Below are 144,179 nucleotides of genomic sequence, written 5' to 3' on the forward strand. Positions count from 1 at the left end.
GCCCCCCTTTTCCTCGCCCTCACAGAAGTGCTGGGAGATGCACACATCCCTGTTGGACTCTGGTGCAGTCCTTTGTTGCTATGGCAACTCAGTGGGCTCTCTGGTGGGTGGAAGAAGGGCCGTGCTGCATGGAAATCAGCAGTGGAGGCAGCAACCCTGCCCTTTGGCTGTGCCAATCAAGGCACTTGTGAGTGGTGGGGAGACATTCCCTCTCCCGTCTCAGGAGGCCATGGGAGGCCCTGGGACTTCGGGACCTCACTCCTGGCTCCAACCTACGCCTGTCTCACTGTGAGGCTCCAGGCTCCAGTATGGAGAGATAGCTCCCACGGGACCCTCCTTTGGCGTGTGTCTTCCAATTACACACTCCTCTGGAGATTTCCTCTTCATTTTCTTTGTAAATGTAGTCGTTTGTCTGTTCACCCATTAGATACCGTGTGGTTACTGTGCATCCCACGGGGTGCAGGGCAGTGAACAAGACAACGTGCCTGCCTCTGCGGAGCCCCCTGTTTTGTGGGGAGCAGACAGTAAACACATCCACAAGAAGAGACCTGGAAGGTGATATGCAGGGTGGTTTGAGCCAGAGAAATTGGAGGGGTGGGCTGATTAGAGTGGGTGGTCAGGGGAAGCCTCTCTGCCCTGCCGTTGGCAAGCTTAGCGGGACCCACCGCGGCAGCTGTGGCCGTGAGGTGTGCTCCAGGAAGGAGATGGTGCAAAGGCCCAGAGCGGGTGGCATGGTGGTTAGAGGAGGAGAAGGGGGGTGAGTTGTAAAGGCCCCAGAAGATAGAGCTGGAGAAGCAGTAGGAGGGGATTGGCCAGAGTCTTGCCTGCTTTGCCGTGGAGCTTGGATTTCACTCTGAAGGCCACAGGAAGCACTGATGGGTTTTAATCAGGACAGGGAAATGGTCTGGTTTATGTTTTCGAATGCCTCTGCTAGCCTGGTGGACGATGGACTGCCGCAGCGGTGGGAGTGGGGGTGGGGGAGCCCACGGTGTCCTGGCTCAGAGTACTGGGGCTGTAGAATCTGCATGTAACCCCAGCCGGGTTTGGTGGGAGCCTAAGGGTGGGGGTAAGGGAAGAGTGAATTCAAGGGTGACTCCCAGATGTCTGCCTTGAACCCCTGGGTGGAGGAGGGATGATGGCAGAGAGTGAAGGGGAGGGACTGCATTGAATCTCGGTTCTGTGGCCTGGATAAAGCACACTTAAGTTGCCCAAGACCTCTTTTCATGCTGGCCATGAACCTCCAAGAACTCATGCATTGCATAAGCAACAGTTGTAAGGAGTAAAGCTGAAAGGGAGCTTTTCTAGAACCCACTAATGGAGAAGAAAACACTTCTTTTCAAAACCTCCTGATGGTAAAAATAAAATCTTAAAAAAAAAAAAAAAAAAAAAGCAGAGGGGGGTGGCTCCTGGCTGGCTCAGTCGGTAGAGTGTGCAACTTTTGATCTCAGGGTTATAAGTTTGAGCCCCACGTTGGCTGTAGAGATTACTTAAGAATAAAATATTAAAAAGAAAAAACAACCACACAACTACCTGTTTGGTGGTAGAACTCACTTAGGCCAGTAACTGCTCTTTCGAGAGGGAAACACCTTGATGGGTCATTTCCCAGTGTGAGAGGTGATAGCCTCATGGATATGATATGAGCTAATGTACCAGATGCTGTGCTGAGGGCTTTAAATACATTCTAATATAGCTTCTGTTACATAATAAGCAACTGGAGCTGAGAGAGGCTATGTAACTTATCGAAGGTCACACAGGAAGCAAGTAGCAGAGTTACTGTTAACCATGCTGTAAAATTTCCATGCCAGGTAAGAATAAAGCAATAGGAATTGAGCAGCTATTCCTTGGCCAATGAAATTTAAAAGATGCCAGAGGGCCCTTGTGAGAGAGGAGATAACCTGGCAAGTTGTAGGGGCCTGAGAAGTTCAGCCAGTGGCTCCTCCCCAAGGTACAGTGGTCAAGGAGTTTTCCAGAAGAACGATGCCTGGTATTTGTTGTAATGTGTTTCCTGTTCACTATTGTGCTGTGATCCCTCTCCTTTACCAGCAAACCTTAGTGAAATTGTTGGTGTTGGGATGATAAAGAAGGAAGAGTTGCAATAATGAGCATGGGGGGAGAGGCAAGAATAGAGAAGCCCCTAGTGGATTCAAGAACAGGACAGGGACAGAAAGTGACCAGGAAAACACAAGTGACCTTGGAATCTTCAGAAATCCTGGGAAGGGAGCTGCCTTCCCATATGCTGTGAAAGAAGCCAGTTGATGTGGATATTGAAAAATTAGTAACAACCTGAATGCTCATCAAAGGGAAGATCCTTACATCAACTACGATACATCCATACAATAGAATCGTAATGTGGTGGTTACAAAGGACAAAGTACCCACTCCATACTCTGAAGTAGAAATAGGGCCAAGACAAAATGTTAAATGAGAAAAGCAACTTGTACGGTGTAAAGAATATGATTCCCACGTAGGAAAACACACCAAAACAATCTTCCCCACAGAGCAAAAGTCTTAAAACACCCAAGCTACGGTAGACCCTTCTGTGTAGACAGTGAACATGTGTTTGGGGAGTCAAAGGGGCTGGCTTTTTTACTTCAACTGAATTGTTCAAACGTTTTTTTCCACAGAAATATATTTGTGCATTTCCTGTGTATTAAAAATTATTTAAAAGCTCTAAAAATAAGCCAGTGTCGGGGTGCCTGGGTGGCTCAGTCGGTTAAGCGGCCAACTTCTGCTCAGGTCATGATCTCACGGTCCATGGGTTCGAGCCCCGCATCAGGCTCTGTGCTGACAGCTCAGAGCCTGGAGCCTGCTTCCGATTCTGTGTCTCCCTCTCTCTGACCCTCCCCTGTTCATGCTCTGTCTCTCCCTGTCTCAAAAATAAATAAAATGTTAAAAAAAATTAAAAAAAAAAAAAAGAAAAAAAATAAGCCAGTGTCCCTGAGTGATGTGCAGAGGAGGGCTGGTGCTGATTGTCTGACCCCAAGTACTGCCCTGCTGGTCCCGGACAGCAACTGCCTTTCTCTAGATGATGAGCTCCAGGGTCAGTGAATATGAGTAAATATGGGCCCAACTCCCCAGCCCCAAGTCAGACAGTTTTGTTCTAGTGGGAACAAAATCCCTCAGGCCCAAGAAGAATCCCAAGGACACAGCCCAGTCACTGTTCATGACAGTCACATGTAATGAAGCTGGGTCTCAGGATAAATGGTTGAGTGAAAAAGCCAGGTAGGGGGAAAAAGCAAGGCAAAGGACACTGGGAATATAATTCCACTATTTGAATGAAAATAAAAACTGTGAATATGCAGGCTAATGTATGCATGGACTATTATGCTTCTGAAGAGGGCAACAGGGCAGCTGAAAGACAGGGATGAGAAGGAGGCTTTATTACAGGCATGTTTGTACCTTTGGAATTTTGAAATATTATGTATTGCCTAATTTATAGTAAGTGCTTTTTTTCTGAAAGTCTGTATCTTTTGACCCCCTTCACCCATTTTGCCCAGCTTCCCACCTCCCACCTCTAGCAACCATCATTCTGTTTTGTCTATGAACTTACTGTTTTGTTTTGTCTAGATTCCATACGTAAGTAAGAGCATATGGTATTTGTCTTTCTTTGACTAGTTTATTTCCCTTAGCCTAATGCCCTCAAGCTCCATCCATGCTGTTGCAAATGGCAAGATCTCATTCTTTCTTATGGCTGAATACTATTCCATTGTGTGTACATATACAAACACATACGCACCCATTCTCTTTCTCTATCCATTCATCCATCCATAGATATAGGTTGTTTCCATGTCTTGGCTATTGCAAATAATACTACAATGAAGAGGAGTCAGTGTTTTCATTTTCTTTTGATAAATACCCAGAACTGGAATTGCTGGATCATATAGTGGTTATTTTTCATTTTTTGAGGAACTCCCATACTGTTTTCTGTGGTGGCTGCACCAATTTTCATTTCTACCAACAGTGCCAAAGGTTCACTTTTTCTCACCTCCTTGCCAACACACTTTCTTTTTCTCATCTTTTTGATAGTAGCCATTCTGACAGGTGTGAGGTGATATCCCATTGTGGTTTTGATTTGTATTTCCCTGCTGATGAGTGATGTTGAGCACCTCTCTTCATGGACCTGTTGGCCATCTGCATGTATTGTTTGGAAAATGTCTCTTCAGATCCTCTGCCCATTTCTTAATTCAACTGCTTTTTTGTAGCCCTCTTGACTTAGGATCTAGGGGCCAGCCAGTGCTAGGAAAATACTGACACACAGGCTACTGTGTTAGGTATTGACTCCGTTTCTCCTAATGCACCTCAGAATGCCCATTCAGTGATCCAGAAATCATCTTGATGCTGTGATAGAGCACCTCTGCAGATATATGCCCTTTCCTTTCCTTTCGGGGCTTTTAAGATAATAAGACGCTAATTTATTTTTATTTTACACTGTAGTTGGTTCATACCACAGAATTGACGTTTCCAAAACATAGCTGAGAAAGCATCCTGTTTTTACTTGTCCAGGAGACATATTATATACCCAGCTGCTCCAGTTCCTTTGTGGAATGAGTCAGGACCTAAATAAATATACTTTGCTGTGTATCCTAGGGAGCCTATAGTACTTTCGCGTCCCAGTTTAAATATCGTAAACCACCCTCCTTTTTGAGAGTGCATGTGCACACTGCAACACATGCACACACACGCTTTGTCATAATTAAATGGTCTTTCCATGAGGAACTAAGGAAAATGGGAAGCTGCTGGAGGGTTTTAGACAGAGGCATGACCGGATCTGCATTATTCAAAGATGGCTTCCTGCGGTGTGGGAAGTTGAAGGGAACATGGTGAGGCCAGAGCCCAAGAGGGGAGAAGAGGTGGGGAGGGAGGCTGCCACAGTAGTCCAGGCTACAAGTGATGAGGTGGTGGGGTGGGCTTGGGGAGATGAGAAAAGCGCTGTATAATTTGTAAAGTGGCTTACATGGGGGACCCACTGTGACCACCCTACGTCAGCCCTTTGTGGCCTGAGGAGAGGGGTGCCGGGGTGGCTAAGTCAGTGAAGCGTCTGACTTTGGCTCAAGTCATGATCTCAAGGTCCATGAGTTTGAGCCCCTCCTGGCGCTTCTGTGCTGACAGTACTGAGCCTGCTTGGCATTCTCTGTATGCCTCGCTCTCTGCCCCTCCCCTACTTGTGCATGCACGCATGCGCACTCTCTCTCTCAAAATAAATAAGTAAACTTAAAAAAAAGAAAAGAAATAGCTGAGGAGAGAGGAGGAGGGGTCATGCTCAGGTTGTTACCTCTCCTGCAAGTCTGAGGAAGTGAGAAGGAAACTTGAGCCCCCGGGGGCCCTGAGCTGCTCAGGGACACAGACCTCTAAAGTGTCACTGACAACAGGGCTGGTGGAAAAGATATGTAGGGGAGGGCAGAGCGAGGCAGAATTTCAGACAGAGAGGCAGGACCATCTTCTTTTTCTCATGTTTATTTCAACTCAACCCAGCTCTTTTCCTCAGAGGTCTCTGGTATTCAGCCCATGGCAAGCTCTGGTAGAGCTGCCGAGTCACAGACGGTGACACCACGGTCCTGTAAGAGGGAGGAGGCCTGGCTTCTGGTTCTTGACGTCATTAGTAACCTTCTTTTGTCAGCCTCGGGTTTATCAGTTAACTTCGTTGGGCCTCAGTTTTTGCATCTGTAAAATAGGATGATCTTCCTTCTGGTGGAATTGAATATGAGCTAAACAAATTAAATGCTGTTCGTCTTGTAACCCAGAAAGCAACAGTCTCATAAAGTGGTGGTTTTTCAGGCTGTGCTCCTGGTGCCACTGTGAATGAGGAGGGGGAGGTTGGGACTCTAGACATCCGACTTTCCTGTTCAATGAGGACTGCTCTCCTCTTCAAACTATTGGAATTTGAGTAAGATTTCATTTGAACAAAGGGTTCTGCTGCTAAAACAGTTTAAAAACCACTATGACACAGCATTCCTCCCTAAGCAAATCAGATGTCTGACCTTAACCCAGGGACGGCAAATAAATCACCCACCACATCTGAAGCCTGTGCCTGCAGCAGACATCAGTAATCAATCACAGGTCCTTTCCTGCTGACCCTTAATGAAGCCTCAGAATTACTTGCCACACAATACTTCTAGCTGCCAGTTCCACAGTGAACATGTGAGATGAAACCCATTTTCAGGGCGCCTGGGTGGCTCAGTCAGTTCCATGTCTGACTCTTGGTTTCCGCTCAGGTCACGATGTCAACAGTTCATGAATTCGAGCCCAGCATCGGGCTCTGTGCTAGCATTGTGGAGCCTGCTTGGGCTTTTCTGTCTCCTTCTCTCTCTACCCCTCCCCTGCTTGCTCTCTATCTCTCTCTCAAAATAAATAAATAAACTGAAGAGAAAGAAAGAAAGAAAGAAACCCATTTTCCACCCTTAACTTTTCATTGTAGGTTGACCCTGAGCATTCAGTTGAGTTGAAGACAACAACTGCTCTAAACTTGATTTGGATAAAAAAGTTTGAAAGCAAGGTTGAAGTGTTTGCTTTTGTGTCAGTCCCTTTGGGCTGCTGTAGCAAGATATACTAGGTGGCTTAAGTAACAGATATTTATTCCTCAGGGTTCTGGAAGTTGCAAGTCCAAGATCAAGGTGCAGGCATGGTAGGGTTCCGGTGAGAGCCCTCTTCCTGGTTTATAGATGACACCTTCTTGCTGTATCCTCACCAGGAAGAGAGAGAGAGAGAGATCGTCTCTCTCTTGTGACTCTTTTTGTAAGGGCACTAATCCTATCAGGAGGGCTCCACTTATATGACCTGATTTCTCAAAGACCCCACTTCCAGGACCACTGGGGAGTAGAGCTTCAACATATGAATTCTGGGGAGACCCAACCATTCAATCCACAGCAGCTTTCAGAGATTTGTTTCACCATCACATATTTAAGAAAATGTTACTTTTTAAATGCTATTTATTTTTGAGAGACAGAACAGGAGAGGGGGAGGGACAGAGAGAGAGGGAGACACAGTATCTGAAACAGGCTCCAGGCTCTGAGCTGTCAGCACAGAGCCCCACGCGGGGCTCGAACCCACGAACTGTGGGATCATGACCTGAGCTGAAGTTGGACATTTAACCAACTGAGCTCCCCCCTCCCCAGCCCCACAGATGTTATTTTATTTTATTTTTTTTTAATTTTTTTTTTCAACGTTTATTCATTTTTGGGAGAGAGACAGAGCATGAACGGGGGAGGGGCAGAGAGAGAGGGAGACACAGAATGGGAAACAGGCTCCAGGCTCTGAGCCATCAGCCCAGAGCCTGACGCGGGGCTCGAACTCACGGACCGCGAGATCGTGACCTGGCTGAAGTCGGACGCTTAACCGACTGCGCCACCCAGGCGCCCCTCACAGATGTTATTTTAAAAAGAAAAATTATTTATTTATTTTGGAAGAGAGAGAGAGAGGGAATGCACACATGAACACGTGCCTGCAAGCAGGGGAGGGGCAGAGAGAGAGAGGGAGAGAGAGAATCCCAACGTGAAGAGCCCTACTCTGGATTCGGTCCCATGAACCATGAGATCATGACAGGAGGTGAAATCAAGAGTCAGACACAACCGACTGAGCCACCCAGGCGCCTCAAGAAAATAAGATGTTACTTTTGATCATTTACAGACAATCCTTTATCCTAGTGTGTCCCACCCTCCTCTCATTTTGCCTGTGCTTATCATACTCATCCTTTAAATCCTAATTCAGATGCCTCCTAGTTACCTTCTCCATGAAGATGAATTTTCTTCTCTGAAATTTCCCAGTGTTCTACTCGCTTTGCTCATGGCATTTAATGCCCTGTAGTGTTGGGTTGTGTTTTCTTTGTTTTTGTTGTTGTTGTTGTTGTTGTAAATGTCTTGTGTTTCCATTTAGACAGTGAGCTCCCTTGAAATCATGATTGCCATCTCAATAGATATTTGTATTGTTTCGGGATAGCCCAGTGGTTAGTATTTGCCAAGAGAATGAATCAACATAAGGAAATCTGAGTACTAGCCCAAAAGGCTATTTCATTTTGTTAAAACTACCAGTTGAAGCACAGTTAAGTTCTATTGGGAATTGAAAACATTTGCTAAAATGTACGTTCTAGGAAGACAGGTGATCTTTGGTTTGTTCATGTTTCATTCATGTCTAGAACAATGTCTGGCATACAGTTGGCCCTCAATTTATTCTCGTTGAATGAATAAAAGCATGAACAAATTAGGGTTTGAGAAAATACAGTAGCCTGACAGTGACTTCTCATGTGTTTATCTCACAGGGGGTAAGGCATTAACTGATTGACAAGGTCTAGCCAGTTTGGAAACCAGCTGGACAAATGCCTGGTTATTTCTACGGAAACGTGCACATTTCACATACTTTTCCAAACAGGTAAGTATTGACAAGAGAGTGTTATGTAATTGAGATGTGACCTTCACCTCCAACTGGGAACTTATTTATTCTTGCCTTGTGGAAATCTGGGTAGATATAGTCCTTTAAAGGATGAAAATACTCTGCATATTTTAAATTTTATAGTTGTTATCAAAATAGCTCCTGAAAATTCTGTGATTTTTCCTGTGTTTGGCAAATGTAGATTTCTGTCTTCCAGGGCCATTCTGCCAAGAGACCTGCTATCAAATTTTCAATTTCTCTTTGCTTTGAGAAATTGTTTGATAATTTTCTTTACTTTGATAGTTTGCTTTATACTGCTGATTGTGCAAGAACTCGTTGATGGAGAAATCCACATTTGGAGTGATATGGTGTCACTCCCAATCTCCAGGCAAAATATTGACATCAGAAAGGTGGCTTTTTATTTATTATTATTTTTTTAATGTTTATTTTATTTTTGAGGGAGGGAATGTGCACGCATGGGGAAGGGAGGGGGGCGGACAGAGGATCCAAAGCAGGCTCCTTGCTGATAGCAGACAGGCTGATGGGGGGCTCAAATTCATAAACCATGAGATCTTGACCTGGGCCGGAGTTACATGCCTAACTGACTGAGCCGTGCAGGTGCCCCAGAAAGGTAGCTTTTTAAAGCCCGATCTTTGTAATCCACTGTTTGGCACGTAGTAGGTGCTTGGCTAAACATTGAATCTGTGCATTTAGTCCTTCAATAAATATTTATCCCATGCCTGCCCTCCACTTGAGGTTACCAAAACTAATTCAGGTTTTAAGAACATTACTAGTGTTGTCTTTCAGAGTCAATTTGTCTAATTAACATGGGCATGCTATTATTTTCTTGACTGGCCTGGGACTGCCAAAGGGTTCAATTAAAGCAGTAAAACTGAAGAGAACTTGATCTTCCTTTAACATTTTTTTATCATCAACAGGGGCTCAGTTCTATATTCAAAAGGCTTGGGTAGGGATTTTATTGGGCCCTTTGCCTACTCTAACTAGTATATAACCATTAACTGGTTAATCCAAATAGGCCCTCAGGGAGGCCTGGCAGAGCCATTATCTTTACATTACTGAAAGCCAGGTGGCTTGTTCAAGGCTGCTGTGCGAGGTCAGAGCTTGTGGCAGAGTCGAGTCCAACCCTTCTTTGCCAGGATTGGTCACTTGCTTCCTCCTCAGGCATTTGCACATCTGTCTTTATTTTTCCCATGAAAGAGGAGCTCCATTGTGCCACCTTTTAGCCTTGCCCACCGGTGACCTCATTCCACTATCCTCTCTTTTGGTGAAAAGTCTGGCCCCTGGAAGTGAGACTTGGATGGCCTTCTATTTCAGAAATCACCCTTAATTGTTCTGCAGGCCTTAGTAACTAAAGCTTTGGTGTCAAGCAACTTGAGTTCAAATCTTGGTTTCATTGCTTAGTAACCCTGTGACTTCAGGCAAGTCACTTAATATTTCTGAAACCTCAGTTTCCTCCTCTAGAAGTTGGGGCCGTTGATGATAGTACTAACCCATGGCATTGTTGCAAAATCAAATGGCATAATGTCTGTAAGGGCTTAGCACCCCTGCCTGGCACGTAAGAAATGCTTCATGTATAGTAGCTATCAATTTACGAGGCAGCCATCACAAACTGCCTCTGGGCAGAAAAGTTAGAGACGTCTAAACTCGTCACATCTTGTCTTTTCATCCAAACCCTTCTGAAAAATCAATAGCCAGAATAGAAACTAGCCTCTCCAAGTGAGGTGGAGCAGATCTAACCTGTATATACATCTGTGTTGGCTAGAACTTGGGGGAATAATACATGTAATGAAAAAGAAATATGTCCTTGCACTGCTTACTTACCTGGATGCAGCGAACTGAAAACAGATACACTTTGGAGAGGTGCATTTATTACCTTTGGGAGGCTGAGCTGAAGTGCAACCAAGCAACCAGGATTTTGACATTTATCTGTTTTCCCGATGCTTTATGGACTCTGTATAAAACCAGTCTAATGACCTTCCTACCAAGGCTGAACAATTTGCTGATGGAGCTGTAGGTTTCTGTGGGCCTTTTGTGTGTGTGTGGCTTTAATTTCATTTCTGGAATAAAGGAAGTGCAAAGACATTAACTCTGGATCCATCAAAGAAAGAACTCTGTAATTGCATTTTGGCAGCAAATGTGCTTGAGCTATGTGCACTTTGAAAGCCAGCGATGATTAATCCTGCATATTTAGCTGAGTCCAAGAGCAGACACACTGTAATGATAACGGCATCAACCAAGAGAATGTTGTTTGATCGTTACAGACTTGGGTCTGCTGTGATGTACGTGAGTAGCTGCATCAACCTGATCTCAGCCAAGAAATCTAGATCTGCGTGTCCACCATGATAGCCTCTAGCCACATGTGGCTATTGAGCGTTTGAAATATCGCTGGGCCGAGTTGAGATGTGCTGTAAATGTAAAACACACGCTGGAGTTCAAAGATTGAGTATGTGAAAGAGAATGTAAAATATTTATATATTGCATATGTTAAAGTAATCATATTTTGGATATGTTGAGTTAAATAAAATATATTAAAATCAATCTCATCTGTTTCTTTGTATTTGTGTAATGCATCTACTAGAAAATGTCAGATGATGTATGCGGCTCACATTTGTGTGTGGTGGTATATTTCTGTTGGACAGTCCTGCTCTGCAGTCAGAGACTAACAGGTGAGGCAGACACCTCTTGGGTTTGCTCCCAGGCTCACAGTGATTCCTTTTTTTCAGGCAGCTGCCTTCGTCTGCATCTCAGGGTTGAGTGGTCTCTTTGTTGCCATCGTGCTGGTTTTTTTGACCTGAGGATGTACACCTGACTCAAGTCTGTCAATCAGACTGCTTCCCTGGGAAGCTGGACTGGGAACTGGTGGTTGGAGGCATGGCAGGTAACGTGGGTGGCCATGGTTTTCTGCTCCATGGGTCAGAAAGGTACATGGAGTTGATCTGCAAAGAGAAAAACAAGAATAAAGCACCTGTGTAGGTTTACAAAGCGATAAAATAGGGGGAGTCCTGCTTGTCTGAGACTTTGGTTGCAACATATATATTTGACCCAGCTGGGTTCTCATCCTTGGGTCCAGTGAGCTATCCTGGATCCTTATCATAAAGGCCAACTTTTTCACTCCATCTGCTTCAAATCGGTCTCTGAGTACCAAAAGAGACTGAATAATTTGTATGTTAAGTCTACTTTTCTCTATCACCTCAGGTCCAGCCTGAAATAGATTTTCTCTGAAGTTCATGTAGCTTGAGCTCCAGAGCCACTCACTTTGCTTGCAAAGCTCCCTTCCAAAGCCCCATTTCATATTTGTACTTTAATGTTCTTTTCCTTAAAGAGGGTCTCCCAAGCTGTGTAAGTTTCAGGCAGTGTAAAATGTGGATTTACTCTCTGTATGGAATACCCTATGTATTCCTCTCTCTGCTTGCAAATGCAAACCTTTGGTGATTTCAGGAAGACTATTCCCTCATCATAACAAACTCACCTATCTTAGAGCCTTGGACAGGCCTCCCTTTGGCTGCAGTGTCCTTCTCCAGACCTTTGCATAGTTGCATAGTTGGCCCCTTCTTATGGATCAGGTCCGACCTTCATTATCACCTCCTCCAAGAGCCTTTCCCTGTGTACCCCCCAGAAGGGGCTCTGTGTCTCTATCACTGTGACATCTTTTATTTTCATGACAATTCCTTATGTATTCATTTATTTGTTTATTGTTCATTTCATTATTTATTTATCAAATACTTATAAAGCCCTTCTTGTCTGCTGAGCATGATTCTAAGAACTTTCCAAAGTACCGAATAAATAAAGTTCCCAACTCTCTATTACAGTCTGTGACGTATTTTTCAATTCCTAATTCCCTCTTACGAGGAAGGAAAACTGGAACTCATCAGCAAATATGTATTTAACTTATGCCTTTGCTCTAGGCACTAGGCTAAGTGCTCAAGAAACATCTTATTTGAATCCTCACAGTAAGCATATAATTAGTATATTCACTTGGGATTGCATTTGGCTGCATGTAACAGAATCCTGACAACAGTGGGTTAACACAGTAAAGATTTATTTTTCTCATGAAACAGGGGGTTGGGGGATGTGGTCTAGGAGTTGTATAGCCTCTCCCTGAAGTCATCAAAGACCTGACTTCTTTTGCTCTCTTGTTCTGTCATTCTTAGTGGGTGGCTCTTACAGTTGTAAAAATGGCTACTGACCCTTTAAGTGTCATTGTCTTGCTTTAGGCGGGAACAGGGGGAAGAGTTAAGGGCAAAGAATATATGAAAGTTGAACACATCCTTTCTGATCAGGAATACCGTGCACATTGCTGCCTTGCATAAAATTAAAGATCGATTGGTAAAGAGAGAGGGAAGAATAGATATTGTGTAAGGAGTTAGCTCTGTTGGCTATGACCACGTTCCATTGTTATATCCAGGGCCCTCAAGAATGACAAAGTCTGCAAGTACTTCAGGAATTCCTTGTTTTCAGGGCAGCTGGAAACACTGAAAGCTCTGAAGGTTGTGTAGGATTTGGGTGATTGGATGAGAGAAAAGCATTTTATTTCACAGATGGAAGAATCGCAACTATAAGTGGTGAAGGGTTTTGACAAGGGGAAAAAAAGATACAAAACTGCAATTTAAACCAGAACTGTCTGATTCCAAAGACCATGTTCTTAAAGATTGAGCTTTGTGGGTCTTAAAGATAGTTAAATGATGATTTTCTGGGATTGAAGGACCCATATTTTCATGATAAATTTTCACAGTAATAACATCTACCATTGATTGAGCACTTACTGTGTGATTTTCTTTATTTGCATTATCTCATTTTGAAAATGGCTTTATGTGTTTTGTAAAAGTATTTCCTGATCATTGTAAACAATTTTTTTAAATCCCCCAAACAAGCAAACCAAGCAGTATGGAAAAAAAAAAAAAAAAAAACTAAGAAAAAAAACCTCCAGAAATCCCACCCCAAGAGAAAAACAGGGTTAACATTTTGGGGAACATCTTTCCAGACATCTCTCTTTTCAGATTAACGTATTAGATGTGTGTTTAAGTATACAAGTGGGGGCATGCCATATGTTTCCTGTGGACGTATATTGTCCAGTTAATCATTCCAATAACCCCATGGGGTAGGCATCATTAACTCCATTTTATAGGCTTAGAATGGTTAGGTGACACGCCTAGGACACCAAGTTGGCAAGTGGCCAGAAGAGGCTAGTTTCGATTTTACCCGAAATGATCACCCCAATTCCCTGGTAGAATTAAAGTTGGACAATGCGAAGGTCTCTTTCTCTGGAGAATTAAAAAAAAAAAAAAATACACACCCATACACACACACATATAAATAAAAGATGGTTCTACTATCAAGGCAGCTTGGTGATAGGAAAACAGGGCTAGCTCTGTGGACTCAGCAGCTCTAGAGAATACACCCGTTCTGAATAAAATAAGGCATTTCAGTGTGGCAAGGCTTCTGAGACATTGTAAATCCGAACTCTGGGTAAAGCATTGCTGCATCGATGTCACCCAGGGCAATACCACCTGGCCCGGTCACATGACTGAGTCTTCTAGAACTGACGGTGTTTACATCATTACAAGTGATCTTCATTCTGATGCATTGCAAATGACTTTTTATACCACACGTCCACCCCCAGCTTTGCTGATGCTTTGCTCTGTGGTTGTATTTGCCAGATGTTGTGGACCAAGCTGAATCATCTTTGGAGCTGTAGGATTTTGAGTAAACGAATGAAATAGGGGTCTCTACTCTCTTACTGGTGAATAGCGTGTTAACTGCCCAGGGGCCCAATGAAGTCTTTAAAAAGTGCTTTGCCATTGATAGGGCACCGATTAAGTAAATTGTGGGACATCCCTATGTTGAAAAACCGTGTGCTGATAAAATGAGGTGGATCAGGAAAGAATGCCAAGGCGTATTATTTGGTAAGAAAGAAAAAAAGCAAGGTACAGAACATAATGTAGAGCATTTTTTAGTAAATTTAGAAGAATGTATATACACATAGATAGAGGGTCCTTCTGGAAGGACCCATAAAAAACTCTTAATAAATAATAGCTGTTACCATTCGAAAGGGTGGGAACAGATGTTCTCACTTGTTACTTTATAGTTTTTAATCATTAAAGTCTCAAATTTTATGTATGACTACTAGTCCAGTGTTACAATTATTACCAGCAGAAGTGACCTAGGCAGTGAAAACATGGGTCACTAAATGTTTTCTTCTTTGTACTTCCCATGCCTGAACAACGTTAAAACTTATTTTTAAAAAGATGCCTTTGGACAGATGTCCTTCCTCCTTAAAAGAACGAGGGGTCCTCTCAGACTTTTGGTGGTGGGAAAATTCATGAAATAGCCCTATGTGTACGGGGAACATGATCTGAACAAGAGTGTAAGTGAATCCGGAGGCTTCCAGAGGACAGATTTATTTTTTCTTTTTCCATTATTGTAATAAATCAAGCAGGACTGCCAAACAGTGCCAATTAAGTTCAATTGGTGGTGGCCACCTGGTGTGGGGTTGAGAAGGGCCTCGGAGGCCATTTCCGGGCTTAGCTCGGAGGCCGTTTCCGAGCCATGGCTGCCCCGGTGTGAGGGTGGGGAGTCTGGAGAACAAGCTTCCCGTGGGTGGGTATCACCAAGGGACAGGTGCTCCCCAAGTTAGTTCCAGCCTCCCTGCAACCCCCAGCATGCCAGCACAAGACAACGTGCTACCCACAGTGTTCCAGCATCCCAGAGGGGGAAACAGGTTTAATGGAGACATGAAACACAAAACCTGATGGTGCGTGAAATTAGCAACGAACAGTGGGAAACATAAGCCGCAGCTCTGTTTGTTCTGGAACAGAGGGACAATCACCGTCATTTCATCGGAATAGAAGATAAAACCAGAGGAAAGACCAACTCATCAGAAGCACCACCACCACCTCCTTTCAGATGGTGGCTCTGCCCCGCTTCATCCTCAGTGAGCTTCTGCGGCTAAGGAGCGAGAGAGAACTAGAGCACTGTGTGGGCTGAGACCGACGGCAGTTTCAGCTGTAGGGTCTTGAGGTCTTTGCGAAGCACCAGGGCAGCCCCCTCTGAAGAGGTAGGTGATGTCTGAACTGATTACCAAGTAATACAGAGGAGCCAGTCATAGGCACATCCACAAGCAGCTGCTTCTACTCGGGCCTGAGTGTCTGGGAGCCCCGTGGCAAGTTTCAGGCACTTACAGGTCAAACCTACCACCTCAGGTGTGGCCTGTCTGCCAAGGTTTTTTGTTTTTTGTTTTAATGTTTTATTTATTTTTGAGAGGGACAGAGTACGAGCAGGGGAGAGGGAGAGGGAGACACAGAATCTGAGACAGGCTCCAGGCTCTGAGCAGTCAGCACAGAGCCCAACTCGGGGCTCGAACCTACAGACCATGAGATCATGACCTGAGCCGAAGTCGGAGGCTCCACCCACTCAGCCACCCAGGCTCCCTCTGTATGCCAAGGTTTAAGCAACGAGGAGCAAAGAGGCCTTTTCCTGAAAGGGGCTTTTTGGACGTCCCTGCAGTTTGCTTTCCATGTGTCTGGTGGAGTATCTGGCTGTCAGGTCCACGAAGGTGCTTCCTGGGCCGAGTGGGTGTGGGCCACCAGAATTGACCAACCGGACTTGGTGCTTAAAATTCCAGCTTTGAAAGGTCTGCTCATTCTGTTTCTCCCAGAGCTGCAATTGAATGGAGCGTTAGAGACTTTTTCCAAGGCAAGGTCTGTTCACTTCCACAGCCACCTTTGGGATTTGGCCAAGTCGGTGTGATTTAGTATTTAAACTCTTTACTGTTTGTTTTTGTTGTTCAGTAAGACTCCAAGGTATGGAGAAATTTCTCTTCTTTCAAAACTGGCAGATAAAGGACTGACCAAACAGGATCCGTTTGGTTTTCTAGTTGATGCCAACCCCTCCCTTCCTCAAAATGCTAAAAACAGTCTTCCAACTATGTCTGCTTTAGATAAATCCTGATCTGTCCCTTGTCCCTTAGAATTGGGTGAGGCTGGGATCTCCAGGGAGAGCATAAACAACAGAGTGGGAGCAGGTGGGCGGGGCAAAGGCTAGAAATCTGCTTCAGGACACAACTTCCCTCATTCTTGTAATTAACAAATACAGTATATTTACATTGGGCCTACCACAAACAGATTCGGTCCTTGGGGCACCTGGGTAACTCAGTGGGTTAAGCATCCGACTTCGGCTCCGGTCATGATCTCGTGGTTCCTGATTTCGAGCCTCGAGTTGGGCTCTGTGCTGACAGCTCAGAGCCTGGAATTGCTTCAGATTCTGTGTCTCCCTCTCTCTCTTCCCCTTCCCCGCTCATTCTCATTTTCTCTCTCTCTCTCTCTCTCTCTCTCTCTCTCTCTCTCTCTCAAAAATAAATAAAAAAAGAAAATAAATTTAAAAGTGATCTTAAAAAAAAAAAAGAAAAGAAATTTAAAAGTGATATTAGTGATCTGTACATTCCACCTTTATCACTGGATTCTTTGCAGCACCCGCCAGTCATGTTCTTTACCAGATTGCAGTTTTCTTAATTAATTTCTTTATTTATTTTATTTAATGGTGGTTCAAACAGCATAGACTGACAGGATTAAGGCCTCCACAAATCAAGTTACACTTGGCTTTAAAGAAACAAGAGTATAAGGAAATAAACGTTTTAATCATCCTGAAAAGATAGCTCACAGGACTAGTCTTGCAAAGAAGTGTATGATTTTATGCAAAAGACAATGCTCTTTTTTAAAAAAAGTGAGTAATTTGAGGCACCTGGGCAGTTCACTCGATTGCGCATCTGACTTCGGCTCAGGTGGCTGAGCCTCCGACTTGGGTTCAGGTCATGATCTCATGGTTCATGGGTTCGAGTCCCACATAAGGCTCTGTGCTGACAGCTCAGAGCCTGGAGCCTGCTTTGGATTCTGTGTCTCCCTCTCTCTTTGCCCCCTTCCCTGCTCACACTCTGTCTCTGTCTCTGTCTCTCAAAAATAATAAGCATCAGGGGCGCCTGGGTGGCTCAGTCGGTTGAGCGTCCAACTTCGGTTCAGGTCATGATCTCACGGTCCGTAGGTTCGAGCCCCGCGTCGGGCTCTGTGCTGACCGCTCAGAGCCTGGAGCCTGTTTCAGATTCTGTGTCTCCCTCTCTCTCTACCCCTCCCCCACTTGCACTCTGTCTCTCTCTGTCTCAAAAATAAATAAACATTTAAAAAAAATAATAAGCATCAAAAAAAAGTATGTAATTCACACAAGAACTTGTGCACAAATGTTCACAGTGACATTATCCGTAAAAGCCAAAACGTGGAAATGACCAACATGTCCATCAACTGGTGAACGGATAAACAAAGTGTGGTATATCCATACCATGGATTATTCAAAAATAGAAAGAATGAAGTCTGGATACACGTGCAGTAATACAGATGAACTTTGAAAACATTCTGCTGAGGGAAAGAAGCCAACACAAAAGGTCATACATTGTATGATTCTATTTCTATGAAATGACTGAATGAGGCAAATACATAGAGGCAGAAAGTTGATTAGTGGTTGCCAGGGGCTGGCAGGAGGAGCAGTTGGGAGGAAATGGGGAATGAGTGCTAATGGATGCAGGGTATCTTTTTGTTCTAAGATTGATTGTGGCACACTGCAAATATACAGAAAACCACTGAATTGTACATTTTATTTTGTTATTTTTTAAAAAAATTAAAAAAATTTAAAAGCCCAACGTGGGGCTTGAACTCGCGACCTTGAGATTAAACGTCCTGTGTTCCACCAACTGAGCCAGTCAGCCACCCCTGAATTGTACATTTTATTTTATTTTATTTTTAATATTTATTTTGGGGGGAGGAGAGCACAAGTGGGGGAGGGGCAGAGAGAGATGGGGAGAGAGGATCCCAAGCAGGCTTTTCGCTGACAAGCTGACAACAGTGAGCCCAATGTGGGGCTCGAACTCACAAACTGGGAGGTCATGACCTGAGCTGAAGTTGGACACTCAACAAACTGAGCCACCCAGGTGCCCCTGAATTGTACATTTTAAATGGATGAATTGTATGTTAGTAAAGCTGAAATTATATGTTAGTAAAGCTGCTATATTTTTTAAAAAGGAGTATATATTTAAGATTTTGAAAAATTAAGCCATTTCAGGACAGTTAGGTCAGCTTGCTGGCTGCAGTCTGAAGAATTCTATTTGCTTAGATACCTAATTTGTATGTAAGCATTTTCTGAATTCAGTTTTCTAAAAAGTAGGACTCACAATATACATATGAACAGATGAATGAAAAAGGAATCAGGGTTCCAGAAATAAGCACATGTATGTAAGGAGATTCTGTATATGATGGACACTTTTTAAATGCTTATGCAACAAATGGTATGAGATCTAGCTAACCTTAAGAAAAAAATGGATTCCTACTGTATTCCTTACCCCAAAATAAACTGAACTTGATCAAATATGTCTATGTAAGAAAGAAAAGTACTAGGAGAAAATACAGGTGAGTGTTTTCATGATCTTAGGGGTGAAGGAGGAGTTTCCTAAATTAAAGCCAGAAGTCATTTAAAAAAAAAAAAAAGGAGACACAGATTTGATTACGTTTTTTGAAAGTGCAAAAAACTTCAGCACAGCAAAAATTCTTCCTCTCCCCTCTTCCCTATTTACCCACTCTACCCAAATTTGATGAATTCTTCAGAATGAAGCTAAAATTGCCTTCCCGTGTGGCATGCTTCCCGACCACTCATGCACCTATGACTGCGCCTTCCTTTCCTGAACTTCTCTTGAATTTGGTCAAAAACACACGGATGGAAAGAGGAGGTGGATTTGCATCCTACCTACAACTCCAGACAAACAGCAATGACCCCTCAGAGCCCTGTGTTAAGAATTCTTACCTGCACCTGACCTCAGTGGAAGCATTGTGGGCAATTGTGGCTCTCTGTCATGCACACAGGAAAGGTGATGTGAGTCACATGCATCTCCCTTGCCTTTGGGCATCCCAGTATAAGCACCCAAAGCCTGGGTACCACTTCTTACACTTCTTGTTCTTCTTACTGATATGTGTTTGTGTTGTTACTACTGTTACTGATTTTCTGTCCCCTCAGAGTCTTCCATGGAGTTATGCACAAGGGTACCCAATAAGTGATATAATAATAATGCAAAAAACCCTATTCAAAGGATATGATAACATTCTGAAACTCATGCTTTCCAGGAGCATAATGGTTCCCAGGAACAGAAAGTATCCCAGGGCGCCTGTGTGGCTCAGTCGTTAAGCATCTGACTTTAGCTCAGGTCATGATCTCACAGTTTGTGAGTCTGAGTCCCACATTGGGTGAGCTCCAGCCCCGCTTTGGGTGAGCCCTGCTTCTCTCTCTCTCTCTCTCTCTCTCTCTCTTTGCCCCTCCTGGGGATTCTCTCTCTGCCCCTCACTCACTCATGGCCTCTCTATTCCTGAAAGAAAGAAAGAAAGAAAGAAAGAAAGAAAGAATCCCAAACCTGACCTCTCGTTTCCGGTGTGGGGCAAGGAGGGTCGCAGGGAGTGGACGCAATAGAAATAGGCCCCTCTTTACTTTTCTTATTTAAACAAAACCTATTTACCTCCAAGCTATACTCACTGTACATGGGCTTTATATGTGGGCAGAAAATGGAGGAATTTTTTTTAAGCAGAGAAAGCTGCCCATGGAGTAAGAATTAAATATGTGCTCACTGAATGAGTGATTGCATGAATAAAATAAGAGAACTGGAAACACCTCTACTGTGACAAGATGCTTCATGGAGCTCAAGCATCACAGGAGCCTGGCGAGAAGCTAGTAAACATGTCTTTGTATTAAGACAAGCTCCGGGTCAACGCAGGGGCAGAGACTCAACTGGGCAATCCTCCCACAGTCAGACGACGCTGTCTGCCTGCCCCCTCAATTCTGCTGGCTGATGGAAACTCTTTCTGACTCTTTCATGCACCCCGTGCCCCATTGCAGCCTTCATGAGCCCAGGCTTGCCACTGCTTTCGTAGCCATCCTGATCTCATCTTGGCACACAAGGAGTTATCCACAGAAAGCCGAGGCCAGGAAAACTCCCTGGGTCTCTGTGGCTGGAAAATCTGTGTCACCAGAGGTATCACTAGAGAATTCATCCCTTCCGCTCCCTGGATTTTGAAGATTCAGGGAACACATGCAAAGCCCCGTGATAGTTCCTGGTATTTGCAATTTACAAAGTACTTTTACGTACATTGTCCCATTTAGTTGGTCTTCAGAAGGTAAAAGACTAGACCACACCTGTTTGCTTGAAATCAGGCTGCCTCAGATCAATTGTTGCCAAAGATTGCATGAAAGGTCTTTTTTTTTTTTTTTTTTTTCCTGCTGGCAACAGGCACTCCTCTCCCCTCCCCAAGAAGGAAGTCTAATATCCAGATGGGAGGAAAGCTCATCTTTAGGCCACCAGGTTGGGCAGGAAGGGCTACGCCCCAGGCAGTGGTGTCTGTTTTGGAAGGGAGACAGAGTGACATTTTTAGGCTGCAAGTCTCTTCTGGGGGAGCTGGGGACAGATCTATTTTTGGATACGTTCTGTGCCACCCACGAAACACTCGAAAGGTAACCAAGAACCTGGTGGGTTTCTTGTGGGGAAAGGTGTGAAGGGTGGGGAGCTTCAGCGTGTTGTGAGTCATGAAGTTTGACTTCATCATCAATCAGATGCAGCAAGAGCACGATGCCCCCCTCCCCCTTCTTCTGAGTCACAGTTTGGTTGCATGACGACAGCACATCGGGGATGGCACAAATCCTCAAATCACAAAAGATTGGGCCACAAGCTCTCAGAGTACAGGAGGCCAGGGTGATGTGTGTTAACCCAAGGTGGTAGATTGTATGGTTTGAGGATGGAAGGAAGCTTATGTTAAGGATCAGCTCTGCCACTTCCTGGCTGTGTGATCACAGGCATGTGACTTAACCTCTCTGAGCTCAGCTTCCACATCTGTAAAATGAAGGATCAAATCAAATGATTTCAAAAGCCCTTTCCCCTCTCATCTTCTGTGGTACACACATAGGCAAGGTAACTACCTCCAGCAACTTGTTCCCTCCTCAAGAGAATAGAGATAAAATACGTTGCAATTTATGTTTGTTTGCTTTTTTTATGAAACATAGAAAATGTAAATTGTTTGGCACAGTCTCCAGCATAAAGGACGTGTTCAGTGTGTATGAGTTATTAAAGTAGTGTTCTTGGGGGCAGTGACATTGGAGGTAACCTTTTTAGGGAAGTGAACAAAAAAAAGTGTGTCTTTAAATTTTTATGGTAAGAAACATCAATGGCAATTTAGGCCAATATTCTGGATAACCTGTAGACTAGTATATTGGCCATGTTTGCTTAGAGTGACACTGGCTCAACAGGTAAAGGAACGACAAGGCAAGAGGATGTTTGGTGTTTCAAGAACGAAAAACACAACTTCCATTCAGCTGCCAAGTTGGTGGACAATTGTACTATTTGAAATTGAAATTGGTGGTTTTGTGACCTGTCTGGTCATGATCAGCTCTGGAAAGTCTGAGTTCCAGGGGGCTGTCCCACCTTGCACTATTACTCTCCCATGGTACAGCTGACTCTAGGGGAGTAATCTGGCATAGAGCAAAGGCTCTATCTCCGGGCTTTGTTACTGAAGATGTCGTGAATGAAGGAGAGCCCCACACAGACATAATGTTAGAGGAGTTCCTGAATCATTTGGCCAGGATTTCAACACCGCTTTAAATCTAAGGTATGATTTCCTGGTCCTCATGCAATCTTATTTAGAACAAGAGAGTCTCCCTTGTTCTTTGCCTGAGGCCTGCTCTAAGTCACCCAGACAGAGTTCCCTGAAGACCCGTGGCAACCAGTATGCATGCCCACAAGCTGTGGCTGAGCTTAAGCCAACATTGGCTTCTTGCAGTGGGGGTCCCTGCGGGCAGCTTGTCTTTGGTGTCATAATTAGCACAAGCTGTTTCTCCCCTGACATACCACGGGCAGTGCAGATCTCCTAGCTTCAGTATTTCCCTTGTGTAATCCTGTTTCTTATGATACTCCCTAAACACAGCGAGAAAACTACCCACTTGGGAAATGTGAGAAACCCTTTTCTTACCTTAGGAATCAGCCTGAGGGTTGGAGAATTAAGGGCTTTCCCTAGTCACCTTGTTCTTGTGTTCAAGGCACTTAGTTCAAGCATTTGGTTGGTACATTGTGTCCAAAGATGAGAATCACACACTTGGTTTCCCTGTGGACACTTCACTGTTCTTCATTCCTCATTTCTTGGCCACTCACAACACCCCTAAATGTATGGTGAGCCACTTGTCAGGGGTGGGATCACTTAAAGATTTTATGGGAATGCATAAAATGTATATTGCCCAAATGCAGGGTGGGGGGTGTTGTTTGCATAGACTATAGTGGCCTGGCTACATCTGGAGTGGGTCAGTGCACAATTTACACAATCAAATGTGGCAGTCAATACATGGAGGACCAGTTGTAGCATCTCCCCTGGCAGGAGGGATTCCCCAAAACTTAAAGCATGTGCGTATTCTGTTTAGGACAGAGGGGTCAGGTCAGCATCTTTATAACTAAATGTTAGTGAGGGCTCTTGGAACGAATTTCTTTCTTGGTCTCGGTATCTCGTTTTATTTAGCTCAGGTTCCTTCTCTATCAGATGTATAACCAATCAGGTCTCCACTTATTGGGTGGCAAATTTATGGTGAGCTTGTAACGTGTATAACTTCATTTTTGTGTTAAACTCATTCCTGATGTTATTTCAATCCTACAAGGGCCTATTATATGCCAGGCTCTGTTCCTATGGAGATAACAGTGAACAAGAAGGCAAGGTCTATTTCATGTTGCTATTCTTGTTTTGCTTTTCCTTTCTTATCTACTTCTAATATATGATTTTTTTTACTTGTATTGCAATCACTTAAATCCTCTTTGGATCAAGACAGTGTATAAAATAAGTAAACACTATAAACATATGTGTACCTAACACTAAAGCACTAAACTATATGAAGCAAAACTGACATCAGTGAAAGGAGAAATAGACAATTCTACAAGAGTTGGGAGACTTCAACAATCCACTTTTAATAATGGCTAGAACAACTAGGCAGAAGATCAACAAGGAAACAGAAGACTTGAACTTCACCATAAGCCAACTAGGCCTAATAGACACACCTATAGACACATCTACCCAACAATAGCAGAGTAGATGTTCTTTTCACATGAACATGGACCATTCTCCAGGACAGACCAAGGGCTAGGGCATACCACAAACCTCAATGAACTGAAAAGGATTGAAATAATACAAAGTATGTTCTCCAATCACAATGGAATTAAGTTAGCAATCAATGACAAAAACAAACGTGGGGAATGCACAGATAAGTCAAAATTAGACCACATACCAAGTAACCAGTGGGTCTAAGAAATCACAAGTGAAATTAGAAAATACTTGGAAATGAGGGGTACCTGGGGGGCTCAGTCAGTTAAGTGTTCAACTCTTGGTTTTGGCTCAGGTCATGATCTCATGGTTTGTGAGTTCGAGCCCCGCATCAGGCTCTGTACTGACAGTGCAGAGCCTGCTTGAGATTCTCTCTCTCCTTTTTTCTCTGCCTCTTCCATGCTCTCTTTCTCTCTCTCTCTCAAAATAAATAAATAAACTTTAAAAAATTTAGAAAATACATGGAAATGAATAAAAGACATAACATGCCAAATCTTATGATATGTTAAATAACCACCCTTAGCATTTCTTAATTTCATTTTGGAGAATAAATGAGAAACCACAGTATTCTTTTTATAGTTTCAGGTCTTAGGCAGAAAGCCACAACAATTGCCCATATTGGTGCTCAATTAATATTTGTTGAATGAATAAATAAATCAATTGCATTCCAGGGGCAAGAAGGTAAGCTAAGGAATCAGAAATCTCATGGCGGATCCCTAACTGACCTACATTGTTCCTCTGGCTTATTTTTTTGCAGAAGCCATTTATATTTTAAGATCTTTTATAAATTCCCATCCTCTTCTCTCTCCTTTGCCTCTCCATTAGGCCTTCTGCCTTACTCTGTGGTTTAAATTTCCCACTCAAGCTCTTAGTGGATAAACTTTTTTTGTCCTGCTAGGAAGCTAGGGTTTGGCAGACTACTGCCTGGGGGCCAAAATCCAGCCTACTACCTGTTTTTGTATGATCTGAGAGTTAAAAATAATTTTTTACATTTTTTACGTAGTTGAAAAAAATCAAAAGAAACATAATATTTCATGACACGTGAAAATAAGAAATTCAAATTTCAGTGTGCATAAATAAAATGTTATTAGAACACAGCCATGCCAGTTTGCTTGGTGTTGTCTAGGGCTGTGTTCACAACACAGTGGCAAAGTAGAATAGTTATGACAGAAAGCTTGTGGCCCACAAAGCCCCAAATATTTACAGTACTATGTATCTCTTTACGTAAAAGTTTGCTGACCCCTCTTCTAAGTTTTTGTACAAGCATACTCATGACCTGGTGTGCCTTTCCCATCATGGGAAAGCCTTTTCCTCATTCAAAACCCTCTCTCTTCCATCCTTACCGGATTATCACAACTGATCCCATAATTCTTTTCACCATCTTTAGTTAATATAGCCCAAGACAGCTGTAATTAACTTGCAAATGTTATATTTTAAAAACAGGTCTTGAACGTGTGTTTACTGTCTTCTCTGTTTCATTGTGAAGACTCCAAGGATGAGGCTGGTCCCTCTATGTCTTATATTCTCCTCTACATATGGAGAAGTGTTCAAGTTTTGTTATCGGACAGACCTAAGTTTGCATTGTGGTTCCACCATTGCTAGCTGAGCAAGTGATGTACGTCTCCTGAATCTCTCTACCTGCATTGGGCTGTTATGAGGATTAAGGAGATGATGTAGGGAAGGGTCCAAGACCCAGGAAGTGTTCCACAAACCATGGTAATTATCAGTAGATAATGTCTTTATTTATAATATGAAGGTACTACCTTTGCCTTTAATGAAACTCAGTAATGTAATGAGAATTGAAAGAAGTAGTAAGTAAGTGGAAATGGAAATGCATGGTTCGGTTGGAGCCCTGTAAAGATTAGCTGGAGACATTCAAGGCCTGAAATGAGATATTAGACCAATGAGGCTTTGTTTAAAATTTAACAAACCCTTCTTGGTTACTTACTGAGCTCAGTACTGCCTAGGACAGGCCTCAGGTGGATGTGAGAGACAGAAGACCACATCTATTCTGGAAGAGATTCTTATCTAAATTGGGGAGGGGGAGGGAAACAGACGCTTTTACTCGTCCATAATATTTCTCTTCTCTCAGGATGGATGACTCAGAGTCAGCAATTCACATAAAAAGTATTGCACATGGAAAGTATTACTGCTATTCTGTGGGGAAATAAGTCTCTAAGTGCAGCAATCTGAAATTAATAACTTTCTCTGTGGAAACTCTCTTTGACAACATCTCGAGATGAAGCCAAAGAGTGCAATTTTTATAGCCTTGGATTATCTTCTCTGTCTGCTTGGCTTGCAGCACGCATGGATCTGTGAGTCAGAAACTCAGAGTTTTCCCCTTCACTGTACAGTTTGCTTGCCAACTGGAGACCTTATACGGTGGTGACTCAGTTTCTCAATTTCCCAATTTACCCCTCCATTGAATCAACACAAATCATCTCCGTTTACTTCTTAAAAGCTCTTCGGGGAACTCGGAGGAAAAAAAAAAAAAAAAAAAAAAAAAAAAAAAAAAGACCAAGTCTTTACTGTTAACACAAAACACTTCGGTTCAGGATATCAGAAAAGGAGTGGGAAAGGGAGATTGGAGGCTGCAGATGAACTTTTTTTTCTTTCAAAAGAAATTATTCCAGTGAGAAAGCCCAGTATTTATATTATGTTCATATGCAGGGAGTGTACAGCTATTGAGGCAGAAAGTAATTTAGGAAAGAGGTAGACTGGAAGGGTAGCAACATCTTTTTCCACAAACGTCACAGCGCTGTAGACCTGCGTAAAGATGGCAGCTGTTGCTCCAAAAGCCATATGCGGCAGCACAGACATCTTTTTTATTCCCTCTTACACGTAAATTGAGATAATCTGGGCAAAGAAATCTGGATTTCTACTTTCTCTTGGTGAGATTTCAATTCATTTGAAATTAGGCATTTTTTTCCTTATATAAGACCACAAGATAGGGCATTATGTGTGGAATGATTCATGGTACCTTATTACATTTAAAGGTTGTTTTTCTGGATTAAAAACAAGGGACAGAATAAGGAGCGTACCACTTTGAGACTCTCAGATTGGCAGGTTGCTGGATTTGTTCGCTCCCCCCAGGGTGTAAATATGTGAGCCTGACACTTGGGTATTGGGACAGACGTGTAGGAGTTTGGAAACTGGTAGAGAACTCAAAGTGAGGAAGATAAAAATCTAGAATTTTTATTGATTACAATCGGCTTGTATATGCAGAACCCTCAGGGTAGGTTCAAACGCAGCTCTGTTTAAAAATATGTAGTTAACTAAACTTGAAAATCAGAAGCTAAAACAATGATCATCTTAATGCCAACCCTAGACTACTGACTTGGGAAGGCAATCAAGAAGAAATGGGAATTGCAACAAGCTTCAAAGATGCGGTTTTTTCTGTGTTGGACTCATGGGTAGAAGCAATTCCAGATGGCTGGGTGTGACAGAAACAGCAGACCTCAAATGCCTGGTATATAGCTATACTGTGGTAGGTGCTATAGGAGATAGAAAAATATTTAAAAGATACATACTTTCATCTTCACAGAGTTCATAATTTAGTTGCATGATAATGGTTAAGAACGCTGGTTTTACATTCCGGCTTTACCTCTCACTGGCTCTGTGTTCTTGGTTAAGATTTTTAAGCTCTTCAAGCATAATTTCCTCACCTGGAAAACACTGATAATTGTATCTCCTATATGGCAGTTCTGCCTGCTTCCTTTCAGTTCTTCCACTAGGCAAGCTCTCGTTCCCCTCACTGCCTTTGCAAATATACCTGTTACCTGGAAAGCTCTCTGCATGGCTGAATCTTTAGAGTTTGGCCATTCGTGTCACCTCCTCAGAGCGCTCTGGTTCAGAAAAATAGCATGTCTCCGTCCACAGATGAGGCTGTCAAAATACTAAAGGACTGAATAAAGATGAGTATGCTATTATCATCTACCCTAACTAGGCTTTGTTTGAAATCTAAAGCGTTCTGGAGGATGTTGGGTCAGAAAACTTTTCTGTAACGGGCTAGATGGCACGTAATTTAGGGTTTGCAAGGCAGTACTCAACAAATGGGAGTGGCTGTGTTCCAATAAAACTTAATTGATGGACAATGAAATTTGAATTTCTTATACTTTCTACCGACACTGGACCGGATTTGGCCTCTGCCCCGCGGTTGACAGACCCCTCATCTACGAAAATGGCAGACAAGAAGGGACTTGGAAAAGAACGGAGATTGCACAGCAGGCATCAGGGATCAGACCGCTGCTGTGCCAGACTCTCAACCTCCCCGAGCGCCAATGACTTCTTAAACGGGGCTGTGGCCCCCATATCGGGGTGTGAGATGAGGGTTAGATGAGTACACACAGGCGAATCTCAGAGCTCACACGAAGTGCTCCTTGGTGCATAATTCCTTTTCAGCGGCTACGCCTCGGACGCTTCAGCCCCCGGGGCGCGGGAGGAGGGGCGGCCCCCAGCCCGAGCGGCTGCTCGGCGGGACCAGGGCGGCGGCGCGGGGCGAGGCCGGGCCGGGCCGAGGGGCGCGGCGCGAGTCGGGGGCGGGGCGGCGGCGCCGCCGCGTCGTCGTCGTCCCCGCCTCCTCCCCAGGGGCCGCGTCGGAGCCTCCGCGGCGGCGCTCACAACCCGAGGAGAGCGGCTTGCCTGGAAGCGGCGGCGGCCATCGAGACCCACCCGAGGCGCGACCCTCTCGGCCTCCGCGCTCCCAGGCCGCTGTGCCCGCGTCCCTTGAGCCCGGTTGCTCACCTTTCTTCTCTGCGGCCAGCTGCGCCATGGCGTTGGCGTTGGCGGCGCTGGCGGCGGTGGAGCCGGCCTGCGGCAGCCGGTACCAGCAGGTGAGCGGCGCGGAATCCCTCCCCGGACCCCGGACCCAGGGCCCTGCCCGCCGGCCGCTTCAGGCCTCTCCGGCCCAGCCTGTGGCCGACGCGACGCCGCGGCTTGACAGGCCGCGCCGGGCCTGGGCGGGCCGGGCGCGCCCCGGGCTCGGATTCGAGGCTCTGGCCCATCCCTCGGCGACCTGGGGCGGCACTCGGGCTGTGGAAAACCTCTGCCCCGCAGCGTTTCCCGCAGTTTCCGCAGCGGGCGGGTCCCCGAGGACCCCGAGGGTCGGAGCCCGAGACCCTCGGGAGGCATCGGCCCGGGGGCATTCAGTGTTCCTTTTTCCACCTTTGGTTTGATGTCATTGGAAAGAAAAGAAAAGGAAAAAAAAAAAAAAACAAAAAACACGCCTGAGATGGAAAAGGAAACTAGGTGGAGAGAAAAGATTAAAATCGCTGCTACTGCGGCCGATAGCTCCCCGCAGCGAGATGCGATTGCTCAGGGTTTCAGAGCCTAGTCTGTTTGTGGAAACCCATCCCCCTCGTCTCTGTTTTAAGACAAAAGTCAAAAATGAGACGAGAGGCAAGTCCACAGTTTTCAGTAGATTTGGAAAAAGGCGATGTTTTTTTTAGCTGGGGCCAGCCCCAAAATGTCGAGCTTCGTTGAATGCTGCAGGGCGTGTGCCTGGGTGTGTGTTTTAAAAGCTTGGAAATGACGTTTAAAGAGATTTAATAGCATGGCTGGGGAGGAAATGTATAGGGGATGATTGGAGTATTATCTGGGTCATAATTTATAAATTGAGGCCCTGGGGAAAAGAGCTGCTTGTTTTACTCGCCTGTGTATGTAGCTGGGTTCCCCTCGGAAATTCACAGTCTGCAGGGTTTTAGTGGTATTTGACCTAATACTTCGTAGTTGTGGAAATTAAGCCGGGTAGTAACTGGTGTTGATTGGAACCTCAGATAACTGCTTGCATCTTGTCCTTTCAGATGTTTTTGGTATAATTTGCATACAGATGTCAGTCGTGCTTTTATGAAATCAAATGTCCTATCATTGATGATCTACAGTTTTGTATTTTAGAAATAAGGAGAACCGGTATGATTAAAACATCTAGATTAACCCAGTGCGGCCGGTTACCAGTTTGTTTTGCTGTCATCAGCCCTGTGTTGTAATTTCCTCCCTCCTCCAGCCGGACTCCTGAAATGACTGGTTAAGAATTTAGCTTCTTGGTTTCATAAACACGCCCAAACTGGCAGTGCAGTCTAGTCCTTACATCTCTCACTGTCTGGGGTCTGGTACATGCTTTTTTGTATGACCTTGGGCATGGCTCTGGGTTCCTCCCTGTTTAATCAAATACAAGTGACGGTTGTCACTTAACTGTCACCACAGTGTTCAAAAAGCTCATGTACCCCACAGTGTGTTCTAATTCTTTTCATCCTGCCTTGGGTAAGGCAAACAAGCAAAAAGCTGTGGCTTTTCTTTGTACTGCTATCTTCTTGAGCTATTAGGTAATGCTGACATATTGCTGGAATACAAAAATTTTGCTGCTGGAGTATTAAAACTATGTATACATTTCTTGGTGTAGTACTTAATAGCTTTAAATAGGCAGAATTGAAGTATGCCAGGGACAGGCTGTCCTTATTTTATTTTTTAAAAATCATTATTTTGGAGAAATAACTTCCAAAAACAGCATGGAAAAAGAAATAATCTGCCTAGAAAAATTGCAAAATATGAAAGTCAACCTCGTCTAAAAAACCCCACAATGAAACCTATCCCCCATGGGTAACCAGAGTTAGTATTTTGATGTGTATCTTTGTGGACTTATAGGTATGTAAATATACACAAATATAAATCAGTATGCATTTGTACAGATAAGGAAAGCTAATATTGATTGAGCATTTACTTTGTGGCACTCACAGGACTAAGTGCTTTACATCCATTATTTCACTAATCCTCATAAAACCCCCATGAGGCAGTGTTTGGTATGATTGTATAGATGACAAAGTCAAGACTCCAAGAGGCTACTTAACTTGCTCAAGGTCACAGCTTCTAAGTAGTGATTACAAGGATAAATACACACTCACCTGCTTAAAACACAGGCTCACGTTCCAAATATAGGCATGTGCATTAGCAGATATATATGTGCCTATGTATTTTCTTATGTACCCATACGTGTATATATAGAGGTACATCTTTGCACACATGTACTGTTCTATGGGCCCCTGATTATACTTATACACATTTTGTGCATAGGTGCACATGTGTATGTTTACATACCGACTGTGCCCCTGTGTATCTTGTTCTGAGACACAAGTGCATTCACAGAGTTGCATATATATGTCTATGTTCGCATTTATGTACAGAGGCACACAATACAGGTAATATAAGGTGGGTTAGTATTTTAATGCCTGCAAAGCATGTAATTATGGCTGTGCTATAGTTCAAGTCAGTTGCCTGTTGGTCACTAAGTATGTTCATAATTTTTTTCATTCACTGAAGTTTCTTTTATATACATCATCTGTTTTCCTTAGTATAAATTTTATTTGTGTTTTAATTTTTTTCTTAGTATAAGTTTTTAGAGGTGGAAATGCTTCGTCAGAGAATATACATATTTAAAAGGGTTTTGCATTATAGAATGTTGGTGAAGGGGCGCCTGGGTGGCGCAGTCGGTTGGGCGTCCGACTTCAGCCAGGTCACGATCTCGCGGTCCGTGAGTTCGAGCCCCGCGTCAGGCTCTGGGCTGATGGCTCGGAGCCTGGAGCCTGTTTCCGATTCTGTGTCTCCCTCTCTCTCTGCCCCTCCCCCGTTCATGCTCTGTCTCTCTCTGTCCCCAAAATAAATAAAAAACGTTGAAAAATAAAATTTTTTTTAGAATGTTGGTGAATTGTCCAGGCAACTTGATAGGAGCATGATACTCTGGTTGTCACAAAAGGCCGTTCTGACTTCTACTTGATCTGGTTAATCAAATTGAGCTGGTCCTCTAGTAAAGTAAAGGCAGTTGAAGACTGTAAAATTCTTTACTAAATAAAAACACAGTTTTGCCTTTATGGTCTTTTTATCAGTAGGACACCATGTGCATAACTTGAACTTAGCATCATGATGCACAGAAAGTCTGAGCTCATAGTTTCCCTGTGACTTTATTTTTTTTCCTCCTTTTTGCATTTTGAAACAGATTGTATATCCAAACATTCAGAAGCACTGTTTCAGAGGGTCTAGGTAAGCCTGAGAAACTTGTTATGTGTTGCTCTCTCTGCAGACTTTTATTCCTGTTCATCCATTCTAAGACCTCTTGGCCTCACTAGAATGGATCTTTGCCTGTATCATGAATTTTGCCAGATACTTTCCTAAATGTTTTGAGATCTTTGAATTTGAATCTAATCTCAGGGCGCAACAATGACACTGCCATATAGGCCTAAAAATAGACTGTAGAATGTTTAGCTTTCGACTTCACTCATTGCCTGCTGAAGAAGTTGACTGCTTATAAGCATCACTAATAAGTTTGTATCGTCTGATGACACTGTAGAGCAGCTTTGGGAATGATACCTTTTTGGATAAATTCTTTCAGGATTGCGGAGGAAGGTTTTGAAAGATCACAGAAAGAATTTCATCTCTTCCAAGCCAAACCATATTTATGCTAAAGTGTTAGATGAAGTCACGATCCTGGAGGAAGGGTGAAAAGTGCCCATGTGGTTTTATTTTTTTATTTTCAAAAGTCACAATTATATCTTGGAATGCCTCTTAGGATGTTATGTCCAGATTTTAAGGTTATTTTGCTGTCTTGGTGGCCTATATGGCCAATGATCAAAGAAAACTTTTCCAAAACTTTTGAGAAGATGGGTAGAGTTGTTTCCACAGTACCTACACCATTTTACATTCCCACCAGCAGTGTGTGAGAGTTCCAATTATTTTTCTGGGGGGTGGCACAGTGTTCCAATTTTTAACATCTTCCTCAATACTTGTTATTTTATTTTTTCGATAAAGCTATCTTAATGGGCATGAAGTTTTATTTTTTGATTTACATTTCCCTAATGATTAGTGATATTGAGGATTTTGTGCTTATTGACCATTTGTATGCCTTTGGAGAAATGTATATTCCATTTTTGAATTGGGTTGTTTGCTTTTTGTTGAGTTGTAGGAGTAGAGTCATTTCTTAATAATATTTACATTTTCAACTTTTTACCATGAAAATTCCAAACATACTAAAATATGGTGTAATAAATCTAATGTACTCATCACTCCGCTTCAGCATTGATCAGCAAATGGGTAATATTGTTTCATTTATACTCCCCACCATTATTTTGAAGCAAATCCTAGAATGGATGTCATTACATCCATAAATTTTTTTTTGTAACTCTAAAAGATGTAAGCAGATAGTATCCCATGAGAAATATATCATGAGGGCACTTTTGCAGTTTATTATGAATATGGAAACAGGATTTGTGAGTGTCAGGAGCTGTAGATTACAACTGTGATTGGTATTTGACTCCCTCTTGGTAAGCAGTGAGTGTTTTTTGTGTAGCAGCAATGATTCTTGCTGATCCATTGTTATTTTCTTGTCTGGTCCTACTGGTGACCACTTCTTAGGGGAGATTTAACCAAGGCAGGTTTAACCAGATTTAACCAGATTTAACCAAGGCAGAACTCCTTGGTTTGGGTAGGGACTAAGGCCCAATTGAGGAAATCCTGGCATCATCTCAACTGATGCCACCGGCTGGTTTGCCTGAACGTAACTTCACATTACTTTATGCTAGACACCCATATATCATGTTACCTGACATAACATTGTATTATGAAATAAATCCTATGAGAGTGACTTTGTATTCTTACTAATTAAAAAAAAAAAAAAAAAAAAGAAGGCCTGAAGAGGTTCAGGTGCCATCTTCTGATTTATTTGTTCTTAGGGCTTTAAAATAATTGCTTTGGTTTCTTAATAATTTATTCTTACATTGTCTTTGAACAAGTACAACTGTTTAGTGGAACCATATACTTGTAGTAGTCGATGGTGCCTGTTTAGATAAAGCAGCTTCTAACACTTTAATTAGAGATTGATGTTGATAACCAGCCTGATGATCTTATCTTTATTCTCAGATCATTTTTGCCACTATAGGCAATTGCTAAATATCACGTATTAAATTTGTTGAGCTTTACATACTCCAGTTGCTACTGTTTCTAGTAGCTATCTAGATAGAAATGCAGTTATGGGTTGTTGCCTTCATCAAGTGTAGTAATAAAGTGAGTGTTATTAGACATCATGTAGCACATCCTGCTATAAAAATTAGGATGACTCATTTATTTTTGAATAACACAATTTATACTAAAAGTTATAAGTACTGGGTCTAAATACTGATCAATTTCAGAATGTTTCAGGTGAAATATTTTCTTACTGATTAAAGCAATTTCTTTCACATGTGTGAATATATATATATATACACATATATATATGTATGTATTGTGTGTGTGTAGATGTATTTTTTTATCCCCCTTAGCAATATTGACAGTTTTTCTTTTAAATTCATATATTATAGTAATATCAGTTACTAGTTAATGAGCTGCTTGAATAGGATTTGGAGGTTTTTCTGGAAATTGGATGGTTTATGAACAGAAATATAAGAGCTTAGGGAATGGCTTCTGTTTAATAACACTTTGATTTTATTTATTATTCCGTGCTTAAGTGTGTCATTTAAATTTTTTTTTTTCAACGTTTATTTATTTTTGGGACAGAGAGACAGAGCATGAACGGGGGAGGGGCAGAGAGAGAGGGAGACACAGAATCGGAAACAGGCTCCAGGCTCCGAGCCATCAGCCCAGAGCCCGACGCGGGGCTCGAACTCACGGACCGCGAGATCGTGACCTGGCTGAAGTCGGACGCTTAACCGACTGCGCCACCCAGGCGCCCCAAGTGTGTCATTTAAAATTAAACATTTGTTGGGGTGTCTGGGTGGCTCAGTCAGTTAAGTGTCTGACTTCAGCTCAGGTCATGATCTCATGGCTGATCTCAAGCCCTGCATCGGATTTTGTGCTAACAGGTCAGAGCCTGGAGCCTGCTTCAGATTCTGTGTGTCCCTGTCTCTCTGCCCCTCCCCTGCTCATGCTGTCTCTTTCTCTCAAAAATAAGCATTAAAGAAAAAAAAAAATTAAACATTTGTTGTTATACAATGGTACACAGATACTCTTCGTATACTAGAGCCAGACAGAACACTTGCAAAGGAAAGCTTGATTTCCCTCCCAATCTCTTCTCAGAGGTGTAACTGCCCCTCAAGTTTGTGCGCATTCTTCAGGCTTTACAAATTTTTTTCCCCAGGGCACCTGGGTGGCTCAGTTGGTTAAGTGTCCAACTTTAGCTTAGGTCGAGATCTTAACAGTTTGTGGGTTTGAGCCCTGCATTGGGCTCTGCACAAACAGCTCAGAGCCTGGAGCCTGCTTGGGATTCTGTGTCTCCCTCTCTCTCCCTGTCCTTCTTGCGCTTGTGTGTGCTCTCTTTCTCAAAAATAAATAAATATTAAAAAAAATTTTTTCCCTTTCCCTTTTTTTTTTTTAAAGTAGGCTCCATGTGCAACGTGGGGCTTGAACTCACAACCCTGAGATGAAGACCTGAGCTGAAATCAAGAGTCAGACACTTAACTGACTGAACCACCCAGATGCCCCTTCCCTTTACTTTTTAAAATAAGCCTTTAAAACATTTTTTTAAATAAACTTTAATTTTTGAAACATTTTTAGATTTTTCAAAAACATTGAGAAGATAACAGTTTTCATGTACCCCAGAACCAGTTTTCCCTATTAACATCATTTATTAGCATAGTACATTTATGACATTAACGAGCCAATATGGAAACATTATTATTAATTAAAATCCATTCTTTATTCAGATTTTCATTTTTTAATCTTTTTATGTTCCACAGTACCATACAGGTTACCACTTTACATTTGGTCGTCATGTTACCTAAGGATCCTCTTGGTTGTGATGGTTTCTCAAATTTGCCTTGTTTTTTTTAAAAAAAAAATTTTTTTTAACGTTTATTTATTTTTGAGACAGAGAGAGACAGAGCGTGAACAGGGGAAGGGTCAGAGAGAGGGAGACACAGAATCTGAAACAGGCTCCAGGCTCTGAGCTGTCAGCACAGAGCCCGATGTGGGGCTCGAACTCACAGACCGTGAGATCATGACCTGAGCTGAAGTCGGACGCTTAACTGACTGAGCCACCCAGGCGCCCCAAATTTGCCTTGTTTTTGATGACCTTGACAGTTTTGAGGAGTTTGAATCAGGTGTTTGTAGACTGTCCCTCAAATGATTTTTTTTTTTGCAGTTTTATTGATAAATAATTGACATACATCACTGTATAAGATTAAGGTGTACAGCACGGTGGTTTTATTTATATGTATTTTGAAGCAGTTACAATAGGTTTACCTAACGTCCATCTGCTTATGTAGTCAATTGCATTTGTCTAAATCTTTTTCCATGATTAAATTGGGGTTGTGGGTTTTGGTGAGGAAGACCACAGATGTAAAGTGCCATTTCCATCATATCATATCAAGAATGCATAAAACCAACATAACATTGTTGATGTTGACCTTGATCACCTGGCTGACGTGGTGTTTGTCAGATTTCTCTACTGTAAAATTACTCCCCCACTCCCTGCCTTTCATGCTGTGCTCTTTGTAAGGAAGTCGCAGTCTATGTACCATATGCACTTAAGGATTGAAGAGTTATGCTCCACCTTGTGGAGGGCAGAGTATTTGCATAAATTATTCAGAATTTTTCTGCGTGCAACATTTATCTCTTTGTATCTATTCATTGATATCAGTGTGGACTCATTTATTTTATTCTTTGAGTTGTAATCTAGTACTATTTTATGCCTCAAATTGTTGCACTTTTGGCCATTGGAACTCTTTCAGTTGGCACTTGTGTCCCTCTGACCAGGCTCCATCTTTTGGTTTTTTTAAGCACTTCCTTGCATTTGGCACCAGGATCATCATGTGCATTTCCTGTGCCACCCTAGAATCAGCCATTTCTCCAGGGAGCCCTGGCTCCTTTAATTGGAGAATGGTGTTAGAAACCAAGATCTGTGCTCATTGCTACTGGGCCCTTTTGGTTGACAGAGGAGAGAAATATATGTGTGTATACCTATCTGTATGCATTTCTATATGTAATCACCTGTATCTATGTTAAGCTAACCAAGTCTAACCCATTACTATGTGGATCACTCTAGCCTCCTGCCCTGGCCCCTCTGTAAATTCCCATTCAGTAGTGAGAAACCTTGCTCCCACTACCCGCCATCCATTTACTTAATTCTTTAATTCTAACATACGTGTGGAGTGGTGTCACAAATGTTAACCTATTCCTCTGTGGGAAACAGTTTTCTCAACTAGAGGACAGGGCATATGTACAGTTTCTTTGCTTTTAGGTTTACAGACTACTCATTTCCAAAGTTGCTTAGGTCGTACCTTTCCCCTCATCTTTAGTGGGGTTGTTTCATACATTTGTAATAGATTGTTAAGAAAAATGATAGGAGTGATTTCTTTTTTTCCCAAATTTTTGTTAATAATCATGTGGTTTTTATGTTAAATTTTTTATAAGTTTTGTTTTTGTTTTTTATTTTTTGTAATGTTTACCCATTTTTTTGAGAGAGAGAGAGAGAGAGAGAGAGAGAGACAGAGCACAGGCAGGGGAGGGGCAGAGAAAGAGGGAGACACAGAATCCAAAGCAGGCTCCAGGCTCTGAGCTGTCAGCACAGAGCGCAACACGGGGCTTGAACTCATGAAGCATGAGATCATGACCTAGGCCAAAGTTGGCCACTTAACAGACTGAGCCACCCAGGCACCCCAGTTTTATTTGTTTTTTTAAAGGTTTTATTTTTAAGGACTCTCTCCACCAATGTGGAGCTCGAACTCATGAGCCCGAGATCAAGAGTCACATGCTCCACCGATTGAGCCAGGCAGTGCCCCAGTCATGTTTTGCTTGTAAAAAAAATTGCTTTACAAACTAATTTGGAAATAGTTTCAACTTACAAGTTGCAAGAATAGTATAAAATAAATCCGTATATTTATTACTCACATTCATCTTAAGCATTAAGGTCTGATTAACAATGAATACAGTGCTGTAAAAACTGAAAGCACTGTAGGTAAAACCCAAGTCCCTTTAACCTCTACGGTCTTTTTTCTATAGAATTCTCTGCTTATTTTGCTATTTTCTTTGTTACTAAATTGTTCTTAATTTATTTTGTCCTTGTTAAATTTAGATGAAATTTTGTGAACTAGGGAATCGGGAATACAGTGTTAGTATTTTGAAGCTTTCATTTTAGGAGCTTTATGTTGTAGCATCCAAACTCTTCACATACCTCTGCGTTAATAAGCACGTTTGTTGTTGTTGTTTTTCAGTAATCTTTACATCCAACATGGGGCTCGAACTCATGATCCCGAAGTCAAGAGCTCTACCGACTCAGCCAGCCAGTCACTCCAATAAGCAGTTTTTGAAGCTGGTCATGTAGACTTTCTATCTGGAGGGTTCACTTTGGGCACTAAGTAGAGACTGGGTTAGGAGAACGTAAAAGAACTTTATTAAAACATCTAATCAGTAATACTCCAGCTTCTATCATGAAGTAAGAGGTTGTGTGATTGTGGGTGAGAATTTTAACCTCTTATTCTGGCCTTATTTTGTATTGTGTAAAATGAAGTAGTTGGACTATTATTATCACTTTGATTCCTTCCAGCTTTATAATTGATTGCTTTTGCATATAGGAGCTAGTGGCTTTGATCCAAAGAGACAGCATTCTACTGATGATTTAGCAAACGTCTTTTGTAATAATTATTAAAAATTTTTTTAATGTTTATTTATTTATTTTTGAGAGAGAGAGAGGGGGATGGAGGATCTGAAGCAGGCTCTGCACTGAGAGCAGAGAGCCCAATGTGGGGCTCGAACCCACGAAACGTGAGATCACGAGCTGAGCCAAAGTTGGACGCTTAACCGACCACGCCACCCAGGCGCCTCATGAATAATTATTTTTAAAAGTGATGTCAGTAAATATAGATGGTGAGTTTATGCTAAAAGATAAAAGAAATTATACATTGTTTAAAAATATAGAAAATGTTATCTTAATAGTATATATATATATATTTTTTTTAATTTTTTTTTTTTTCAACGTTTATTTATTTTTGGGACAGAGAGAGACAGAGCATGAACGGGGGAGGGTCAGAGAGAGAGGGAGACACAGAATCGGAAACAGGCTCCAGGCTCTGAGCCATCAGCCCAGAGCCCGACGCGGGGCTCGAACTCATGGACCGCGAGATCGTGACCTGGCTGAAGTCGGACGCTTAACCGACTGCGCCACCCAGGCGCCCCATCTTAATAGTATATTTTAAAAACAGATGGGTCATTGAGTATAGAATACCATTTTGTAATTTTACAGTACTAGTCAAAGCATTCTGTTTGTAAATCTTTCCCTTCTGGTCAGCTTCAAATATTGTATGTCCCAGAAAATAATTAATAATGCTTTTAGAAATCGTAACTAAAATTTTTTCAAATAAACTTTGTTTTTTAGAGCAATTTTAATTTTTTTTTTTTCAACGTTTATTTATTTTTGGGACAGAGAGAGACAGAGCATGAACGGGGGAGGGGCAGAGAGAGAGGGAGACACAGAATCGGAAACAGGCTCCAGGCTCTGAGCCATCAGCCCAGAGCCCGACGCGGGGCTCGAACTCACGGACTGCGAGATCGTGACCTGGCTGAAGTCGGACGCTTAACCGACTGCGCCACCCAGGCGCCCCTTAGAGCAATTTTAAGTTCACAGTAAAATCATCACTTGCTGTCACACAATTTTATTCCTTTGTGATAGAAGCTGGACTATTACTGATTAGATGGTTTTATTTTAAAGCTTTTATTTTATTTATTAAAACAATTTTTTAATGTTTATTTTTGAGAGAGAGAGAGAGAGAGGGAGGGAGAGAGAGAGAGAGAAGCGCAGAGAGAGAGGGAGACACAGAATCTGAAGCATACTCCAGGCTCTGAATTGTCAGCACAGAGCCCACCATAGTGCCTGAACCCATCAATGGCAAGATCATGACCTGAGCCAAAGTCGGATGCTTAACTGACTGAGCCCCTCAGGGGCCCCTAAAGATTTTATTTTTTTTTTTTTTTTAATTTTTTTTCAACGTTTTTAATTTATTTTTGGGACAGAGAGAGACAGAGCATGAACGGGGGAGGGGCAGAGAGAGAGGGAGACACAGAATCGGAAACAGGCTCCAGGCTCTGAGCCATCAGCCCAGAGCCCGACGCGGGGCTCGAACTCACGGACCGCGAGATCGTGACCTGGCTGATGTCGGACGCTTAACCGACTGCGCCACCCAGGCGCCCCTAAAGATTTTATTTTTAAGTAATCTCTGTACCTGATGTGGGACATGACCTCATAACCCTGAGATCATGGGTCATGTGCTCCAGCCAGGCACCCCTGATGAGATGTTTTAATAAAGTCTTTGTAAAAGTGAGAAGCTACTAATTTTAAAAGTTCTAGAGCTTTTTTTTTTTTTTTTAAAGAAGTTGGCTCTTTGAGTTATAGTATTCTTTTTTTTTTAACTTGTTTTAATATTTATTTATTTTTGAGAAAGATAGAGTGCACAAGGAGGGGAGGGCAAGAGAGAGGGAGACACGGAATCCAAAACAGGCTCCAGCTCTGAGCTGTCAGCCAAGAGTCCAACGCGGAGCTCGAACTCACAAACTGTGAGATCATGACCTGAGCTGAAGTCAGACACTTAACCGTCTGAGCCACCCAGGTGCCCCGAGTTATAGTATTCTTATTCACTGCTTTTAGTAGTAGCATTTTCAGAAATTTTGAAATTGTCATGTTACTCTTGAAATAGGATAAGAAGAATGATTTGGGGGTAATCTGTAGCCTTGAGGATCTTACACGTGATTGATGGTTGATACTAGGTTGTTTTCAGCAGTTTTGTCCTTCTGTGACTGAATTGTCACAGATAGAGTATTTTAAGGTGTGGTTAAAATCAGTTCTACTCAGTCATGTATGTAGCAGCATTAATTGTCTTAAGCGTGTTGGCCGAGTTTTATTTCAGGTGGCTGAGTTAAGTGAGGCGATCACAGTTACTTGATATTGTGAGTTTCACAGCCGTCTTGCCACCTTTCAGCCGTGACCAAAATGATCAGCTGAGTAGAAGGGGAGAAAGTTATGGGAGGTGTGAAAGGTAATCGTTGGCTTATTATGTTAGCATCTACTATTATTTGGAAGGTTAAAATATCTTCATGTGTCAGGTTTAATGTAATCCAAATGCCATTTTAAGTTTGACTTCACATTTCAGTGAAAATATTTAAAGTAAGAATCTGTAATTGTGTTGAAAAGGATCTCAACAATTACCAGGCCATACCTTCTAATCCTGATTTTGTATTTCTCTTAGCAGATTACTTTAATTATTATTTAATTGTCCCTCGTTAATGCTGTAGTTACTTCAAGAAATGAACTTTTTTTCCCTTTAAAAAAATGTACACTGGGTTTCAGATACTATAGTGATATTATAAAAGGTTATTTAATGATGAAGAAAAATTCCACCATGCAGTGAATGAAAAGCTTATTCGATTATTTATATTCACCCACATGGCTAGAAGGATATTTGAAAGATGGGATTATTGTGGTTTTTATTTTCTTCTCTATATTTTTGCCTATTGAGTGACTAAAGAGAATGTATTACGGTATTGGTGTAATACTAATTACTTTAATTCAGAGAATGAGATAGCAGATAAAAGACATCATTTTAAGGTGGAAGAGTAGTACCTAGTACCTGGTTCTAGGTAGGACGCTTCTGAGAAGGTGAAACTTGAGCCTGGCCTTGAAGGATGAGTAAGATGTAGATGGGGGAGACAAGTATTTGGGGGAAGGATGGAGTCTCATGACTTGTTTCCCATGGGGAACATGTTTCAGGTCTAGAGTGCATCACCCTCTGGTCTGGAGGCCTCCTCTTACCTAGTCCCCAGCTTAGTTTAGGTAGTCTGTCCAAAAGGGGGTTTGAGTACTCCCCCCAATAGGTTAGTTTCTCCTGAGCACAGTGAGAATCCCCTTTTGTGACACGTTTTGTAATCATGTTTTATGTTTTAAACTTTTTTTTTTTAGTTTTTATATCAAAGTTATATATAGGCGTATAGGTTAGAGTAAAATAGATCTCATATACTTATTACTAAAAACAGTAGTCTCCTGTTTAGTTGCCTATGTCTTAACTCTTTTAACTGTTTCTTTTGCTGTTTTGCTATTATCCTTGTAGCTACATAACATTTTATAGTGTGCTACTTCTTGATTTTTCAGTTTTCAGTGTTTAAAAAAAATTTGACTTAACTGCTATGGGAGGTAAGGATTTATCTCTGTTTTACCACCCTCCCACAGCTGCATGTACTCCTGCTTCCTTTCTTCTCACTTTTCTGATATAGTTGTGTCCATTATGTGGTTAGATCAATATTCAGCATTTACAGTAATTGAAAAAAATAAACACTGTTCAGGGCTGAAATATGTACTGTACTGTGGTTACTTGTCCTTGCCTGAATAGTACTTTATTTTCCCTGAAGTTAGTAATTATTTTGGGAGTGGGGGGATGGGTGAAATTGGTGATGGGGATTAAGGAGCATACTTGCTGGGATCAACACCCCAGGTCATGCATGGAAGTGCCGAATCACTACATTGTACCCCTGAAACTAATATAACACTGTATGTTAACTATACTAGAAATAAATTTTATAAAGTAATTACTTTTTGTTTGCTCATTTTCTATGTACATATCAGAAATTGCTAATAGCACTAATTAATCCTCAGACTTTGACCTAATATTCTCCATAGGTTTTTTTGTTTGTTTTTGTTTTTCTTTTTTGATATGTTCAAACATAACAGATATTTTATTGCTGTTGTTGAGGGTGGGAGGTATCTTTTCTGGCCATTTGACCCATTCTGGAAGGTTGCTCCCAAGGTCCGCCGTTTCCTTGTTATCCCGGGGGTTTCCTTTCCCAGACTTTTTGATTGAAGCCCCTTTCCTTGATTCACTTCTTTCTTTCTCTCCATTTACTGCCTTATTTTCCTAGAACACAGCCTACAGTGTCTTTCTGAGGAAGAATGCATGGGAAGTTAAGCACCCCCTTCCTTTTTTTTTTTTTTTTTTTTTTTGACACTTTGCACATCTAAGGCTGTTTTATGTTGTTGTCACACTTAGACTTCTGGTCCAGAAACATTTTCCTTTAGAATTTTGAAGGCATTTACTCTAGTGCCTTCTAAGTTCTGTTGCCGTTAGGAAGCCTGAAGCCACTTTTGATGTCTGATTCTTCAGATGTTGCCTACTTTCTCCAGCTCTCTGTCTCTTTCACCCTGGAAGCTTTCAAGAGCTTCTTTTTGTCCCCACTACTCTTAAATTTCACTGTGTTGTACCTTGAGATCTACTTTTGTCCACTGTACCAGGCATTCAGAAGGCCCTTTTGGTCTGGAAGCTCATGTTTATCAGTTCTGGTAAATTTAAACAAGTTTTTTTAGATTCTAACTCATTGCAGTATTTTTAATATCTGTTTTTTAAAATGATGTTTATTTATTTTGAGGGAGAAAGAGAGTCCCAAGTAGGCTCTGCACTGTCGGTGCAGAGCCTAATGCGAGGCCCAAACTTAGAAAGAACCGTGAGATCGTGACCTGAGCCGAGATCAAGAGTCAGTCGCTCAACTGACTGAGCCACCCAGGCACCTCAAAAAGCTCAGGATGTTTGATGGAGCTTCTTGTTGAATCTGACTAGACTGTTTCTTTGAGTGGATGTCTTTAGGTCTCTTCTTCTGGGCTGCTTAGTTTCCCCCAGAGAATAGGCCTGACTGCTAGTAAAAAGGGAACTGAGGGACACCTGGGTGGCTCAGTTGGTTAAGCTTCAGTCTTCAAGCTCTGGTCATGATCACACGGTTCGCGTTGGGCACTGTGCTGACAGCTCAGAGCCTGGAGCCTGCTTTGGATTCTGTCTCCCTCTCTCTCTGCCCCTCCCCTGCTCATGCTCGCTCTCTCTTTCTCTCTCTCTCTCTCTCTCTCTCTCTTTCTCTCTGAAAAATAAACATTAAAAAAAGAAAAAGAAGGGAGCTAAGTGGGGAGAAAGCTAGGAGATCTCAACACTTGGTACATAAATCTCTCAATCACTCTTTCCTGATTTGCTACCCTTTCTCCTAAACTGTGTGTCTCCAGCCCAAAACTCTGTGCTTTTACACTGGTCAGAAAAAAAAAAATCTCTAGTCTTCTAGTGGGGATCCTGGAATTGGATTCTGGGCTGAGTCTGTCACCTTTCTTTCTGCTTTTAAATCTCATTTTCATTCCTACTTCTACCAGTAACTGCTGCCACCAGTTTTTGAGCCTTTTGAGGATATAGTGCAAGACATGTCGCTCTTCTGCTTTCTGGTTTAGGATTCACTTCTCTTGGGTCCGCTGTGGTAGTTGTCACCTTTCCTCTTGCTTCTGGCTTTTGGGATTTTATTGCTGCTTCCTCTCCTGGTACTTGTCTCTATATTTTTTTTGACTTAAAATTAACAAAACTTTACTGACATTACATTAACATTTACATTTCCTAAAGGATTATTTATGGAGTAAATGTGTGTGTTTAATCATTAAGTAGAATATTAAAATTGCAGTTACTTCTTTTGATGGTCTTTTCTTTGATGAACTACATACTTAGGTTAAAAACAGCAGTCACATTCGCTGTTGTGTCCTCTACCCCACACCAATCATGGCCAGACTTGTTAACACATTGAGTGGTGTTACATTATTCTAGCAGTTAAAACACTTGCATGATGGAACTTTCTGGGATTATGAGGTGGAGGGAAAGATAGGAGATGCTTAATGCATCTCTCTATCTTGGCTCTCATTGTTCTTGGAGGAAAAGGGAACCTCATGACCAAGCCTAAGTTTAGGCAGACTCTGTTGAGCACCTTTTGCCATCCCTAATCTGTGCCCTAGCATGCTCTAGTCTAGGCATAATAATAATAATATAGTAAAAAGCAAGCATAGCTTTGGAATTCAGCCTGAGAGAGCTCTCGTTGCTCCTGGGGCCAGCAGGGCCAAGCAGGCTGTAGTCAGAGCTAGTGCCTGAGTTGTAGGCATGTCTGTCACTTTTAGTGTGTGGACATTTGACTTTACTGTCTTCTTAATGTAGAATATTCCATTTCTTGCTATGCCAGTTGTTTTCAGAAGAAAAAAACAGTCTAAGAATTAGTGTGATTAAAATACTAATTTTCCTTCACTTGTACCACAAACATTTATTGAATACCTGTTTGTACCTAGTACAGTATGCTAAATGTTATAGGTGGAATACTAAATGTTACACATTTCTTATTTCTCAGGAGTTGAAGGTTGAAGATGCCAGTTTCTCCTTTGTGTTTCTTGCACTTTTGTTCCTATTTCTTTTTAAAATTGGTAATTATAGAATCACAATTTTCTTTTAATTTTTATTATGAAACACGGTACATACAAAAGGAATACATGTAATGCATAAGGTTATAAAGCCTGCAAATAAATCAAATACCTGTGAGTTGGCAGTCCTTTTTGGAAGGTTTTTTTGTGTGTGTGTCATACCTCCTTGCTTTTAGACTAGCCAGTAAGAGAGATTAACTTTTGTCTTTGTTGCTTTAGAAAGCCTGGTTTCTCATCAGTTTTCTCCGTGTTTTATGTGCTCCTGGTGCTAAGTAGTGATAGGGATGCTACCTGCTGCTGGTTACTCACGGACCTGTCATCACTGTCCCTTCCACAGTTCAGCACTCATCTGCGTGGTGCTCCATGCCTCATCTGTACATTTATTTGGTGATTGTAAAGTAATGTGAATATTTTAGGTACATGTGAACTGGTCGGTTAAGAGGGCATTAAGATAAGCTGCCATTTCTTTAGGTAGATTTATGTTAAAACTACACCTCCATCCTGCTTTAGGTAACATGTGCTGATAAGGTACCTGTGATGCGCCACTCGGTGTTAAATGCTACGGTGAATATAGAGATAAACCATGCAGAGGTCCCCGTCTGTGTCGTGAATAGTTTGCTAGTCTCCTTTTCTCCCCTTCCTGAATTGTTATTGAAGTATAATTTACATGCAGAAAAATGCACAGATCATAAATGCACAGCTTAGTGAATTTTCACAAGTTGAACGTGTACTTTTAACTAGTACCCAGATCAAGAAATGACATTATCGGCACTCGAAAAGCCCCCTTCATGTACCCTTCTAGTTACCTCCTCTGCTTTGACTGGCATGTTAGATTTGCTTGGTTTTGATCTTTATTTAATATAATATAATACAGTAATACAGTAATACAGTAAATATAATATAATACAGTAAATGCTATTGTTTCTGGCTTCCTTTGCTCAACATTATTTTTGTGAGATTCACCCATGCATTGTATGATGTCATAGTTTATTCACATGGCTGTGTAGTATTCCACTGTATGGAGATCCCACAATTTAGTTATCTATTCTGCTGTTGATGGGCATTTAATTTAGATAGTTAAATTAAAACAACAATAATGTTGTTTTAAACGTCCTGGTATGTCTTTTGGTGAACATATGTGTTTCTGTTAGATATACACCTAGAGTGGAATTGCTGGGTTGTAGAGTATATACAGATTCATCTTTAGTAGGTAATTGCCTTGGTCATGGGTGACTTCAGCTCACGTCATGATCTCACGGTTTGTGGCTTGGAGCCCCGCGTCGGGCTGTGTGCTGACAGCTCAGAGCCTGGAGCCTGCTTTGGATTCTGTGTCTCCCTCTCTCTCTGCCCCTCCCCCACTCGCGTGCGCGCTCTCTCTCTCAAAAAATGAATAAACATTAAAAAAAAAATAAGATAATTGCTGAACAGTTTCCTAAAGTGGTTGTACAGATTTACAGTCCCAATTTGAGAGTTTGGTTGTCATATGTCCTCATCAGCATTTGGTGTTTTCTGCTTTTGTATTTTAACTATCGTCTATGGTTTTAATTTGCATTCCGGTATGACTAATACAATGGAGCACTTCTTAATAAGTTCAGTGGCCATTTGAATAACTTCTTTTGGAACTGTCTCTTCAAGTTTTTAAACCATGTTTCAGTTGGGTGATTTCCTTTTTCTTTGTTTTTCCTTTTTCTTGTTTTTTAGAATCTCTCTGTGTATGCTGGTTATGAGTCTTTTGTCTGAAAAATACATCTTCTGCCACTCTGGGTTGTCTTCATTTTCTTAATCGTGTCTTTTGAGTGAATAATAGTTAATATGAGAAGCAAATGTGGGTGAACTTCTTTATGTCTTTGGACACAAAAAAGCTAACGATAAAGGAAGAAATTGGTAGTCTGCTTTTGAAGAACAGCAGTAGGATCGATGTGTACCACTTCTATAGGAAATTGCTGATAAAAATATGCCATCCCCTGTGATGCCCCAAACACTAAGCTAACCATCGGTTAGAGAATATTGACATACACACAAAAAAGGTAGAGCCCAGAAGAAACCAGTTGCTAGACCTAAAAAACTACTTCCTTTGGTATTTTATTTTAATATAATGGTATATAGGAATAGTGCTTCTTTCGGTAGATTTAATGAAAAAGTTTTTTCATCCTTGCTGACAGATCTTGATCTTCATAGTTATACATAAAGCATCCTTAAACACATCTCATCAAATTAACTTTTAAACCTCCAAAGTTATTATTACAACTTAAACTAATAGTCTTCCTAGTAAATGGAAAAAATGGAAATGTTCTTTCAGGAACATTAAGGGGACAATAATCAAAAATTGATGTGATCCTGGCATGTATTAGTGCTTGATAAAATTTTATTGAGTGAGATATTTAAATTTATGACTCTCCATGAGGAAGGTTGTTGTGGGCTATGGCAGAAGAAAAGGTAATAGAACAGAAAGCTTGAATCACAATATATTTACATTTGATTATACTCTAGGTTTTATGTCTACATTAATAGTGTTTGCATTTTATTTTTTATTTTTTTAAAGTTTATTTATTTAAGTAATGTCTACACCCAACATGGGGCTTGAACTCACGGTCCCGAGCCCAGGAGCCTCATGCTCTTGCTGACCGAGATGGTCAGGTGCCGTAATAGTGTTTACAGTTTCAGTACTCCTGTGTGGTTGAGCTGTTTTACAGAAAGTTATACAAATCAAACTAATTAAATATATTGTTAGATTTCGTGAGTTTGAGCCCCCTCTTGGGCTCTGCACTGACAACATGGAGCCTGCTTGGGAGTCTCTGTCTCTCTCTGCCCCTCCTGTTCTCATGATCCGTCTCTCTCTCTCTCCGAAAAATAAACATTTTTTTAAAAAAAGCATACTTGAATAGATGTCAGTTGTATTCCATGTTCTGTTGGGACAACTTTTTTTTTTTAAGGCATTGCTTAATGTACAATTTTAAGTGGTGAATAATTAGGAGTTCATTTTTGCTTCCATGTTGGTATTTTAGAGCTGTAACATATCTTAAATACAACATACGGGTTTAAAAATAAAAGCATGAGCAGCATTCACCACTTTTGCATTGAAATTATGGGCTAGATTTGATATAAATCATTTAAAAGTGAGTCTGGTCTAGCTACTATTTTTACGTTGATTATTCTGTAAACAAAAGATGAATGGTTTCTATCATCCTGTCAAAAGCAAGGGGACTAAGCCAAGTGCTTACTGTCCATTTCAACTTATCTTTGCCAGGAATTTTAATTACTTTTCCAAGTAGGCCCTAGAGCTCTGAAGCCTGAGTTTTCTAAGGAAGTAAGAAATGGAGAAGAGGTAGGACTCAGGATGTTATGGAGGACACATTGTTAGTAAATAGTTTGGTTGCTACTTCTTAAAAGAGGCACAGAGACCTATTTGAAAATGTTGCATGGTTGTCCCTCCTTGTTTCCCCAGTCTTTATAAAATCATGAAGCATGGGGAGGGTGGGGCTTATCATTAACTTGGAAGGCTCTTGGCTACAGATTTTGTTGAAGTTAAGTGCCAGAAAACACCAGGCACCATTTACTAGATGCTGTCTTGGTGATGCTCTCAGTGGTGGAAATACTTGAGCATAAGACATGGATCCCAGAGGTTGGCAGGTTGATCACAATTTTCTAGTCCCACCCAAAAATCTCACAGTGCTACTATCATAGCCATAGTTGGCTAATTTAGTATCTCTGTGGATGAGGAGTGATTTCTTTTTTTTAAGTTTATTATTATTATTATTTTTTTTTTTGAGAGAGAGAGAGGGAGGGAGGGAGGGAGCTTGAGCAGGGGAGGGGCGGGGGGAGAGGGAGAGAGAGAATCCTAAGCAGGCTCTGTGCTGTCAGCATAGAGCCGAAAGTGGGGCAGAACTCAGTTCAAGAACCATGAGTCAGACACTTAACCAGCTGAGCCCCCCAGATGTCCTGAAGAGTGATTTCTCCTAGCACCTTGGCTTCTTAGGAAGGTTGAAGTTGGAGGTGAGTGGCTACTATCTTGCCTTCCTCTTACCTCTCTGGATGGTATTCCTTGTTACTTGCATATCAGGTGAAGAAAGAAGAAAGCACAAGTTGTTATATTCTAGTTCATAATATTTGCTCTCATTTCTAAGGACTAGCATAAATACAGAAAGTATTTTCTCTCCTTCCAATCCAAATTTTATTCATCAGTTGTATTTATATATGTAATAGTGATCATCACAGAAATCTTTATTTTTTTAATGTTTATTTATTTTTAAAATTTCTAAATGTTTTCATTATTTTTGAGAGAGAGAGAGAGAGAGAGAGAGAGAGAGAGAGAGAGAAAGAGAGAGAGAATCTGAAGCAGGCTCCAGGCTCTGAGCTATCAGCACAGAGCCCAATGTGAGACTCGAATTCATGAACCACTAGATCAGGACTTGAGCTGAAGCCAGATGCTTAATGACTGAGCCACCCATGCGCCCTATTTATTTATTTTTGAGAGACAGAGAGAGAGAGAGAGAGAGAGAGAGAGAGAGATCATGAACGGGGAAGGAGTAAAGAGAGAGGGGAGAAAGAATCTCAGCAGTCTCCACACTGTCAGCACAGAGCCTGATGTGGGGCTTGAACTCATGAACTGTGAGATTGTGACCTGAGCTGAAACCAAAATTTGTACGCTTAAATGACTGAGCCACCCAGGTATCCCCATCACAAAAATCTTTAAGTGAAAAGCTTTATGAACTGATGGCCTTTCTAAGGGGATTTACTGTGGTATTAGTTTTCTTTTCCTCTGTTATTGCATTGACTTTTTAAGGCATTATTCTGATTACTCTTCTTTTGCTTTGGTGAATTTTGACTTTTAATTGTGTTTTTATTATGGTATTAAGATTTGCATTTATTTTTTCCTTCTGACATGAGACATAGTATTGGGGATAATCTAATTCTGGTGGTTTATTTTTAAAATTATCTTTGGGGAAACTTTTGAAGTAGAAAAAAATAAATTAATGCTATCCATTCTCAGCTCTTAAAATAGGTTGTTAGCCAAACTGTTTTGGTTTTGTGTTTTTTTTTTTTAATCTACACAATTTTATTTATTTATTTTTCAGTATATGAAATTTATTGTCAAATTGGTTTCCATACAACACCCAGTGCTTTGGGTTTTTTTTTAAGATTTTATTTTTAAGTAACCTCTACATGCAATGCAGGGCTTGAACTCATGACCCCAAGGTCAAGAATTGCATCCTCTACTGACTGAGCCAGCCAGGCGCCCCAAACCTATGTGATTTCTTGATCCTAATATTTTTCTTATCAGGAGGGGAGAACATTAAGAATTTTTTTTTTTTTTTACTGCAATTAGTTTGTAATTTACTGTGTTACTTTTCTTTATTTTTGTCTGTTTGCAAGTACATGTTCCATGTTGAGATCTGAGGATACTGATGGGATCAGGACCATTCTCTCCCATTTATGAGCATAGACATTGATTTAGTAAGAGAATGATGATTTGGAGCAGTTAATTTTCAGCACCCCCCCCCCCATGAAAATGCTTTAATGGTGGTGTCTGTACAGCATATGAGATCACAGCAGGAAAAAGAGCAAGAGACATGGCTACACACAGAGATGTAGCTTTCAGAGAACTGGTTACGAGTGAATACAGAGTTCACACAGCGTCCATGTTTTATTGGGTATCAGCTCTGGGCCATCTCTTCCTCTGCCTCCTCTTCACACTCACCTTCCTCCTTGACTGTGGTGTCCTGGTACTCAGACACCAGGTCACTCATGGTGCTCTCTGCTTGGTAAAGTCCATCTCATCCAAACCTTTACCTGTTTACCAGTGCGGGAAGGGCTTATGCCAGAACAAGGCTGTGAACTGCTCTGAGATACATGTGAACAGCTCCTCAATGGACGTGCTATTGCTGATGAAGGTGGCAGACATTTTTAGCACCCCCCCCCCCAGGGTGGGGTGGCACAGCTGATTTTATATTATTGGAGATCCCACTCCACAAAGTAGTTGCTGTTCTTGTTTTGGACGTTAAGTGTATGTTCGTCCACCTTCCTTTATGGACATGTGGCCCTTCAACACTAGGGTCACAGGTAGTGGCTGTGGAGGAGGTCTCAGGTGGTCATCATGTTCTTGGCATCGAAAGGCTGCCGAGTGAGGTCTGGCACCATCAGGGCCCAGTACCCTGGCTGCCTTGGCTGGTCAGTGAGGCAAAGTCCCATTGCACTGAAGAAGTACAGGTGGGGGAAAGGTACCATGTTGACAGCCAGTGTGTGGAGTCAGCACTGAGCTGGCCAGGAAAGTGCAGGCAGGTGGTGACCCCCCCACCCATGGTGGTTGACAGCAGGTGGTTGAGGTCCCTGTAGGTGGGTGTGGTCAGTTTTAGGGTTCTGAAGCAGATGTCACAGAAGCAGAAGCAAGGCCTCGTTATCAGTGCAGTAAGTTTCATCTGTGTTTTCTACCAGCCGGGTGGACCCAGAGGGTGGCATTGTAGGGTTCTGCCATCTGTCCAACACCTTGAGTGAGGGCACCACGCTGAATGTGTTCGTGATCCTTTCGGGACATTCCCCCCGTGTCTTGCTGATGAGGAGGGTACCCATCCCAGACCCGGTTTCCCGGTACCCCACCCAGGGAGTGGGTCAGCTGGAAGCACTGCAGGCAATCACAGCTCTCAGCTCCTTCCTCACAACATCCAGCACCCAGTCGGCCAGGTCTGCACAGTGCATGTAGGGCCCTGGACCCAGTTGTTCCCAGCACTACTCTGACCTAAGATGGAGTTATCTGGCCTGAAGATTTGCCGGGAGGGCCTGGAGCACACGCAGTCCGTGGTACCGGGCTCCCAGGTCAGTGAGCGTAGTGCGGGGCATGTACTTGCCACCTGTGGCCTCTTTGTAATACATGTAAATTTGCTCCAGCTGCAGGTCGAGGTGGCTGTGGTAAGTGCAGGTAAGGTCCGTGCCAGGCTCGTTGCTGATCACCTTCCAGAACTTGGTGCAGATGTGGTTGCTGCCCTGGCCTGTCTGCAAAGTGCAACATCTCCCTCTTGGTGGGAGTGTTGGTGGCAGTGTGGGCAGAAGGACCGGCGCAAGAGCAGACCAGTGGGTGTGCAGAGTGTTCTTCAGTTTTGTTTCATTTTTTTAAAGAGTTTTTTTTTTTAATGTTTATTTATTTTTGAGAGAGCACAAGCAGGCGAGGTACAGAGAGAGAGGGGGACATAGAATCCAAAGTCGGCTCTGTGCTGACAACAGAGAGCCCCATGTGGGAATCCAACTCACAAACTATGAGATCACAACCGAAGCCAAAGTCGTATGCCCAACCGACTGAGCCACCCAGGTGCCCCTTCAGTTTTGTTATAAACAAAATTTACATTATGTAAGTTTGCCTTTTCAAAATTAGAGAATACTTTATTTTGAGATATAATTCACATACCACAGAATTCACCTTTTTAAAGTATACAGTTCATGGATGTTGACTATATTCACAAGGTTTGGAAACCATTATCACTATCTAATTGCAGAACATTTTTATCACCCAAAAAGAAACCTGGCAGTTTCCATTAGCAGTCAGTTACTCCCCTTTCTTCCCTTCCCTAGCCCCTGGCAACTACTAATCTTTGTCTCTCTTGGATTTGCTGTTTCTGGACATTTTATATAAAGGGAATCATAAAATATGTGGTCTTTTGTGAGTGGTTTCTTTCACTTAGCATATTGTTTTCAAGATTCCTCAGCATTCTGGCATGTATCAATGATGAAATTATGAAGTGGGGTTTGTGAGCAAACGGCTAAGAAAGAATTCTGAGACCTTTCTTTTTTTTGGTGCAAAAAGGTGATTTTATTATAGTAGGGGGACAGGACCTGGGGGCAGAAAGAGCTGCCCTGGAATTGTGAGGAGTGAGTGATTATATATATTTTTAAGTTTGTGGAGGAAGATGGGTAGAGATAAAGTAGGTTTCTAAGGAATTTTGGAAGCAGGACTTTTAAGAACTTGAGGGGCTAGCTGCTGTTAAGATAAAATTACTTTTAGGGGCACCTGGGTGGCTCAGTCGGTAAGCGTCCGACTTCAGCTCAGGTCACGATCTCGCAGTCCGTGAGTTCGAGCCCCGCATCGGGCTCTGGGCTGATGGCTCAGAGCCTGGAGCCTGCTTCCGATTCTGTGTCTCCCTCTCTCTCTGCCCCTCCCCCGTTCATGCTCTGTCTCTCTCTGTCTCAAAAATAAAAATAAACATTAAAAAAAAATTAAAAAAGATAAAATTACTTTTAGTTTTTAATAAAAAACATTAAGGCACTAAGGGAGCCATGAGTTCCTTGAGGAAGGTCACGCTCTGCATGTTTCAGGTGTCTGTCAGTGGGCTGCAAGCTGTAAGGAGATTTAATTTAAGCTACATCTCTGTTGCTTTTGTTTCCCTCATCATCAGTACTTTTTTGGAAGGGGGATATACCCTATTTTGTTTATCCGTTCATCAGTTGATGAGCATTTTGGCTATTGTAAATAATCCTGCCATGAATATTCATGTACAAGTTTTTCTGTGAAACTGTGCTCTTGGTTCTCTTGGGCATATACTTAGGAGTGGAATTGCTGGATCTTTTTATAACTCTGTTTAACTTTTTTTGGAGGAACTGCCAAACTTTTCCACAGTTGCACCGTTTTACATTCCTATTGGCAGTGTATGAGGGTTCCAATTTCTCTATGTACTCAACAACACTTGTTACTTTCCTTTTTTATTTTTTTATGGCCATACTAGTGGGTTAGAAGTAGTATCTCTTGGTATGATTTTGCATTTCTGTGATGACTAATGATGTTCAGCATCTTGTGTACACTGCTCATTTGTGTATCTTATTTGGAGAAATGTGTATTACAAGTCTTTGCCTGGAGCGCCTGGGTGGCTCCGTTCGTTAAGTGTCCTATTCATCTCAGGTCATGATCTCATGGTTCAGGAGTTCAAGTCCTGCATTGGCCTTTGCACTAGTGGTACAGAGCCTGCTTGGGATTCCCTCTGTTTCTCTCTCTCTCTCTCTCTCTCTCTCTCTCTCCCTCTCCCTCTCCCTCTCTCCCCCCCCCGCCCCTCCCTCACTCGCATGCACTTTCTCTCTCTCTCAAAATCAATAAATAAACTTAAAAATAAATTTTAAAGTCTTTGCCTATTTGTTTATTATTTTAAAGTAATCTCTACACCCAACATGAGACTCAAACTCATGACCCCAAGATCAAGAGTTGCATGTTCTACCAAGTGAGCCACCCAGGTGCCCCTGTGCTAGTTTTTAAATTGGATTTTTTTATTGGCAGGTTTCTCCTTATCAGAAGTATTTACCTTACTTTAAATGTCATCCTCTAATTACTAGCAATATAATAGAGAATTGTTCTTGAATATAAAGAGTCTGTTGATGTTAGAATAATAAAGTTTACAGTCAGTATACAATTAAAAATCTAAGACTGTGTATAATAGAAAATTCCTAGTCCTCACAAACTTTGGCTATTTATTTTTTTTTAAGTTTATTTATTTATTTTTGAGACAGAGAAAGAGAGAAAGAATGAGAGAAAGAACCAATAGGGGAGGGGCAGAAAGAGTGGGGGACAGAGCCTCTGAAGCTGGCTCTGTGCTGACAGCAGACAGCCCAACACAGGGCCTGAACCCACGAACCTCGAGATCATGACCTGAGCTGAAGTTGGGCCCTCAACCGACTGAGGAACCCAGGCACCCCACAAACTTTGGCTTTTTCTGAATAACAGAGTAAAATGCATACTCAGTTGTTTACCTAAAGAAATGTGCTTATTTATTTTCTGTTAATTATACTGTCTCATCTGGTAGGATTTAGAGTATGCAGAAGTAGTGGGCTGGTAATGAGAGGTTTAAAAATTGCATTATAAGGTAAAAGATTTAGGATTTAACTCTAAAATTAGAAATAGTAACATTTAAAGCTAGAGTTTAGGCATTGATCCAGGGTTTTCTGAGACTTACTGTTAATAACTAAAAAAGGGATTTAAAACATAAAGGAATTTTCTTGCTGTTTAAATAGGACCCAACCAAGAAAAAAAAAAAATGAGTGGTGCGAATACTTGTAACATTATGGGTTTCTTGGCTAGTTCAGCATTATTTTCCACATGCTTGTTGTGTTTGTGTGAATTATGAGGTATATTTTGGTACATTTTGTCATGTATAAGGCTTTTTGGGTCTTTTGTAGTTTTGGGTTTTTTGTTCTTCCATCCATAGTAAATAGAAACCAAGAATGACTTTTTAAAAAAGTTTTTTTTTTTTTAATGTTTATTTTTGAGAGAGAGAGAGAGAGAGCATGAGTGGGAAATGGGCAGAGAGAGAAGGAGATACAGAATTCAAAGCAGGCTCCAGGCTCTGAGCTGTCAGCACAAAGCCCGATGTGGGTCCTGAACTCACAAGCGTGAGATCATGACTTGATCTGAAGTCGGATGCTTAACCAACTGACCCACCAAGGCACCCCCCCCGAAGAATGATGTTTAAGTGCCTTTAGGTACTGCCATCCAGTACATTTGTGAATGTTGCCCCTTACTTAGGCCTAATCATAGCTCTGACTCTGCTGTTGCTTAAAAACAGCTCATTTCAGGTTGCTTCCGTGGCTCAGTCAGTTAAGCATCAGACTCTTGATTTCAGCTCAGGTCATGATCTCACTGTTCGTGAGATCAAGCCCGGTCTTGGGCTCCACTGCTTTGGATTCTCTCTTGCTCTCTCTCTCTGTCTGTCTCCCCCCTCCCCCCTCCCCCGCAATAAATAAATAACCCCAGCTCATTTTTCAATGGAAGACCATCTTTAGAACGACTCAGGGGAGAGGAGTGATGAGGCCTTTTTGCTGGGGTGTGAACTCATAAGAATTTAAACCTGCAGGGTGTAAGTGTCTTTAAACTATCTTTTCCCTACTCACTAGGAATATAAATTCCACTTCCAGGAAGTCTACCTGTCTCTTAGGCCCCATAGGTCCCTATTATCTAACTCCCATGATACCCTGGACTTCACTGCAACACTCACTTCACTGGAGTCCCTTTTATGCTGGGTTTCCTCACTAGAATGTGAGCTCGAGGAGGTCCTCATTGCATCTGCCTTGTTTCCCACTATATTCCTCATGTCTGGCACACAGTGGAACTCATCAAGTGAATAAATGAGTGCCCCGATCTGTGAATTGTTGGAACAACTTTACCCATTAAGATAAGAGAGGGGCACCTTAGTGGCTCAGTTGGTTAAGCGTCCGACTTCAACTCAGGTCATGATCTCACAGCTCATGAGTTCCAGCTGCGTGTCCAGCTGTGCTAACAGCTTGGAGCCTGGAGCCTCTTTCAGATTCTGTCTCCTCCTCGCTCTGTCCCTCCCCTGCTTGCACTCTGTCTGTCTCTCTCTCAAAAATAAATAAACATTGGAACGCCTGGGTGGATTAGTTGGTTGAGCATCCGACTTTGGCTCAGGTCATGATCTCACAGTTTGTGGGTTTGAGCCCCACGTAGCGCTCTGTGCTGACAGCTCGGAGCCTGGAGCGTGCTTCAGATTCTGTGTCTGCCTGTCTCTCTGCCCCTTCCCCACTCGTGTGTGCTATCTGTCTCTCTCCCTCAAAAGTGAAAATAAACATTAAAAAAAATTTTTTTTAAAAACATTAATAAAAAAACTTGTTAAATTCAAGTTTGCTTCTCTTAGAACTAGAGCTGTGTATGATTTCTGTATGGGAGATTCCTTAAACTGTTGTTTAGGTAAAATACCATATATTTCTTTCTCATAGCAACAGTATAGATAGGACACAGTGGAATGTAGTAAGGAGTCATCACAGCCTTTATGTTAGATGTGCTGTATTTCACTGGCTGAATCTGGAGGACAGAACATTATTAGCATCTATTTGTAGGTACATATTAAAAAAATAGAAAGTGATCAAGGCCAAGAGGTACCACAGCAAATTGTGATATGCAAAGTGGGAACGTAGAAGAGTTTTAGGGTTCTTTTAGGGACCCATGACAGAGTCTGCTTAGAGTATGCAGTGGAACATGGGTAATAAGGAAAGTGGGAGCCAGGGCACAGTGCAGGGGATGGGGGGCGGTGGAAAGAGAAAGGCCACCCGGATTTTCAGATGATTGGATTATTCCTCTCTCAGGGCTGGAGACCTGGGTGGTTTTAGGTAGTTTTGTACTAAACTCAGTACTTTATATGGCATGCATAGGTAATTGTATAATTCTATTTGGGAAAAAAAAAATGCCATTTAAAGCTTATTTACAGATAAGTGAAATTGATCAGAATTGTTAAGAAAAGAATCAGTCCCAACAGGTATTTATTTTCTGTCATAGACACACAATCAGAGGATCCCCCTACCCACCACACGGAATAGCATAGTAGGGAGAGAGCCAAAGGTGCCCCTGCTTTCCAAACCTGCGTGCCTGTCTGTATCCCCTACAACCAGGATTCTGTGACAGGTTGGGCTTAGGTTCCCACTGACCTTGTTCATAAAAGAGACTGGGCATCTTTCCAACACCAGGCCCAAAGTGACTATGACCCTTATTCTCTCAGAGAGTCTCAGGAGAGAGCCTGAAGATCCCTGAGCCTCAGGGATGTTGCAGGGATGGCTGCGCAGGAAAGATTCCCAGGGACAGAAAAGAGGAACGTTGAAAACACATTTTGGAACCAAGTAACCGACTTGATAGCCTTATAGATATGCCCCGCTACAGTTCTGGTGTGCATCCCAGCCCCTCCGCCTTGTTAGCGAGTGCCCGATTTGTTTGCTGGCAGAGCCACATTAATGGCCATAGATATCCCCCAAAGTGTAAAAACATATATACTTAGGGATTCTGTTGTTTACCAAGTTATTCTTCACACAGATGGTGGTCACTAAATACTTCTTGCAGGTGGTTACCTCTCTTTTTTTCCACCTGCTAGTATTTTATTTTAAACACATTTCTTGATGGAGCCTAAACTTAAGACCAGCACATAGAAAATAAGCCAGTGTTGGGAAGCCTAAACAGTGAGGTCCTGGGTTCATCCCAGAGTGTGGAGCCTCCATAGTCATAGTGGGTGTTTTTTGTCATTTTTGTTTTTGGTTGGAAATAGTATTAGTACATGATTCTAAAGTGATGAATTTTTTTAATTAAAAAATATTTTCTAATGTTAATTTTTGAGAGAGAGAGAGAGAGAGACAACCCTAATGGAGGAGGGGCAGAGAGAGACCGAAGAGACACAGAATCTGAGGCAGGCTCCAGGCTCTGAGCTGTCAGCACAGAGCCCAATGCGGGGCTCAAACTCATGGACCGTGAGATCATGACCTGAGTTGAAGTTGGATGCCCAACCAACTGAGCCACCCAGGAGCCCCTAAAGTGGTGAATTTTAATGGAGCAAAAAACTTTACTTGGAAATGTTTGTTTTTTTTATCCTCACCAAAGAGAAAATGGGGTTTCTGAGACCGTTGGAATTTCTTTGCTCTGTTATCTCTTCCCCTGGTGTGGGATGATCAAATTCCACATTTCCAGGTTGCTAGGAGACAGGCAGCCTATCTTGTAGATATTGGCACGTAAGATCTCTTTATTCTTTGGACTTCTGTATTTCTCAGAATTGTCATGCTTCTTTTCTAAACCCTAAATTATGCAGAGACAACATGATTATATGACCCAGCTCAGGAAATATAAAACGGGTCAAAAATACCAAGCTAAGTTTAAATAAAGAACATTACTGGCTGCAGTATATTAAGGCATCATTCTTGCAAAGTCCATATTTGCCTCTCTTTGCTGCTGACTCTTTTGTGACATTTTCAGGGCACAAAAGTGGTTATGCGGGAGTAGGCTGAGAATACCCTATCTAGAGATTCATATAAAGTTAAAAGTATTGCAAGTGGGGGCACCTGTGTGGCTTAGTGGGTTGAGCCTCTGACTTGGGCTCAGATCACGATCTTGCAGTTCATGAGTTTGAGCCCTGTGTCAGGCTTGCTGCTGTCAGCGTGGAGCCTGGTTTGGATCTTCTGTCCCCCTCTCCCTCTGCCCTTTCCCCACTTGTGTGCATGATTTCTCTCTCTCTCTCTCAAAAACATAAATCATTAAAAAAAAAAAAAAAAGTATTGCAAGTGAACCATGGCCCCAGGAACTCAATTTATGTGTTCTTTTTTTTTTTTTTTTAAATTTTTTTTTAACGTTTATTTATTTTTGAGACAGAGAGAGACACAGCATGAACGGGGGAGGGGCAGAGAGAGAGGGAGACACAGAATCGGAAACAGGCTCCAGGCTCTGAGCCGCCAGCCCAGAGCCCGACGCGGGGCTCGAACTCCCGGACCGCGAGATCGTGACCTGGCTGAAGTCGGACGCGTAACCGACTGCGCCACCCAGGCGCCCCTATGTGTTCTTAAAAAATAGTGTCTCGGTGTCATTTTTTTTTCTTTTTTTTTTTAATTTGTGTGAGAGAGAGAGAGCTTGAGCAGGGGAGGAGCAGAAGGAGAGGGAGAGAGAATTCCAAGGGTGCCTGGGTGGCTCAGACTGACTTTGGCTCAGATCATGATCTCAAGATTAATGGGTTCCAGTCCCACATCAGGCTCTGCACTGACATCATGGAGCCTGCTCCAGATTCTCTGTTTCTCTCTCTCTCTCTCTGCTCCTTCCCTGGTCTCTCTCTCTCAAGTAAATAAATAAGCTTAAAAAAAAAGTGAGAGAGAGAGAGAGGGAGAGAGAGAGAATCCCAAGCAGGCTCTGTGCTGTCACCAGGGAGCCTGATGCAGGACTGCATTCCACAAACCTTGAGATCATGACCTGAGCTGAAATCAAGAGTCAGACACTTAACTGCCTGAGCCACCCAGGTGCTCCCGGGAACTCTATTTAACTAATTTACTGATGGGGGGTGGGGAGGTCCTAGGATCATGTGGCTTTACTATAGCTATTTTGCCCTATATGCTTTCCTTAAAAGGAAAATTCATCTTACATTACCATACAGTTTTTTGGGGAGGGCCTTAAGTTTAACGTTAGAGTACTAAGGTTCAAAAAAATGTGCCCAGATGGTAGATGTTGATAATTCGGCACCAGAATTCTTCTCAAATTGAATACATTGCAGTATGTTTAAAAAAGTTTTTATTTATTCATTTTGAGAGAGACAGAGAGAGCAAGTGGGAAGGGACAGAGAGAGAGAGAGAGAGAGAGAGAGAGAATCCCAAGCAGGCTCCGCACTGTCAGCTTGGAGCCTGATGTGGGGCTCGACCCCATGAAACTCAAGATTGTGACCTGAGTTGAAACAAACAGTTGGATGCTTAACCAGCTGAGCCACCCAGGCACTCCTGAATACATTGCAGTATTAATCAGAAGTTTTTTGTTGGCTTCTGATTTTGAACGGCATAGGGATTGGAGACTGAGATGGTTAGTTAAAATTTAAGGAATTCGGGAGCTCTGCTTCATGTTACCACCAGTCAGGCTCTCTGTTTTCCTGTCTGAATTCAACGTAGAGTTTTTTGTAGCAGTTGGTTTAGAAGGGTTTGTGTTTTGTGAGTGGCTCAGTTGGTTCCCTGTATCATGATGGCCCACAGCAGGACTCAGACCCCTGCGTCAGTTACATCGATAAATACGGTTATTACTTTACAGATGGACTCCCATTCTCAGCCAGTTCATCTTTTTTAAATGAGCTGTAGTTTATTGTCACACTATAAGAATTAAATCTAACATCTTTGTTCTATGAAGATGCGTTTGAGTAGATTGTCCGGACTGGCAATGACAGGAAGACACCCTTTTCATTGTGAGTTATTTGGAGTAACTGGGGCTGTAGATTTGACCGAGAAAGTCTCTGAGATAGGGAAGAGGGAGATTTACTGACAGAGGTTATTTGTAGAATTATGTAGAATTTAATGTTTTCGTAAAGGTCTTAATTATTTAAGATTTAATTTCTATGTGCAGACTGAATATAATGGTAAAACTTGGTTTGGTATGATTTAGCTTTGTTTCAACAGATGATTATTGGATTGTTTTTCTAACTTAAAAAATTACACGAGTGGTAAATGTTCATTACCAAAAATTCAGTATACATATAAACAAGAAAAAGGAAAAATTCCCTTATGATTGTATCAGCTGGAGGTAAACATTGTAAACTGTAGATGTCTATCATTCTAACTTTCTTGTCTTTACTTAACTGTCTTTCAAAAGCAAATTATGTTTTGCCTGCTATTTGGTAAATTTTGCTTTTTTTCATGTACAGCATAAATACCCATTTAAGCCATCACATTTTATTTTTATGGGTGCTTAGTAATCCTTTGTGAGATGACCTATAATTTATTTAAGAGTCCCATGATTGGAATTTAGGTTGTTTGTATATTTTGCCACAGTAACATTAATATCTACCCTTTTGCCCCTTTATTTCCTTAGGATAAATTCCTGAGAGTAGAATACTTTGTTTCTTGCTTTAAAATATATATATATTTTTTAAATTTTTTTCAGTGAGAGAGCAAGAAAGAGCACGAGTGGGGGAGGGGCAGAGAGAGAGAGGGAGACAAAGAATCCAAAGCAGGCTCCAGGCTCTGAGCTGACAACACAGAGCTTGATGCGCGGCTCGAACTCACAAGCCGTGAGTGAGATCATGACCTGAACTGAAGTCGGAGGCTCAACTGACTGAGCCACCCAGGCTCCTGAGAGTAGAGTACTTTGTAAAGGATTTGTACGTTTTAAGATTTTTGAAACACATTGCCAGATAGCTTCCCAGAAAGCTATTCCAGAAAGGCCATTCCAGTTTTCACTTTCTTCTCTAATTGGCTTTATACTTGGATTAAAATGTGGAATTTTTATTTAGTTGCAGAATGAGGAAGAGCCTGGAGAGCCAGAACAGGCTGTAGGTGACGCTCCTCCACCTTACAGCAGCATCTCTGCAGAGAGTGCAGGTAGGTAACCCGCAAGGTGACTGTTGAACTCATGAAATGCACTTAGCCAGAGTCTTGTCCAGTGTGTGTTTGTCTTTGCCTTTGCTTCAGCTTTCCTTAAGAAGTCTTTGACGTTGTTTGTAGTTTGTAGCCGGAAGTGGAAAAAACTCATGTTACTTTTCTGAAAAACACTTAAAACTCCATCTCAGTATGTCTTTTTTATGGAACTCCATTTCATTCCAATAGGCCCTTCATAAAAAGGAAGTAGAAATTCATAAACTAGGTGATCACCTGATTTTTTTGTTCTTTTTGTAGTTTCCTCATTAATTGTTTTGCTCTTTGTGATTTTAGTGCCTGCGACCTGGAACATAGTACATTTGATTGATTTGTGCTAGTAAATTCTTAATTAAAAAAAAAAAAACAAAACTAAAAGTCTCTCAGTTCTTTCATAATATTCCTCATAGTTCAAGCCCTCCTTGAATAATCTTTTGTCTTCACATTTTACGCCGGATTATCTATTTAATTTTCACATATATACATAGAAGGGATGGGGGAAAAGAAAGAAAATCTCAACAGTTGAGGACTTTTGGTAGTTTAAAGCTTCCTGATAAGCAGTTCTGCTTTAATTGCTGAAAATGGACCAGTTTTGATGGAACCTCTTCATTTTCTCTAAAAGAGAAATGTGGCATGAAATCGTCCATGGTGCCACCATTGAACCCATCCTACTGCCAGGGTAGATAGGCAAGTTGAAGACAGTGTTTATCCCAAAGAGCCTCATAATCCTTTTCAATACAGTATTTGGGCAGCTATTGTCAGTTGTTGAGGGCTTACTTTGGTTGGTAGTCTCTGGGGCCCTGAGGCTGCCGTTTAATTAAGAACACGGGTCAGAAAGTTTTTTCCCTCTACTCTGGCTTCAAATTTTGAACTCTGTATCCTTGTATTAAGATTCTTTTATTTATAAGCATCTAAAACTAACAATGCTAAGTTCAGGTTTTTGAGGAATTGCAGGGTGTCTCCTTGAATCAAATTAAGATAAAACACCAAGACTTGGGAAAGAATTGCAAAGCCATGCCGTATTTACTCATTTCTACCCAGACTATAAGTACTAGTTATCCATTAAATACATCCACTGAAAATTTAACTCATTAATAAGAAATTTGGTTCCTGTTTTTTTAATGATAAAAGTCTTTTATATTTAGCTACCCAGAATTATTAAGAGGTAATTTTTTTCCTGAATATCTGAGTTTGTACTTTCTGTAATTGTAAAAAGTTAGAACCATTTTTGAGACAAGTCTTTTTCAAACACTTCCCTCCCTTATTCACTTATATCTCATATTCTTTGTTTACATTTTTTCTTATGATTTAGGGATTGCAACCAGAAACATTATCTGGAAGGTATTCTGTTCTATACTATAGTGATGCCTTTATTCATTGACATTTGTAGAACTTTGATTCAAGAATCAGATTCTCCCTTAGCTGTCAGATGTTATTTCCCATAGCTGTCCTTACAGAAGTCCCTTTAATCTTTCTCTTTAGTTGTTGTTAATCTTGCTGTGGGCCTCAACAGCAAAAAAGCAAAGCTTCTTGAGATTGGGTATAAAGTAGAGGTAAACTACTTCTAGAATAGAGCCTGAAGAATACTCTTATGAATAAAGTCTTTGGATTTTATAGCATTTCATCTAACTACACAGAAGCCTTTAAAACAAACAAACAAATAAAATACATAAATAATACATAAAAATAAAATAAAATAAACAACCAAACTTTTAACTTCCTGAGTCTCTACTGAGCTCTTTGAGTTTCAGATGAGTGAAGTTTCAGGGAAATCTTTTTTAGGGATCATAAGTTACTCAAGAACATTAATTTTTTGTGTATGAACTGGGGTTTTCCATTTTGACTTTTTTTTTTAAAAGGAAACCTCTAAAATAGTTTAAATGGCCTTTTCCCCCTTTGTTGTTAAATTAACATTGCTAATTTTTTTTTAGATAAATGCTATGTGTACCTGTTACTCCATTTATGAGGAAAGTGATTAGAAACAAAATGACACATGCACGTTGGTAGGGAAAAAAAAGAGCACAAGTCGCACACTCTACCTATTTTAATTTGTGATATATAAATTGAACAGTCTAACAAATATTGGTTGTTGTTGTTGTTCTGAATGTATTAAATAAACTTGAAAGATTGTCACTAAACTTTTCTTGGTAACTTAAAATGATGTGAGTATGTATATTGCTGGATCCCATTACAAAATATTTTCAAATAGGGAAATAAACATGTTGTTAATTTTCTTCAACTTAAGGTAGTAGGTATCAGTTTTATTCATGTATTCAGAATTACTATGGCAGTAGGCTAATTTAAATTGTACATTTCTGTTTGTAATAGTTTGACTTGATGAGAAATAAAAAGAAATTTGATAGAAGATTATGCAGTGTTTTATAATGTATGTATTACATTAATTATATATGTATGTATTACATTAATGTATATATTATAATGTATGTGTGTACATGTATCTTAAATAGCAATTTTGACATGGAAAAAAACAAGTTCTTTAAATTGGGTTAGGTGGCAGCTTTAGTTTCAATAACACATTTTCCTATATTTTCTTCTAAAAGCTTTAATATTTTATTTTCATATGTAGATTTATACTCCATCTGATATTGTTTTTTCTGTATAGTGTAAGATAGTGGTCAAGATGAATTTGTTTTTCTGTATGGATCGGCAGTTGGTACAGCACCATTTATTAAAAAGACCATTCTTTCTTCCCTGCCCTACAGTGTCACCTTTGTTGTAAATCAGATGACCATATATGTGTGGATCTCTTTCTGGACTCAGTATTCTAATGTTTATTTATTTTTGAGAGAGAGTGACATAGAGTGAGCAGGGGAGGGGCAGAGAGAGGGAGACACAGAATCCGAAGTGGGCTCCAGGTTCCAAGCTGTCAGCATGGAGCCTGACACAGAGCTTGAACCCACGCATGAACCGTGAGATCGTGACCTGAACCAAAGTTGAATGCTTAACCGACTGAGCCACCCAGGCACCCCTGGACTCATTTTTTTGTTCTTTGGTCTGTTTATTTATCCTTATGCCCATCCCCTACTATTTTAATTGTAGAGCTTTATAATCTTGATATCTGGTAATGTAGGTCCTTCACACTTAACTGCTCTTCAAGATTGCTTTGGTTTTTCTTGGCCTTTTGCATATATATACATTTTACAATTAAATAAGCTTGTCAGTTTCCATAAACTGTAACAAAAGAAAACTAATTCTGCTAGAATTCTAGTTAGAATTGCACTGAATCTGGGATCAGTTTGAAGAGCGTTGACATCTGTATAATACTGCTTCCAGTCTGTAAACATGATATATCTCTCCATGTAATTAAGATCGTATTTAATTTCTCTCAGTAGTATTTTATAGGTTTCAACATTGAGTACTTATATATTTATTACTAGATTTACTTCTCATGTTGTTGTAAAAAATGGTCCATATATAATTTTACTTTCTGTTTGTTGCTGGTATATGGAAATACAATTGATGATTTATATCCATCTAGAGACTTTGCTAAATTCATATATTAATTCTAATAGGCTGTCTGTAGATACTCTTGAATTTTCTGGGTCTATAATCATGTCATCCATGATTAAGGACAGCTATTTCTTCTGTTCTAATACTTCTGTCTTGTATTTCCTTTTCTTGCCATATTATATGAACTAGTAGGATCTTTAAGGTAATGTTTGATAGGAAGTAGTGACAGTAGGCATTTTTGTCTAATTCTAATCTTAGGGGAGAAAGCTTTTAAAAATTTGCAATTGATTATGATATTGACTGTAGGTATTTTGTAGAGACTTATGATCAAATTAAGGAAGTTTTATTCCTGATTTGCTAAGTGTTTTTATTATCAGTAGGTGTTGAATTGTGTAAAATGCTTTTTGTGTCCATGTGAATACAATAGAATTTTTCTTTTTTCTGTTAATGAGGTGAATTGTATTGATTGATGATTTCAGTAATATATTACAGTAAAATTGGAAGTTAATTACAATTAACCAGAAGAAAAAGAAGAGAGAAAAATGTTAATCTTGATGAACTATAGGACTTTTTTCAAAATGTTTGTTTTTTAAAAAAAAAGGTGTAGAAATTTAATAGATTTTTAAATATATTTTTTCTAATAAATATTGACTTCCTTATCATAGAAGTTAATGAGAATGAAGATACATTAAAAAGAGGAAATGAAAGATTTAATTCAGATAAATGATGGCTCTGTAACTGAATTAGTTACCTCAGTTCAGTTACCTGTAACTGAATTAGTTACCTGAACTGATTAGGCACATCATAGAAAACAGTACCTGGTAAAACTAATGGGTAAGAATCAAAGTGCCAGAATAAACTCATGAGAAATGAATTTTAACTTTTTTATTAAGTTGGTTTTCCTCTTTATAATTGGGAGGAAACTATGGTACAGCTTACAGACACACAGGTGATGTATTTTTGGCTTAAATGTTGTCTTTATGCCACTGTTAATACTGAGTGCCTTTGGTGAACATATCAAGTGACAGTTGAAAAATGTGTTCCAAGGCATTTGGGAGGGAAGGCAAAGTGATTTAAATGAATCTGCTTAAATAATTAAAAGGTGGATGAATTTAAAAATCATTCTCAATCTCTTATATTCTTATATGAACAGTTTGGTTCAATTATTCTGTATGTACCCTTAGAAGTATGGCTGGTTTTTGTTTTCCAGAGTTAGTAGAAATCATCTTTTTCCTGCGTTTAGCTAATGTCAGTTAATTATGACTTCCTTTTTATTCTGCAGCATATTTTGACTACAAAGATGAGTCTGGATTTCCAAAGCCTCCGTCTTACAATGTGGCAACAACACTGCCCAGTTATGATGAAGCTGAGAGAACAAAGGCTGAGGCTACTATCCCCTTGGTTCCTGGAAGAGTAAGTCCAAATTACCATGTTACTTGCTGGCTGCTTTATGGGAATTAGGGTCTCTTCATTACCCACTTTTGATGTATTGCTTATGATTGTACTAATTCATAAACGTACAGTTAGTTTTTTATTGTTTAAATTTTAGTTAACGTAGAATGCAGTATTGGTTTCACGAGTACAAGTCAGTGATTCATCACTAACATACAACACCCTGTGCTCATTGCAGCAAGTGCCGTCCTTAGTACCCATCACCTGTCTAGCCCATCCCTCCGTCAACCCATAGTTTGGTCTCTATCATTAAGAGTCTCTTGTAGTTTGTTTCCCTCTTTTTTCCCCCTTCCATATGTTCATCTCTTTCGTTTCTTAACTTCCACATACGAGTGAAATCATAAGGTATTTGTCTTTCTCTCATTGACTTATTTTGCTTAGCATAATGCATCCTAGCTCCATCTATGTCACTGCAAATGGCAAGATTTCATTCTTTTTGATGGCTGAGTAATATTCCATAGTGTGTATATGTGTATATACACACACATGCACACATACCACATCTTTAGCCATTCATCAGTCAGTGGACATTTGGGGTCTGTCCATAGGTTGGCTATTGTTGATAATGCTGCTATAAACATTGGGGTGCATGTGCTCCTTTGAATTTGTATTTTTGTATCCTTTGGGTAAATACCTAGGAGTGCAGTTGCTGGATCATAGGGTAGTTCTATTTTTAGTTTCTTGAGAAAGTACAACTATTTTTTTAAAAAACAAGTACATTTTCTTTTGGGATAACAAACTCCTACCTCTTCCTGAAAATGATGTGGTAAAAGTTACAAATCAGCAAAAAAAAATCACTAGTCAGGCCAGTTTAAATTTTCCCTGTATCTCTACTTCCACCACCATTTTCTCAACTTTCCTGCCCTAACTGAAACGTCTTAGAGCAGGGGCTGATTTAGGAAATACACTGACTTTGCCTTGATCTACACATTTCATATTTTGGCGTTAGGTAGATAGGGAGATTTATGGAGAGAATAAGTTCATCTTTATAGAATTAAACTTATGAAACTTATAACAGGGCCCCAGCAATTGTCTAGGTGAATCTCATGTCACCAGTAGTCCAGACCACTCCTGTGTCTGTGAGGACATAGTGAATTCGGATCCTGTAGGTTGGGTGTGATGAAAGCCAGTGGGAGATTTTAAGGCACTCTTTGTTCTTGATGTCAGATCTGCAAGTGACTAGATGTGATTTCATAAATACTCATCCAGGTTAAAGCTGATGGCAGGTAGGGCCTTGGGCCAGTATTGGGAAAATGTAGAGTAGGGGCAGTCAGGGTTCCAGACTCATCCCGAGAGGAAACTAGAGTGAACAATAAGAACAAAAACAGAGGTTTAGCTGGGACAGTGCAGTGGCATAGGCCCCAGAAGTTCAGGCCTTAGGGTAGAGGACTGTTGACAGACCATACCTACTATGAGGAGTCAGGCTCCTAAAACCACTACTTGATAGAAATAATAGTTCATAAGCCTAGACTAGGCTGATTCCATATGATAGTGTGTGCTCAGTTCTTGTAGTTTCCAGGGAGAAACTACCAACCTTCAAGGAGCTTATTGTCTAAGGACAAAACAGTCTTCATATAATACTGGAAGCCAGCGACATGCTTGGCATGTACTCAGTTTCTAGTATATTGTTTCCAGTCCTCACAACAGCCTTGCAAGATGGAGATTATATTATCCCCATTTTACAGAATTGAGCCCAGAGAGATTAAGTAATTTGCGCAGTCATAATAGCTAATAAGTAGCACAGGTGAGAGTCACACCCAGGTATTCTAGACTCTAAAGTCCTATGTGTATTCTTTAGTTCCCTTATATTATATGGTAACTGTCCCATGGAAATAGACCAGGAGATTAGCTCTGATTAATAACAGAACTCCTTAGAATACTTTTATTTGACAAGGATACATACTTAGGAACCTGTTAAACGTTATTTAGCAAACATGTATAGACCACTTTTTTTTTTTTTTTTTTTTTTTTTTACAATGTGCTATGTATTTTGTAATGGATAGGTAGAAAGTTTTGAATAAGGCAGTACTCCTGCTATACAAGAACTTAAAGACAGCTGGGGAAAAGGCCCCCAAATACCAATATCTAAGCAGCACAGGTGCCGTGAGCATGAAGAACTGTGACTTTTTACTATGTGATTGTGGGGGAAATGGGATTTGAAGTGGATCCTGAGTTTTGATGGATAAGAACATTCCAAAAGGAAAAGTCCAGAAAGCAGACATGAATTTAGCCGGTGTGGGAAAGGGTCTATGAATGTAGTACTTGATTTTGCTTGAGCAAAGAGTTTGTGACCAGACTATAGGCTGTAGAATGTTTTGAATGCTAGGGTGAGGCATGTAGGCTTATGTGTGGGTCACACAGAATCTTTGTGAAAGTTTTTGAGCAGGGATATGATAAGACAAGTATGGTGTTTTAGAAACATTAACCCAGCAGCAATTTGTAGGAGGAATGATAGTACAGATACCAAGGACAGGAAGAACAGTTAGAAGGCACCTACAAGGAGCACCTGGGTGGCTCAGTTGGCTAAGCATCACACTCTTGATTTAGGCTCAGGTCATGTTCTCACAACGAGTTCGAGCCCTGAGTCAGGCTCTGCGCGTACAGTGCAGATTCTCTTTCCCTCTCCATCTGCCCCTCTGCAGCTTGTGCAAGTGCTCTGTCTCAAAAGTAAATAAATAAACTTTTTTTTTTAAAAAAGAAAGCACCTGCAGTATTACTAGAAATTACTTCCCTGTCTTTCTGTAGTATATCTTTGAGTATTTATGCAAAAAAACAAAACAACCCAATTAGTTTCTAATTAGGCAAGGCCTTATTTTTCCTAATATGCAGTCAGAAACTGGGTACTTAGTATTTTAAAAAAAACAAAACAAACACATTCTTGTAAAATTTTTTCCTTCCTTCCTTCCTTCCTTCCTGCCTGCCTGCCTGCCTGCCTGCCTGCCTTCCTCTTTTGAGAGAAAAAGAGGGTGCAAGTGAGCGAGAGGCAGAGAGAGAGAAGCAGGGTTTACTTGAAGCAAGGCTTGAGCTCACCCAAAGCAGGGCTCACGCTCACCCGATGCAGAACTCGAACTCACAAACCACAAGATCATGACCTGAGCCAAAGTCAGATGCTTAACCGGCTGAGCCATGCAGGTGCCCCTCCTTTTTTTTTTTTTTTTAACAGTTTATTTGTTTTGAGAGAGAAAGCACTAGTGGGGGAGGGGCAGAGAGAGAGGGAGAGGGAGAATTCCAAGCATGTTCCAGTGCTGTCAGCACAGAGCCCAATTCAGGGCTCAAACCCATGAACTGTGAGATCATGACCTGAGCCAAAGTTAGACACTTAACCGACTGAGCATCCAGGTGCCCCTCTTGTAAAAATTTCTAACAGGAGACGAAGTGTGTTAAGTTTTAAATGGAAGCTGCCCCTTACATTTCCGTTTCTCCAGTACACCCTCCCCAGGTGAACCCTAGCTTGTTATGGATTTCCCAGCCTCCTTTCTGTCTGTGTAGGGTGAGTTTGGATTGTCCCTAAAAGTTTTTTTTTTCCCTTTTTTTCCTTTTGTGCATTTGAGGAACCTTCATTGGACTGTGTACAAATCTGGCTTTTACTTTTAAGTGTATATTCATATGTGTTTCAGTATTTCAACACATAACGTACATCAGTTGAAAAGGTGGGCCACATGGTTAATGGTAGTCAGGGTCCTGTTCCTCCTAGACTTGGAGTAATATGTTTTCAAGTTAGGATGGAAAGGATCCTCTCCGCCAATAAGCTTGGAAGTGAGGTTGTTTCAGACCTTTATGCTAATGTGAACAAAATGGTTGTAAAGTTGAGCACTGGGCAGCCCCACAGCCTCTTCATGTGTGATCTTGCTATTCTTTTTCTCCCATGTCTTATAAAAATTTGAACTTCTTAATTAGGTCCTGGGTTACTAATATCTGGGCCCTCAGCAGGCCCTGGGTTACTGATTCTAGAATGTAAGGCAAATTTAAGCCAAATATGTATTTTTCCTTTAGATATATTTGAGTGAATACTTCTCTTTGAACTTTATAATTTTTGAAATGTGTTCTTAAAGAACTTGGGTTATAAAATGAACAGTTCATTTAGAAAATTATAGAGATAGAAGAAAGATTTGCCTGTTCTCTAATTGTATCTTTTATTAAAAGACAAAATGAAACTTTTAACACATACTGAACCTTAATGCTCATTATTTTGAATTGAGCCAAAGCGGTAAATTTTCTCCTTGGTACTCACTTTTATTCCTTTCCTTATTTTTCTTGATGCCTTTCATTTGCCTACAAATAATTTATCTTGATTTTACCTTTCTCTTTTCATTTAGGATGAAGATTTTGTGGGTCGGGATGACTTTGATGATGCTGACCAGCTGAGGATAGGAAATGATGGGATTTTCATGTTAACTTTTTTCAGTAAGTAAATACACATAGTAGGACCACCTCTCACCAACCAGAGTGCTTTGAAGTATGGCCGTATCTGACTGAATTAAAATGACTAGTTGAACTAATATTTTAATACATTGTATGCATTTGATGCCTCTTATTGAGATGTTCAGAACTTAGTATACATTTTTGTTAATATTCCTTCTGTTTGTCTTCTCTTATATCTATAGAAAATATAACTGAAGTAGTTACAGGGATGCTGTATTTTTACATGAGCTAATAAGTAAGCCTCATCTTTTAGGTCTGCAAGGATCCTTGGCATTGCTCCTACTCAGACCTGACCTGTAGAGTAGGAATTGAAGACCTTAGTCTGATTGATTTTGCCTTTTTTTTTTTTTTTTTTTTTGCAAGCTTCTATTTTCTGACAGATCAAAGTCAGCCGAATTTTTTTCCCCTCCTTGATATTATTTTGCATTTATCTGTTCCTGAGTGTCACTTAGAAGTGAGCAACCATTTTTTTAATTTGCGGTATTAAAAAGATTAGATATAAAGGAAATGCCGTGCTTTTAGAGGCGATGCTATGTAGCTGTCAAGATTCATAGAAGTAGGACGATGAATAACTTGAATCAGATTCTTTTATTTACTGAAGTGTAACACATAAAAGGGCGCAAGTCATAAGTATACAGTTAGGTGAATGTTAAGGCATTTTTGAAAGTGAATAGCAATAGATATGTTTTCTTGTTTCCTTTTGGGAGGAAGACAGAATGGATGTAGGAGGTAAGGGAAGTGTTATGGTGGATGGGCTGGGCTTTTATCCTTGGAAAAACCATTTAAGCAAAAGCAAGTGTAGAAGGCACTCTTACCATAATAACAGGACATGTTTGACATGTTTTGTTTTTTTTTCTTCTCTGCCTTTACAGTGGCATTCCTCTTTAACTGGATTGGATTTTTCCTGTCTTTTTGTCTGACCACCTCAGCTGCAGGAAGGTATGGGGCCATTTCAGGATTTGGTCTCTCTCTAATTAAGTGGATCCTGATTGTCAGGGTAAGTTGTATACCAGAAAAGATAGACCCTTTGAGAAACAAGAAGTGGAATAAGTTTGAATATTTCATTTTTTTTTTCATGTGTTGTTGCTTAGCATTATCTCTACATTTAAAATGATTTTAGGTTTGTCTTTATTCTGGCTTCATGAAGTTGAACCTAAATCATTTGCAGTTAGTTCATGCATGCAAGTCTTATACTTAAATCTAGTGAATATTGGTGGCCCCAAGGTATCTATCTTACAGGTTGTTCACAAGTTGCTTTCTCTGCTTTTAATGTTTATAATAGGATAATATGTGTGTTTGTTCTGAAATTAGTTGTTTTTATGACAAAAAGAAAGATAACACTTCTTTGGTGTCTCATTAAAAATAGGCATTCCTCTCACCCTCTCACTAATTCTACTAAAGTTTTAGTTTATCTTTCTTCTTCCCTCTTTCTTTCACTTTGTTTCTCCCCACTTCTTCCCTCTCTTCAGAGCTCTCTTCCTCCCTCCCCTCCAGGGTTGTTTATCAGTAGCATCAGTGGTTATACCAAAATGTCTGGGAGCTGAAACTGTTTAACAAGTGCTACTCCATTAGGGGACTTTATCTCTACAGTATATTAGAGAGGAATCATCAGTGATCTGGGAGTTAACAGGTAGTCACAATTGTTGAAGTAATTTATACTTAAAAAAAAATCTAGTCTCTTAAAGTATACTGCGATTTCATATAAGTTTATTGCTTTTATAGATAAAATCAATGTATCCATCATAAATTGGCATTATAAACTAATTAATGGGTGTTGACTGACAGCTGGAGTTTTTCAAATTTATTTATTTTAACCAGTTGTTAACATTTTTAGGATTGCAAGTTCCTTTGAGAGTCTGGTAAAAGTTAAGGACTTTTCCCCCAGACGGCTAATATATATTCATCTGAGACAAGCCTTCAGGTTAAGAGCCTGAGTCCTAAAGAGGTTTCTCATTCCTTCTGTCTTAAATTGTTATTCTATTAGGAAATAAAATGCTATATTTTAACACTGAGACTGTGTTAAATTCTTGGACACTGAAGCCCCCAGTAGAAAACAGAGATAAAATTAGTTACCAATCTTTTTTTTAACTAAAATTTTCAGAGCTGACTAAATTTTAAAACTGAATTGAGTGAATCAACTTGTATCAGATTGGCCTGGTCTGTAACAGAAAACGGGTTCAACATGGCTTAGAAAACCATGGAGCACATTTATTTCCCATGAAAACAAGCCCTGACGTGGAGGATAGTTAAATCAGTGTGTCATTGACATCATTAGGGACAGTTGCCGCTTCTGCTCAGCATGTTAGTACAGCTGCTCCTCCCTCAGGGTGAAAACGGCCATAGCAGTTTCAAGGCATCACAGCAGAAGCACAGCAGTGCTCAGCAGAAGAAAGACAACTGTTTCTTCTCTTGCTTTTCTCTCCACATGCAAGAAGACCTTAGCAGCCCTCAATTCCCATTGGCCAGAATGTGCCATTATTTGGCAAAGGAATCGAATTATTGTGTTGTACATGATAAAGCTTGCAAAGTGAAGGCATACCTGGAAGAATAGGAACAAAATAATTGGTTTTGTCACTGGGTAAGCAAGGTCAAAGGGTCATCAAAACGTATTTCTAGAAGGATGAATGTTACGTGGGCAAAAAAAAAAAAAGAAAAAACAACCTTTTAAAAAATAAACAGGTTTGAGCACTGCAAAACAAGGAGTCTATAAGACAAAATCATATCTCAAGATTGCCTTTCCATGAAACGTCTCTGCATATGTCATAACCATTTCAGGTCAGTAATACATAAAATATTTTCATTTAAAAAAATTGCAGGAGCTAAATGATAGCATTAGTATGCAAAAGTCTTGTGTTTTGTGTGCCCTTACGTTGAAACGTGAAATTGTATTTGCTAAGCTGCTATAAAATTGTTTGCTTTATTTTTCAGTTTTCCACCTATTTCCCTGGATATTTTGATGGTCAGTACTGGCTCTGGTGGGTGTTCCTGGTTTTAGGTAAGTGCTTTTAACGTAGACAAAGGAGAGAAAAGATATTTTTAATTTTAGAAGTAAAATTGCTTTTAGTAAACCCTTATCTTGTTTATGATACAGTAATATATTACCAAATAGTAAGTATAATTTTTAAAACATTTCTTAAAGGCTAGGTTGTTGTCACCATTAGAGTAACAAGCAGGTTAATAAAAGGTCTCTCGGGGCGCCTGGGTGGCACAGTTGGTTAAGCGTCCGACTTCAGCCAGGTCACGATCTCGCGGTCCGGGAGTTCGAGCCCCGCGTCAGGCTCTGGGCTGATGGCTCAGAGCCTGGAGCCTGTTTCCGATTCTGTGTCCCCCTCTCTCTCTGCCCCTCCCCCGTTCATGCTCTGTCTCTCTCTGTCCCAAAAATAAATAAACGTTGAAAAAAAAAATTAAAAAAAAAAAAAAGGTCTCTCAGTGGTAGGTTTTTCCTAACCCATTCGTATATACTTCTCAGGTTTCCCATGTGACCAGTGGGGCATGGTAATATGACTTTATAGTTTGTGAGTATTTTTCCCCTTGAGAGTATTCATGACAAAAGGGTTCACAAACTTAACCCCAAATTATTTATAGGTATATTGTAACAAACTGAACTAACTACTCAGGCATGTATGCGGCCAATCTTCAGTCAGATCTGTCAGCAAGAAACAAAATGTATAGTCTTACTAGACATAACTTCTGGAAGAATCATTATTGGGTTTCTGGAACTCTTTAGTTCAGTACTGGTGAGAATAAGAATGATTTTGCAATTAAAAGAATATAATATGCTAGGCATTTCAGGTTGTTCATCTTAAGATTATCTTTTTTTACTCTGTATTTAAAAATTTTTTCTTCTAAGACATTTTAAAGCAAAGAAATGAACAGTGGGCTGAATAGTTTTGGCTTCTTCTTTCTTTGTGAAGAAAATATTTATGATACAATAACTGACCACCATCACTGTTGTCATTTCTATAGAACCATAGCAGGGTCATCCTGTTCAAGATAGTATAATTGCCTCACCCACTTCTATGATATCGCTTTCTCCTGTCTCCTGTTTTGGGCCGCCTTGTTACCTCCTTAATCAAGATCCTTGGTGGCAACGCTACTAATGGGTCTAGTTAGCACAGTGTAGCACCCATGCCCAACAGGTGCTTAATATATTCAGGACCTACCTGCTTTGCCCAAGGTGATAGACCATGCATTGGTGAACCTAAATTTTACTTAGAAAATACAAATCTTATATCACACCATCCCCCACTTCCCCAGTAGCATCATCTATTCTACTAATAGTCTTTGGAATTCTAAGGAAAGATAAATCATAACCCCCCCCCCTTAATCTTAAGGCACTTAATAATAAAAATGACCCATAGAAGAGTTACTTTAGAGGAATAGTTTTTTGGCTTGCTTATTCTTGAAAATGTATCTTTACGAAAAAGGGTGACTTTCCTTTATCCCCCAAGCCTAAGTTCAGACAAGTCCTGAATGGACCAAAGGAGAGGCATTAAATATGTATTTTTAGGTTGATTGTTGACAACATAGATAATTTATAGAAACTTAATGAACTGATTTCCTTCCTTTATTAAAGTTTCTTGGGAGAAGAATTTACCATACTTGCAATTAGTCATTCTGTTTATCTTACTGCTTACTAGTAAGCGAAAAAACAGTGACACTTAGGATATAACTTGTGCATTTGGATCCAATGTTTAGATCATTTTGGGAATTTCTCTTGCAGAGAGTACCAATTCTTGGGTATTTTGTTATTTTGTTTGTTGTTTTGCTAGGAACAGGTCTACACAGAGCTCTCAAGCTGGCACTCCATGAGCTACATCTAGCCTGTAGTTATAATTTGTTCTACAGTTATTTTTAGAGGTTTTTTAAAAATTAGTTGCTGTCACTTACAAATCAAGAGTTTCCATATAAAACGTCTCAATTTTTTTACTTTTCTTAAAAATTGGAATATCTAGCAAAACAGGCCTATATTTCCACCTGGCCCCCACCCTTTGACTGGAGCTGAGTTGTAGGCATCCACTCCAGATTAACCACTCATTTCACCAGGATTCCACAACCCAGCACGTGATGGGGTAACCCCTGCTGTCTAGTCACTTACTACTTTTGCTGCCAAACAGAATGGGAATGAGGAGTGCTTGCTGAATGGGTACAGATTTTTTAGGGGTCATAAAAATGTTCTCAAGTTAAGATAATAGTTTTGGTTGTACAGCTTTATATTTCTACTAAAATTAAATAAAGCCAGTGAATGGTATACATGAAATGAGTGAAGCTTATGGTATGTGAATTATATCACCATAAAGGTGTTTTTAAAATGTCTCTTAAGACTCAGGGAAGAGCTCTGAAGGAGGAAGGTCAGAAGAGAGTGAGCTGTCATTAGAGGGGGCATACCCCCTTCCCCGGGGGAGGAGGGGGTTGGTTGTTACAAGAGGTGAAAACTGAATGTAAATAGCTTTTGGTGTAGACTTACAAAATCAGCCTCACTCCTTCAGTGCCTGGTAAATAAAGGGCATAGTGAACCCTACTTGTATATATATTTTTAAGAATAGAGAAATTAAATTTAGAGTCGAGAATGTAAGAATTGCTGTAAAAACAAAAACAAAAACAAAACGAAACAAAATATAAAAAGAATTGCTGTAATAGGTTAAGGGGATCCTGACACCTAGTGGACAGCATATGTACAGTTGACAGGAAAAAAAAAACAAAGCTTGACAAGAGGGATGGGGTTTTTTTTTTTTTTTTTTTTTTTTCTTGAGAAAAATATTTTATAACGTGTCTTTTTTGGGGGGCTTAATTATCTTGAAATACTGTTTTGGAACCTAGAAGGTAGGTTTTCATAATGCCTTTCAGTGAGGTTATCAAATAATAGAGGTTTAGCTCTATCTTATTTTTTATTTGCCTTTTAGACCAATTAGATTCTGAATGTGCAAAAAGACTTTCATTTGGGCTCTCAAGATTATGTCTTCTCAATGAGAAATGGAAAATTTTGTATGGAAGTCATTTGGAAATTGCTCATGTTTTGATAACTTTTAGCAGAAAAATGATGAAATAGTGCTATCAATAGGGATATTTCTGTGGGGAGGGTGTACTTAATACAGAAATTATAAATTCATTCTTGATTTTTCTTTTTTAAATCAGGTTTTCTCCTGTTTCTCAGAGGATTTATCAATTATGCAAAAGTTCGGAAGATGCCAGAAACGTTCTCAAATCTCCCTAGGACCAGAGTTCTCTTTATTTATTAAAGGTATTACACAAAACGTTATTCTAGTCCCAGTATAATCATGTGATACATTGCCGATTTTTCTCCACGATCAGAGTATAGTATGCCCCCCTGTAGTTGGAAATATAGAGAAGGTAAGGAAGCCATAGTCCTTGCCTTTTTGGCAGTTTCTAGTTTAGTTAAGGCGTGTTTTCATTAAAAGCTGTTGAAATGGGCAAGTTGGAAAAACTACCATAGGAGAAAACATTATCTCATGTTCTGACAGTATAGAAGAGGCAGGGGTCTTCATAGTCTTTGGGAAGCTAGGATATTTGGCTGTAACTACGGGGTCCAGGATCTTTGAATCCTGAATCCTGAAGCCACTGCTTATTGTACCAGCTCCAGAGGATAGCATTGAGAAGGAGCCTTTTAGGCCTAATCACTTGGCTGTAATTACATAGGTCCCCCAAACCCCAGAGCTCCAATGGGAAGAAACCATTGTCTGCATGAGGAACTCCTTTTGCCTAGGCTACTTACAAGCCCACTAAGGCTTCCATCTCTTAAAATTAGTCAGGAGACTTTCCTGGTGCCCTTCTTCACGTTCACACCCTGACATTACCACTCTGGTGGTAAGGAGGGTCAAACCCAAGGAAAGGAAGGGGAATGGACCTTTATCTCTGCCTAGAAGAGGAGGACTAAGCCCTGCTAAGGCTCCTCTTTGATTCCTATGTAGTTTTCTCCAGAGCTTAGCTCCATCTTCCATCTTTAGCTGCAAAAAGGAAGAGCTATGGAATCTTGGGAAAGAGTATACCAGAGAGAGTCCTCTCTGGTAACAAGATCTAATAGGACTTCTTGGACTTCACTTTGTTCCTTTAAGTTTGGGATGGGTGGGTTGTGGAGAGGAATCTCGAACCACCCTAGGGGCTAGGTTAGTTGAAGATCAGACAAGGCTTTGGGGCTTTTTTTGTGTGTTTTTTGTTTTTAAAGATTTTATTTTAAAGTAATCTCTACACCCAACATGGGGCTTGAACTCACAACCTTGAGATCAAGAGTCACATGCTCTTCCGATGGGGCTAGCCAGGCACCCCCTGAAGATCAGACAAGGCTTTGTTTTAAAGGGTGTACCAGTTGACATCCATCTTAAGTGATACGCAGAAATTGGATAAGGTAGGGTAGATTTAGAATCACCTAAAGCAGAGTGAAGAGTGTAATAGAGGCAAGGAAGTATGAAGCTTGCTCAAGGGACAGCAGTTTGATTATAGCATAAAGGAGTGTTGAAGGTCAAGGCTGGCAAAGCCAGCTTGAGACAATGGTTTCAAATATCTTGAGCACTAAGCCCATTTGCAGTGGAACAGTAGAATGCATAGAGCAGCCCTTAAAGTCCAGGGACATGTTGGTTCAATGCAAGCTAACCCTTTGTGAACATTAATTTGTTCTCTATTTGCTGTGGGTAGTCATAGTTAACAAAAGTAATCAGATGCTAAGAGTGGAGTTCTCCGTGTTGAAGATTCATGATGGTATCAGGATGTGTGCATCTAGAAAAGAAACTACCCACCATAATTAATTTGCCAGGTGATGTGAGACAGCATTAAAACTTTTTTTTTTTTTTTAATTTTTTTTTTTTCCAACGTTTATTTATTTTTGGGACAGAGAGAGACAGAGCATGAAGGGGGAGGGGCAGAGAGAGAGGGGGACACAGAATCAGAAACAGGCTCCAGGCTCTGAGCCATCAGCCCAGAGCCCGACGCGGGGCTCGAACTCACGGACCGCGAGATCGTGACCTGGCTGAAGTCGGACGCTTAACCGACTGCGCCACCCAGGCGCCCCTGTCTTCCCCTTTTAATTCTTTTAAAGTGATCTCTGTTTCCAGTGTGGTGTTCAGATTTATAACCCTGAAGTCAAGAGTTGTGTGTTCTACTGACTGAGCCAGATAGGTGCCCCCTTATTTCTCTTTTTTAAAAAATAATAGATTCTATAGGTCTAGGCAAATGGTAGCTTTGAATTTCTGAATGGACCAAGATCACACTTCTATTCTCTTCATTCTTCAGTTAGAAGGAAATTTCAATGTTTATTAGGGGATTGCACACCTTCCTCATCTTGTTTCTAACACATAACCAGTAACAGCCAGGTTCAGAAGAAAGCCTGAACTTCTCAGTTTTCCTGTATTGTTAGAGACTATATTGAGTGGCTTTTGTTCATAAAAATTGGTATTGTTTTGTTTGGATTTTTAAAACTGTCTGAAATGTTTTATAGGAGTATTCTAAATGTAAAGCAAAGTATGGGATTATGATTTGCAGTAGGCAGTCCTTAGTACTAATGCTGATGGAATTGTGAAGGGACATTCTAGGCCCCTGCGATTCTCTGTATTTTGGGGTCAGAAGCCTTATTGTGCTTTAGGAGTTGTCAGAAACTTAGAGCATCTCTCGGTGAAGGGCATCTTAAGTTTCTTTTCTTTTCTATCTGACTTTGCTAGTCTAGTTGATTTGAAATCATTTCTGACATGCCCAGAGGATTCAGAGCTCTAAATTAGGGGTTTGGAGGCTTAGAGCCGCATTTAGAATTCTAATGACTTCCTTACTAATTGTCAGTATCCCCAGAGTGAATCTGAAAAGCCATAATATCCCATGGGACTGAATTTCCTTTGTCCATTGACAGGGATAAGAACTGTTCATCTAGATCCAAATGTAGAATGTTTCTCTAGTTGAGAGGAAATTTAATTTAGTTTGAAGTTGTGCTAGCAAACCATCATGTAAGATGTGAAGATTTTATTTTCTTTCACTGAGACTTCTTAACTTTCTTTGATATATATGTCACTAGTTAAAAGCTAGCTGTAGGCTTACTTTTTGCCAGAAAGACACGGGTAGGTACTTTTTAAAGTAGCTTTGCCGTAACAGAAAAATAACTTAATTCCCATGCTGTACTAAGGTCTGCCATTTTACTGGAAAAGGGTACAAGAATAGTGACTTTTCTGTTCAGGTGACCCAAAATACAGGACGCACAAACAAACAAACCTTGAAATGACCCCAGAAGGCCTCTTTCTAATCAGCCAAAGTAGATGTTACAAAAGCCGAACAGTGAGGCTCATGTACTGCTATCATAGGGGCAGCTCTCAGGTTCCCTTTTGGAGCTCATTTAAGCTTAAAAAGGAAATCTGGTCTCCTGCCCCACAGCAAGAAAAGCCAGAAGGAACTGCTGAATGTAGGCCCGGTGGCCTCAAGAAGTGAGTGACTGTGAGGAAGCAGAAAAACAGAACATTCCTTCTGTATTGTTTCCAAAGAAACAGATACCTTTCAGAAACCTCTTTATCTGAAATGGTCAAAAATATCGTGTTCATACTTTTTCTTATTTACCATTTTACTGGAAAATAAATTTTTATGGAGTACCACTTCCTCTGATGCTGCCAAGGAACTGAGGGTTTAGCTGCAGTAGTTGGAATGTGGTAGCACAGTGAACTGGTATCAGACGCTGCTCCAGAAGCACTTGTGCCTGTGAAGCCCAAAAGATTTTAAATTGTTATTTTAACCACATATAAAATAGGAGGGAGGGGCACCTGGGTGGCTCCATCAGTGAAACATCCGACTTCGGCTCAGGTCATGATCTCACGGTCTGTGAGTTCGAGCCCTGCGTCAGGCTCTGTGCTGTCAGTTCAGAGCCTGGAGCCCGTTTCGGATTCTGTGTCTCCGTCTCTTTCTGACCCTCCCCCCGTTCATACTCTGTCTCTCTCTGTCAAAAAATGAATAAACGTTAAAAAAAAATTAAAATAGGAGGGAAAAGTTTGTAAGCCCTGGCATTAATGAGATAGGACGCTTTACAATTAGATAATGATTCCTGTGACCTGTACCTATTAGTTACCAGATATGTAAAATTTCCCCCCATATGATGCTATTTTTCCTTTTCTGTGATGTTTCCCTTTCTATAATCTTCCCCCTCCTCCTTAATACTTCTCTTAATTTATTAAAGGAAGTTCACCCCAAGTTAAAGTTAGATTTGTTGGACTATGTTGTCAAGCAGCAAGACAGAGAGAGAGACAGTGCGTGAGCAGGGGAGGGCCAGAGAGACAGGGAGACACAGAATCCGAAGCAGGCTTCTGGCTCTGAGCTGTCGGCGCAGAGCCCGATGCGGGGCCTGAACCCATGAACCGTGAAATCATGACCTGAGCCGAAGTTACACACTTAACCTACTGAGCCACCCAGGCGCCCCAGTGGAATTTTTGCTAAAAAAAGTTCATATAACATTCAAGAAGAAATGGTGATTTTCCTCTTGAGATTAAATGATCTGTAGGCTGATGGTTCCTTTTGTTTCTGAAGTGATCCGATCTACAGTTTAGTAATGATGTCCAGAGTCCCTAACAGCCTTCTTTCCTCCAGTTGTGTTCCACCATTGTTTTTGTGACATCTTGTGAGTCAAGTCTGTCTGGACAGGCCTCCAGGTTTAAGAGAGCAGTAATAATTTTCATTTGGAGCCTGTATAGTGATTGAGATCACCCACTATTAACCTATCTAGACTCCTTTAGTGGAATTTTATTGTTTGTTGGGTGGTTCTGACTTTGAGGAATCTAATCAACCTCTGTGGAAGCAGCATGATCTAAGGCAAGTGGTCAGATCGTTACCTGGACTATATCTTATGTTCTTGCAAATTCTAGTGTTTTAATGAATAAGAACTCTTACATCATTTTTCATCTGTTAATGGAAATTAATAAAGCTGAAGTTACTTAAAATTGTAGTAAGTCTAGCCTCATTGCAAAAACCTCCACTTGACATAGGCCTGCTGATACACTTTTTGCTTCTGCTTGGTTTTTAGAGTTCCTTATGTTTTCATGTCTTTGTCACTGTACATTCTGAGGTCTCTCAATCTAAAGAAAAGTTGTTCTTGTGTCACTATTACTGGTTTACTTGAATACCAACTGAATTTGGAATTTGGAAAAATATGAACAGTTTAAAAAACCATATATTGATTTCCTCTGTTGTAGCTTCTCTGCATTTTGTCAGCCTTTTAAAGATTTACGCAGTAGTCTAATCAGAAAAGATAGAAAAGAAAGGGCTAGTTCTAGCTTTTACAGTAACCTGGACAGGTAGAAAAGTAAGCTAAGGGTCTCCATATGAGCCCATCCAACTCTCCCTTGGTGCATGATACCACACAGTTGTTTCTCAAATATTTATGAAGTAGTGTGTGTGTCTTCAGTGTTGTTGTGTGTTTTTTTTGCATTAACATAGGGAGTCACTTGTACGTTTTCCTGTTAATTCCATGAAAACCAAAATGATTAATTATGCCAAAACAGAAATGCCTGAAAGTATTGTATGAAAACTGCATTTAAAATACAGAATATATGGGGCACGTGGGTGGCTCAGTCAGTTAAACATCTGACTCTTGATTTCGGCTCAGGTCAAGAGCCCTGAGTCAGGCTCTGTGTTAACAGCCCAGAGCCTACTTGGGATTCTCTCTCTCCCTCCCTCTCTGTCCTTCCCCCCATGCTCTCCCTCTTGTTTTCTCTCTCAAAATAAATAAATAAACTTAAAAATAATATGCAGTATATGGGCATTGTTTTGAGAGTGTTTATTTCAGTCATGTATATTCCTTTTTAAAAATCAGTTTTTTGGGGTCCCTGGGTGGTTCTGACCATTAAGTGTCTGACTTCATTCAGCTCAGGTCATGATCTTGTGTTCATGAGTTCGAGCCCGTGTCGGGCTCTGTGCTGACAGCTCAGAGCCTGGAGCCTGCTTCGGATTCTGTGTCTCCCTCTCTCTTTGCCCCTCCCCGGCTCACGCTATGTCTCTCTCTCTCTCTCAAAAATAAATAAACATTAAAAAAAATTAGTTTCTTTATCAAATTTTTTCAGAAATATATGCCCCACAATACATTGACTTTTTTGTCTGATTGATTGAAAGAAGTATCTGTGATACCTGTAAGTTTACAGTTATTCTTTAACTTTGCGGTGCTCTAAGTACAGCATGACATCATTGGCGTCCTTTGTGGAAATCTTCCTTGTGTGAGATCTGGCAGAATTGGCAAGGTAAACAGGAGCTTCGGGTGTATTAGGAAAATTACCTGTGCACTTGGATTCTACTGTCTCTTAGTCCCCAAGTTTCAGTCATTGCTGTGGAGGTTAAGTGCAGGATGAAGGAAGTGTTACTTGCATTTCATTATGTTGTTAGGACGTTTGGAGAGACAGATCGATCCCTGGCTTTGTGGGCTTTAGAGAAAGCATTCAGGTTCTTCCTAGTTCTAGAGTCCTTGGTAACTTTAAGAACTGAAATGTTAATGTTTATTGAATAGTATGATGTCAGTGTATAGTAATCTTAAAGCTATGTTAAAATCTACTTGTGTCTGCAAACATCCTGCCTTCTTTTGTGACTACATCCTTCTCTTGGCCAAAATAACAAGCTAACTAGAGTTTCAATATTCAATATCCTTCTCTGGCAGATGTTTTCTGGCAAAGGCCTTCCTGCGTTTATGAATTCTCTCTCAAGAAGCAAGAGAACACCTGCAGGAAGTGAATCAAGATGCAGAACACAGAGGAATAATCACCTGCTTTAAAAAAATAAAGTACTGTTGAAAAAGGTCATTTCTCTTTATTTGTTCCTAGGTGTAAAATTTTAATAGTTAATGCAAAATTCCATAAACTTTGAATCATTAGTGGTTAATGTTTGAAAAAGCTCTCTCAATCAAGTATGTGATGTATTAATAATGCCTTATCTATTGTTTGTAGTTATTTTAAATAGCATGAGCCTTGTCCCTGTAGTCAGTAGGGGGCAATCTTGCTTTATTCATCCTCCATCTCAAAATGAACTTGGAATTAAGTATTTTAGTGTAAGATATGTATAATGCTGGCCATTTTAAAAGGGATTTTCTCAAAAGTTCAGATTTTTGTTATGACTGCATTTCTACGCATAATCCATACTTGCTGTTAAAATTAATCTAGAAATTTATTCAGTTGTACTGTGAACACCTGGAAGCAAAATCATAGTGCAAAATGCATTTAAGGTGTCGTCAGGATTAAGTTAAGTTCTTAATTGGTGAATAATAAGCATTAAGTTTTTATAGTCTGTATTCTAAATTTTGCAGTACCTTATTGTTCTGTGTTATGTACCTAAGAAATTGTAAAGGTGTTGTCACTATAAAATAAAAAGGACAAGGACAATTGCAGCTTAATTACTAAAGTACAGTTGATACTTTATTATTAAGAGTCCTACTCTTTCTTTCTTTCTTTCTTTCTTTCTTTCTTTCTTTCTTTGTCTCCTGATGATTAGGCCAGGGGCTGGAGTAGGGAGGGTATTAGATACTAAGGAGCAAAGAAAGAATTAGTTTGGAACTTTTGAGATGATCCCTAACATACTGTAGTACTACTTGCTTTTATAATGTGTTAGCAGAAACCGATGAGTTATAAATGTAGAATGATGTGCTTTCTGCCAAGTGGTAATTCACCTTGGTTTGCTATGTTAAAACTGTAAATACAACAGAACATTAATAAACGTCTCTTGTGTAGCAACTTCTGCTGTAGATTAGTGTTTAATTTCTTGGTTTGCATTTGTTCATTGCCAAGGCAATTTTTTTCTAATCTTTATTCATACAGATTCATGCAGAATCATTCATTAAATTAAAAAAAAATTGGTTTGGAGCCAATTTTTTTCTTTTTCTTTTTTTTTCAGCACAAAAAGTTCCCTTCTGTTATTCTCAGTACATTCCTAAAGATGTATGTGAAAATTGGTTCTGCAAAAGCTAATGGACTAAATACAGAGGAGTTGTAGAGATCTTAAATCACTCCAGAACTCCCAATTATGCTTCATTTTTTAGACCTAATCCTAGATAGTTTATTTCCAATATTTTCTGCATGTTTCTTGCCTTTGCTCTTTTTCTCATTTGAGCACTATCCACTAGTTTAAGCCCTATGAGAACCCAGCTGAGGCGAAAGACTCCTCATTCCTTCGTTTCTATTCTTGTCCCAGTTGTGTTAAATTTAAAGTCCCGTGGTTCTTACAATGTCAGCCATTTGATGTGTCCCCCACTTCTTCCACTTATTAAATAAAATATAAAGAACAAATGCAGCATGCAGCAAGATGGTCATGTAACTCACAGATCACCAGCATGTATGGCAGCTGCAAATGTTCTTTTATCTCCTGCATGCAAATATCTGGGATCAGCCTCAGAAGTCTGTTTAGGGGTGTCAGTATGTGATGCATAGAAGTGTAGATTGTTTGAGAGCTAAATAGGAGAATTGAGGGCCTCCTGGATGGACATTTCAATGATCATTCCAACTTGTTTGTTATTTGTAATAGTTATATATTCTTGTTCAAAAGTTATATTTTGCAGTAGATAAGCAGGGGGTTTTAACGAAAGTCTCTTTGAATCTCTTTGAAGATTTTTACATTTTGAATTAGATTATGCCAACAATATAATTTGGAAAATTTTATAGCCTATATCGTGTTCTAAGTTTAAGAATGAATATATCTCCAACAATCATAATAAATAGGGACACATGCAAGAGAGAACTATTGAAATTATCTTACAGGACAAAATAGAAGGTCTCTAAACCACATAAACTGGAACATTATAAACTCGCTTTGTGTTTAATCTTTAGGTCCTTGTGTCTTATTTGGTTTTGTATATTCAAAGGACTAAAATATTTGGAATTTCTTTTTCTACATATTTGGTGGCCCTTAAGACTTTGTCACATGTAAATCTATAGTTTGACATGCTTTCAAAGTACTTAGAAGGATGATTTCTCCTTTTTCTTTTAAATGTTCTAAATATTAAGGTCTTTTCAGACTTGTCAAGTTGGTACCATTTGATACCTAGAGTCCTTAACTATTAGGATGGAAATATTTATACTGTTTTTCTCTCTCATTCTTTTCTGTCTCCCTTCGGTAGTTTCATTATTAAGAATAACCCTTTCATATAAACTATTTGAAAGGGGATACTGAGGAACCATTTATTTGGCTAAGGTGATGGAATAAACTGCCCTTGATCCCGAACTAAGGGACAACTAGGGCTTACCTATGACCACAGAGGTCCCTCATGCCTCTTACTTCTGTTCATTTGGAATTATACAAACTATGTTTAAAGGATTCTGTGTAGCTGTTTCTTTTTTCAGAAAATTAGATTGCTTTGTGTGGGAATAAAAAGTTATTAAAATCTACTTGTTAAAAAATTATGAGTGAATATCTTTACTATTGGGGTCAATTTTGTTTACAGTTTTAAAGAAAACAAGATTTTTAAGGAAGTAAATGATAATACTTAAATTTTTTTGTTTGTTTTCTCGTTAAGTATGACTTGGGCTCTGGCCCACCACGAGTCATTCGTGGTACGTAGGAAACTTCTTTTGACCTTCACTATATTCTTCTACTAGAATATACTTTACTTAGCCATAAATTGTTTATATTTAAAGGAAGGAATAACTACTGAAAGGGAGTTTCAGGGCCAGGAGAAGTGAAAATTCAGTTTAAGTGGTTGCTGAGGTGGCAAGATTCTGAGGTCAGAATCAACAGAAATGTACCCCACAAATGGAGTGTTCTTTAGTTTTGAATCCAACCCTACCACCTCTTCTCTGTGTCCGACCTTGAAGGTTAATGTGGTAGATACTGGAAAAGCACTTGGCCCTGATTCCATTATATCCCAATAATCAAATTTTAACTTCAGACATGCCAAGGCTCAACGTAGAGATTTACGTTCTTGTAAAATGTGCGGGAATATCTTATGAACAGGAAGCTGTGGCCCCTGTGCCCTACCTGAATCTGGTTCTTGGTGAAATCTCAGTGATGGATACAGGTAAGTTGTAAGATGCAGTTTAATAATTTTCAGAATCTGCTATTGTTTTCAGCTATTTAGATTTTCACATTTTTAGGCTTTGATTTAAGAAATGATGAGAGGCGTAACAAAATGCAGATAAGCTCCTATGGATGGTTGGTGCATTCTTAAAATTGTGTTTTGCATATTTTTAATGCCTAAATACTCCTTGTAGTCTATAAGGTACGTGAGGTGAATTGAGCGAGAGTGTTTGTTAAACCAATATTGAAGTACTCTTGCTTTTGCGTATAGCTGTATACCTTTGTATATGTGTATGGTTGTAGTCATTTAGAGTGCCCACAAAGAGAGAAAAAGTGTTCTTTGAGAGATAGCCTTGTAGTAATCATGGTTTTCTGTAGGCTCTGCTACTAAAGTGGAGAATATCTCAAAGAAATACACCAGGAATTCCTGGAGGGCAAAATAGGTTTAGGTTGAGAGTAAAAGGTTTTCAGGAAGAAAAGAGAGAAACTGATTTTGTATCATCTCTAATCTGAAAAGAGGCTATTTTATAACTCAGTTCATTGTATCACCTACAGCTTGATGGCCTTATAGAAAGACCTGTTCTTATGGGAAATCTGTGAATGGAGAGTTGATCTCCTGAGGACAGTGTCCCTGTCTCTAAATTCAAAGTAATCCAACTAATGCATGGCATTTTGATCCTTCCAGTCCTCCTGTTATTTTTAGAATTTGAAACTTGTAGAATATATCACTCAAGTTTTGGTTTAAACCCTGTTTTTACTTAAAAGTCTTTCGTCACCAAAAAGCATTGTTTTCTGATGGTGAGAGTTTTAACTCTTAAGTTCAGTTGGTGAATTACTAAGATGTAAACTGAAAGGCAAATCTCTTAAACCTGAATAGAGAATATATGAAATATAGGGAATTCTCTTGCATTTTGCCAGTTTCATCCAAGTCAGAAACTGAGATGCATTTGTGTGAAACAGACCTCTCCCAATCCTGCTTTGTATGTTCTTCCTGTTCTAAAAGTGATTAGTTTTTACCATTTATATGGGAAATGAAATGTTTTACAAACTTCCCCATCCATGTGTGATTGCAGGTTTATAGACACCAAAGTGGTGTCCTTTAAGTCTTACAAAGATTAATGCTGAGGCTCTGAGAAGACAGTAGTCCTTGTTCATTAGTTGTCTGGGAGTTTCAAGAGTGGTAGAAAAAGCCTGGGAAACAAGAAAATGGGTCAGAAACCTAAGACAAATCTCAAATAGAAAAGGTGATTTCTTGACACAAAGCATTATCAGCTAAACTGTACAACTAAGCACGGGCTGCCCTCTGACTATGAAACAGCCTGATTCTTCTCTGAAATTCATCCAGAGCTGCAGTGATTTTCCACCTTGCAGAGTTAGGGTTTGCATTCATGTCCCCTACTGAGAGCTGCTTCCCCCATTTAAGCCACTTACTTCCTGAGCCAAGTAGAGGATTGAAGCAACCTATTATCATAACTTGGCTAGAGTTACACTTGATGAAACCTCCTTCTTCTCTTTTGCACAACAGTTAGAAATGCCTTAAATGTCCCCTTATGTGAGGTTTTAGAAAGAATTTTGCCATCTGCTTACTGATTTCCCATCTTTATTTTGATGGGACATTTCACAGGCTGTATTTGGCAGTCACTGAGTTCAGATGTCATTCTGGTTATTTGGGCATGTTCATTTCTTCTCTGATGATCAACTTGAGCGATTTTTACATTGATGATTTCTTTCCAGTTCATATTTTAATTGGAATTTCAGATTATTAGTAAGTGAGCCACTTGATCTCTTGGATCAGTATTTTTACCAACCCTTTTATTACGAGCATCATTTGGTAGCATGTAGTTTTAAAAAAAAAGTGGATATTGGTGGCCGAAAGAAGCAAAATTAGCAGTCCATGTTTTTCTAGGTTTGACTCAGTGACTCTCAAACTCTGGATCTGTGTACATATCGTCATGTATATGAGAAAAACCTTTTTTGGGGTTGTTCTGTATGTTTTCCCTGAGGCTATATGTGTGAAATGGGGTTTAATCTGTAGGTAGGTCTCCCACCCATTTTTGGCGCAAGCCCATCTGTGATTTAGCAGTTTCCTAGATTTAGTATTGAAACAAAACTTTGTTTCTCTAACATCGATCTTGTAGAATTATAAATAGACTTGGTTCCTGCAGCAAGCAGTGCCATAGAGCTTCCAAATAAGGATCATGGTGGGTAAGTACTCATCTGGAGCCTTCACTTTCCATAGAAGGTTGAATAGAAGAAATTTGTAGAGCTGTGTACCTACCTACACTTAAAAGTAAGAGTTAATTTTTCATTAGAATACTTTCAGGGCATTTGCTGGGTAAGATCAGAATTATTTTGTCTTCAAAATAGGTCTGTAGGTCTTCTCAAAGCTCATGGCTACAGTACTTTCCTTTGTTTTATAGCAGGACTGTGGGAAGGAGTATGTTTGCAGAACAACTGGGAAAGCCATAGAGAAATTAATTGCTAAAATTAATTTGGCTAAGAATGATTGTGGACTCTTCCTCGGATGTCCTTAAAATAGAGTAGATTGTTGTCTGTTTGAAATGGTTTAAGGGTAAAGGAAAAGGAATGGATTAGCGGGCCCCTTAAAATCCCCAAGAGCTCTAGAGGTTTGTATGTCGCCTATGTCAGTGACAGATGGAGTAGTAAGTTGGACAGATGTCACATCTGCTGTTCTCAAGGCCATGCTTATTTTTAATGTGGTGACCTTATGGGAGCATTGTCCTAGATAGTCTGCAAGAGGGAGAAGAGTGTGTCTAAACTTCTGGTAAACCTAACTTGGGAGGCATATTACCTACTACTACATAGGTTTTAGGATCAAATAAGTTAAACTTTGCTCAGAATTCCAAAATGAGAAAACAAAAAGCAACCTCAAGTTTCTGAAGCCATTTTTCAAACCTTTGTATATTCTGAGGGAATTTTGTTTAGGTGGCATTAGCAAATGTTACCTTTACGAATCCTTCCCTTAAGGGACTATGGGAGGAAGAAAGAAAGCAGATTAGGTGGGTAAGGAGGGCCCTAGAGGAAATGAAGTCTGACTTGTTAAGAAAGGACTGATAGAAGAGGGTAGCAAATCGGTTCCTTTTGTTCTTTGCTCCTGCTTTAATCCTTTAGACTCACAGGATAAAATTGCCAGCTAATTGCTAGGAGCCTCCTATAAAAGAGGATTGGCCTAAATTGAAGAATAAACTTAGAGAGTGACTAAGGATTTTTTTTTTAATTCTTCCTTTATTCGGGTCACTTTTCTTTACATATGATTATGTCTCCAAGAAGTGGTTGGATACCCTCTTGAGAGGTTTTCTTTTCAAAAAAGAAAGAAAAAAAGTCCCTGAAATTCCATAGACTCTCTTCCCCCTCACTGTAGTCTTTTTGTAAGAGTATGATGAACTGAATTCACTAGACAGTAGTTTAAATTAAAAAAAAAAAAAAAAGACAACTGTGTTGCATAGCGGCATTTTTATACAAGTGACTCATTGGTAGAAGTATATTGACCATTTTTAAGTGCAATCTGATCTTTCAGCAGGAGATATAATTGAAGTGTCAGAGAATTTAATCTGCGTACAGACACTGAGGACAAATGATTGTGTTTTTATCTTGGTGCCAGTCTCCAGTCATTTCCTCATTGGGTACTTATTTTCAAATAATACCTGATCCATCCAAAAACAGTATACTAAAAATTGTCATGAAAACATATCAAGTTTTAATGGCAAGCCATGGATACTTTTACTGCCCTTGATTTATTGCCAGGTGTATTTTCTTAGAAGGAAAGGTAAATAAATGTGTTCTGCAGAAAATACGTAGTGTAAGTCAGTCCCAGTAGCGGTTAGGCTATTATTTTTTAACTAGATGGTGAAGCATTTACACACTTAGTTTATTAGTGACCTTCCCATAAAATTTTTAGGAACACAGGGCCAAGCAGAGGTCATAAGTTTATCCAAGCTGGCCTTGTGGAGCACTGCTTTGGGTGACATCACACAGCTGAAGAGAAGCCAAGACACCTGCCCCACGTCTTCACATTCCAAGTGGCCTCGGCTTTACCTCCATCTACAGGGCTTTATTCCCTTCAGAAAGATTTATGGGTGGAGTTTAGATGATCACCTGTGTCCAAACTGATAAAACTACTTTGGAAAACAAAGTTCTACTTTTATGTATTATAAATCCTTGTGCCTTGGCTTTTTTGTTTTAAATCACTTAACTGAGATATGACTGACATACAAAAAGCTATATATATTTATTTAATGTAGACAATGTGAGTTTGGAGATAAGTCAATCTATGCCATAAACATCCAACACCTTCAAAAGTTTCTTCTTGCTTTCTTTATCACCATCTATTTTCTTTCTTTTTTAATTTTTTGGTGATTACAAAAAAGATCTCCCTTTTAAAAAAATTTTTTTTTAAGTTTACTTATTTATTTTGAGAGAGAGCACGAGTTGGGGAGGAAGAGAGAGAGAATCCCAAGCAGGCTCTGCACTGCCAGCGCAGAGCCTGATGTGGGGCTCAAACCCACGAAGCCACAAGATCATGACGTGGGCCAAACCCAAGCATCAGACTCAACTGACTGAGCTACCCAGGCACCCCAAGATCTGCCTTCTTAGCAAAATTTTAAATGCACAATACAGGGCTGTTAACTCTGGGCACTACGCTATATAGTAGATGGCTAGGACTTAGTCATCTTGCATAGCTGAAGTGCTCTGACTTCTTGGATACAGATGTTTTAGGCCTTTATTTGATAAATATTTACGAGCTGATTATGATGTGTATGACCTTGCACTGGCTATAGCACATGCAAGCTTTGTAGAAGAGAGCCCCTGGTTGCAAGGAGGTTCTGGCCAACGGTGAGGGCTGTGCAGGACACAAGACAGTGGCTCCTGTCCAGGAATCTTAATAACACCATAATTTTCTCTGCCTTACTCGCATAGCAGTGGGAGAATCTGTTTATACGTTACCTGCCTCAAATTTTGTTTTCACCAGAAGGGCACTAAAGATCTTCATAAAACCAAATACCCTTCAAGGAAAGAGAGATTATTGCCACCAGGGGAAGCCACAGCTGCCGGAAGAGCCAACAAGGTTGGAGGAGGGTGCATCTCAGGGTGCATCTCAGTCTGGGACCTGGAAAACCAGCTGCAAAGGGAGGTGCAGGCCTGAGTGCACTGAGCTGGGACTTGAGTCCTCACTCCCCATTTCCTAGCTGTGCAACCTAGGTCATTCGCTTGCATTAGCCAAGCTTTGTTTTCCTAACCTGTGTTCCAGAATATTTTCTCACAGGCCTGTTTTTAGTTCTAAATAGGATAATGTAGGTAAAGTGCCCAGCACATAGAAGATAGCTCTTTGCAGCTCTCCAGCCAGCTACAGCACTGGGTCCAAGGACGGAACGTTAAAAACCCAAACCTATAATTCAAACCAAGGGCATTCATTTCCTTCTCAGGACCACGTGGCTTCCATAAGTTCTGCCTTTCCTCATTCTTTCTTTCCTAAAGGCTGTCATTAGCCCATCCCTGATAAATCAGACCACTCTTTTCCTCCTAAATTCCTGCTTCCCAAATGAGACTATGACTTACCCTTGCTTTTCTGGTAATACCATCTTGTGTTTATGGAGGACCTTATATTTGTGTACATGTTCATTTGATCCTCACAGATTACCATAAAAGGGATTATTGAGCGTTCTTTACCACCAAGCAACAAAAACCTCCCTCCTCCTGGCAAATAATCTTTCAACACTCAGTCACATCAAAACACTCTATAAATCCAATAAACTCTGATTCTCATTTCCTTTCCTGAGTTCTACAGGCTGAGATTCTGGCCTCCTTTTTTCTTTGGCCATTTGTATTTCAAGATTTCCCATACACTATCTTTGTGTAGATTTCGGTCTTCAAAGCGTCCTTTGAACCTCTTATCCTCCTTGTTTCTTTCTGCACTTGCCTTAAATTCTTTGCTACTTTCCCCACTCTTCACATATCTTCTTTGCCTGCTTCCCTGCACCTCCCCCAACAAGCTTTCCAGTACTTCTTAGATGACTACTTCTCTTGGCCTTTTCCGGTCCTAAATTCCTACACATCTCTTTTGTATGACCATAGATAGGGCCATTTTCTCCATAGCCACCTTTCCCCTCCTTTCTCTGCATCTTGCCTCGGCCACGTCAGCCTCGTTACTCCCTGCCTTCCTGACCATCGCACTGCTCCACCCAACAACAAAGTCATATGCTTTGTTTTCCTTCCTGAGCCCCCCTCCCAGGGTGGTTGCTTCTGGCCTGTGTGTGTGTGCCTCCCTCACTCCGCCCTGTAAACCCAGGCCTGCCCACGTACAACCTGTCTGTCTTCTCCTTTTATTTGGGATCTGGGGAGCTTCTCACAGATATGGCCCTGGTCACAGGATCCATGTGCTCACCTCTCCATGTCCCTTCTGTGTGAGTTTGGTTTGTCTTTAGGTAGAAGACATCGAGGTGTCCTCTGCACCATGTTCTTCCTTGCTTTACAGGAACAGAAGTGACTTCCACAGGAATGTGTGGTGAGCTCGAGGTCCCTATGGAAAGCACCTGACAGTTGGCTAGCCCCAATCTGCAGAATCCTGTTGATGTTTCTGAACTACCTTCCAGGAAACGCTGGGATCCTGCAAGCTTCTAATTGGGATTTTATCTTCTAAAAATATCTTTAATCCTTAAGAAATAGAATAAAATGCCTTTACTCAAATGTGTATTCAACCGGTGTAGATACCTGTGTTCTTATTTACAGTCTTCAGTGGAGGGAGAATTAAAATTGAACATATAAATGAGTTGAATAAAAGCACTATTTTATCTGCTTCATAGTTGGGGTATCAATAAGATTTTGTTTATGAAAGATTCTCCAGCTGAAAGAAAAGGCTGGAAAACCACTGTCCTACATGAACACCCCAACTCCTCTCTCACTTGGCCTGAAACTGTTGGACCATCATAGTTTTTTTTTTTCTCTCTTGATCTTACAGGGGTCTCCAAAAATACCCTGATTTGGGGGCACCTGGGCCGCTCAGTCAGTTAAGTGTTCGACTCTTGATCTTGGCTCAGGTCATGATCTCACGGTTCATGAGATCGAGCCCTGCTTCAGGCTCTGCACTGACGGTGTGAGCTTGGTTGAAATTCTGTCTCTGCCCCTGCCCTGTTCGCGTATACTTGTGCTCTTTCTCTCTCTCAAAATAGACTTTAAAAAAAAAGTTTTGCAAACATTAGCCAACAAGTCTAAAAGTCACCTCTACTCCTCTACCCCCCCCAAATTAACTGTTTGTTCTTTTTCAGCCTGGTTTTTGTAAGTTTATCACTTTTAACATAGTGTAGTCCTAGCCTAGCACAGTCTACTGAGATGAGGTCGCTTATTAAGCCATTCTGCGTATGTCAGGCATTAAAATTTTTTAGTCTTTTTGCTGTCCTGGAGATTCTCTTGCCTTTTCCTACTTTTCAGCGAGTTCTAATGAATCCTAAATGATAGTGTTTTATCGTGTGTGTGTTTTTTAAGTCTATTTATTTTGAGAGAGAGAGCTCACATGTGTATATGAGCAGGGGAGGGGCAAAAAGAGAGGGAGAGAGAGAATTCCAAGCAGGCTCCACTCTGTTAGTGCAGAGACTGACCTGGGGCTTGATCCCATGAACCAGGAGATCATAACCTGAGATAAAATCAAGAGTCGATGCTCAACTGACTGAGCCACCCAGGTGCCCCAAGGATAGTGGTTTTTAAGCCAACCTCTAATTCTTCTTTCTACTATTTCATTGATAAGGACAATAACTAGGCTTTTGCAGCAACTATAGTAAAGGCTTCCTATATGCTTTTTGTCTTTCATTGACAGGGTGTCTAAAAGAGATCAAGTTCTCCATACATCTGAAATTCACTTCAAATTCTTTGTCTCCAGGGATTAAACTTACAGTAAATATGTACATTATTGTGCTGCAGATGCCTATCATAGACAGACAGTAATGGGTACCATGTATTGAGCATGTCAAATATGCTGCTTCATTCTTTATGCATATTACCTCATTTAATTGCCTTTGAGGTAGATAGTACTATTATCCTTATTTTATACTTTATTTATTTTTTAGTGTTTGTTTATTTTTGAGAGAAAGAGAGCATGAGAGGGAGGGTCACAGAGAGAGGGAGACACAGAATTCGAAGCAGGCTCCAGGCTGCTGTCAACACAGAGCCCGACACGGGGCTCGAACCCATGTACTGTGAGATCATGACCTGAGCCGAAGTTGGACAGTTAACCGACTAAGCCACCCCAGGTGTCCCCTTATTTTATACTTTAAAAAAGGGAGGCTCAGAGAGGTTAGCTGACTTGTACCCCAGGGCTCTTAAGTGGGAAGCCCAAGACTAATTTGGTTTATGCTGTTGGAGCATGAACTCCATATGGTGACATGATACCTGCCCCTCCTATGAGTGCATCTGCTTCTATCCCCTTTTTATCCTCCTTCTTGATCCACTCTTTAACACTATTCCTTTCTCTTCCCCCAGAGCTCCTAGCCTGCCAACTTGGCTTCATTGGAGGTGGCAGTGGGGGGCTTCTGGCCTGGAGACATGGAACATCTACCCTTCCACACCTGCCTGAGATGTCCTCTGGTCTTTGAATGTTGACCTCAGACTCCCCAGCTTGGACCAGAGAGTTATTTATTCTCCTTCTAAGCCAATGAGGCAGGCCTGGATGATGATATGAATCTTTCTAGCCATGGCTCAAATGAAACGATTTTTTCAGGTTCTTAGAGCTAGTGTTGGACAGAGATAGGACAAGATCCAGGGGTCTTCATTCTCTCCAACTAAGCAAATTACCTCTTGAGACAATATTTCAATACTAATTTCCTATTAACAGTTTACTTTTATTCAGCACTTCAGTGCCCAAATGCTGTTATAGTGCTTTTCATGCATTATATCTTTTTTTTTCATGTTTATTTATTTTTGAGGGGGGTGGTGGGCAGAGAGAGAGGGAGACACAGAATCTAAGCAGGCTCCAGTCTTTGAGTTGTCATCACGGAGCCCGACGCAAGGCTTGAACTCACAGACCGTGAGATTATGAACTGAGCTGAAGTTGGATGCTCAACGGACTGAGCCACCCGGGTACCCCTGTATCTTTTTTTTTTTTTTAATGTTTATTTATTTGGAGAGGGAGGGAGGGGCAGAGAGAAAGAGGGGGACAGAGGTTCCGAAGCAGGCTCTGCACGGTCAGTGTAGAGCCTGATGCAAGGCTCCAACCTATGAACCATAAGATCATGATCTGAGCTGAAGTCGGACCCTTAACTGACGGAGCCACCCAGGCGCCCTGCATTTTATCTTTTTAATACTATAAAAATTCAACAAAAATATCCCCATTTTATTATCCTCATTTTGCACTGAGGGAGCTGGCTCAGGGAGCCAGTAACTTGGGTAATATCACACAGCAGATAGAACAAGACACTCTTGACCACTAACTGATACTTCTTCCCCCTTCTCCCTTTTTTCTCACCAAAGGTAATTCATGTTCATTATGGAACTATTTCAATGCTGATTTTTAAAAATCTTCCTTCTGTCAATAAGGCTAAATCTGGAGTACTTTAACCTCTTAAAATGGCACTGATTCTCATGTGTACATCTGTGAACCTTCATGGGAAGAGTGTTTTTGCCATTAATTTTTTAAATAAAGTTAAAAAAATTGAACTTTATTCTTTTTTAGACTCAATATTTAGGTTAAGATCCACTGCAAATGTGAAGGGAAACAACCTTGATCTTTGGCTATCCTCTAATAGAGCTTTATGGTAAATACTTTGTCCAGTGCTTCTCAAAATTATAACATGCATGTGAATTCCTAGGAATCTTGTTAAAATGTAGATTCTGTTTTCAGAAGTCTAGTCTGGGGCTCAAGATTCTGCATTTGTAACCAGCTTCCAGGTGATGCTCAAACTGCTGGGCCAGGAGAACCAAACTTTGAGAAGCAGGAGCAGTGTTCTAATCCTACTTAATTTTCAAGAAAGAAATTCAAATTCAACTATTACTTTCCAAACTGTTTGCTAAATAACCCAACCCTCAAATGATTGTTAGAAACAATCCCTGTCCTCAGGGTCCATAGCATTCTGATTTTCATGGAATTTTTTGGGCTTGACCTTGACTCCCTTTTTGGTTTATATTAGTACATGCAGGTAAACTCTCCAGTTTCCACATCATTGCTTCTTTGTAAGCTGAGTCATTCCTCTCTCACGAGTAGGATGTCATTTGGGTCATGGCTTGAACCAGCCCATGTGTCCTGCTTGAAGGTTCTGCAGTAAATTTTCTAAGAAAAAATGTTGTCAATATCACTTTTTTGAGACGTCTCTGTGAGTTGGGGCAGGGGGCAGGGAGAAAGATTTGGGAGCTCGGGATTGAAGATCAGTGTGGTCTTGCCTGTGTGCCATTATTTGATAAAGTGCAGCAAAAGTCTGCCTCTTTCCTACCCCCATTCTGCCTACTCTGAGCCTTGGCCATGTGCAGAATGGACTCTGGATGGCAGTTGTGGATGCTCAGCACAAAAGGTTTCTTGTTTGCTAAAGGGTCTATCAGTGTTTAAATAGAACAGGCGGAAGCACAGGCACACCGTATCAGCAGCTTATCGGGGCCCATGGCTTTCCCTGTACATTTGCTAGTCACTTGAGTTTACCCAGCTCCATCAGCACTGAGTTAAAAATTGCAGGGCCAGGCTGTACAACAAGGGGAACAAGAATAGGTCAGTTACTGAATACAGGGGTTTGTGTGGGTCTTTGGACCTTACTTGCATTCTGTCCATGGAGAGAATGAAGCATGGTGGTCTGTGTATTAAGAGGCATCAGTGGGTCACCTGGGTGGGTCAGTCGGTTAAGCATCCAGCTCTTGATCTCGACTCAGGTCATGATCTCATGGTTCGTGGGTTCAAACCCTGCATTGGGTTCTGCACTGACAGTGTGGAGCCTGCTTGGGATTCTCTCTTCCCATCCCACTGTCAAAAAAAAAAAAAAAAGTGGAACCACAGAGAACTGAAGTTCGCTTTAGAGAACTGGGAGGGCTCCAGAAGCTAGGATAACTCCCTGGGGCAGAAATAGTGGAGATACATCTTGTAACCCTGGCTCTCCATTTGAGCTTCCCAGGTTTGTAGTCAGCCGAGGGAGTGGTTATAGAAGGTGTCTATGAATACCTACAATTGTATGTACTTTTGGCATTTGCAAGCATGCGTGCACATTTATCTGGGAGTGGATCCATGACCCAAAGGGCCAAATGTTCCTGTACTAGTTGGGCTGCATTTTCTTGGAAGGCAATCTTCAGGAGAGAGAGATGGGCAGCCTGCTTTACAAACGAGTCCTTTCCATTTATAATCATTCCTCCCAGGAACTTGTTCTATGCCAAGTGCTTTGCAAGCTGCTTTAGAAGTATTACCTCATTTAATTCTCAGAACAATCTCCTGAAATAAGAATTGTTATTTTTATTTTACAGATGAAGAAACTGAGGCTTAAAGGGTTGTGATGTGTCCAAGGTCACAGAGCTAACTTAAAGATATAGCTACCATCTGAACCTGGGCTTCCCGGTTCCAGAGCTCTTAGCACTGTGGACAGCTATCTCTAGTGTTTTAATACACATGTCTGAGCTTCACACATTCATTGGTTAACTCTAACTGGCAAGAATCATCCCAAACTTCAGCCATCTTCTCGCTGTTTGCATGCTTCATGTATTTTGTCGTATTTATATCATCTATATCGTTAAATTACTATTTAATTAAACATGTATTAAATGTTATTAAATTTGTCATCACTTAGCCTCATCCTGAACAATATCCACAAAACAACCATCCATTGTGCCAACCTCATTTTTCTTTGAGTTCACACTAAAATAAGTACATAACCATTACAATGAAAGATTTTACGTCCCACCTTGCATTATCTACGGCACCGTGAGTGTTTTGGTACTGTATGTTGAACAACCCCTGTAAGATGTAAAGATGCATGTGTCTATGCCATAGAATTGTGGGCAAACTAAAATCACTCCTACAACCCCACCCCAGGCAGCCTTCCCATCCAGGCCCCGGCCCCCCTCATGGGGAGTGGTGCAGGGAACCTCAGGAGGGGGCTGGGCAACGCCAGGGAAGGCACTCTTCTGGTGGGGGCCACACTCTGTCTTTCAGGGCTCTAATGAGACAGCAACAGGGCCAAGAAAAAGACTACTACTTAGCTAGCCTTGAGGGGGCTGAAGGATTCCAGGGACTGGAGCAAGAATCTGGACCCCATCACTGTGTGCTCCTGGTGAAGGGATGTGCAGGGATACTGGGGGTTATGGAAGACACGGCCTTGCCATGAGCAGAGTTTGGGTGGTAAAGGGTTCCAGTCGAGGATGAAAGAGGCCTCTAACTAAACTCCAGTTGTTCCTATTTCCAGCCTAACCCAATGTTCCTTCCTAAATTCTACTGCCTCTGGGGCATAAATTAAAGAGAGATTTGGAGTCTTATTGTCTGAAATTGTATGCATTTGACCTACATTGCTGTGTCTTTAATACAAGCAGCTAAAGAATAATTCCTAACTTCCTGACCTCACTGTTTATACCCAAAATGGGCTAAGACCCTAAGTAACCTAGCACCCACACTTTTTTTTCCCCAGTAAAGTTGCACTTTATGTGCTAAACTTCCCAGTCTTGGACTTTTAGCAATTTTGTAATTTGGCAATCTCTCTAACCATCAAGCAAGACAAAGGATGGCAGACTACTCATGCTCTGAGGGGGAAGGATTCCGGGAGTCTGCTCTCTTTCACTGGCCTGGAGACATCAGTGGGAAAGGACCAGCTGCTCCACAGATCTCTGTGACTAGACCCACCTGTAGCAGTAAAGTGACACTGGTCTACCCCACAGCTGATCTGCTATCTTGATCATTCCAGACACAGTGATTGCCTGCCTGTGGTGATTCCAGCTGTTAATATTTCAGTACCAATAGGTGGGGAAAAGACATCTGCAAGCAAGAAAGAAAAGTCTGCTCTTGGATTGGGCTGGGCATTTAGCACTGTGACTGTCCTCATCCTTGTGGTTCAGCAGTAGCTGACCCTGGACACTTCTGTGGGAGCTGCAGTAGTTCTGGTCCCCCAAACAAAATTCCAGCTCCCTGGGGGTGCAATAGTCATCCTTTCCTGTCTGCCCCCCAAAATGGCAGGGCCTGACCAAGAACTCCCAGGTAGAGTACTTTTTAAAATGTCCCTCGCCAGCTTTCAACTTCATATTCCATTTTCCACCCCCCACCCCTCCTCCCACCAGGAGCTTGTGGCTTGAGTTTACAGCAACACCAGGCACAAATGGAATACTGCCAGTCGCAGGAGATTCCAAGGGAGATAAAAAGCACATCTTTGACCACTTCTTTACCAAACAGACCCGAGATGTGTAATTAAAGGCCCCGGGACTCTGCTGGAAATAGGTTTAAACTTGAGGTAATCCCTTCTGGCACTTCCTCTTCCTAATAACCATCAACAAAAATCAAACAAATCCACCTGGCTCCAGCCAGTAAGCCTGTAAACCAGCAAAGGTCACTGGAGGAGCGATAAGAGAAAAAAGCGGCCACAAACAGCGTTACTGGAAACACATGTCGGGACGTGTTAGAAAGTGACTCCTGCCAGGACCATCCTGGCCCCGAGACGAGCCTGTTCTGCTGTCGAGAAACACATTCCGCCCCCGAAAAGGAGCGCTGGTGGCACGCACACGCGCACGTCCACCCCCGTGCACGCCCACCCCACGCGCGCACGCACGCACGCCCACCCCACGTGCACGCCCACCCCCACGCGCGCACGCACACACACACCCCCCGCGCACACACCCACACATCCCCCACGCACGCACGCACGCAAGCGTGGGGAAAGACGAGCGGGGGAAGCCTAGTAGTGCCGCCTGCCTTCATTTCTACTAAGATGTGTGACTCAGCCAGAGAGAGACGAGAGAGGAGGCCGTTCTTAACGTTTACTTTCCTCCTCTTTCCAAATGTAATGCATGGCCGTTATTGAGGATACTGTTGATAAGAAAAACCGAGAACAAGGTACTGTATTTCCCCCTAATTCCACCACGCAGGGATTGCCCCTGCGAACATCTTGGTGCATCTTCTCCCAGTCTGTTTTTGGTGCATGCATGTGTATGTGGGTGTCAGATATAGAAACACATATGCATGGGAAAGGATTTTTTTTTTAAACTTTCAAACCGCATTTCACGGTGCAAACTATTTTTAGCCTGGTTTTTGTTTCAGTCTATCTTGAGCATCTTTTTCATCGTCTCGTGTTACATCATTTTAAGTGGCTGAATCGTATTCCATCACCTGACAGCACCACACGTTAATCATCTCCTATTATTCGATGTTTGGACTGTGTCCCAGTTCCCGTCTCTCCCCTCCCCTCATAAAGCTGTGTTGTGGAAGCATCCTGACTGTTGGTTCTGGGGTTGAAAGGGCGGGTGTGTCCGCTGGCTTGAGCGTGACTAGGTGAGCTCACCAGTACCTACCTCCGCTTTGGGATAGGGGTTTGGGGGGAGGTGGAGAGGGCAAGTCCTGGTAGCATCCTTGTCAGCATGATTTTATATGAATTTGTCACAACAGGAAGTAGGACGAAGGGGCTTGCCTTGAGTATCTTGGGGTAGTGTGCAGTTTCAGATGTGTGCTATTTTGAATATCTTGAGTGAGTGTAAATACGGAACCTTCAATCAAAAACTTGAGTACGCGTTCTAAGAAGTTGGAGTACAGCTTGAAAAACACCCCAGGATAGGATTCCAGTTTTGTGCTTTTCAAAAAATTTTCAGCCTTCGAATTCCGCCTGTGATTCTAGTCATTTTGTTCCGATTGACCAACATGAAAAAAAAGGCTTTGGAAGGCATAATGTACTTGGCAGTATGTGCATTTGTAGGATCTAAAAACTGTGTCAATGAATAGCACACAGTGAAGAAAACTGTGGAGTCATTACAGTCACGTTGAAGCCTGGAAATCACGCATTTTCAGTGCCATCTTTGGGAAAGAGGGAGGAAAACGTGGCACTGAGCAGCCTTCCCATATTGAAAAAAAATTCCAGCCCACGGAGACACAGCCATTGGGGTGAATATTTCCTTGGGAGCAGCTGCTATTGCTACGGCTCCATTTGGCCCACCCACCTACCAGGGACACTTAGGGAAACCCATGTCCTTGGGACCTGAATACCAAGAAAGTGACCCAACTTTGTGTTACACTCTTGTCTTTCCACAGCCCAGAGGACTTGCTGAGGGAGCAGGCTTGACCCAGGAGGTAGTCTTAGAAGCACTGTTATGCGCACAAAGCTTTATCCTGATTTGGGGAGCCGCCTAGTGCTATCGTCCCCATGCTCAGGTCTAAGGCTGGACTGTAAGTAGTGGATCCCTTCTGCCTGGTGAGTCCCCATCACCTAAGAGGAAAATTGGTTGGCTAGAAGCCAGGGGCCGGGGTAAATAGCGACTGGCCTTGATAAGGTACCCCCCTGCCTAAGGATAGAGCAGCTAGGCAGGCCACGAGCTGGCGGTGGCCTTCGGTTAGAGCAGGTTCCAGCGAGCCCTAGCGTCTGTGTGCATGGCTCTGTCAGGGGTAATAGTACCCCCTCCCACAGCTGGGCAGAATTTGGAGGGAACCCAGGCCACCTGGAGGGATTCCACAATGATTGGGGTACAGGGAGGAAAGGGTAGGTCTGTGCAGATAAGGTGGCGATTGGGGTGATTCCCTCTGCATACCTAGTCACTCTTTCCCATCTGCTTTTCGTATCGCCCACACCCTCTGTGTGCTGGGCAGCACGGTAGGTGTTTAGTGTATAAAAACAAGATGTTGAGCTTCAGGAGCCTGTAGTCACTAAACTGCAGAGGTAGAGAACCCTCTTTAAATTTTTTTTTTTAATGTTTATTTTTGAGAGAGAGAGCACAAGCGGGGGAGGGACAGAGAGAGAGGGAGACAGAGGATCTGGAGAGGGCTTTTTGCTGACAGCAGAGAGCCCATTGTGGGGCTTGAAGTCACAAACCGTGAGTTCATGACCTGAGCTGGTCGGACGCTTAACTGACTGAGTCACCCAGGTACCCCTATAGAGAACCCTCTTAAAATATGTTATCACAGTGCAGTGTGAATACAGTAGCAGGAGGAACCTCATGCAAAACATAGTGTTGGTGCAGGTGCCATACTGTGTAATATGTTATTTCTTCTACTTATGATTCTTAGTGTTGCCTTCACAAATGGATTGTAAGTGCTTTTAGGCTAGAGACCAGGTTTCTTCCTGTGACCCTTGCGTGAGCCTCACTCAGTTCAGAGTTCATGGTTAAGTAGTGGTCAGTGCCTTTAAATTGATCAACCAGTCTTGAACCCTGTGACAAGAATGCGGGTGGGGCTGAGAGGTTTGGATATGATAGCCCCACCCTCTTTTGGGGGGAGGAGGCAGAAAAGCTTGGGGCTGGGGGAAAGAGTTGTTAACTCAGGCTCTGATTTCTGAAATGCCTGTTAAGGGGCGCTTGGGTGGCTCAGTCAGTTAAATGTCTGATTTTGGCTCAGGTCATGATCTCACGGTCTGTGGGTTCGAGCCCCGTATCGGGTACTGTGCTGACAGCTCAGAGCCTGTAGTCTGCTTTGGATTCTGTGTCTCCCTCTCTCTATGCCCTCCCTGCTCATGCTCTGTTTCTCTCTCTCTGAAAAATAAATAAACATTAAAAAAAAAAAATAAAATGCCGGTTTAAAATGAATTGCACATCAGCTGAGTGGCTTTGAGCAAGTTACTTAACCTCTGTGAGGTTGTTTCCCCTCCCTGTAAGAGTTGATGATGATGCTGACCTCACAATATCTGGGGAGTTGCTTTAGATTCCTGCCTGCCCTTCTCAGGACTCCAGCTTTTCTGATTCCCTTTGTCTTCTTTCATCAGGAACAGCTCTTTCTAGAACCAGTCTTCTCCATTCTGTTCTGAACCGGACTCTGTGGAGGTCCAGAAAGGCATTAGTCTTTCAGGTTCACTTTTTTTTTTTTTTAATTTTTTTTAACGTTTATTCATTTTTGAAAGACAGAGACAGAGTGTGAGTGGGTGAGGGGCAGAGAGAGAGGGAGACACAGACTTTGAAGGAGTCTCCAGGCTCTGAGCTGTCAGCACAGACAGAACCTGATGCGGGGCTCGAACTCACAAATTGTGAGATCATGACCTGAGCTGAAGTTGGATGCTTAACCGACAGAGCCACCCAGGTGCCCCCTTCAGGTTCGCTTTCAAGGAAAAAAGGAGGAGTTGTTAAAAAGTGCTTTGGTCTCCTACAGGCTTTTTGAAAGACTTAGTGTATAACTAAGAATAAAGGAAAGACCAAGTGACTTTGTGCCACAGAGGGCTATGTAGTCTTTTTAAAAAAGTATTTATTATGAAAAGTTTGTTATGAAAAGGTGGAAAGAATAGAAGTAGTAGAATGAACACCCAGCATCAAAACTTTTTGATTGTGATAGAGTACGTAGGACATAAAATTGGTAAAATTTGACCATTTCTTTTAATGTTTGTTTATTTTTGTGAGAGAGAGCACGAGCAGGAGAGGGGCAGAGAGAGAGGGAGACACAGAATCCGAAACAGGCTCCAGGCTCTGAGCTGTCAGCACAGAGCCTGATGTGGGGCTCATGCCCACGAATGATGAGATCATGACCTGAGCCCAAGTCAGATGCTTAACCGACTGAGCCACCCAGGCGCCCCTTAACCATTTTAAGTATACAGTTCAGTGGCATCAGGTACATTCCCAGTGTTGTGTAACCGTCAGCACCCTCCACCCCCAGAGCATATTCTTCATCCCATACCTTAACCCAGTGTTCATTATACACTAACTCCCCATTTTCCCCTCCCCCCAGCCCTGGTAACCACCCTTCTAGGTTCTGTCATTATGAACTCAGATGTTCTATGTACCTTATATAAGTTTACCACCTAAATTAACAGTCATTAATACTTGGTTATATTTGCCAGATTTTTTTTTTTTTAACTGGTACATCTTAAAGTATATTAAGGGGTGCCTGGGTGGCTCAGTTGGTTAAGCGTCCAACTTCGGCTCAGGTCATGATCTTGCAGTTTGTGAGTTCGAGCTGTGCTGACAGCTCAGAGCCTGGAGCTTGCTTCGGATTCTGTGTCTATCTCTGCCCCTCCCCCACTTGTGCTCTCTGTCAAAAATAAATAAACATAAAATAAAAAAAAATTTAAAGTATATTAAAAACATCATGACATTTCCCTAAATGTTTCCATATACATCTCTAAGAATTCAGAATATATTCCTAAATAACCTCAACACTGTATATCACAGCTATAAAATTTGCATTAATTCCTTAATATCATCTAATACCAATCCATATTCAAATGTCCCTAGTTGTCCTAACAATATCTCTCACAGCTGGCTTATTCACAGCAGCACCACATACTGTACCTGTTTGTTAAGGCTTTTAAGACATTTTTATTCTAGAACTTTCCTTCTCACTTCTTCTCACCCTTATAACATGGGCTTGTTGAAGAAACCAGGCAGCTTGTCTGTAAACCCACCTTCTGGGTTGGTCTGATTGTTGACTTGTGTTGTTTCAAGTCGCTCCCCATCAGCTACAATTCCCATCAGTGGAGGTTAAACCTAGGAATTGATTAGATTCTCCTGTGGCCACACTGCACCCCTTTTATTGCCCCAAACCAGGGGGTTCATCTTGTCTGGTAGTCCCACTTTGGGTCCCTCTAATGCTTGGGGCAGAGCTTGATCTGGGGGTAACAGGCTCCTACCTGATCCTGCCAGTGTCAAGTAACACTTTCCTTTTCTATGCTCTTGCAAGCGAACAATTCATGGGGTAGTATTTTGGTGCCATGTTGAATATCCAGTTCCCCTCAAACCAGTGCATCCACTGATGTTCCCTGCAAAGAGATGATTTTCTAATTTTTGTTCCTTCTACATTTATTATCTAGAATTTGTAAAGAGTTCTCCCTCCTTGCCTGGGACTGATTCCCTGAAATTCAGTTCCTCCTGGAAAGGTGGGATAATGCAAAATTCTGTGCTTTTCTTTACTCATTTCAGAGTGAGGAATTGAAATTGTTTCATCTTCAGGAGACTGAAGCATGAATGTGACTGATGGTTGGGGGTTTCTTTTCCTTTGTTTCCTGTGCTTTTTCTTGTGATCCCTCAAGATCACAAGATTTTCTTATTTCCTATTTTCTTCAGAAATAGGCCGGAAGCACCATGTGTGGGGCCGTGAGGTCTTCCTCAGCAGTGGAGCCCTCTACTTGGAATTTTTCTCATTCCAGGAGAGTTCCCTGGGTGAGGTGGAGGGAGGGGGAGCTGTGGAGAGAGCAGTAAGCCTTATTTCCAGATCCTGTGTTTGTTCCATTTTTGGAATGAGCTGGGAGGGCCTTTGGAGGGAAGAGTGTCATTATTTCTCAAGAGTTCTTCCTCCTGGCTCTGTGCTTGTGGGAGATCATAGATTTCACCAGCCTCTTCCTGAATGTATGAGTATTTCTACTACTTATTTTTGCCCTGCTCCATATGGTTAACAATGGGCTAAATGGTAAATGTCATTTACCTAATATTTATGGAGCATCGTCCGTGGGTTTCATCCTTGGGCTAACTCCAGAGGAGGTGCCCCTTAAGAAACTCGCTGTTTAGTTTGGGAGGGGGAGAAGCGTTCACAGATAGGAAGTGGAGTAGAGAACAGTGATAGCCCAAATAGACTTATAAACTCTAGTAGATTGTCTGGCCTGGTAGGAATCATTTACTGACCACTTATTCTGTATTAGGTACTTGGCTTTAAAATCTCTGGAAAATAGATATTATCATTCTGTATTTCAGACAAGGAAATTAGAGCTCAGAGAGTTCACATGACTTAGCCAGGACTACACAGCTCTTCAATCCAGGGGCTCAGCAACGTGTGTCTCAAAGCCTGTACTCCATTCACCACACCGTGGTGTTCTGTTACCAGTTGTTAAGAGACACAGGAATTTAGAGAAGATAGGAGACTGACTATAGTCATTATTCACAAGGTATTTGTTACTTGGGAATTTTTAATTCTTCCCCTTTACATGTAATTGTTAATAATGTACTAGCAACGTATTAAATATATTATGGTGGTAACAAAAGTCTTCATAGGAAAAAATATGCCCATAATCTCTTTAACCACTTTAAAGTATTTTCAGTTTCAAAAATGTCTTTCTATCTAGTCTTTGCTTATGGGTGTTGGTAGTCCTACATACTTACTGTTAATCACAAAGCACATTTTTCATGTTTTCTTGCTTGGCTTTATGCATGTTATAAACACCTTTATGAAGTCTTTACACTTACAATTTTAAAGACTAGATAATATTCCATTGCGGAAATAAGAAGAAAGCATAATTTATTTAACTAATATCTTTGGGTTTCATCTGGGCAGTTTCTAATTTTTGTTATCTAAAAAAGCTTAAGTGAGATTTTCAGTGCCATTTTCTTTGTATCCTCTTGTGAGTTCCTCCTTAGGAAAATTCCCAGCAGTTACTTACCTCGTTCAAAGATTTGAACTTTTTTTTTTTTTTTTTTTTTTTTTTTTGTGCATTTGACACAGTTTACTTAACAGCTCTCCAGAAGGTCCATACACCATTCATTGCTACCAATGGTGGATGAGGTGGCAATTTTTCCAAACCTTGCCAGCATTGGGTGGTCTCTCGGCTTGTGTTTTACTCTCTGCTGACCTACAAGGCATAACATGGTTCTGTAGAGTTGTTGATGTCTATACCTTAGATTGTTGGGTAGCTTGAATATTTCTCCACCCTTTGTCTACTTTTTGTGCTTATTCTATATGAATTGTCTATTCTTAAGCTTTGCCTGTGACTTCTTGGAGTCTTTGTAATAGTTTTATGTTTTATAGGAGATATTTTATATATATGAGTCAGGACTTGACAGAAAATAGATGGCACACTCGGCTGGATCGTTCGCAGAGAGTTTAATACAAGGAATTTCTTAACGGTGCGGGCAGGGTTGGGGAACTCACAAGGATAGAGCAGCCCTCTGGCTGAGCATCAGCCTGCCCTGACCACTCTCATGACTCAAGAAGCAAAGAGGGAGGGGCACCTGGGCGGCTCAGTCAGTTGAGCATCCAACTTTGACTCAGTCCATGATCTCAGTTTGTGAGTTCAAGCCCCGCCTCAGATTCGCTGCTGTCAGCACAGAGCCTGCTTTGGATCCTTTGACCCCCTTCTCTCTTTCCCTCCCCCACTCATGTTCTCTCTCTCTCTCAAAAGTAAATAAACATTAAAAAAAAAAAAAAAGGGCAAAGAAGGAGCAGGTACCAAGATCTGATAAGGGATGGTATATGGGGGAGCTCCCTGACAGGAGCAGTGGCTTTGAGGGAAGGGCCTGGCCAGCCCAAGATGACTCTTCAGGGAGGGGGTCAGGAGAAAAAATACTTCCGACCCACCACTCTCTCCCTCCTCTCACTTGCTGGGGCCCTGGGGTCAGATCACTGGCTCCCTTACAACTGTGTTTCCCAAATGGTGAAGTGATTTTAGGAGATAGAGTAAAACCTTGGATCGCGAGTAACTTGTTCTGCGAGTGTTCTGTAAGATGAGCAAAGATTTCTAATAAATTTTAACATGATAAACGAGCGACGTCTTGCAATATGAGTAGTATGTGATGCTTAACATCACATGATCACAACTGAGCCAATGGTTCTCTCTCTCTCTCTCTCTCTGCAGGATTGTGGGTGATTGTCCCCTATGCTCAGATGTTCGGTCTCAGGCCGTGGCGTTTGGCAGAAATCAGTGATTTTTCAGAACGTTGGAAGGTGACCACAATTGGCACTAATGTATCCTTTCTTACTTCAAAGCACCTATGGACAGCCTTTTGCTTTTCCATACAAGAGGAAGCTTAGGAATGCTTCGCTTCATTCCAGGTCAGGCTGCCTGCAGACATAGACCCTTTCTTCTGCCTTATTGCCAGTTACATTACATACAGCATATGACGAGAGTTTATCGATACTGGACGGTGGTCAACATCCGTGAGAGGAAATACAATGGTCCCCATGCAGAAAAAGCCTCTACTGAGTCAATAGACAGCAGTGATTCCGTTAGTGATAGTGAAAGTTGTCCTACACAATAACCCTCCTCTTTCGTCTCCATCACACCAGCCACGAAAGTTCTCAAAGGTAAATGCAGTTTGATTTATTTTTCTTTATATTTTGTATTTTCTTTATCATTTTGTATTATACTACAGTATTGTTATCATTTTTATATGAATATTTTGGAGTTGTGGAATGAATCATCTGAGTTTCCGTTATTTCTTATGGGGAAATTCGCTTTGATATACAAGTGCTTTGGATTACAAGCATGTTTCCAGAACGAATTATGCTTGCAAACCAAGGTTTTACTGTATGTGGATAAAGGTTTTTTAAAGTTTAAAAGTCATGTATTAAAATACACACGCATTAAATGTTTTTATCTTATTTATGTAATAACATATTGGTAAAATCCATTATTTTACAGTGTTTGTTTTTAGTAAAGGCTAAACTATATATTTAAGTTTAAAAATGGACTTGATTTGGTGGAGTATGTGGGATAAAGGAGTACAGGTGTTGTGTGTGCAAGGCAAAGCTGACTGAAGTATGGAGAAACCTGCTTGCCTACAGGGACTCCCCACAGCATCTGATCCTTTGATCTCTGATCTCTCCCTCTGTCACACACACACACACACACACACACACACACACACGCACACGCACGCACACACACACACACACACACTTATCTGAAATAACTGTCCTGGGAGATCAAGGGTTCTTGATCACCAAGAGTCTCTTGTCCCTCATGTCCCACGGTTACAGAGGGGTTGCAGAAATACGACAGAAGTTTGTTGTGAGGCCCCATCCCAGATTCCCCCTCACCTAACTAATGGGAGAGCCAGAAGGGGAGCCTTGCATCTGCTTAGGCTCATCAAGTAATGGAGCAAGTGCTGGTGGGCAGCCCTTGTGTCCCCATGCCTGGAAGCTGAACCCTGGGCTGAAGTGTGCTCCCAAAGCAGGACCAGTGCGAAGGAAGAAAGGGGATCCCAGAGTCTGGGTTCACATTCTGGGCTGGGGGAAGGACATTAAGCACCACCTCCTTACTACAATGGCTCCACCTTCCTGGGGCATGGAGGGGCACCCTAATGGGGCTCTAGCTGGTGTTCATTAGCTAGACTCCTTCCCCTTCCCACCTGGGAAAGTTCATTAAAAGCCCTGCCTGCCCCCAGCCCTTCCCCTCCCCCTCAGAAGGGGTGTACTTCTGGCAGCCATTCAGTAGAACAGTGCATTTGGTGTTATCTCATCCTGTCCTCTGGGAGCGTCTGCTGTACGCCGAGGAGGCCCCAGGCATGTCCCTCTGTGCCTAGCATCTACAGGAGAAACCAGAAGACATTAGGCAAAAGATAGATTACATTATGATTTATCATGTATCTTACTATGTACTCAGAGAAGTGGTTTGCTAAAATCTCTTTGAGAAGTGACTGTTGCTTTTGGAAAAGTTTGAACAGTGATTTCAGGTTTGAAGTTTTGCAAACATGAACTCTGGAAAGTGTTCCCTGTCCTCAGCCCTGTAGGTTGAAAGATGAGGCACCCCTGCTTGCCTGGGGTAGACCCAGTTTATGTCTGTTTGACCCTTTTTCATTTTAAAAAGCATCCAGTTGGTTTGGACAATAAATTTAGGGCCCCCTGAACCACAGGTATATATAACAGTCTCTAGAAAGAGCATCTAATTAGGGGTCTGAAAGAGCTTTCAGAAGTCTCTTAATTCATTTTCCTGCTGGAAAGCAATAAGCAGAGCTCCCCACCTTTCCCCCTGCCCCTCCAGGAAGATCCCCTTGCCTCCCTCACAGGTCCTGTGTCCAGCTATTTACAGGTGTTCCAATGGGAAGATGTTCTTCACCTTCCTCCCCTTCTCTCTGCTCAGAATTACCTGATAAGAGATCAGAAAATCCAGGATTCTTAAGGGAATGGCCTTTTGTTCAGACTGGGAGAAAGCCCTTGGGCTTGAAGACAAGCCCAGTAGGTAACTTGTTCCCTTGGTTTCCTTGTGAAAAAAGGAATGGGATCTGGAGAACCTACAGAGAGAAGGAAGCCCACAGAAGTGGCAGAGCTGGGTGGTGACCACCCAGGGTCCAGAGGACGTTTAACCATCTGAGCTTGACCGGCACCTTACACACCACAAGGCCTGCTGGCTCATGCTATGCCTGGACCCTGCCCGGGCTGTTTGGGGAGTCTCAGTCTAACTCTTGTCTTCTTTCTGCCTCATCCCCACCCTGTTGGTCAGCTGCTTCCTACTGAGCAGACAGGGGACCAGAATGGACATGTCCCTGGGTTGAGGGTTTACTTCTCTGTTTTGTTATTTGGGGAACGATGGGCTTAATTTTACCTAATTATGGGACATTTGTTGTGTTCTTGCTGTGTGGCAGGCAGGTGTCCATGCTAGGTGCTGGAGGTACCGTGGCCCTGCATCCTGACCTGCCCCAAAAGTGCAGTGGGTTTGTAGCATGGTGTTCTGTCTGATCTGAGGGCACAGAGAAAGGAGCCATTGTTCTGCCTTGGCTGTGGGATCTGGTGGGGGAGGCTTCAGAAAGGAAGAGCATTTGAGCATAGTCTTAGAGGATGAGAAGGGCCTCCACATGGTGGGTGAAACAGGAAGGGCTTTCCAGGCCAAGGAAAATGCTTGAACAGATGTCAGAGTGTTTGAGGAATGGGCAGAATTGGGTGGGATAGAGAGCTGGTGGACTTTGTAGAGTCAGTGCAGAGGTGGGCAAAGAAAGCCTTCTAGAGTCTCATAGACTGGCTGTGTGGCTGTGGGCAAGTGAGTTCACTTCCCTCAGCCATAGTTTCTTTATCTGGAGAGTGGGAATAATATAACCTACTTCATAGGCTTGTTGTGAGAATTGAAGGGTATATTGAATATAAACCATTCACCACGGAGTCTGGCACATAAATGCTCACATAATGTAAAGTATTGGCACTGCTCTACTACTAATAAAAGTGGATTGTTCTTTTCTAAAACATATGGCATGAATCGCTGGAGTGAGTCAGCAATGCTGCAATCCCAAAGCAGGTCTGAACCTGTGATCTCATTTAGGAGGAAACTGTCTGGAACAGGATGCTAAGAGAAGAAAATTCACGTGGCTGCCTTGCTCAAGACTCTGCTGCCATCTTTCTCTGACAGTTGCATTGGGCCAGCAGTGTGGCTCTTGACATCGGCTAATGCATTGAATTACTTTTTATTTCGCAAATGTGTATTGTGAACCTGCCCTGTGTCAGGTCTTGGATCCAAAGTCTTAGTAAGAATAGTGGCTAATGGTGATGGGGAGGTAGAGAGTGGGGAGAAAACAAGTCAGTTCTTTCCAAAACTAACTTTATAGATTCACAAAAGTATTTGGAGGCCATAATTTAACTGCTTGTTGTTACCCTCTATTTGGAAACTTGGTAAGGTATGGGGGACGATTTCTTTCTTTTTATCTCTTTCATTAGAGTGTGAGCGACTCAAGAGTAGCCACTGTAGGGACCAGGTCACATTTATCCATTTGGCCACTCAACAGATAGTTATTGAACACCTACTATGCACCTAGCACTGTTCTCCGAGCTAGCATTAGCTGTTTAAGTGGTCTTGGAGATCTGAAGAGCTCTTTCCTGATTATGATTACCTTCAAGTGATATTTTTTGCGTTAGAAAGAACCAGCCTCGTATTTTCCTGCTCACAAAGACTTGGAAAGAGAAAGTAGAAAACCGTGGACCTGTATTGTCCTTGCTGAAATCAAATGCTCCTTAGGGCAGTGATGGGAAGGGATATCCCCTCACTACCCCATGCTGTTCCCTTAAGGACAGCCTCCTGGACTCTCCCATTCAGTGCATCAGTGCAGGTGATGGGGTGGGGGTGGGGGGTTTCAAACTGTTTATGAAATGAGTAACTGCTTACTCTCCGCTGCTGCCACCTCCACACTTTAAAATTAGTCTCTGCAGAATGAAGCTTATCCCCTTGTATGTTATTGGAGGAAATGGCTGCCTCAGACAGGTTACGGAGACTAAAGAATAATAAAACTAATTGAACAGTAGCAGTCACCATCATTTTTGAGTACTTATGTTCCAGGCAAAGTAGCGCTTTTCGTACATTATCTCATTTAATCCTTGCTACCACTCTGTCAGGTTCATACTATCTTCTGCATTTCTCAGACAAGGAAAATTAAAACCAAGGGAAACCGGTGAGACCAGTCCATGGTCACACAGCTGATAAATAGAAGAGCTAGGAGTTGACTCCTTTCTCTCAGGCTTCAAGTGCCTTCACCCATACACTGGTGGAGGGGTCGACTGGCTTTTCCCCTTGACCTCCATCCACCTCTTCCTTTTCCTGCCCCTCTTCTCTCCTTCCTTCCCTCTCCCCTCCCCTTCCTCCCTGTCTTTCTTAAAGATTCTTCACTTAACCAAGCCAGGCTTAGAAAACCCTGATGAGCTATCATTGGGGCCATTTCTAGCAAGGGACTCCACCTTGGAGCTGCAATGGTTAACTCTGGCCTGGTCCTTCAGAGATGAATGACTTGGCCTTGGGAGGCGGCTATTAGTCCTCCTTTCTAATTAACAATCACCACCACTGGCTTTCATCCCCGTGCTAACTAGAAGAGTGTGTGTATGTGTGTTTGTGTGCACAGCTCTTTATCTCCATTTCCTGTTTCATATTTAATTCGACATTTTTTCCAGTTTGTGGATGTGGAACATGTGTAAGGTTGGGACATGGTCTGTTAGTAATCATTCCTGCATTTTGGGGTTGGCTTCCTCCCATTGAGCCCAACCAAAGGCTCTTGGATCCTAATCTTCTTGCCTCACATAAGTTACTTTGTCCTGATCACCTTGGTTTCTGAAGGAGCTGCCTTCTGAAGGGCAGTGGTTTTGCCTTGCATGCTGCTTTCTAGCAGGTCTGGGATGGGTTTTGTGGAGCAGGGAGAGAGCAGGTAGCATGGACTGCTGATTTGATAAAGACTGAAGGCTCTGGGAAAGACCACGTTCCCATATGGTTGTGATCGGTTTGGGCTGAAATGCAGCTCCAGAACTTTGGTCTTTGTCAAGACTGGATGAGAGTCATGGTGGATGTTATATGTTCACTTTCTGCCATTTCTCTGAGTCCTCAGGGACCAAACCACATTGGACCAAACCAGCCCTCTGAGGCGGGGCTGCCTCTGTTTAGCAGCACAAGTTTGTAGACCTGCATCATGGAGTGTGGGAGTCCAAGCCACTGGAGAGGATGGGGGCAGTGGGGACTGGGGAAGCTCTGCCTCTTCATTGGTTCCTCCTGAGCCTAGCAGTGGGTCTCTGAGGCACATGGAAATCCTTTTGGGCCCCCAGGAAGTCCCAGGGACCCCTCCCCATCTCGTAGCTGGGAGTTGGGGTTCAGAGCGGCTGTCTAGGGTCCTGCTGAATGCCCTGATCTTCCTAGTGGTAACATCTCTTATCCTGCTAACCTGAGCTTTGGCACTCTCCTGGTCGTCTCTGAGACACTGAGGGTTTTTTGTTGTTAGTAGCCTCTGATTGCTAAGGATGATCTCAGGTATAGAATGGAATCAAAGCATTTGTAGAAAGGGAGCTAATAAGATGCTTACCAGTCTGCCTGATCTGGGAAGGACAGAACCTGATCCTAACCTGATCCTTGGAGCCTTAGAATATGCTTGTGGTAGGGGGATTGGGGAGTCTTGGGACCTCTGAAGCTGCACAATTCTCCATGTTTGGGCACATGCATTTTTCTAGGGCAAGGGTCTGAAGCCTTCTTGAGCTTCCCAAGGTATCAGGATTTTTCAAAAAAGTTAATCACTGATCTAATCCCTTCCTCATTTCACTGAAGAGTGCTGTAGAAAAAGTTCCAGTAGAATATGGTGGGGGGAGTAAGGTTCAGAGGGTGCAGAGGGGCTTTGCTAAAAACACTTCTAGATCTCATACTTGAGTGTAAATTTTGATGATAGGTGGGAGATACTCTTAGAAGAGTAGATGTGGTAGAAATAAAATAGGTTGGGGTGCCAGGATGGCTCAGTCGGTTGAGTGTCCAATTCTTGATTTTGGCTCAAGTCATGATTTCATGGTTCGTGGGTTCGAGCCCCATGTCGGGCTCTATGGAGCCTGCTTGGAATTCTCTCTCTGCACCTCCCCACCCCCCCCCCCCAAATAAATAAGCTTAAAAAAATAGTTTGTATTTCTTTGCAGACAGAAGTAATCCATTTTTATTATTCACTCTTTGCTTTGAGGATGTACAGGGAGTAGTCTTAAGTATAAAGAATTATAACCAGCCCAGACTCCCTGACTTTGAATAATCCATTATAAAAGTACAGTTCCTTTTATCATAATGTTCTTATCTTCTGTTTGTTTCTGAGCTGAACAGAAATGCCCTAAGCTACACCCCAGCTGTAGAGTTTCTAGACCAAAGGCTACTGTTTTCTTCCTGCAGGAACCCTGGGGTGTTTGGGGGTTAAAAGGCCTGGCCCAGCCATGTGTGTTTAAAAAACAAGGCTGATTCCGCAGCCGGCGGCTCCAGCCTGACTCCATCCTGCTGTTAATGGAGGACAGAGGACCACTTATAGCTTCCTCTTCACCCCATAACAAATAATACGGTGCTCCCCCAGGCCTTCCTGCGCCCCCACCCCCCACTGCCCTCACAGTGGCGGCAGCAGCAGGCTTAGTCCCAGCCTGGTTTCTCTGCAGGTCCTGTGGTCAGCCCCCACCAAGTGTCTGAGGCCCAGCTCCTCTCCGTGAGAAGGCTCTAACAAGCCACATTAATAGAGTGGCAGGCAGATCACCTTGCCTCTCTGTCTTCTTGGCCACTCCAGAGCCTCCAGGGCAGGGTGGAGGTATTTGTTCTGCAAACAAAGCTTGGTCCACTTTTGAGCACAATCTTCTGAGACGCCTCCTCTGGGAAGGCCTCCCTGACTGCTCTAGCCCAGTTGGTTGCATCTTTGTTACATTCATTTAACACATATTTGTCATGTGGCCTTTATCACAACCTGTGCATACATGATTAAGCATATAATATTAAATAATAATAAGTATTTCCCATTTACTGCAAATCACTATGCATTCAGCTTGGCAGTAAGCATCTTAAATGAAATGTTTTATTGATTGCGCTCTGTGAAGTTGGTACCTTTGGTATCCCATTTTATAGACCTGAATATTGAGGCGTTTCTTGATTTCCTTTTCTTAGCTTTTATCATTCTCTGTGGTCACATTATGTATTTATTAGTAACTTGTTTTATATCTGGCTCCCTTATTATACTGCAAGCTCCATGAGGGCAGGGGTTTCCCTTCTGAAGTGCTGGAGGCCTGGACTGAGCAGTACCTCGTACCCAGGAGATACTCAATAGATGCTTGTTTGAAGGTTGAATGAGACACAGGAGGTTGTCACTTGTCCATGGCCTCACAGCTGGTCAGCAGTGAAGCTGGAATTTGAACTTGGGTCCATGAGCGCTTCTTAAATGTGTGAGTTCTTTTCCTCAGTGAGACCCTTCAACTCCTTGGGGTAGAACCCAGTCTTCCCTGAAAAGGTACACAGGCTTTAGAGTGGAATCCACCTAGGTCCAAACACCGGTTCTGCCATTCACTTGAGTGACACTTGGAAAGCTGCCTGTTGTTTCTGAACCTGTGTGTCCACATTTCTGAAATGTGCCTGGGTTGTTTGGAAATTTAGAGATAATATAATACATGGGTTGCCTGGTTTATCATAGGTACCCAGTGAAATGACAGCTAGCATGAACCTGGGCTCCTCCTAACTTCTCAGGACGTCAATGGACTGGGTTGAAAAAGCTTAAAAGTACGTTTTTCATCTTTTATTAGGTTATGAAATGAATACATGAATACATGCTCATTCCAAAAAAAGAAATTAATGCAGAAATCAAAAAGTGGAAGTTTTACATCCTCCTTTGCCGTCAAACCCATGGTTCTCCCCAGAAGTAACTACTGTTGATATTTTGGTGTATATGCATTTACCTAAATAATACATGTTTTATATAAAATTATACAAGGCATATTATTGTGAAATTTGCTTTTTTTTTCCATTAAGCTTTTTTTTTTTCCTCCCATTTGGGGGCTTTTTTCTGTGTTACATTCAGAATTGTCTCAGTTTTCTTCTTGATGGCTGCACAGTATTCCTGGAGTGGCTGGACTATAACTTTTGTGACCATTCTCCTATTGATAGCCTTTGAAGTTATTTCCACTTGGTCTCTATTTTGTACAAGGTGGCAGTGAATATTATTTCTCTTATTGCTAAGGAACAAAGCCCTTAAAACTTAGTGGCTTAAAACAACAATTTATTATTTCTCATTTTTCCCTGGATTGAGTGGTTCTTCTGCCTTGTGTAGCATTAACAAAGCTAGAGGGTCTGGCAGTTGAGTGGCTGGCCTTTGGTGCTGGCTGGCTGTCACCAGGAACACGTTGGCTCTCCTCTGACTCATCTTTCCACCTGGCTTGGGTTTCTCACAGCATGGGGCTAGGTTCCAGAATGTCACTTCTGCCATATTCTATTGATCAAATCCAGTCACAGGGCAAGTGCAGATTCAAGGCGGTGGGAGACCAGCTCTACCTTTTGAAGTGGGAGCAGCCTGTGTGCCTCTACAGGGAGGGTAGGAATTGCTGGAAGCCATTTTTGGAGACTGGCTACCACACGTGTGTACATGTGTGTGTGTCCTCGTTCTTCATACAGCTTTGTAAACAGGTGGAAGTGTTTTTGTAGGTTAATTCCTAGAAGGACGGTGCACATTTATGATCTGGGTGGCTACTGCAAAATTGCCTTCATTTTTCAAAGTTCCCCTCCTCAGTGGGGAACAAGAGTGATCATTTCTCCATACACTCACTGGTGTTGGATTATCATCAGCTATTTTCATCTTTGTTAATCTGATGAGTGAAAAATCACACCTTGTTTTTTACTGTGAGTGGTGCTGAGCATCTTTTTATTTTTTGTTCTCCTTTATACTTGACAGTTCAGTTTGGGACTGCGCTTGCAGCACCATCAAAGAAACAGGGTGATGGTTGGGAGATCAGGAGGGGGCCAATACCGTACACGAGGACTCTGATTCAGGGCCTCATTCAACAGCTCTACTGCTTGCCACCTCCCTGTGAAAGGCTTTCACAGCGCTGGTGAGCAAATTATTAACCCTGTATGATCTTCAGGCTCATTACTTACTTAGATAGGTTTTCAGAGGGCTCTGTAATTCCCAGTAAGAGGATGTTCTGCACTTTACTGGAATTAGAAGACCAGCTCTGAACTCTGAGCGCATTTGCTGGGCTGGAAAAGCCCATGTAGGAATGAGGAGGGAGTGGACTGTGGGTAGTGAGGTCAGGGAATAAAATCTCTGTTTAATGTCCACCTGTTAACATACCTTTCAGGCTTTTCCCTCTTGTATTCCTACTTTCCCACAAAAGGAAGATAGGAGGATATAGGAAATGATGGCTCTGACAGAACAGTCCAGGGTTTAATTCAAAGACACTCACTGGTCAAGGTTGGTCCCATTGTTTTTCCAGCTTTGGATCCAAGCTTCGGTCTCCTAGACTTCTCACACGAGCGTGGCACACAGAACTGTTTTGGTTGTAAGAGACAGAAAAGCCAAACCACACTTCGGCTTAAGCAGGAAAATAACAGGTATTTACTGGATCACATACTAAGATAGCTAGGAGTGGAGATAGGAATTGGTTGGGTTCAGGCTCAAAGGTGACACTCTTCAACCCTAGACCTGTCTCTCAGATATCCTTCCATACCTTATGCTCCTTGTGAGGCAAGACAGTGGTGGCCTGTGGCCCCTTATCCTTTCAAGTCTAAGTCCAGCTAGACAGAATGCCTGCCTCTGGCTCTGCATTCACAGCAAAACCTCTGTGGCCCATTGGCGCTGGCTCCCTCGTGGCCATTTTCCCACCTCTGATGAAAGCCCCATGGCCCAGGGAATCTGGCACAGTGACTGGCTCAAGCTGTGACATGGGTTCCACCTGGAGGTCAATGTTTTGGAACCTCATCTTGACCATGGGGGAGGGGAGGACCCCAAACAAGCCCTGGGAGCTGTTTCCTGAAGGCAGAGGGAAGAACACTGGGGATGTCAAGGACAGAAGTCATTGTCCCTGGCTTCTCCATGGTGCACGTATATAACACGGTCATTCATTTAGGATATAAAATCTACAGTGTGTATGGGGGGATTTGGGAATTCCACCTATCCTCAGGTAAAGCTAATTCGCCTCTTCCCAGGACCAGTGGTAGCAAACAAAAAACTTGAGAAAGTCCAAGAACAATTACAAATGATTCCAAAGCCTGGCTTTAGTCACGATTCCAAAGCCTGGCTTTAGTCACGGGTTATATGGTCCGCTTATCTCCCTTCACGGAGTAGAGAGGAAGAAGCCAGATGTGACCCCATCTCCGGCCTTCTTGCCCTAAGGGAAGATGTCTGAGTGGTGAAAAGGCCAAGAAGGGAGGGAGAGCCGGAGCTAGTGGGGAGTGAGTGCTTCCTTGCTTCCTTTCACAATCCAGTTACAGAATTGGTCTTTGTAAAGTTGATTATCTTTATTGCAAGTTTTATCTGTGTGGGTTTCGGTGAAGGGTGCATATTTTCTTCAACCACAAACCTAGACTTTGGAGAAGTAAAACGTCCTTCTTTGCCCGGCTTGGCGAACAACGCTGGGATGTGCTAACAGGCCCGATGAGATCATTAGCCTCCTATTAATCCTTTCATGGTTTACTGTTTTGTTTTTGTTTTTTAGAGAACACTCAGGTAAACTATTTATTGTAGAGAAGAGGGATGCTGCTCCCTCCCCCTGCTTCTCCTGCTTCATTGCTGTTGCTTATTTAATAGGCAATAGGTGCAAATAGTATAAAACCTGAAAGGTGCAAGATGCTGTGTGGGAAAGTCTGTCGTCTCTGGAACCTCTGCCCTGGCCTCACTCAACACCCCAGAGGCAGTCCCTGTTACCAGTTGCCACTGCATCCTTCCTGAGAGAGCCCACACACCATCTTTCTCTCTCTCTCTTTTTCTCTCTCTCTGTCTTAAATAGGATCCATGTCCGATATGGGGCTTGAACTCATGATCCTGAGATCAAGAGTCACACACTCTACCAACTGAGCCAGCCACGTGCCCCTGCCGTCTCTTTTTTTTTTAAATGGAAAAATGTACCACATACATATTAATGAATGACAACTTATTCATTGGTTTTTAAAAATAAAGGAATTAGAATTTTCCACTACAGTAACCTTAAAACCCCCAAGTGCAGGCCACACAGTTAAACAATTCTGGCCTCACCTCCTGTCAGTGAACCTGTTGACTGCTCATGAATGCTCACCGGTTCTGGTGGTTTACACACATCTACATGTCCTCCTCCCTTGGGGCTCCCTCATTCACAGGGCCTGCGCGTTGAATTGCTTCCTAGCTCGTTTGACCAAAAATGGCTTCAAAGCATTATTTCACCATCTTCCCTTTACCTTACTGGCCATCCAGGCTGCAAATGCCCCACAGTTTCTAAAGATAGAGCCCCTCCTCAGTGTTGAAGACTTGTCATCACTAACGCTTACACCAAAGCTGAAGACATTTCTGAAGAAGTGGCCCAAAACATCACAAACAAGGGCAAACCTCTGCTGGGGGTGCTTTAATGTAACCCCTATTGTATTCCAGGCCTTGTGTTGGGCCCCGAGGATAAAGATGAATAATGCACAGTTCCCTTCCTGGCATAACTTAGTGCAGTCCCCAGGGAATGGGCGAGGGTGCTGTTGGAACATAATTATTTAATGTGCCTTAAGTGGGTCTGAGTCCCATGGAGATGACTATCAATGACATTCATTTTAGACATACAAGTTCTGTTGTACTTGTTTTAAAAAAGAAAAATCAATCACTCTGTAGTGTCTTGCCTTAAAACGCCAGGGAGAGATGTGGAAATAATAATAGTATAATCCTTACTGACTGACGAGCAGAAATGATAACTGTGGTGCACAGGAGTCAGGCCCTGTCCCAAGTACTTCTAAGCTTTACCTCACCGATGGCTCGAAAGGGCCCTGTGAGGTAGAGCTGTCATGCTCATTTTACAGGTGAGCGTTTGGCCCCAGACAGAGGAACTTAGCAGCTTGAGGTCACAGAGTCGGGGCTCAGCATTCATACCTGGGTCCTCTGCCAAACCACTGCCCACCTGGCACCGTGAAGTCACTCACCCATCCTGTGGCGATTTGTTACAAAATAAAAGTATTTTTTAAAGTGAGCAGTTGACTGTTTCCAGAGAAAATCTTGATTCTTATTAGGCAGATTCCTGCTACTGACTTGATCTGGGTTAGCTTGTTGTGTTCCATCAAGAGGTAGCATCATTAATAATACTAATACTAATACTAATACTACTAATAATAAAGCACCTCCAATAGTTGGTAGCTGGACCATAATTTGTGTTCCCACTGCTCTCAGATGTGTGGAGAAAGCATAGCACCTTCAATGGAGGGTAGAACTGGTAGAAGCCCCACTCTACCCCTATGGACTGAGTGGCAGGAAAAAAGTCACTGCAGTCCAGTGCAGCTTATGACAGAATCTGATCTTTTCAGCATCTCTTGAGGTTTCATTTGGTCTCTTTTCTCTGGTTTGAGAGGGTGTTGGGGGAGGAGCGTGGGAGAATTCACGGTCTGGAAGAAGGGTCCTTCCGTCCTTGCACTGGCCGTTGGTGTGTGAGCTGGCTGGTATCTCAGAGGAATGTTGGCCCAGCCGTATCTCCAGGCCATCCATTTTTACTTCATCTGAGTCCATTTTTACTTCAGCTCGGATAGCGTCTGGCAGGACATCCCTACTGACTTGTTTCCCCTCCGTGGATCCCCTTGTGTCTCTGCCTGGTCTTCCCTCTGGTCCCTGGGCAGGAGTTGCACCCACAGTCTGTAGCTGTTGATGGCATCACAGATCCTTTCCTCCCGGCCATACCGCTCGGCCTGTTGTCCTCCTCAGCTCTGTGCTGTGTTGGAGGCCACATCAGCAGTGCGGCAAGAATCTCCTCTGCTCTTGCTCTCCTCCTCCTCTGGCTTGGCCCCTGCCACCTTTCTGAGGGAAAACTGGGACTTACATGCCTATATGTGTACCTCTCAGTTCTGCTCGCTGTCCTTTCCCCATACTCCTTTGGCTAAGAAGTAGTAGGCCTCTCTTCTCCACATTCCATTTGTTTTCTCAACTCCAGCCTCACAGCTACATCTCAGTGGTCAGCAGCAGTCAGAGATGCCTCAGGACACCAATAATTCTCTCCAGAAAAATGGTCCTTTCTAACTTCTTTAGTCTTTCCCTTTTATGCCCTTAAAGCGGATGTTTGCCAAGGGTTGTGAAATCATTTTTGACAACTTTTCTTTTCAAATCTCACATTGGTGGGTCAGTGCCCTACTTTGGCATTTAGGAATACTTGGCATCAGTGGCTGTGTTCTCAGCCACTGGACCTGTAGAGAAAACCAAGACGGAATAGTCGTCTTTAACCTCTGGTGTCTCGAACATTCAGTATACTATAAGTTTACATATATGTACTCGATTCTGAACATCTCAACAACCCTGTAGGTGAACAGGTAAACTGGAGCTTTGAGACCTTAAGTTATTGAGTATGTCAAAGTGAGCTGGGCTAATAAAAGAAGGTCATGGTCAATATTACTGACTTTGAGATAATTTTTCCCATTTTAGATTTTTTTTCTTCTACAGATTTACCACATGTTTCTTTGATGCTGTCTGGCCTGTCATGTTCAATTTTCAATTTAGACAGGTTGGCTTATGCTGATTTAAAAAAAATGTTTTTTACAGGTTTTCAAGTATTTATGTCTTCATCTTTTTTTGAGATTCAGAGGCCATGTTCATTAAGGGAGCCATGTTTTTCAGGACCACAGTGTTCCTGGTTCATGGATAGAAGTAAATAGGTCAGTATTTTATGGTGACCCAAATTCCATCCTATCTGGACAGGTCTGTCAGAAGTGCCATTTCCTGAAATGTGTCCTTAGAGCAGATGTTACTAAAGAAAGAACAGTGGCAGGAGGTATGTGTTCCATGGTCAAGTAGGTTTGGGAAACAGTTTAAACAGAACTCACTAGACTTCTTAACTACTGGGCTTTTCACACCTTCCACAGTGCACACCATTGTATTAATCCCAGGATGGGACTTTTATAGACAGTATTGTCCAAACTTATGTGTCATTGAGCATTTCATGGAACTGATGTTGCATGGAACCCTCTCTGCAAGGTGCTGATCTAGACTGAACCATGTAGAGGGAAACAAGGAACTCCTATTATCTTAGTGTTTCCTTGTGAGTGAAATCTGTGGTCTCTGAGTCAAAAAGGGAGCCTGCAGGGCAGACCAAGTTCTATGGTGCACAGAGAGCCTGCCTAGCAGTGTTTTATTTTTCTGCTGCAACAAGTCCTCTCTCACAAATGAACCAGTGCAAACTTCCTTCTGCCTGTGATGGAAGTAAGTCGCTCCCGGGGAAGGTAGTTGGGTTGTGCTTGTTGGCTCAGATGTGAGAGAGGGTCTGTTCAGCCACAAGAAGTAAATATCCTTCAACACTGCCCCACCCACCCATTCCTACATCAAATATTTTCACTCTCCTCCAACCAAAGCAGTGGTCCAAAAAGAAAGGGTAGGGGAAAATGAACAGCATGATCAAGAATTTGCATGACATTTCCTTTTTTTGCCCTAGCACCATGTTGCTTTAGACTGCAAATATGATTCCAGCCTTGTAAGATTTGAATAACGACTGGAATTAGTTGTAACAGGATTTCAGCTCTGTATTGTTGTCAGGTAGCCCCTTTAGCCAGGGTCCTGGAGATGATAGAACTAACTAGAGCAGGTGGATATTAGCAAAATTAGCAAATTGGATTGACTCTCCAAGTCTGTGGGCTAACAACAATTGGGTGGCTCTGTGAACATTTAAGGGCTTCGGGAGGGAACTAGGCCTCATCTCCCAGTGACCCTGGAAGTGTAGATTGGGTTGGCTTTTTCAGAGAATAAAGACAGGCTGCATGGGGGTGGGGGTGTCAGATTGAGAGGGCTCTGAAAGAATCTATAGATGAGAACAAAATTTCACCCACCTGGGAAAGACCTCTTGGGCTATATACCACCCTCTAACAGATTTATATGTCTGAGGTATGAAGGTAGGTCTTCGAGAAGCCATGCTATAAAAACAAAGCCACAGAGGGTATAAATTTGCTGACTGCACAAGCTATAAATCAGTGGTGAGGGGATCCAAGGTCTTTTAAAGGCCCACTCCCTACAGAATCTGAGGACAGCCTGGCTCACAGGGCCTCTGTCAGGCTTGTCACATCCAGTGCAAAATAACCAAAGATTTTTCTCTTCACTCTCGTCCCCCACCAGCCTCTGTTCCAGTAACTAAGATACTGCTGAATGGAGCCTGTGATGGGTGGGGGTTTTTCCATTTCTGAAGGCCATCAGCACTTCTCAGAGCTCTTGCCACATGACCTGGCTGTCTTGAATCATTTTCTTATGGTTTCATATCTTAGTTCTTTTTGGAGATTGTTGGCTTGAAGATATGGTTGTGTCTTACCTGTTTTTGTGTATTTCAAAGCAGCTACTCCGTCCTTCCCATTGGATAGATTAATAGGTGATACTTTTGGGGTGTGTCGGACCTACCCATTGACCCCTAGTCCCTAAGAAGTTACCCGTTCCCCATCGAGAATGGGCCCAGGAGTCATATTTGTACTCTGGAACACTGCTCCCCTGGCCATAAGAGGTAGATTGATGACCCACAGTGAACCACTCAGATTCTCTCCCTAAGAATTTGGGACTGGGAACCGGACACTAGGTGGTTTCCACTAGTCTTTTGAATGGGACATGTGAAAACAGGAGCTCCGGGTCATCATCAGTGTCCTCTGCTGCATGCATGGAGAACAGAGGAAGGAGGTTTGCCAAGAGAGGAGAATGGAATGGATGTGCACAGAACAGCATGGACAGTTGACCATGTGGCTAAAGAGAGAGGAAGGGTGCCTGGCCTGCTTCTGAGTGGCTCTCCAGGTCATGGTTCCTGCCACTCCTCCTGCCTTTGGGTTCTGAAAGATATAGCTGAATCCTCATCAGTTCATCCTCTTTGCGTAAGTTAGTTTGAGTGAGTTTTGACTTCTTGCAACTAGAGAACCTTGATTAAGCAGTATGAAAAATAAATGATACTTGTTTGAATTCCCAAGTATTTCATCAGCATATCATACTGCATTTGCCTTTAAATCTATCTAGAATATCATCCTTTCTGACCATCCCTATTGCTATAGAATCTCCATTATCTCACTTGGATTGTGGTAACAGCCTCCTAGCTGGTCTCCCTCCTTCTACTCATGCATCCCTACAGTCTGTTCCTCACCCAGCAACCAGATGGGCAGAGTCCCTTCTCCTTCCCTTCCCTTCCCTTCCCTTCCCTTCCCTCCCCTCGCCTCCCCTCCCCTCCCCTCGCCTCTCCTCCCCTCCCCTCCCTCCTTTTGTTTTCCCATCCCTTCCTGAACAGATTGGTCCTAAAGCCATTAGGTGGGACAAAGAAAAGTAGACACTTGGGAGAGATCTGCTGTGGTATACAGGAAAGTTGGAGTTTGAATGGGGTAAGGAGTGTGTCTATGTAGAAAGACTGGCGTGGGGAGTCGAAACCCAAAGGGATGAGACGTCATCCAAGGAGGAGGATGTCAGAGCCTTGGAAGGCTAAAGAAGGTTTCCAAATGGTACAGGAATCGCCCAGATGTGAGAAGATGGGAAGACAGAACTTGGGGGAGAGGGAAGGATGCCATGGGGCGGAGAGGCCTATAGGGGATATTAGAGTCCAAATATAGGCACACCTCATTTTATTGTGCTTCACTATATTGTTCTTCATGGCCACTGCATTTTTTTACAAATTGAAGGTTTGTGGCAATCCTCTGTTGAACAAATCTATTGGTACCATTTTTCTAATAGCATTTGCTCACTTTGTGTCTCTGGGTCACATTTTGGTAATTCTCTCAATATTTCAAACTTTTTTGTTATCATTATATGTGTTATGGTGGCCCATGGTCATTGGTGTATTACTACTACTATTGTAATTGTTTTGGGGTGCCAGGAGCCACTCCCATATAAAATGGCAAACATAATCAATCAGTGTGGTTTTAACTGCTGCACCAGCCAGCCATTTACCCATGTATTGCCCTCTCCTCAGTCTTCCCTATTCCCTGAGACATAATAATACTGAAATTAGGCTAGTTAGTAATCCTACAATGACCTCTAAATATTCTAATTATGAAAAGAATAATAGCACGTCTCTCCCTTAAAAGTTCAAAGTGAGTAAGCTTCATGCGGAAGGCATGACGAAAGCCAAGATAGGTCGAAAGCTAGGCGTCTTGAACCGCATGGTTAGTCACGTTGTGAATGCAAAGAAGAGTTCTTAAAGGAAGTTGAAAGTGCTACTCCAGTGAACATATACATGATAAGAAAACGAAACAGTCTTACTGCTAGTACAGAGTAAGTTTTAGTGGTCCGGAGAGAACATTAAACCATTCACAACATGCCATTAAACCAGTGCCTAACTTCGGTCAAAGCCCTAACTCTTTTCAATTCTGTGGAGGCTGAGAGAACTGAGGAAGGTGCAGAAGAAAAGTTTGATGTTGGTTCGTGAAGTTTAAGGAAGTTAAGGAAGAAAGCCATCTCCATAACATAAGTCCTTGTGAGGCAGCAAGTCCTGATGGAGAAGCTGTAGAAGATCTAACTAAGTCATGAAGGTGGTTATACCAAACAACAGGTTTTACTGTAGACCAAACAGCTCTCTATTGGAAGAAGATGCTGTCTAGGACTTTCACAGCTAGAGAGAAGTCCATGCCTGGCTTCAAAGCTCCAAAGCACAGGCTGACTCCCTTGATAGGGGCTAATGAAGTTGGTGACTTTAAGGTGAAACTAGTGCTCATTGACCATTCTAAAATTCCCAAGGCCCTTAAGAATGATGCTAAATATACTCTACCTGTGCTGTATAAATGGAAGAACAAAGCCTGGACGACAGCACATCTGTTTACAACATGGTTTACTGAATATTTTAAGCTTACTGTTGAGACCTACTGCTCAGAAAAAAAGATTCCTTTCGAAGTATTATTGCTCATTGACAATGCTTCTGGTCACCCAAGAGCTCTGATGGGAATGTACAGTGAGATTAATGTTGTTTTCATGCCTGCTAACATAACATCCACCCTGCAGCCCATGGATCAAGGAGTCATTTTGACTTTCAGGTCTTATTGTGGAAGAAATACATTTCATAAGGCTATAGATGCCATAGATAGTGATTCCTCTGATGGGTCTGGGCAAAGCAAATGGAAAACCTTCTGGAAAGGATTCACTGTTCTGGATTGCCATTTAGGACATTTGTGATTCATGGGAACAGGTCAAAATATTCACAGGAATTCAGAAGTTGATTCCAACCCTCGTGGATGACTTTGAGAGATTCCTGCCCTCAATGGAGGAAATAACTGCAGATGTGATGTAAATAGCAAGAGAATTAGAAGTGGAGCCTGAAGATGTGACTGCATTGCATGTGCGATCTCCTAAAGTGCGTTAAAACTTTAACAGATGAGGAGCTGCTTTTTATGGATGAGCAGAGAAAGTGGTTTCTTGAGATGGAATCTCCTGATGAAAACACTCTGGAGATTGTTGAGTTAACAACAAAAGATTTAGAATATTGCATAAAGTTACTTGATAAAGCGGCAGCAAGGTTTGAGAGGATTGACTTCAATTTTGAAAGAAGTTCTGTGGGTAAAATGCTGTCAAACAGCATCACGTGCTACAGAGGAATCCTTTGTGAAAAAGAGTCCAGTGATGCAGCAGACTTCATTATTGTCTTATTTTAAGAAATTTCCATGGCCACCCCTAGCCTTTGGCAAACATTACCCTGATCAGTCAACAGACACCAACATGGCAAGACCCTCCACTAGCAAAAAGATTATAAGTTGCTGATAGCTCAGATGATGGTTAATATTTTTTAGCAATAAGTTTTTTCAATTAAGGTATATTCATTGCTCTTTTAGACATAATGCTTTTGCATACTTAATAGACTACAGTAGAGTATAAACATAACCTCTGTCTATTAGGAAACCAAAAACTTCATTTGACTTGCTTTAGTGTGATACTTTATTGAAGTGGTCTGCATCCACACCCTCAGTATCTCCAAGCTATGCTTATAGAGTGGGGAAGGTATCAATGCAGGGCCTGGTATGAGGGGTTAGGGTCCAAGCAGAGTGAGGAACATGCTCATGTGGGTGGGAGTTGTCCAGCACGGGATTCAGAGGGTGAGAAGGGTATCCAGGAGAAAGGATGGTGATGACAGATTGGTGATATCAGGGAGAGTGATCAAATAAGTAAATATGTTAGGACTAATGAGAGCCAGGTTTCTTACTGTGAGAGAAGAGAGAATTATGGAGAGGGAGGAAACTTAAAAGAACCCCATCGTGTTGGATTGGAATTGGAGATATCTATCAGAACTCATGGCTTTCAATACATAGATAGGTAGATTATAGATACACTGTCCACGACAACTCACTAGCAATGAACACAACTAGCACCCACATCTTGGCTTCTAAATATCATTTTCCACCAGCAGGAACTACGCATCCTTAGAGAAATGGTAATTCCTGGATTAGGGCATGGAAAGTACGAGAAGACCCTGGAACATCTTGTGCCAGAAAGCTAGGATGTGTTCAAAAAATAATTGGGAAATGTCAAGTGGACACAGAAACCAGCTTGAAAGAGCTCCTGCTGGCCAAGTCTGGGACAATATGAACATCGGAATAAATAATGATAGTGAGAGATTATAATCTGCTGACTGAATTAGGAAACTGTGACTCCATACTAATATAATTTAATAAGTGCATGTTTACATAGTTTTAAACATTCTCTCCACAAGATATTTTTAAGTATAAAGGAGGAAAAGAGTAACTTTATAGTGATGTCAGGTAGACATCACATCAGTCAAATGATCAAAGTGAGTATCGTCAGCAATGGGACAAAAAGAAATGCTCTGTTGATAGAATGCAATAAGAACACAGCCTCACTTCTCCGATACTCTTTTTAAATATATTTTTAATGTTTATTTATTTTTGACAGAAAGAGAGAGAGAGAGTGAACAGGGTAGGGGCAGAGAGGGGGGGTGGACAGAGGATCTAAAGCAGAGCCCAATGTGGGGCTCGAACTCAGGACCGGGAGATCATGACCTGAGCCAAACTCAGATGCTCAACCAAGCGCCCCTACTTCTCTGATATTCTTTACAAAGATGCATAGGAAGACCTTTATCATAAGGACCAAATTATCATTCTGCAAAATAATGGACCTGTAATGGTTGAGGTTGTGAAGGCTGAAGACCTGTTCTAAATTGAGGAGACTAAAAAGACGTGACACTGTGTGTGATTCTGAATGGTCTCTGAGCCACCAGGTTTCGGCTGATCTGTTGCTCTTGGCTCCAGGCTGTGTGTTGAATCCAGGTCTGCACCATGTGTCTCTCTTCCTCCTCAAATCGGGAGATACTGCATGCCCATTCTTTTCATGATGAAAAAGCAAGTCACGCCCAACTGCACAATCGTATTTCGAGTTTTGCTCACTTCACGTATGAAAACTAATTCAATTCACAGGGCTGAGCCCAGGGTCAAGGGTGGAAAGGCACATTCTGCTCTCCATGAAAGCATAACAAAGATATGGATGTATGCTACTGCTACTATAGGCGGATTAAGAACTGAGACTAGTAATCGAACTTGCTACACTTACTGTGTGCCTGAACCATTTCTAGGGACACTCTATGACCTGGGAATTCCCATGTCGAGTATATGTTAGTGCCAGTCACACTGCTGAACTCCAGGAAGATGTTTATCTTGATAGATTAATTGCTACCAAGGGTGTTTCTATCCACGTTGGGGAGGAGACCAGAATTACCATGTCATTGTTCCCTACCTGTGTTGGTTCCAGGCACAGATAGGCTCCCTGTTAAAATGTAAAATGTGTCAACTTTTGGAATCATTAGTTTATTTTTCTGTCCTGGAGAATAATTGCAGATGTAGTTAAAAAAAAAAAAAAGGCTATGAATGAGGTCGCTTATAGCATATAGTTTATAAGAGTGACAAAGTATAACTTGCCAAAGGTCTTTCAATAGAAGAGTTAAGTAAACTGGTATTTCCATGGTAGTTAAAAAGAATGAAGAATGAAGTATAGTTATGTGTTCTTATCGGTAGAAGACAGACCACTAGGAGGTACAACGTACACGTACGTGTGTGTGTGATGGGTATTTGACTTTACACATTTGGCAGAGCTGGTTGAACAGCCTTTGTAAGGCTGTTTTTTCTCATCTGATGCTGGAATATCCACAGGGCAAGCAGGCAGAGAAGAGCAATGTAAGTAAATTGGGAGCAGCAAGGACCAGCTGGAGCCCACTAAAATCCATGTCAGCCTCATTGCCTCCAACTACGGACCTTTAGGAGAAGCTGGCCAGGTCCCGGAGGTGGAGGGGCTGGTAGAGGATGTGGGGAAGAGGTGGAGCAGCTCCAGGCAGCATGCATGCCTTGCAAAAGCACCCCGTGACCCCGCTCTCACCTTCCAAGAGTTAGAAGGAACATGGTTGCTGCATCACATTGGCCCTTCACATCGCAGCAAAGAAATGTCTCCTAGCCCATTCTAAGTGGAAACATACAGGGAAGGGAAATCTGGAGACTACTTCAGCCTTGCCAAATTGCTGCATCACAAAGCTACCACGTTGCTGTTAGGGGAAGATTTCCAAAACCTATTGATGTGTGAAAAATGCAAGTTTTGGGTATTGTGGACATATGTTTTAAAAAATACTTCCACAAAAATTATTTCCATCTGTACACATCTAGGTGTGTGCATGCCTAGAGACAGATTTGGAAAGAACACTGACCATGGTCACCTCTGAAAGGAGATTGTAACTGGGGAAGGGGGTGTCAAGGGGACTGAGTTTATCCAGCTTCAACTGTAATTGGAAGTAAGCAAAAAGAAAAAGAAAATCCCCTTCTGTATAAATCATTTCTTACATTAAGGGTGGGAGGGCTTTACTTCTTTATAAGGGCCCTAGTTTTTAGTACTTTAAAACTAAAGTACTAATAATAAAGTAGATCTTGCAAGACACTCCAAGGGATATATAGATGGTCAAACGCTTATTCTGGTATCCTTCTATTCCCTATGTCCTAATCAGCACGGTGAGGCTTTACCACCCCACTTAGCTTCTGAGAGGTGGGGAGACCCCCAGGGCTTCGGCTTGTAGCCAGTCGGCAGTGGTGAAGTGCAGTGATAGTGCCAGGACTTTCTGTAGGGAGTTGAGGCACAGCTCCCTCTCTTTTTTCAGTAGTGATGTTAAATAGCAAGCCAGCACAATTTTTGAATAGATGTTTCTCCCCAGAACTTTGCTCGTGTAATGGATTCCCCTGGAGAACTACTGGGAGTCCTCTTTCCATGGACTCTGCCTGCAGAGCTCTGTAGGGCTTACTCAAGAACAGTAGTCTCAACTACTTTTCAAGAGAGGGAAACAAATAGATGGTGAGTGTCAAGAGTGTGCAGTCCCCTGGAACAGGGGACCTCCAGACCATGTCCCAGGCCCAGAGGACCGCCTCTCTTCTGGGGCTACCCCCATCTCCTGTCTTCTGGGAAGCCTTCAGGTGCTTTCTCCCAGATAAAGCATCTGCCTTCTTTTTTTTTTTTTTTTTTTCTGTTGAATTCTCAACCATGCTTCAGTTCTTAGGGGAGAAGTTTCTCATTAGCCAAAATGGGTTTGATTTCTCCTTCATCACCCTCATCTCCCTTCAGGGCAACACTCACTGCCCAGCTGTGGGGCCATCAGCAGCCAGTGTCTAGCTGTTGACTCCCTCAGAGTCTGCCTCAGCTGTCAGGACCTGTCTCACCCAAGGTCGTGCCCTTTTCAGGGCTACCACATCTGGTGGCCCGGTGAGGCGAGGGTGTGAAGGCCCTGCCATTTCCACGTGACAAGGACAGCTCTCGTACAGCATTTGCTCCAAAGCTCCCTGCTGGCTTGGCCAGCCATTTGACGGGCCTGCACTACAGCTTGACTTTTCCCTCTGGCCGTTTCTGCTTCTGCCTTCTTCCTTTCACAGACATTGATCTGCAGTAAACATCTTACATCCCAAACTCCTTATCAGCATGTACTTCTGGACAACCCAACCTGTAGTATTTGGGACAGGCAATGATCCAAGAGAGCAGCCGATAAGGTGGGGTTTGGAGCTGGATCCCTTATGCCGAGGCTGAGCATGGGTAGGGGTGGAGCACAGGCATCCCCTGGGATGAAGTGGTGGCCTGTTAGTTCACCTGGTGGTGAAGTGAGCGGATGCGCTGGTACACAGGGGAGATGTTTGGAGAGGAATGGAGTTCATACAACTGTGTGGATAGAGGTGTGGGATGGCTCTACGGAGCCCCACTGATGGTCTGCAGGAAGGTAATGGACAGCTACAGGTCAGTAACAGGCAACGGAAAGGCCGGTGTGAGAGCCAGTAGGCTTCTTGGTTACATACAAAGCAGTACTAATCTCTCTTAGCAGAGGACAGACACCAACCGAAGCAGTTCTGTTGTGCCAAGGTCGAGACCCTATTGGGGAAAAACCTAGGACCCTGACGTGGGATGCAGACGCCTATGTGGCCACCCCAGCAGACTGTGTTCACAGAGTCCGCTGAACTGTCAGAGCCCACAGAAGTGGCCCAGCCCTCCCTAGTAAGGGTTAGCACTCTCCCTGTGTTGGATAACAATGCAAGGGCCTCTCTCCCAAAGGCAATATGTACCTCTAGGTTCAGCCCTTACCTTCCCTCCTGGCCACTTGGTTTGAAATTAAGGTTCAGTCACAGCATAACCCAGCTGAAGATGTGATAGGCCTGACAGGGGAGGAAAGGTACCATCCCACGAAGGGTGCAGGACAGAGCCAGGCAGTGCCTTTGGGGGCCAAAGGGTGCACAGAGGCCTGGATATGAGGGTGTCAGATATCAGACACCAGAGCATAGTGTTGGGTGGGAAAGAGTTTGACATTGGTGTGCTCTCTGGAGGTGCAGGACCCTGGGAGGTGGTGCTGTCTCACTATTAGAATGCTTCTAGAGGCATGGAGAAAGCGACAACCCCAAGCCGATCAAAGTTGAAATGCTAGAATTGCCATGGCAGATGGTGGAAGAAGGAATGAAAGGCACTGGGAGGTAGGTGTGCTGAAATGGATGGAGTCAATAGCCAGGACACCACCTAAACATGTGATCCCCAGGAGGGTTCAGAGGACATATCATTCACCAATGGTGTAAAGGCATTTCAGTGGTGGCTCTCCTTTGTAGGTCAGGGCTGAGGGTGGAGTGGTTGTTATAGAATTAGTCTCCCTGTTAGCAGTGTTGATGATAGGATCTGAAATAATAGAGGTTGGGGACTGTGCTTTAACCTCCAGAAGCCAGGGACCACAAAGATCGTATGGTTGGCAAAACTAAAGTGGTAGATAAGGAGGCCTGACAGAAAGTTACGGAGATGGTTATTACAGTGTCTCTAGGGGCAAGTAGCTGGATAGTTGATAAGGGTGCTGTTCAGCTTGTACTAAGAGAAGAAATCAAGGAAAGGTGAATAGAAGATTGAAGTCCAATGAGAAGATAAGATTCCTTGCCTGGTTTCCAGACCTAAGCAAGTTTTTTGACCTGCAAGCCACTGACTGAAGAGGAAAGAAAAACCCTGTCCTTCTCTCAAAGGACCTATGGCCATGTCTTTAGGTCACTGTGCACTAGGGAACTGGGATTACCTAGATATTTGAAGAATTTTGGATACAAGGTCTGAGTTGGAGATCTACTGATACCCAGAGACTTGAAGTGTTGTCATGGTTCCCCTGTTTTGTGGGGGCAGAGGGGTCCAAGTAATAAATGGAGTCCTGACCAAGATCCAGCTTATGGTAGGTCTGCCTGGATGCCACCACTACCAATGGGCATTTCTCCCCATCCCCACCCTGCCTTCCTACCCTCTTGATTTACAGTTGCTTGAGAATAGGACCAGTATCTTTGAATTCCCCGTTACTGTCTGGCATGATGCCTGGCATGCATCATGGGGTAGGTACTTAATAACTACCAGATAAATTGAAGCTTTTCTTGACCACTGAAGAAAACTGGATGGTAGCCATACCTCACCTTGATGCTTAGAGCTTCTAATACATATTCTGCACATCTGTAGTTATTATTTTTTTTAAAAACTTTTAATTTTGGAATTCTAGACTTACCAGAAGTTGCAAAAATAGTACAGAGAGGTCCTGCCCATTCCTTTTACCTTTCATCCAACTTCCCCAGTGGTAGCATCTTACATAACTAAAGTACATTAACAGGAGCACCCAGGTGGCTCAGTTGGTTAAGCATCCAACTCTTGGTTTCTGCTCAGGTCATGATCTCACAGTTGCTGAGTTCGAGCCCTGCATTGGGCTCTGCACTGACAGCTCGGATGCTGCTTGGGATTCTCTCTCTGTCTCTCTCTGCCCCTCCCCTGCTTGCTCTCTAACTCCCTCAAAAATAAATAAATAAACATTTTTAAAAAGTATATTAAACCAGGAAATAGATACAGCTATAATACTTTTATTAGACTCCAGAGCTTGTTTGTATTTCACCAGTTTTTATGTGCACTTTTGTATGTATCCGTAGTTGTATTAAATTTTTATCACCTGTAGAGATATGTGTAACCACCACTGCAGTGAGGATACACCCTCCCATCACCCCAAAGGAACTCCCTCAGCTACTCCTTTATGGTCGTGTCTTATCCTCATCCCTAATCCCTGGCGGCCATTGATCTGTTCTCCATCTTTATAATCTTGTCATGTGAACATAAGTTTTCGTTTATTTGGGATAAATAAATGCTTTAGAGTTTGATTCCTGGGTCAATGTGGTAAGTGTGTTTAAATTTTATTTGAAATGGCTAGCCTATTTTCCTGACTGGCTGGACCATTTCCATTTCTACTACGAGTGTCTGAGAGCTACACATCCTCTCCAGCACTTGGTAGAGTCTGTGTTTAGCTGTTCTCATAGGTGTATAGAGGAATGTCACTGTGGATTTAATGTGCATTTCACAATTTGTGAATGACATTGAACACCTTTTCATGTGCTCGTTTTCCACCTGCATGTTCTCTTTGGTGAAGTGTCTTTTGAAGTCTTTTGCCCATTTTCTAGTTGGACCCTTCATCTTCTTACAGCTGAATTTAAAGAGGTTTTTTTTTAAAGTTATTTTTATATTCTGGATACAAGTCTTTTGTCAGAAATGTGATTTGTAAACATTTTCTCCCATTCTTGGTTTGTCTTTTCATCCTCTTAACAATCTTTTGCAGAGAAAAATTTTAAGTTTTGATAAAGTCTACTTTATTAGTTTTCTTTTATAGATTGTGATTTTGGTGTCAGATCCAAGAACTCTTCACCTAACTCTAGTTGATTAAGATTTCTCCCATGTTTCCTTCTAAAAGTTTTATATTTTATATTTAGAGCTCCAATCCATTTTGAATTAATTTTTATGTAAGGTGCGAGATTTAGCTTGAGATTTTTTCTTTTTTTTTAATGTTTATTTTTCAGAGAGACTGAGCAAGCACAATTGGGGATGGGCAGACAGAGAGGGTAACAGAAGATATGAGGTGGGCTCTGCTTCACAGGGCTTCGCAGGGCTCACAGTCACGAACCCTGAGATCACGACCTGAGCCAAAGTTGGATACTTACCTGACTGAGCCATGCAGCCACCTCTTGTGTTTTTTTCTTTTTGCTCATGAATGCCTGAAGCAATGATTCTAAGACCACATGTTGAATACTCTCATTTATTGATTACTTTTTTCCAAATAACTACCTTTTTCACTACCTAAATAGAGCAAGAATAGGTACCCCATCTGTGCCTCTTGGCATCTTTCTCTGAACTTAGTATTTAATCCAATCAAAAAATATTAATTGAATACACATTATGTGCTGGAAATTAGACTAGGTGCTTAGAATACGTATGTTGTCACGGAGCTCATCGCCTAGTGGAGGAGACAGACCATAGACAATCAAAAAATACATAGTTAACATCGTGATGAAGTTCTCTGAAGGAAAAGAAAACCTTACAGTTACAAAGAACAGTGAGGAAAGAAGGAGGAAAGAAGGTCTGCCAACATGGTGAGGGAGATGCACTCAGAAGAAGTTACATGTAAGCTGGGACTTTAAGATCTGTGATATCATTGTGAACATGATGAAGCAAGAGGGGTGAGGAGAAGCCCTAACTTTTCATTGTTCCAGCCCGTTGTCCATCTCAACACCATCAAATCCCACAGCTAAAAAGGAACCTGAAGGTATTTATCATTTTATATTCTAAAATTCAAAGTGAGCCCAGTCTGGGAGGAGAATGCAAGGGCATCCCCAGCGTCAGCTTTCTTCATGATTGATTGTCTGTAGCCCAGCATGGTTTTGTGGTTCTTCTTGGATTTTGGATGTTCATAAAACCAGCTGCCAGCTGCCTGCCTGCCATGTGGGCCAGGCTCTGCGGGACAGGTGCCTTGCTGGGAACTGTGTAGACTGACAGGGTCCAACACAGCCAGTCTGAAAGCCTTCTGATTGGCTACGTAGAGCATTTCTCCAGGCCAAGGAGGGAAACCCAAACTACCAAGCTACCAACTATGCCTGCTAGAGAATGAGGAGGAGACAGGCAGGATTTCACACCACCATCTATTTGGGGTTCTCAATGGGCTTCCAAGGCCTCCACCCTCTCTAGGCTTTGCCCTTCAGCACCCAGATATCCAGAAGCCTGGTGGCACTTAGCACATGCCTGGCACAGAGGAGTCACCCTTTATTATTCCAGGGCATTCTCAGCCTATGTGTATTTTGGAAGGTGCAGTAGTCTGGGGAATACGGGTCGAGCAGTTTCTTTTTCTCCCTGGGTGCTGTCAGCCAGTAAGAACTTTGAAGCAGAGACAAAAATTGTTGCTTTTAATACTCAGGGGCAATCAGATCTTTGCTGAAGGACCTGGCAGGGCCTCACGTTGCTGGTTGGGGGAGAACAGTGGAGTCCAAGTGCCTTGGTCCTGGCCCTCTGGGAATGTGGCCTGCCAGCTCTGGGACTGGGGGGTCCTGTTCCAACTCTGTCGTCTCTGGATAATTTAACCCCACAGTTGCCTTGGTTACACAGGCTGAATCTCAGTGAGCCCCGTTACTCATTACCTCTCCCTGGACTTGGTCTGATAGGCAGCCATGGCTCCTGGCTGTTTGTCTGCTACCCAGACTCACCTCTCTGGGGATGTGTCTCCCAGCTTCTGAGCACAGCCTGGGGTGGGGGTCAGTTTCTTCTTGTACTTGACACTTCCCTCAGACTTGACATTTGTTTCCTAACACCTCCCTATCTTGCTGGCCCTGAAGGCAGGCCCTTCTCTTACTCCCCTCCTTGGAAACCAGAGACACTAGGATCCTGAGAATGGCCCGGGACTGGGGTGTGGCCTACAGATTACCCATTGTGTTTGTGACACATTATCTGCCCATTTCCTTATAGCCCCTCACTGCAGGGTCCCTGGGTCATCAGGGTCCTGCACTGGTGCACCTCCCAGAGGCCTAGGCAATATGCCAAGCCTCACATAAGCTCCAGAGAACTGGCCTAAGCACCAGACTGCCTAGGTTCTAACCCTGAAGCCACCCAATTTGTGATCTTATACAAGTCACATGACCTTGCTGAGGGTTAGTCTCTTTTATGTAAGAGGAACAATAGCACCAGCCCTCAAAGGATTATTTTAGAGATTAGATAGGATAATGTATGTAACATGCTTGGCACAGTGCTTGGTACATAGTAAATGCTCAGTAAATAGTAGTCATCATCTTTGTCATTCCTTTCAGAATGTGCTCATCTTATGTTCTCTTCCTGAAGATTGGTCTTCCTGCTCAATGACTACTAGTGAATTAGCGAGTTAAGATATTAACACTAGCCACAGAAAATCCCTGTCCAGCACTTTCTTTTGGCCAGATACTGTCTAAACTTTTGACATTTCACTGAATTCTCCTAGCACCTCTCCAAGATAGGTACTATTATTATGCCCAAATAAGGTAAGGCAAATGAGACACAGAGAGATCAAATGAGCTGCCTGAGGATACATTGCTAGTGAATGGCAGATCCAGGATTCAAACCCAGGGAATCTGGCTCCAAATTACAGTCTTACTAACTTGACACACTTGAGTTGCTTCCCCCAGAAAATGCAGGACACTGGAAGGACCTGTCTCAGACATGCAAGGAATGATGGGCAGTCTGGGTCGTTAGTGCTTTTCCTACACTGGTCTGTCTGCAGCAGCTCACTGCTTGCAAAGCATTTTGGGACATGTGAGGCATTTTCATACACCTGCACATTATCTGCCTCTTCTAGCAATCAGGTGGGGGCGGGCAGGAGAGAGTAATTGTTATTTCTATTTTACAAGAAAAGGTGAAGCAACGTGCCCAAGGTCACCCAGCTAACGCCAGATTACAGGTCTTCAGTCTCTGGGTATAAATTCTTGCTCCCATACTATCCTGCCTTTTGTTGATGCCACTAGTATGTTCCTACAGCCGAAAACCATGATATAACAATAAAATCCTGGGACTAGAAGGTCACTTAGAGCCATGCAGTTTATGTTTGAATATGTTGGAAGACCCCCAGTGATGGGGAACTCACCACCTGTAAGAGTTAACTGGATAGTAGATTCTGAATGTTGTACAGGGTGGGGGTGGCAAGGGCATGACTGGCCCTGGAGATGTCTGTCCTGTAAGTGAAGCCATGGGATTGAGCCTCTCTGAGGAACGTCCCTGCAGCCAGGCCCATGAGGCCTCCTTCTCAGTCCTTCCTCTCTAAAACCTCATTCTTCTCCCTCGGAAGGGAGCCCTTTCTGCAAGGACTGGTTAAGGTTTATTAGCCCTTAAAATTCCTTCGAGATGAGTTGGTATTTATTTCTCTGCAAAGCTTATGTAACTGTAAGAGGATACTGGGGCTGCCAAAGCTGTCTGTGGTTTGGATGGGGCTTGCAGCGGTTTTTTTCTGGGAGCTAAATATTAGAATGAATGATCTCATACTATCATTTTCTTTGGGAGCCAGTGGTGCTTGTTCCAGTGATACCTGGAGCTCCTCCGAGGCCCCTGAGGTTTTGCTTTAGGCTCATATCTGCTGGCAGGGCAGAGGGGACAGCGAGAGCACAGATTAGTTTCTTGAGGCAACTCGGCCACTTAGCTGCTTCAAGGAGGCTCAGATCTGGGTGGCCCACAGCGATTGGGCTGCCGGGGAGATGACGGGGAAGGCCAGTCTTCCCGCCATGGTTGTTCCAATCTGAGATTTTATAAGGAGGCAGACCGGGAACTTGGAACAGGAGCAGGATTGGGAGGCTCTGACTGCTGGGAAATCACAGGCGAGTCCTGAAGAACTGTCAGAGCTGGGGCAGCCTTGTATTGGGAGCCTCTGGCTACTGGATAAAAGGTGTCAGTTTTGGAGCACTTACTGCATACCGGACAGAAGTTAAGACAGCAAGTCACACGGGGGCATGGAAGGCGGTGGGTTGGAGGGTAGTGAGAATGTCTGGGTCTTATCCCAGCTTCCCCCATTACTGGCTAGGTGACATTGGGCACTGGTGTAACCTATCTGCCTTCATCTCTAAAAATGGTGGTATAATAGCCCTTCTTTTGAGGTTGTTGGGAAGATTAAATGTGATAATTTGGACAAGTTCTTAGCACAATGTTTGGCACTAGTGAAGAGCTCAGAAAAGTTTAGCAATTATCATCATCATCATCATCATCTAATATAATCCTCATAACAGTGCTGTGGTGTAGGACACTTGATCTCATTTTGTGGGGGAAGAAATGAGGCTCAGAGAGGTCATGTGTTCCAAGTCATATAGTTAATGAGCCACTAGGATAGGATATGAACCTTTCATTCCTGGTGTTTCTGGGCCTGGAGTTGGGGGAGGTGGGATTTACTGCATTGATTCCTTCCTTGGGAAACTTGAAAGCTGCCACATGCAGGGCTAGAGAAGGGGAATAGCCAGATTCCTTGGCCTTGGAGCCTTGCCCTCAAAAGGCAAATGGTTCTTGGCAAAGACTTTGAGGAGGCTGCTAGCTTGTGAGCTTCAAGAGGGCTCAAGGACCATGTTGGTCTTGTCCACTGTGTTCCAGCTCCGAGTACTGTACCTGGCATATGACCGAACCCTAGACTGAACAACTTACAGCTGCAGTGATGCTTTGGGTGCCATCATTTTGTCACGTGAAGCCTCGCTTCTTTCTGTTATCAACTTCTTTGACCTTAGGGACATGATACACATGGCAGCCACTGGGCTAAGTCCCCTTGGGAACAAAACACTGGGGCAGGTGAAGAGAAAGGAGGAATCTCTGTGCTGGAGACAGATGTTGTCAGTGGCAGTCAAAGGGCTGGGGTTTGCGAGAGACCGCAGAGAGGAAGGAGTCTTACTGGGAGCGTTCAAAGCCCTAGTCACAGTGTCTTGAATTTAGTGGGCAAATACTTATAAAAAAATTTTTTTTCAACGTTTTTTATTTATTTTTGGGACAGAGAGAGACAAAGCATGAACGGGGGAGGGGCAGAGAGAGAGGGAGATACAGAATCGGAAACAGGCTCCAGGCTCTGAGCCATCAGCCCAGAGCCTGACGCGGGGCTCGAACTCACGGACCGCGAGATCGTGACCTGGCTGAAGTCGGACGCTTAACCGACTGCGCCACCCAGGCGCCCCATAGTGGGCAAATACTTATAAAACCACCTACTGGGTGACTACAGTGTGCTTGGGGCAACGCACACAGCCTGAATAGATAGATGTGTTTTCTGCCCTTGGGAAAACCCAGTCTGGTGGGCTAAGGATGGCAGAGTAAATCAAACGAGTCATTGTTAATTATAAATTAGGACAATTGCTATGAATGCTCTGGGTAAAGAGATGAATAATAACAGAGGTAGAATTCTATTTTAGAATAGTCAGGGCGGGCCTCCTGGAGGAGGTAGCATTTGAGCTCCTTCGGAAACATTGTATGACCTCAAACTGGACTCGGTTACCCTTTCTGATGGTCAGTGGGGAATTTGAGGCTCTGAGGCCCACAGCTGGTGCCAGAGCCTAAGGAAAACCACTCAAAGACATTTCTGAAGACAGTGGCTGGCAGGAATCTCAAGAGTAAAGGTTCTGTTCCTTCCTTCCCAGGAGGCTGGAAATAATTAACAGTGAAGGGGCAAAGAGAGGAGCTTAATTAAAGAAAGAAGCAGATGGTTCTAGCCAGTCAGGTCTGGGGCACCATACATTCCTGTCCCTGAGGGCATGCATGAAACTTGTTTGCAAGAGTTTTCCCTTGTTTATCCACTAGGTTTGGGATCTCCTTAAATGTTGAGTGTCTGCAGCAAGGCAGGAGTCTGTGAATTTTTGTTGTCCTTTTTTGCAAAGCCTTTTCAACCTGTAGTGCTCTCTCTTGGTCATTGTGGCCCACACCCCACAGGCCCTGTGGGTTCTACCTTTAAGTAGGTTTTGCATTCAAATCCATCATCTTCCCTCTAGCCCCCTGCTCTTCCCAGCCCATCTCAGCCCCTACTACCCACTGGGCCACATCCTCTCTCTGCCACGAGTGCTTTGAAAGACATTGACTTTTCAATATTTTCGTACTGTAATTTGGAACCAAATAGTCAAAGCCCTTCTCCTGGGCCTGGGAGGCCCTGTGACCCTGCCTCCTCTACCTCCTCATCTTCATCTTGTACCCTGTGCCTCATGCCCGCTCCGGCCCCACATCCAGCCGGGGCCTGCGCCTAGACATCTCCCCTGTCCCAGGATTCTGTCTGATTGGATCAGGTCTGAGCTACAGTGTCACATCCCAGCTGCCTAAATGCAGCAGCGACAATGATTGACATCTAGCCGTTAGTACTTAGTAGTGGGAGGCAAGGGGCTCAGTGAGCCTCAGTTTCCTCTAAATACGGGGCATAGGGAACCACAACTTTGGCAGGAGATGTTTAGTAAATGTTCAAGTCCCTTTCCTACTTAGACTGCAATGGGAGTATATCCCCTTAGTGTACTTTACATTTTACATTTTCCAGGGCATTTTCCTATTCATGACCTTACTTAAGGCTCTTGAAACCCTGCCAGTAGGCAGGGTGAATATTGTGATCTCCTTATCAAGCAGGAAGTGGCTTCAGAGGGGCTAAAGCCCTGCTCAGGGTCACACAGGGAGAATGGGACTGTGATGACAGCTGTACTTGACCTTCTCCAGAGGGTGACAGTGCAGAGGGACCAGATGGAGACCCTGAGAGCCAGAGTCAGCCAGTGTTTAGGGGTGGTGGTAGGGGAAAGATCTCTGCTTTGCAGGCGTCCCCCACCCCAGCTGCCTGGCCACATGCTCGGACTCTCACTATCCCCAGCCTGAAGCTGGGGCTCTCGTGTCCATTTTTTTCCACAGCCTTCGCCCTGTCTCAGGTCTCCTCCTGACCACTTCTGTGCTTCCACAGCCTTCCCTTTCCAGGTTACAGCCCGCCGAGGATGAGGCCCAGGTGGCCCCCACCCACCGGTGGTGTGGGGAGCTTGGGCCAATCGTGGGATTTGACTGTGGGAGGGAGTCACTGGGAAGCTTAAGCTCCTCCAAACAGCTTTTCTGTGGTCTCCCCATTCTCTGGGCTGGGGTGCATTTCCTAAATGTACCCAGTTAATTACCTCAGTTCTTCCAGGTTGGGGGGGCGGCAGGGAGCAGGCAAAGGAAGAAGGTCTTGAGGTCTTTAACCTTGAGAATTGGCATTCTTGGAACAAAGACACTGCCCACCTGAGGGGCAACAGCACTGACATACCAGTGATGGAGGGAGTTTCAGGGGTAGAGGAGGTTCTACTCTGGGGCTGTGCTTTTTACTGCTCTCCCAGCAGTTACATGGGCACCTGCTCCTTGGGGTTGGGAGTAGGTATGGTGAGAAGGTTGGGGGAGGGGGATCATATAGATGAGGGGAAGGGAGGCTTCTCAAAAAGTCAAAAGAGCTGCTTAGTATAGCTATGTGGGAAGAAGCTGTCTGAACCCCACCTCTGCAATTTACCACCTGTTTGACCTTATGAAGTGGCTTAACTTTTCTGAACCTCACTTTCCTCATCTATATAAAAGCAGGGATAATTCTTCTTTTATTAAACAGATATTTTCTGTCTACCTACTGTGTAGTGAACAAGTCAGGAGACAAGATCTCTGCTCTCATGGAGCTTGGGGATAGTGGTGGATGAACAGAGATACAGCAATAGTCGACAAACAAAATAATTCTGGGTGTCAGGTCAAAAGCCAAAGGGAGCGGGAAAGATGGGCGGATAGAGCAGGACTCTCTGAGGAAGTGATGTTCGACCTGAGACCTGGAGGTGAGAAGTCAGTTCTGCACAGAAATGGAGGAAGAATGTTCTGGGCAGAGAGAACAGCAAGTTCAAAGGCCCTGAGGTGGAAACAGTCTTGAGGAACAGGCAGTGGCCACAGAATTGTAAGATGTGGTGAGCGAGTGGAAGAGTGGTTTGAGTGGAGATGGGGGAAGCAGTTAGCAGACAGATTTCTAAGGGCTCTTGAGGCCATGATAGAGTTTGAAAGCCTTTGGAGGGTTTAACTTAAGCAGGGGAATGACATGATTGGATTTGTGTTTGAAAAAATCACCCCCTTGAAATTTCTGAGCTTCATTTTCCCCACCTTTTAAAATGGACATAATGAAGCATATCTCCCAGAGCTAGAGCTACTGGAGGGGTTAAAAGACATGAAAGCAACAAGCAAATTCATTAATATGAATCAATGTGCCACACATGTTAGGGCCACTGTGTAAAGACCTTAGAAGAGATATGAAGTTCTGTGCTTGGGAGCGGGTAGCTCTGAAAGGGTTAATCAAACCTGTCTTGGGAAAAGCAATCCCATTCTGCTAATATAATGGTAAGGGATGCAATTCAGGCTGTTTATATTTTAGAGATTCGGTACTCCTATTAAGCAATCACCCTGTTTATGTCACTGCTAATTGAAGTAAATTGCTTTCTGCAATCAAATCGGGAACTTCCCCTTTCCGATCATGAAGGGACTTGGACTCCGGTTCCTGACTTCCAGTATTTAGTCTGCCTTAAGACTTGCCCTTTAATTAATTGCATACATTCCACTGATTTCCTTAAACATGCCTTTGGCTTGCTGTTGGGTCGGCCATGCGTTGATTTTGAAATTGCCCTCCGGGATGGGAAGTGTGTCTCCCCAGCCAGCGCAGGTTTCCGGCCAGCGGGGCTGAGGGGGGGCAGGCTTTGAGCAGATGTGAAAGGTAGAGGTGAGCAGCAGGTATGACTGCTGGTAGTCGGAATGCTCTGGGTGCCTCTGCCTGGTGGAGAGCTGCTCCACTGCACTGGGACCACCGCCCCCTGTAAATCAGGCTGGAGGCTCAGGCATCTCCTCTGTCTCCTGCCCTACCTCTGCTCTTGTGAGTGGAACAGGAAGAAAGCAAGGGCAAGGCCAGCAGAG

The 144,179-nt window shown here is 42.2% G+C and overlaps 1 protein-coding gene, 1 long non-coding RNA gene and 1 pseudogene across 2 annotated transcripts in view; 2 read left to right on the plus strand and 1 right to left on the minus strand.

Moving 5' to 3' along the window:
* LOC116738064 overlaps positions 1–10,889 on the plus strand; it is a 23,443-nt gene extending 12,554 nt beyond the window's left edge. Inside the window, exons 2-3 of the long non-coding RNA XR_004343595.1 lie at positions 8,251–8,360; positions 10,643–10,889. This is a non-coding gene — a long non-coding RNA (uncharacterized LOC116738064). The remainder of the gene's footprint in view (positions 1–8,250; positions 8,361–10,642) is intronic.
* Positions 10,890–28,120: 17,231 nt separating this feature from the next.
* On the plus strand, positions 28,121–84,595 carry NDFIP1 (Nedd4 family interacting protein 1). Its single transcript, XM_030320449.1, has 8 exons — positions 28,121–28,359; positions 61,448–61,535; positions 66,322–66,452; positions 70,808–70,895; positions 71,786–71,910; positions 73,842–73,908; positions 77,049–77,154; positions 83,530–84,595. The coding sequence occupies exons 1-7, from the start codon at positions 28,297–28,299 to the stop codon at positions 77,150–77,152; spliced, it is 666 nt and encodes a 221-aa protein (XP_030176309.1). The 5' UTR covers positions 28,121–28,296; the 3' UTR covers positions 77,153–77,154; positions 83,530–84,595.
* On the minus strand, positions 50,396–51,845 carry LOC115517630 (annotated as a pseudogene).
* Positions 84,596–144,179: the final 59,584 nt, after the last annotated feature.

Source organism: Lynx canadensis, chromosome A1, assembly GCF_007474595.2.
Source record: "Lynx canadensis isolate LIC74 chromosome A1, mLynCan4.pri.v2, whole genome shotgun sequence".
Classification (NCBI taxonomy): domain Eukaryota; kingdom Metazoa; phylum Chordata; class Mammalia; order Carnivora; family Felidae; genus Lynx; species Lynx canadensis.

Bases quoted from the DNA above. Each gene is read 5' to 3' on its own strand.
- NDFIP1 (XM_030320449.1), top strand. From the start codon at position 28,297: ATGGCGTTGGCGTTGGCGGCGCTGGCGGCGGTGGAGCCGGCCTGCGGC. The intron at 66,453-70,807 runs GTAAGTCCAAAT...CTTTTCATTTAG, and splicing joins TCCCCTTGGTTCCTGGAAGA to GATGAAGATTTTGTGGGTCG. The intron at 73,909-77,048 runs GTAAGTGCTTTT...TTTTTAAATCAG, and splicing joins GTGGGTGTTCCTGGTTTTAG to GTTTTCTCCTGTTTCTCAGA.